This window comes from Schistocerca cancellata, chromosome 7, assembly GCF_023864275.1.
Source record: "Schistocerca cancellata isolate TAMUIC-IGC-003103 chromosome 7, iqSchCanc2.1, whole genome shotgun sequence".
NCBI classification, from domain to species: domain Eukaryota; kingdom Metazoa; phylum Arthropoda; class Insecta; order Orthoptera; family Acrididae; genus Schistocerca; species Schistocerca cancellata.
The window spans coordinates 152,211,871-152,356,049 of record NC_064632.1 but is presented as its reverse complement, the minus strand read 5'-3'; the positions used below and the strand labels follow the sequence as shown (position 1 = coordinate 152,356,049).

General features: G+C 44.5%; 1 protein-coding gene across 1 annotated transcript; it reads left to right on the top strand.

Annotated features, from left to right (window-relative positions):
- The first annotated feature begins 24,205 nt into the window (after positions 1-24,205).
- Positions 24,206-142,467, top strand: LOC126092369 (uncharacterized). The gene is made up of 2 exons (XM_049907918.1): positions 24,206-24,320; positions 141,631-142,467. The coding sequence occupies exons 1-2, from the start codon at positions 24,240-24,242 to the stop codon at positions 142,261-142,263; spliced, it is 714 nt and encodes a 237-aa protein (XP_049763875.1). The 5' UTR covers positions 24,206-24,239; the 3' UTR covers positions 142,264-142,467.
- The last annotated feature ends 1,712 nt before the right edge of the window (positions 142,468-144,179 follow it).

The window sequence follows — 144,179 nt, the reverse complement described above, 5'->3', positions numbered from 1 at the left end:
TGTGATCTTCTCGTTGTAGTCCTTCTAGAGGATCTACATCACACTGTTGTGCTGAGTCCATTTCGTCACCACTCATATGAAGTCATTGCATTACAGTCAACTGTCCTCATGCAGTGTGTCAGTATGATTCTCTTCTGTCCCTCATGCCAATGAGTCGATCTTTCTCGAAGTCCTAAAGATGACGATAAGTTGCACTTGCACGTCCTCTGGGCAAGCTGCCGTGCGGTCTTCACATGACAAGTTTCAGTGACGTTAGACACACTCAGTAACCTTCAGGTGCTAACGGCGTTCATCATCCGTAGGAACAGATTTTTTTTTCTTTAATGAAATTAAGGCTGCATCAGAATGAAATATTAATCAGCGTGTTACACAGGACTGGAAATACTGGAGTATCAGTTTGGTATGGGTTCGGTCAAAGGCTGATGGCACAACTTTTCCCATTTCCATCAACACATAAATTAAACAAGAGTTTTCATATGGTAAAATGTTTAAGATGAACACGTTGTTAAAGAAAGGACCTTGTATTATTGAGTGCTCTATCCTGCTTCATTTCATCGTCCGTTCAGAAATTTATGTCACTAAAAGTTAACAATGCGAATATTTGTGTTCTCACGATGATTATTAAAATACTTTTATGAACTTTCTTGAGCTCTGCTTTTTTGTGAACAATCTTGCAAAGAAATGATCGGTGTCGTTTATTAGCTGATGAGGAGAAAGCATTGATTCATGAACGGCCATGAGATTATTTTTGGTGTCTTAGATTGTCTGTAAACCTGCTAAGACCGCAAAGAAACTTGGAGTCATTAACATTTTCTTCGTTAAATTGCCTGTTCAGTTTTGTAAGTTCAAGCGTACTCGTTACTTGAGATGATCGACACATTCCAATTTTTCTGTGTTGCAATTGAAATTATGTCAATCTCAAAACAAGAAAAGCTAGACCCAAACAACGTAACTGAATATAGGTAAATAAGGCTTGTACACAAAATATATTTGGTGTAAATATGGCTCGAAAGCAACCTGTGTCCACAAGTTATCCAGAAGTTTTCCGTACAGCAATCATTAGCCGTTTTGGCAGATTGACTGTGTTTTAGTAATGGAGATAGCTATGTACCACAACCTGTTAAAATGTTTAAGAATAATAATCTTATCACTTTAATTTATGCAGGGCGTGTTTCGAGTCGCTAGATCACATCAAAAGGCATGAAAGCCTATAAATCAGTTAAACATGATTTATGCCGTTATTACTAATGGTCTAGCGGTAGCGTCTTTCACTAATAATCAAAACGTCGTGGGTACCGGGTTCAGCTCCAGTTACTGCTTAAATCATGAATAAAAAACATAAACATTGACGACCGAAGACTTCCGGACTACAGAGCCAGCCTCGTTCTGCCGACGACCTTGTCCAAGGGGGCGGAGGAACGAACAGAGGTTCAGGGCACTCTCTTGCCCTCGAGATAGGAAACTGCCCCTAAAATACGGGACAATCAACAATGATCAACGGCATGACGATGCAGAAGGCATTGAGAACCACTGCATTAAAGACACATAATGTGTATATACATGGACATATTCCTTGTAATTGAAAAAGAGTCATAATGATCTCTCCAGTGACAAAAGATTCCAGATCAGTGCCTGAGCCGAAAGTCCGGAGGTGGGGGGAGGGGTGCGGGGGAGAATTGCCAATGGGGAAGTAACCACGACAAAATATCCAATAATCAACGAAAGTTTTCTACGGATGGGAGCGTGGAATGTCAAAAGTCTGAATGTGGTGGGGAGGCTAGGAAATCTGAAACGTGAAATAAATAGGTTCATTGTAGATATAATGAGAGTCAGTCAAGTGAAATGGAAAGAAGGTAAGGTTTTGTTGTTTGACAAATATAGAGATAGAGTAATATCAATAGCAGCAGGAAATGGTGTAAAGAGGACAGGATTCGTTATGAGAAGGAAGGCACGTCAGAGAATGAGCTACTTTGAACAGTTCAATATTATGGTTCCTCTCATCAGAATCAATAGCAAACCAAAGCCAGCAACACTAATTCAGGTGTAGATGTCAGCGTTACAAGCAGAAAATGGTAGAGAGAGTATAAGAGGTTTTTGAATGAGTAACTCAATATGTAAAAGAAATAGTAAATGTTCTTGGGGGATTGGAACACGGTCGTAGGAGGAGAAACTGAAGACAGCATTACGGGAGAATGTGATCTCGATCGTTGGAATGAGGGAAGAGAAAGGTTAGTAGAGTACTGCAATGAACTTTAGCTGGTATTAGCGAACGCACAGTTCAAAAATCATAATACGAGGTACACTTAGAAAAGGCCTGGAGGCACGGGAAGAAACCAGCAGGATTGTATCGATGTCAGGCAGAAATCCCGAAATCAGATATAGGATTTAAGACGTTCCCAGGAGCAGGGATAGACTCAATTTAGTAATGATGAAGAATAGGTTGAAATTTAAGGGAATCTTACGGAGGAATCAGTATGAAAGGAAGTGGGATACTGAAGTACTAAGGAATGATGGTGTGCTTTTGAAGTTCTCTAAAACTGTAGAGTCTGTGATAATGAATACCACAGGAAGCAGTTCAGGTGAAGAGAAATGACATATATAAAGAGGTAAATCACAGACGTTGAACGGACGAAGGTAGGTACGTGCTAAGAAACATTGGGTGACAAGAAATATTGCGATTGGTCATCGAAATATAGTACAAAATACTCTGAAAAAGACACGAATACAGCAGTATAAGTCACTTAGGAATAAAATGAACAGGAACTACAGGAAAGTAAAGCGAAATGGATGCAAAAAATGTAAAGAAATCGAAAAAAAATGTTGTCAGAAGGATGGATTCAGCAGACAGAAAAGTAGGACAATCTTCAGTGAATTTAAAAGGAACGGTGTCAACATTAAGAGCGTAGGAGGAATTCAGCAAGTAATCGTAGTAGAGGAGACAGCGGATTGTTGGAAAGATTACAGGCATCTAGTAGGTGACGTGATAAAAGAGAGAATAAAAGTTGATTTCGAAGACGTAGGGGATCCACCACTACATTCAAATTTTGATAGCGCTTACGAAGACTCGTGAGCAATTAAGGCAGGGGGCGTGTACAATATTGCTTCGATATTTTTAAAACCCTCGGGGAAGAGGCAGTCAAACCACTATTCAAGTTGGTGTGAATAATCTCTCAGGCTGGAGGCATACTATCAGACTTTCGGAAAAATATGATCCGTCTTTTTCGGAAGATACCGCGGGCACGTGAGTGCGATAAGTATCAGCTGACATACACTGAAGAACCAAAGAAACTGGTACAACTGCCTGATATCATATAGGGCCCCGAAAGCACTCAGAAGTCCCGCAACACGACCTGGCACGGACTCGAGTAATGTCTGAAGTGGTGCTGGAGGAAATTGAGACCATGAATCCTGCAGGGCTGTCCATAAATCCGTAAGTGTATGAAGGGGTGGAGATCTCTTCTCAACAGCACGTTGCAACGCATCCCAGAAATGCTCAGTAATGTTCGTCTCTGGGGAGTCTGGTGTCCAGCGGAAGTGTTCCTGGAGCCACTCTGTGGCGTGTCGCATTGTCCTGCTGGAATTGCCAAAGTCCGTCGACATTCACAATGGATGCGAATGGATGCAGGTAATCAGAAGGGATGCTTATGTACGTGTCACCTGTCAGAGTCGTATCTAGACGTATCACGGGTCCCATACCACTCCAACTGTACACGCCCCACATCGTTACAGAGCCTCCACCAGCTTGAAAAGTCCCCTGCTGACACGCAAGGCCCATGGATTCGTGATGTTGTCTCCATACCCGTACAACTCCATCCACTCGATACAATTTGAAACGAGACTCGTCCGACTAGGCAACATGTGTCCAGCCATCAACAGTCCAATGTCGGCGATGACGGGCCCAGGCGAGGCAATAAACTATGTCGTGCAGTCATCAAGGGTACTCGTGTCGGTCTTCGGCTCCGAAAACCCATATAAATGATGTTTCGTTGAATGGTTCGCAGGCTGACTTGTTGATGGCCTAGCATTGAAATATGCAGCAATCTGCGGAAGGGTTGCACTTCTTTCACGTTGAACGATTCTCTTTAGTCGTTATTGGTCCTTGCTTGCAGAAACTTTTTCCGGCCGCAGCGATGTCGGAATTTGATGTTTTACCGAATTCCTGATATTCATGATGCATTCGTGAAATGGCCGTACGGGAAAATTCTCACTTCATCGCTACTCGAGAGACGCTTTATCCCATCGCTCGTGTGCCGACTGTAACACCACGTTCAGACTCACTTAAATCTTCATAACCTGTCATTGTAGTAGCACTAACCGATCTAACAACTGAACCAGACACTTGTTGTGTTGCACCGTCGTTGCCGATCGCGACGCCGTATTCGGCCTGTTTACATATCTCTGTAATTGAATACGCATGCCTATACCAGTACCTTTGGCGCTTGACTGTAAATCTACTTGATGATAATAATATAATGATACGAGAAAAATAGTTTCAGGTGACATGAAGGCTACTGCGACTCCTAACCTAAAATCCTCTCATTGACTACAGTCCTGTTGACGCAGTGGACGCTCCGTCTGAGGCTGCGTCTTATTCGCAGTGGGTCGTTGTCGGACTCGCTTCTTGAGACAGAAGGGAGAAGACGCGAGAGCGCCCGGCGAGGCGGCCTTGACTTTCCGAGTCCCACGGAAGGCCGGCCGGCGTCTGTTGCACAAGGCCCATCCGCCGCCCTATAAATCGCGGCGCTTTGCATGCGGCCCTGACTGCCACTGATGTCCGGGTGGCAGCCGCCGCGCCGCGAAGCGGGCACAAATGGCAAAGGACGCCGGGCCCTGCCGCGCCGTGTCCCACACCCGGAACCACGCCTCGAAACTCCGCCGCTGCAGGTTGCCCCACTCCCTCCAGCTCGGCGGCATACGATTTACACCTGGCTGTGTGTCACACACCCACGTCAAGACCGAGGTCGCTAACGCATGCCTGTGAGGTGGCGCTCGACTCGGAGGCAAGCCGGTTCGACTTTAGGTGACGGATAGTGTTTGGCCGACAAGCGAAGGAGAGGTGGTGGTCAATTTCCAGATCACCAGTCTTTGCGTCAGTGCCCCGGCTTAAATTCCAAACTTCTCCGCAATCTATATAATCTATATTAAAAAGAGTATCCGTTTGTCTATTTGTTCACGTGTTTGTAATTTATACAAATCTGTAGTTTTATTCCGATGTTGGTGAAATTTTGCACACTTTACCTTAAAGACAAGATAGATATCATTGTCTACTATATCTTAATCTAGCTTGAAGCATACATACATGTAATATACACTACTGACCATTAAACTTGCTACACCACGAAGATGACGTGCTACACACGCGAAATTTAACCGACAGGAAGAAGATGCTGTGATATGCAAATTATTAGCTTTTCAGAGCATTCACACAAGGTTGGCGCCGGTGGCGACACCTACAACCTGCTGGCATGAGGAAAGTTTCCAAGCGATGTCTCATACACAAACAGCAGTTGACAGGCGTTGCCTGGTGAAACGTTGTTATGATGCCTCGTGTAAGGAGGAGAAATGCCTACAGACACGTTTCCGACTTTCATGAAGGCCGGATTGTAGCCTATCGCGATTGCGGTTTATCGTATGGCGACATTGCAGCTCGCGTTGGTCGAGATCCAATGACTGTCGGCAGAAAATGGAATCGGTGGGTTCAGGAGGATAATACGGAACGCCTTGCTGGATTCCAACGGCCTCCTATCACTAGCAGTCGAGATGACAGGCATCGTATCCGCGTGGTTGTAACGGATCGTGCCGCCACGTCTCGATCCCTGAGTCAACAGATGGTGACGTTTGCAAGACAACAACCATCTGCACGAACAGTTCGACGACGTTTGCAGCAGCATGGACTATCAGTTCGGAGACCATGGCTCCGGTTACCCTTGACGCTGCATCCCTAACAGGAGCGCCTGTGATAGTGTACTCAACGACGAACCTGGGTGCACGAATGGCAAAACGTCATTTTTTCGGATAAATCCAGGTTCTGTTTACAGCATCATGATGGTCGCATCCGTGTTTGGCGACATCGCTGTGAACGCACATAGGAAGCGTGTATTCGTCATCGCCATACTGGCGTATCTCCCGGCATGATGGTATGGGGTGCCATTGGTTGGTTACACGTCTCGGTCACCTCTTGTTCGCATTGACGGCACTTTGAACAGTGGACGTTACATTTCAGATGTGTTACGACCCTTGGCTCTACCCTTCATTCTATCCCTGCGAAACCCTACATTTCAGCAGGATAATGCATGATCGCATGTTGCAGTTCCTGTAGGGCCTTTCTGGATACAGAAAATGTTTGACTGCTGCCCTGGCCAGCAGATTCTCCAGATATCTCACCGACTGAAAACGTCTGGTCAATGGTGACGGAGCAACTGGTTCGTCACAATACGCCAGTCACTACTCTTGATGAAATGTGGTATCGTGTTGAAGCTACATGGGCAGCTGTACCTGTATACGCCATCCGAGCTCTGTTTGACTCAATGCCCAGGCGTATCAAGGCCATTATTACGGCCAGAGGTGGTTGTTCTTGGTGCTGATTTCTCATAATCTATGCACCCAAATTGCGAGAAAATGTAATCACATATCAGTTCTAGTATAATATATTTGACGAATGAATACCCGTTTATCATTTGCATTTCTTCTTGGTGCAGCAATTTTAATGGCCAGTAGTGAATAAAAGGAAAAAGGTTGTTACCAAAAATCTCTAAAAGTTCTAGGCCGATTTATTTCAGATTTCTACAGGATCTCCCAATGAACATTTGGTTAGACATAGGCCATATATTTTTAGTATACACAATATACAGTGAAGCGCCAAAGAAACTGGTATAGGCATGCGTAATCAAATACAGAGATATGTATACAGGAAAAATATGTCGCTGCGGTCGGCAGCGCCTATATAAGACAACAAGTGTCTGGCGCAGTTGTTAGATCGGTTACTAATACTACGAGTACAATGGCAGGTCATCCAGATGTGAGTGAGTTTGAACATGGTTTTATAGTCGGCGCACAAGCGACGGAAAACAGGATCTCCGAGGTGGGGATTTTCCCATACGACCATTTCACGAGTGCACTCAGAATATCAGGAATCCGGTAAAACATCAAATCTGCGACATCGCTGCAGCTGGTAAAAGATCCTGCTAGAACAGTACCAGAAGAGAATCGTTCAAAGTGACAGAAGTGTAACCCTTCCGCAAATTGCTGCATATTTCAGTGTTAGGCCATCAACAAGTATCAGGGTGCGAACCATTCAACGAAACATCATCCATATGGGCATTCGGAGCCGAAGGCCCACTCGTGTACACTTGATGACTGCAAGACACAAAGCTTTACGACTCGCCTGGGCCTGTCAACACCGACGTTGGAGTGTCGATGACTGGAAATATGTTACCTGGTCGGACGAGTCTCGTTTCGTATTTTATTGAGCGGATAGAGTTGCATGAGTATGGACACAACCTCATGAAACAATGGACGCTATTTGTCAGCAGGGGCTGTTCAAGCTGGTGAATGCTCTGTAATGGAGTGGGACGTGTGCAGTTGGAGTGACATGGGACCCGTGATACGTCTAGATACGACTCTGACAGGTGACACGTACATAAGCATCCTCTCTGATTATCTGCATCCATTCACATCCATTGTGCATTCCGACGGACTTGGGCAATTCCAGCAAGACAATGCGACATCTCGCACGTCCAGAATTGCTACAGAGTGGCTCCAGGAGCACTCTTCTGAGTTTAAAGACTTCCACTGGCCATCAGACTCCCAATACATGAACATTATTGAGTATATCTGGGACGCCTTGCAACGTGCTGCTCAGAAGAGATCTCCATGCCCTCCTACTCTTATGGATTTGTGGACAGCCCTGCAGGATTCATGATGTCAGTTCTCTCCAGCACTACTTCAGACACTAGTCGAGTCGATGCCACGTCGTGTTGCGGCACTTCTGTGTGCTCTCGGGGGCCCTACACTATATCAGGCAGGTGTACCAGTTTCGTTGTCTCTTCAATGTATTTATTAATAAACACAATATCTAATTGTATAGATAAAATATACAAAGGCGAAAACTTGTTGCCAAACATCTCGAAAAGTACTTGACCGATTTTCGTCAAATATGCCCTTCGATTAAAAGCGATTGCTGTTTCCCATGCGATTTGCTTCGTTATGAACATCAACAAGGCATTGGGCCAATCACTGTGTGTGGCAGGTATTAAACATCCAGTGCAACATCGGGCAATATAGCTAGTGTCCCATAAAGTGAGCAAGTAGCACGGTTGATGGTGATCCGTCCGTCGGATGGGGACGTGTTAAGCTGGATGGCTCCCTTGGCGACACTCCAGAGGCATAGACAACGCGTCGGCACCAAGTTTCCTTCATCCGCTGCAGCACAGACCAAACACTACAACTACAGTGTAAGAGCACTCACCACCGTCATTCACACGCTACAGAACATACTTGACTCTTCATAACAAGTCGGAGGAAGACAGTAGCGAATCTTGCCACGAGCGGCAAGCGCCGAAGCGGCGGCACATATCTCCTGTAGGTAAACGTGCGTAAACGTTCCACAGCTCAGAGCTGAGTTCAAGTTTGCTAGACTAGTTGGCAATCTAGTATTGTTTAGCGACAACTGAGTCATGGATCAGAATAGCTAAGTCTCAGGATAAAATTAAAACCATATGGTCAGTCGTAAAGGAAGTGGCTGGTGTGCAGAGACAGGTCGAGGACATAGAATCAGTGCGTAGTGGGAATGTCCGTGTTACTGATAAGTCGCATATATGTACAGTATTTAATAATCACTTTCTGAATATAGCAGGTGAACTAAATATAAACCTAGTCCCAACGGGGAATCATATAGCGCTCGTAGAAAAAAGTGTTCCGAGACTGTTACCTGCCCAGTACTTAGCCATATCTGTAACTTTTCCTTTAGGAGTGGTCGGTTTCCTGACCGATTAAAGTACTCGGTAGTGAAGCCACTTTATAAAAAGGGAGACAGGGATAATGTTGACAATTATAGACTCATTTCTATGCCATCGGTGTTTGCTAAAGTTATCGAGAGGGTTGTATATACAACGTTATTGGAGCATTTAAATTCACATAATTTGCTGTCAAATGTACAGTTTGGTTTTAGAAATGGTTTAACAACTGAAAATGCTATATTCTCTTTTCTCTGTGACGTTTTGGACGGATTAAATAAAAGGTTGCGAACGCTAGGTGTTTTCTTCGATTTAACGAAGGCTTTTGACTGTGTTGACCACAAAATATTACTGCAGAAGTTGGATCATTATGGAGTAAGGGGAGTAGCTTACAATTGGTTCGCCTCTTACTTTAAGAAAAGAAAGCAGAATGTAATTCTCCGCAATATTTAGAGTGGTAGTGATGTTCAGTCCCAGTGGGACACTGTTAAGTGGGGCGTTCCCCAAGGGTCGGTGCTGGGGCCACTGCTGTTCCTTATTTATATAAATGATATGCCTTCTAGTATTACAGGTGATTCAAAAATATTTCTGTTTGCTGATGACACCAGCTTGGTAGTGAAGGATCTTGTGTGTAATATTGAAACAGTATCAAATAATGTAGTTCATGAAATAAGTTCGTGGCTTGTGGAAAATAATTTGATGCTAAATCACAGTAAGACTCAGTTTTTACAGTTTCTAACTCAAAATTCAACAAGAACCGATATTTTGATCAGACAGAATGGGCATATTATAAGCGAGACAGAACAGTTCAAGTTCCTAGGCGTTCGGATAGATAGTAAGCTGTTGTGGAAAGCCCACGCTCAGGATCTTGTTCAGAAACTAAATGCTGCTTTATTTACCATTAGAACAGTATCTGAAATAAGTGACAGTTCAACACGAAAAGTAGTCTACTTCGCATATTTTCATACCCTTATGTCATATGGTATTATTTTTTGGGGTAATTCTTCTGATTCAAAAAGGTTATTTTTGGCTCAAAAACGGGCTGTTCGAGCTATGTGCGGTGTAAGTTCGAGAACCTCTTGTCGACCCCTATTCAATAGTCTGGGAATTCTGACATTGCCCTCACAGTATATATTTTCTTTAATGTCGTTAGCTGTTAGCAATATTAGCTTATTCCCAAGAGTTAGCAGCTTTCTCTCAGTTAATATTAGGCAGAAATCAAATCTGCTTGTGGAATGCACTTCCTTGACTCTTGTGCAGAAAGGGGTGCATTATTCTGCTGCATCCATTTTTAATAAGCTACCACAAGAACTCAAAACTGTTAGCAGTAGCCCAAACGCTTTTAAGTCTAAACTGAAGAGTTTCCTCATGGCTCACTCCTTCTATTCTGTCGAGGAGTTCCTGGAATAGCTGAAAAATTAAGCAAATTCCAGTGTTACATTCTTGATTTTCTTTATTTAAACTTACAGATTGTCGCCTGAATATGTTACTTATATATCATTTTATCTGTTTCTACTATCGTGTTATAATTCCATGTATTGACTCGTTCCATGACCATGGAGACTTCTTAATTTGGTCCCACGGAACAATAAATAAATAAAATAAAATAAAAATAAAATATTTATTTCCTGTTGTTCTACTTCTTCGTTCTACGTATACTTCTTGTTCTATTGAAATAAAAAGTGACATTTGCCGAAAGTACTGTAATTCTGTTGCAGATAACGTAGGATCTGGGAGATCAGCTGGACCAAATGGATAATGACGTGAAAAAGAGGACACAATATCAACATCAACAAAACTGACACAATGGTAATTGAATGTATGGGAATTAAATCCGGAGATGCTGAGGGAATGAAGTTAGAACATGAGATACTAAAAACCGTCGACCGTAGTACTATTCGGGCAGCAAATAGAGAGGATTTAAAACGCAAGTTGGGTATAACAAGAAAAAGTTTATGAAAAAGAGAACTTTGTCAACATCAAATATAAATTTAAATGTCAAGATTTTTTTTAGAAAGTGCTTATCTGGGGTGTAACCTTGTACGGAAGTGAAAGGTGGACGATAAACTGTTCATATAAGAAGGTTTTCAAATCTTGTGACATAGGTGGACCTCATAACTAATGAGGAGGTAGTGAATCCAATTGTGCGGCTGGATTCGTGATTTCCTGTGAGGAAGGTCGCAGTTCGTAGTAATAGATGGAAAATTATCGAGTAAAACTGAAGTAATATCAGGTGTTCCCCAGGGAAGCGTCCTGGGACCTCTGCTGTTCCTGATCTATATAAATGACCTGGGTGACAATCTGAGCAGTTCTCTTAGGTTGTTCGCAGATGATGCTGTAATTTACCGTCTAGTAAGGTCATCCGAAGACCAGTATCAGTTGCAAAGCGATTTAGAAAAGATTGCTGTATGGTGTGGCAGGTAGCAGTTGACGCTAAATAACGAAAAGTGTGAGGAGATCCACATGGGTTCCAAAAGAAATCCGTTGGAATTCGATTACTCGATAAATAGTACAATTCTCAAGGCTGTCAATTCAACTAAGTACCTGGGTGTTAAAATTACGAACAACTGCAGTTGGAAAGACCACATAGATAATATTGTGGGGAAGGTGAGCCAAAGGTTGCGTTTCATTGGCAGAACACTTAGAAGATGCAACAAGTTCACTAAAGAGACAGCTTACACTACACTCGTTCGTCCTCTGTTAGAATATTGCTGCGCGGTGTGGGATCCTTACCAGGTGGGATTGACGTAGGACATCGAAAGGGTGCAAAAAAGGGCAGCTCGTTTTGTATTATCACGTAATGGGGGAGAGAGTGTGCGGATATGATACGCGAGTTGGGATGGAAGTCATTAAAGCAAAGACGTTTTTCGTCGCGCCGAGATCTATTTACGAAGTTTCAGCCAACAACTTTCTCTTCCGAATGCGAAAATATTTTGTTGAGCTCAACCTACATAGGTAGGAATGATCATCAAAATAAAATAAGAGAAATCAGAGCTCGAACAGAAAGGTTTAGGGGTTCGTTTTTCCCGCGCGTTGTTCGGGAGTGGAATGGTGGAGAGATAGTATGATTGTGGTTCGATGAACCCTCTGCCAAGCACTTAAATGTGAATTGCAGAGTAATCATGTAGATGTAGATGTAGAAATTCGTGGCATAAGTTGACTAAAAGAAGGGACCGATTGATCAGACACATCTTGAGGCTACAAAGAATGGTATAGTACCATCAAATCAGCCTTCAACCTGAAAACGGTAACAACAACAATAACAACCACAGCTATAACTTCAGATGTCAGTGCTACATGCAGTCACTACCGTTCTCTCTACCTAGGAAAGGTGAAACTGTAATGATTATCCGTCATTATTACTGACTGCTTAATACAGCCCTAGAAATCCATAAGATGTGTCGATATTAAACCTCATCCTATTGCTCAGTCTATTTCAATAATAATTCCAGTCAAGACTGAGTGGTAAAATTAGATCACTTGAAAGTCAGCCAACAGTACCCTCACTAACATCCTCTCAAGTCTTTGTCGTCTTCTTATTTTTTTCGCTCTATTCCTAGATGCCACAGCATATTCCAATAAGGTGGTCCTTCTTCTCACAGGCACTTTCTCATTTTTCTTCATTTCGTACTTTACCTGTCGCTTCAATTTTTAACATTTTAATAGACTGTATTTCAAATGCTTCCTGTTTCCTGCTCTCCGGCTTTTCTGTTTCTTGTTCTCCTGGTTTCCTGTAGGTCACGTTTCACTTCGAACCACTGCTGTCCTCCAAATATATCATAAAAATTTTCTATTTCGATGAAGGGAGGTATATGCTCTGGATCTAATGAAGATCTTAGCAACTCAAGAAAATATCTCTTAGCAGCAGAGCTGTTTTATTGAAGAAAGCTTTCTTCGCCCGGTGCCAGTCATCTGATATCTGCCTTGCTCCGACCATCTTGTATAATATTGCTTGGTAGATGGGAGAGGTCTTTACTTCTCTTTGACGTTAGGTAAGTGGTTATCCTTTTTTTCTGCTAACCTCCATCAATTTCTTCTTTGCTTTGTTCATACTTAGGCCGTTTTCTTCGCTAACTGTACTCCTCTTTTATTTAAGTATGTCTAAGCCTTTCTTATATCCAGCCAGAAGATTTGTGCTGTCCTCTACCTGCTCCATTTACACTTTTGTTCTTATTCCAAATTTTTTCTCCACTTCTTTTGTTGCTCTCCTACAAAAAGGCAGAGATACTTGCACAATCTATCCAGCATTGCTTAATTTTGTAATCTATTGTCTTGGACACCAAAATGTTGACAAAAATGATTATAATTCGTTCTCTCCTCACCCCCCTTCTCGTCTTCTGTCCATGTCCTAGCTCTTTTTCCTCCCTCCCCCCATTTCCTCTCCCTCTCTCTGCTTCTGTCCCCCTCCCTCTGCCTCTATCATCTCCCTTTCTCGTCAACTGCCTCTATCCCCTCCCTCTCCTATCCAAAGTTCCCTCAACAATCTCCCCACCCCCTATCTCTCTCCCTTCCTACCCCACCTGCGAAACAGCAATCCTCCAGTTGCAGCCATCTCCGCACGATACATCGGCACGAGATGCGGGGCCGAGTTTGAGCCAGGCGGGCGTTGGCCGTTTGAAGCGGCTCCCTCGGCTGGCGAACCGGTCGCTGTGCAGCCTGGCGCGACACAGGGCCGGAAGAGGCGGCCAAGTTTTACGTCTCGCAGCCAAGGCCGGCGTCCAGCTCGCAGGTCTCGGCAACCGTGCCCACCCGATGCCAAAATGAAACGGAGTGAAATTATGTGCCGTTAGGGAATGTAAAACGATCCGTTACCACATAAACTGTACAAGTGCTGTACTTTGGGTTTAATTACAGAGGTCTATTACTTTATTTAGTTTATCTAGAAGCACACCCCCGGGAGTGATGTCAGTGATTTGGGTTGCTGTTAGTCAAGAATATCTTCAAGACGACAAAGACGCCATTATCAACACCTCGCGGAGTTTGAACGAGGTCGTAATGGGGCTATGAGAAGCTGGATATTCCTTTTGCGATGTTACAGAAAAACTTCGCAGGAATGTAGCCGCTAAAAATGATAGCTGGCAGTGGCGGTCAATCGCCAGGGGACCGGTCTACATCTAAATCTACATCTACAACCATACTCCGCAAGCCATCTGCCGGTGTGTGGCGGAGGCTACTTTGAGTACCTCTATTGATTCTCCCTTCTATTCCAGTCTCGTATTGTTCGTGGAAAGGAAGATTGTCGGTATGCCTCTGTGTGGGCTCTAATCTCTCTGATTTTATCCCCATGGTCTCTTCGTGGGATGTACGTAGGAGGGAGCAATATACTGCTTGACTCCTCAGTGAAGGTATGTTCTCGAAACTTCAACATAAGCCCGTACCGAGCTATTGAGCGTCACTCCTGCAGAGTCTTCCACTGGAGTTTATCTGTCATCTCCGTAACGCTTTTCCAATTACTAAATGATCCTGTAACGAAGCGTGCTGCTCTCCGTTGGATCTTCTCTATCTCTTCTATCAACCCTATCTGGTACGGATCCCACACTGCTGAGCAGTATTCAAGCAGTGTGCGAACAAGCGTATTGTAACCTACTTCCTTTGTTTCCGGACTGCATTTCCTTAGGATTCTTCCAATGAATCTCAGTCTGGCATCTGCTTTACCTACGATTAATTTTATATGGTCATTCCATTTTAAATCACGCCTAAAGGCCCGTCCACACGCAACGATCTGTCTGCGCACATCACATCTGCGCAGACATATCGTTGCGTGTGGACAGAAGATTTGCACCAACCTGAGGTGTGTGCAAACCTGGAAGTTGGAGTTGGAGGTTTGAGCGAAACCTCTCAAATCTGTGGGTTCAAACCATATCTGCGAAGACAAGTTGGAGCGTGTGGACAGGAGATCGCCGCAAATCTGGCGCGAAACAGCTGTTTGCTCAGTCTAGTGTTTGAATTTGTGCGCACAGGGCATTAAAATGGCTGATAACTCGTCAGTGTTCTCGAGAGTTTGTTAGTGAATTCATTGAAATATATAGAAACCACCCATGTTTGTGGATGATTAAAAGTAAAGAATATAGTAGCCGAGACAAAAAGACAGCACCATACAATGCTCTAATTGAAAAATTGTGGGCAGTTGACGCCTCGGCAAACAGAGAAACAGCAATAAAAAAAATAAATTCGTTGCGAACTGTTTACCGAAAAGAGTTATCCAAAGTTCAGAAATATAGATGATCTAGTATAGGAGTAGATCAAGTATACCAGCCAACGTTATAGTATTTTGATCTGCTTGGCTTTCTTAAGGTTCGCCCTGCAAATCTCGCAGTAAATTTACGTGAGAAAATTGCTTTCGCTTTAGCAGCCACTGTCTACACCATTTTGACGGCTTTCTCTGTTTCCTGCGGTTGGTCTGAATGTTTTTTGCAACACAAGTTGCGAACACAGACCACAACAGAACTTCCTCCATTTCTATATTTCAAAATAACTGAATTAAATTTTTGACGTTTACGGGGAGCGTAGTCACTTGCCACTGAATTCTTTTCTACACCGACAGATGGCGGGCGAGTACTAGATTGGGGTTTGTGTCGTCTGAACACACCACATTTGCAGCGATCTTTTGCATGTACAGACATCTGCGCCGATGTCTGCGCAGACAGATGGTTCCGTGTGGACCGGGCTTAATGCCTACTCCCAGATAATTCACGAAATTAACTGCTTCCAGCTGCTGACCTGCTATATTGTAGCTAAATGGTAAAGGATCTTTCTTTCTATGTATTCGCAGCACATTACACTTGTCTTAAATCGGTGCCGCCACGAGGCACTAACGAGAGGGAAGACCATCGTGTTCGACGCATGGCTCTGACGCATCGTACTGCATCTGCAGCAGCAATTTGGGGAGCATTTAGCACAACAGTGACACAACGAACTATTAAAAAACGGTTACTTACATAGTATCAAACGAGAGCTCATTCGAGGGCAGGGTGGAGATATTTGTGTTTTCTGATGAAAGCTGGTTCTTCACCGGTGTCAGTCATGGTCGTGTGTTGGTTAGAAGGAGGCCAATTGAGGTCCTGCAACAAACCTGGCTACGTGCTAGACACTCTGGACCTATAAGTGGAGTTATGGTTTCGGGTACGATTTTTATGACTGTACTCTCTTGGTTATCCCACGCAACCTGACTAGAAAATTGTACGTCAGTCTGGTGATTCGACGTATTGTGCTGCCATTCATGAACAGCATTACAGGGTGTGTTCTCCAACAGGATAACGCTCGCCCACATACCACTTTTGTAACCCAACATGCTCTACATAGTGTAGATCTTTTGTCTTGGCCTGCTCTATCACCAGATCTGTCTCCAATCGAGCAAATATGGGACATGATCGGACGACTACCTCAGCGTCATCCACAAACAGCATTAACCGTCCCTATATTGACCGACCAAGTGAAACAGGCATGGAACTCCATCCCACAAACTGACATCCGGCAAATGTAATACACAACGCATCACATTTTGGTGCTTAAATCGGTTTTCTATGTACCAGTTACATTAATCTGTGAGGTGCACTCAACCTTGTGATGCCAGATGAGGAGCTACTCGACCGAATAGTAGCGGCTCCGGTCAACGAAAACAACGACCGGGAGAGCGGTGTGCCGACCACATGCCCCTCCTACCCGCATCCTCAACTGGGGTTGACACGGTGGTCAGATGGTCCCGGTGGGCCTGAAGACGGAATGCTTTTTACATTAATCTGTTATCCTGCAGTGTTAGTTAAATACGAGTATGTTACCTAGACAAACATATTCCCTAAATTTCATTACTTTACATTAATTAATTGTTGGTGCTGCTACATTTCTCCGTCAGCCTATGTTTTGTTTTGCGTTTTTTTCACCGTTTTGTTGACGAAATTTCGCTTTTAGCGCTATAAGATAAATCTGTGTTGTTTTCTTCATTTTGATTACAGCATTGTCTCACGCTACAAACCAACAATTTTCGAACCTGAATTAAACATTAAGCTATCCAGTCTCAGTATAAATACTGTTTATTTTTCGGTAACAGACACGAAGATAACAGTATACAACAAAAATATTCTGTAGGATAGTCTTTCATACATCCTCACTAAGTATGTTGACAGTTTCCAGTGTCCGGTTCAAAATGGTTCAAATGGCTCTGAGCGCTATGGGACTTAACATATGAGGTTTTCAGTCCCATAGACTTAGAACTACTTAAACCTAACTAACCTAAGGATGTGACACACATCCTTCCCGAGGCAGGATTCGAAGCTGCGACCGTTGCAGCAGCACGGTTCCAGACTGAAGCGCCTAGAACCGCTCGGCCACAGAGGACCTCTACAGTGTCCGGTATTTAGAGGAATCTAGTAAGACTGCATACATAACGAAAACGAGCGTTACAACGAAACGCCAGATAGGTATGTAACACACGTAATGTACAGATAATGCGGGTATGTCCTTAACTAGCAAAAAAAAAGAACAAACACCGTCCGAACAGGCTCTGAAAGCCCAACGGCACCGACCGGCCGCCGTTTCATCCTCAGCCCTTAGGGTTCACCCACCGGATGTGAATACGGAGGGACATGTGGTCAGCACACTGCTCTCCTGGCCGTTCTCAGTTTTCGTAACCGGTGCTGTTACTTCTCAGTCAACTAGTTCCTCAATTGGCTTCATAAGGGCTGAGTGCACCCCACTTGCCAACGCACTTGTCGGACCCGGACAGTGACTCACCCAACTACTAGCCAGGCCCGACATCGCTTAGCTTCGGTGATCTGACGGGAACCAGTGTTACCACTGCGGCAAGCGCACTGGCCTTAACTGATTAAAGCCACTAGAGAAAGTACCGTAGACTTCGCTTACTTACTATAGTCTACAGTAGCGTAGCCTACGATAGTTTTACAACTCTAAGCAAGTTGATAGCTCCACGGCCCTTAATCATCACTGAGTGGCATTCATCTGGCAATGGCATACCTGAAGAAATTTGTGCATTTTCAGCCTCGCCCAGTTGTCCACTGTCAAGGCTAGAGCCGGTACTACTATGTCCTGGCGCGATGTCTCCAGAGGATGGCCAGCTTTTTAGTCAACAGTGCTTTTTTTTTCACAACGGAATGTTCGACGGTAGGTAAGGAAGCCAGAGGTGTCGGGCCTGCGACGCTGGCATTGTTCTAGTGGCAGGAGAGGAGGGAGAGGAGAGCTGCAGGGAGCAGTCACGTGCTGTGTGCGGCGGCTCAGCGCCAGGAATAGCGTGGGCAGTAGGCGCTGGCGCCAGCAACCTCTGCTCTTCCGGGAAACTGCGAGCCGAGCCGGCCCAGCCTGCCTGGGGTCGCCGGGCAAACGCCAGGTGCAGAGCCAGGTGGTCCAGCCAGAGCTCCTCCCCAAGCTCTGCCGGAACGGAAAGGGACCAGGGAACATCACGGAAGCTTCGCGTGGTCGATATTGAATTCGTGGGCAAGGCTGAATGAAAAGGGAGATAAAAATAATAATAAGAAAAGAATGTCAGAGAGGTGGTGGTCAGTCCCTACGGGACCAAACTGCTGAGGTCATCGGTCCCTAGGCTTACACACTACTTAATTTAACACAACACGCACACCCATGCCCGAGGGAGGACTCGAACCTCCGACGGGAGGAGCCGCGCGAACCGTGGCTACCCCGCGCGGCTGACTGTAAGAGTTTGATTATATAACAAACAGGGCAATGCCGTGATGATATAACAAACTTTCGTGGATGATGGGGAATGGTAACTGTATCACTCTGAGGTACGATACCCTCGCCCGGAAAAGACAGACTCCAGTTATAAGCAAAAGTCTTTCAGATATCTCTGACACTGGAACACAGTAATACTCCGACCTACGCTAGCCCTTTTTACACAGATCCGGAGCTACACGATTCGACTTCCGTTTTGCACAAACCTGAGTTACACGATTCGTCTGAGCGCCACGCACCTCTATTCCTCCACTGCGCCCACACTGTGTTCGACTTACGACAGGTTCGGACTTTTTTCGCGCAGGATGGTTTTATCCGCGGAACCGTCACCCAAACGAAGCAGAATTGATTTATTTGCATCGAACAAAAAACTAAACTCATTATCTTCGAATGTAAACTCAAAGACTTCGACGCAAAAATTAATATTTGTGAACTGACAAAGAAGTGTAATCTACAGGAATCAACACTTAGAACAATAAGAAATAAATTAAAAACATAGAAGCTGTGAAAAATGTTCAGCCTGTCACCCAAACGAAGCAGAATTGATTTATTTGCATCGAACAAAAAACTAAAATCATTATCTTCGAATGTAAACTCAAAGACTTCGACGGAAAAATTAATATTTGTGAACTGACAAAGAAGTGTAATCTACAGGAATCTACAATTAGAACAATAAGGAATAAATTAAAAACTATAGAAGCTGTGAAAAATGTTCAGCCTTTGAATTCCAGTATCATTCGTAAACATCATGGTATTGTCGCTCAGATGAAAACAATATTAAAATTATGGTGTGATAACAAAGGAAGAGTGAAAAACTGTCCTGTTGGTTAGAATAAGGTCCGCTCTCAAGCTAAGCTGATTTTTGAGACATTGAAAGAAACTGGGGAGGCGGAGAGAAATTAAATGTTTAAAGCTAGAAACGGTTGGTTTAGCCGATTCGAAAGTTGTGATTGGCATAAATTTGCAGAAAGTGGAGAGGTGGCAAGCGTTGATAAATTGCGTTGCACCATCGACAGAAACTCAATGATAGAAGAAGGTGGTTGTCCAAACCATATTCAACGTAGATGAAACTATTCGTTTGGAAGAAGATGCCTAAAATAACTTTCATCGCGCTATAAAAGAAAACCTTTCCAGGTTTTTAAGCCGCCAAAAATCAGTTGACAGTGAAGGATGGCGCAAATGATGCAGCTGGTCACGTTAAATTAAAACCTCTCTTTGTTTATCGCTCAGAAAACCCAAGCCGTTTCAAAGATACATCTAAAGCTGGGAAGTCGAATCTAAGTATGGGTGACAACTTCCCGTTTTGATGACTGATTTGGTCACCACTTCATACCGGAAGTCGAACGTTATTGCCAATTAAAAAAAATCTCGTTCAAAGTGATGCTATTATTCGACTATGCACTAGGTCATTCCCATGTTACTGTAATTAATTACGACCCACGTGTGAAAGTTGTATTTTTGCCGCCGAATAGGGCCAGCTTGCATTAAGCGATGGAGCGGGGCTCATTAAAACATTAAAAACTTACTACACGAGATGATCATTTCCGCGTCTACACGCAACTATTATGAGACAAAACAACGAGCTCTCTATTAAAGACTTTTGGAGACAATTCAATTTTTTAGATACCGTGAGAATTATTGGACAATATTGGAATGAAATTTCAGAAAAAACTTTTATTGGCGTCCGGAAAAAATTGTAGCTGTTTTTGTACACCACTGGAAACCAAGGGGAATCACTCCAGGCCCTGATTAAATCGCTGGATTCCCACAATCAGGAGCTTACAGAAATGTGTGAACAAGAGCAAACAGTAGACAAACCTGATTCTTTAGACCCAATTCAATCAGAAGATCAAATTACGGTTGCAGCCTTGACAGAAGGCCTCAGTTCAGCTTAAAAAGATTCTTTTTTCAAGACACTATCCGCCCATCTGCTCTTCAAAGACATTTACCGTCACTGGCATAATTACTATGTTATCGGCAAACTGCGATGCTTTTATTTCTTCCTCCTGAGATTCAGTTCATTTTCCAAATATCTCCTTGGTTTCTTTTATTGCTTGCTCTATGTACAGGACTGAGCGAGGTGGCGCTGTGATTAGCACACTGGACTCCCCCCCCCCCCGAATGACGGCTGAAATCCGCATCCAGCCATCCAGATTTAGGTTTTCCGTGATTTTCCTAAGTCGCTCCAGGCAAATCCCGCTATGATTGTTTTGATAAAGACACCGCAGACACGTCTTACTCCATTGTTGACTACTGCTTCTATTTCATGCCCTTCGAGTCTTACAACTTCAGTCTGGTTTCTGCAGAAACCAAACTCCTATTACCCGCACACTTTCGAAGAGTGGTAGCGCAGTGGTCAGAAGCTTTGTCTAAGAAGAAGGCCACATGCCAATCTAATTTTTGTAATTTATTTTATGTTTTCGGTACCTGAAGCTCAGAACTGAAATATCAGTTAACCAAAGAAGGTCGATGCAACTCTCAAACGTTGTCGAGAAAATCGACTTTTTAAGTTTCCCGAGGGTCTTTAACACCCAAAGTAAGGTTGGTTTTTCGACAGACAGCGCGACTCTGTGGTGGAACGTTCTTCTGCCAAGGGGAAAGGACGTGTTTTATTCCCGGCTGATACAAATTTTTGAACAAAGATGCATGTTCTGCGAACCGATTCGTGAGGCGTAAAATACATAAAGATGGGAAAAAAGTCAGTAGAGCTCAAGTTTGGCAATCGCTGTATCGCTAATCCAGATGTCGTTTTTGTCATTATTTTTTTATTTTTTTCGCTCAGTGGAGAATATCTAAGTCATTTAAATACAAAATTCATCAAATATATGCTCATTAACACATACAGGGAGTCCCAAAAAGACACCGACAAACTGCAGGTACAGGTAACTTACACAGAAATGAGTAAGAAGTTTCTAGTAAACATGGGTTTTAAAATTTTGGGAGGAGGAAGTATTGACCAAAACAAGAAAAAGTCCAGTAAACATTAAGTCTAAAATGCATACTTTAAGAGATATGAGCACGTGTTTAGAGTGAAACACATTTCTTCTTCTGAACAAGTGCTCATAGGTCTTAAGGTTTGCTTTTTAGAGCCCATGTTTACTAGACCTTTTTATCTTGTTATGGTCCATGGTACTGCTGCCAAAACATGAAAAGCAAAGAGTTTTCAGTAGAAGAGATCTGTTTTATAGTATCGAAGATAAAGAAGTACTCATGTTTCTTAAGCTATGCACTTCAGAGCCCTTGTTTACTACACATGTTTTCTTGTTTTGATGTAAGGAACCTGTTCTTAAAAGTTTCTCGAAGGTTTTCTTGGGACACTCAGTATATAATTCTCATTTCTATGAAGGATGCACATCTTTTATAGAAAACTGATGATAAAGATGACTGAAACTGAAGAGAATAATTGGAATCCATTTTTCCATCTTTATGTATTTTACGCTCCACGGAAATGCTCGTAGTATCTTTGTTTAAAAATTCGCGCTGCCCAGGAATCGACCCCAGCCGCCCTTCCCCCCGAGTGCCACTACACTACGACACAGCCACACTACCTGCGAAATAAATGACCTTACTTACGGTTATTGAAGATGCTCGGATAACTTCAAAGTCGAGTTACATTGAACTACCTATGGCGATTCATACTTCAGGTCTGAACTTCGCGTACCATACAGATTAAAAAAAATACAAAGATCTGAGTGCCGCGTAAGTCTAGAAATGCTATCAATGTAGGTTTGCCTTTCGTCAGTCTTCTAAGATTGCTGCCGATATCGAGGCTCAGTGCGTCACTGTATGTGAGACTGCAGGTAATACCTGTGCCAGCAGCTGTCTCCGGTGGGGAGACGAATTTAATAATTCTTAAGGGGAGTAGGACGTCAAACGGGCCGACTTGGAGTAGGAGAGGCACCACAGGACATTTTATTTGCTACTGTCTACACTTTTGCAAATAAATTCATAAAACTTTGTCAGCATGACCAGGAATGATTCAGGATTCACACTCATAGCAGTGGAAGTGCAAAAACATAGCAAAATAATTTTTTTTAGATATAAAATTTCATCATTATTTTTTTTTACTTACGTCCGCAGCTCGTGGTCGTGCGGTAGCGTTCTCGCTTCCCAAGCCCGGGTTCCCGAGTTCGATTCCCGGCGGGGTCAGGAATTTTCTCTGCCTCGTGATGGCTGGGTGTTGTGTGATGTCCTTAGGTTAGTTAGGTTTAAGTAGTTCTACGTTCTAGGGGACTGATGACCATAGATGTTAAGTCCCATAGTGCTCAGAGCCATTTTTTACTTACTGTTGGCTGCATTTGTTGTTATAGGTACATTTTTCTTCACAAGTAAGAGAGATTCTTTGATGAATTTTGCACAGCATACAAACCATACTTACAGGTGTATGAAACTCTAGAATTTTCCAAATCTATTAAAAACTGTGGTAAAAATTGAGGTAATTAATTCCAAAATTTGATTTTTTTATAAACATAAAGTTTAAAACGTAACAGCTCATTCTTTTTTTCATAAATTAAATAGATACTAGAGTTTCAGACACCTGGAAGTATGGTTTGCTGTGTAAAATTCATCGAACAGTGTCTATTACTTATGAAGAAAAGTGTACCTATAGCAACAAATGCAGCCAATAGTAAGTGAAAAAATGATGAAATTTCAGATGTAAAGAAAATTATTTTGTTACGTTTTTGAACTTCCGCTGCTACGAGTGTGAATCCTGAATGCTTCCTGGTCGTGTTGACAAAGTTTTATGAATTTATTTGTAAAAGTATAGACAGTGGAAATTAAAATGTCGTGTGGTGCCTCTCCTGCTCGAAGTCGGCCCGTTTGACGTCCTACCCCCCTTAACTTCGCGTTTAAATGCATCCAAGCTCTCGATAGCACACGACGACATTAAGTTCTTTAGTGAGCGCCTTTTCAATGACGTTTTGTTTTCCCTCGGGCCAGCACTGAGCCGAGCGTTCACGGCATATGGCGGACAAGGCGACTAGTATGACGTCACAGGTTCGTTGTGCGGCCCGTACTTCTCGTCGACCGCAGTCGGTGTGTCTTCTCGCACTCCCACATTCCTCGGGAACCCGAATTGATGTTCCCTGAGATCGCCTCTACCCCTCGCGAAGAGGACGGGAGTCAATTTGTCATTCGGTCCCTATTTGCCCAGAGCGGAAGAAAGGTAAAACGTTCGGATGAGGACTGTGTGCGACCTGTTGTAGGCACTGTGTGGCTGTGTAGTGTGGCGGGCGCTGATGAGCCGCGGGCGGGCGCGTGCTGCAGATCACGGAGACGTACGCGTTCCTGCCGCGCGAGGCGGTCACGCGCTTCCTGCTGGGCTGCACCGACTGCCAGCGGCGGCCGCGCTCGCCGTCGCCCGCCGCCTCGGCGCCCGTGTCGTCGCCGCTGCCGCCGCCGCTGCCCGCCGGCTCGCCCGCCCCCGCCGCCACGCCGGCCACCACGCCGCCCCCGCCGCCCTCGCCGTCGCCCTCGCCGTCGCCCTCCGCCGCCGCGCCGCCCTTCGTGCTGCCGCTGGCGCTGCGCGGCGCCGCGGGGGCCGCCGACCCGCCGCCCCCGCCGCCCCGCATCGACTTCAGCATGCCCATCACCACCACCTACCTGAAGCACATGCGCTCGCTCGGCTACAGCGACGAGGACGCCCTCCGGATCGACGTCGACGTAAGTACACTCACTCTCTCCTCTTTCCGCCTTTTAGCTTTTTACCGATAGACCGAGTAACACTGCTACCGTCTGTGTTTCCGGAACAAGCTTCCATCTTAATAAACACAGGAGTCGACTGCTGGCGGCATTGAGACCATTGTAACTCATGTAACTCGTCAGACTCGAGCATCATCTGGTTTGGAAATTACTGTTTACAGGAGCTTAAGGAGGAATACTAAATACTTTAGACTGAATTTTCTCATTCTGGGAAGACCAAGGAAGCTCTCTGTTTAATTTGCTAAAAACATTCAACACCCTAGGTCGCATAAATGTCTTTATTTAAGACAACCGATTTTGAGAGACTTTTAGTTATTACAGACCTTTTATGCGCTAGTGGCCATTCAAATTGCTACACCAAGAAGAAATGCAGATGGTAAACGGGTATTCATTGGACAAATATATTATACTAGAACTGACATGTGATTACATTTTCACGCAATTTGGGTGCATAGATCCTGAGGATTCAGTACCCAGGACAACCACCTTTGGCCATAATAACGGCCTTGATACGCCTGGGCATTGAGTCAAACAAAGCTTGGATGGCCTGTACAGGTACAGCTGCCCATGCAGCTTCAACACGATACCACAGTTCATCAAGAGTAGAGACTAGCGTATTGTGACGAGCCAGTTGCTCGGCCACCATTGACAGACGCTTTCAGTAGGTGACAGATCTGGAGAATGTGCTGGCCAGGGCAGCCGTCGAACATTTTCTGTATCCAGAAAGGCCCGTATAGGACCTGCAACTTGCGGTCGTGCATTATCCTGCTCAAATGTACGGTTTCGTGGGGATCGAATGAAGGGTAGAGCTACGGGTCGTAACACATCTGAAATGTAACGTCCACTGTTCATGATGCTGCAAACAGAACCTGGATTCATCCGAAAAAATGACGTTTTGCCATTCGTGCATCCAGGTTCGTCGTTGAGTACACCATTGCAGGCGCTCCTGTCTGTGATGCAGCGTCAAGGGTAAACGCAGCCATGGTCTCCCAGCTGATAGTCCATGCTGCTGCAAACGTCGTCGAACTGTTCGTGCAGATGGTTGTTGTCTTGCTAACGTCCCCATCTGTTGACTCAGGGATCGAGACGTGGCTGCACGATCCGTTACAGCCATGCGGATAAGATGCCTGTCGACTGCTAGTGATACGAGGCCGTTGGGATCTAGCACGGCGTTCCGTGTTACCCTCCTGTATCCACCGATTCCATATTCTGCTAACAGTCATTGGATCTCGACCAACGCGAGCATCAGTGTCGAGATACGATAAACCGCAATCGCGATAGGCTGCAATCCGACCTTTATCAAAGCCGGAAACGTTATGGTACGCATTTCTCCTCCATACACGAGGCATCACAACAACGTTTCACCAGGCAACGCCGGTCAACTGCTGTTTGTGTATGAGAAATCGGTTGGAAACTTTCCTCATGTCAGCACGTTGTAGGTGTCGCCACCGGCGGCAACCTTGTGCGAATGTTCTGAAAAGCTAATCATTTGCATATCATAACATGTTCTTCCTGTCGGTTAAATTTCGCGTCTGTAGCACGAGATTTCGTGGTGTAGCAATTTTAATGGCCAGTAGTGTAATTTACTGATGTTTATCCACATGACATCTTGGCGTGCAGTCCAACGTAAAATGAACACGTAACAAAAAGATTGCATAAGACCTGAAGATGATAGCAAAATCTGTCGAAACAGGTTGTCTTAAATAAATAAATGCTTACGCTTTTCTGACTGTTGAAAATTTTAGGAGATCATAGTGATGACTATCTCGAATAAAACATTCCGTTTGTGTCCAGTTTTTACTGTTTACAGGAATACAGCAGGTTACAGAGTTAAGTTTGTATACTTGTAGCTATGGGTTTATTTATCCATTGCCATTTTTATTTTGAAATTCAAGTTCTGCTAGAGTTTACACTACTGGAATTTTTAAATATGTGATTGTGGCTTGTTGGACAGTTGATGTAGTTCGAGCGTATTGCACGTATTTACAGACGCTGAATATTCCGATGTGGTACTTGCGTTTCGGCCTTGTAATGCAAACGCTACTTGTGCAGTATACCTCAGACTTTTTCCTAACTGAAGAGTCCAGATTCAGCAGTGTTTACACGTCTTTTAATTGAACTACGTGTGACTGGTACAGTGCCTTCAGCCATATTTCATCAGAACGTGGACAAATGAGTGAAGTAGAGGACATTTTTAAAGTATAAGAATATGGTAGACATTACGTATGCACAGCTTCTACGTGTGTCATTTACACCGGGTTCAACAACTTCTAAATAGATATGAAGGTGGACGACTGGAATTTAGTGTTTGGGTGATTGCAAATCGACGCGTAATCCATCAATACTGTCTGTTGATGAAGCAATCTTTACTTGTGACGGTATCGGTAGCACTGGTAAATCGCATTGGTGGCGCGACGAAAACCAGCATGTATTTATGCAGACATTTTCAGGAATGCTTCTCGGGAAAGATGACAGTCAGTTGATTGGTCCTGTTGTCTTACCATATCCCCTTCCAGGGTCCCGTTATCTATTCTTGAAAACGAGCTTCCTGCATCGTTGGAAGAGGTTTCTTTAGCTAAAAGGATGCGTATGATCTACCAACATGACGGGGCCCCTACACATTCTAGGCGCCAGTAACACAACATCGAAACCTAAGGGAAGATAGTTCTGCCCGGAGCGGTCAGGTTTCTTAACCACTAAAGACCCCGGACCTTGCGCCTTTAGATCTTTGCCTGTGAGGATGGTTAAAAGCACAGTCTTCAAGGAAAAAGTAAGCGAACTGATCGTTCCGATTATGAATAGTGATGCCTCCAAAAAAGAGGAGTTACATGTGGTGTTGCCAAGAAAATTCGAAAGTTTGTTTAAGTCGGAGGTGGAATTTATGAAAATGACTTTGAACTAAATTATTTTCCTTTGCATAGCACCTTCTGTAAGTGTGGTTCGGATGAAATTCTAAGAACTGCATCCCTGTAACTAGTAAAAAGCTGGACTCACGTTATATGAACCATTTACTATTTCTCCTGAAAAAAAACTGTATAACAACGTCATCACACAAACTTAATCACAAAAACTCGTCTCACTTACATTCATTGCCCTGCTGACGACACGTTTCACTTTAAAAGCAGCGCTTGGCACCACCTCAACACAAAGTGGTGGAAGCTGGATCCGCCTTGTTTATTGTAAACCCAGCGGCGAGATGTATCATCCAAAGCACAACTGCGAAAGTTACCATTGGAAAAGTAAGAACATACCAATGTACAAAAATGAAAAGTTCTTACATCACGTGAGCCGCGTACATACTGGACTAAAACATGCAAATATACAAGCTAGCACAGTTATCAGACACGCTACGAGCTCTTACTGATCCTCCCACATATCTTGTGACCGTTCTTACTAGAAAGTTTATTGTATTTGCTTAGTTGTTTGAACGGGAAATGAGATTCTTTAATAAAAGTAGAATAAGAAGTGTAAAATTATATGGTTCACAAGTTAAATAATAACTTGCGGCAAGAAAGTATATATGACCACGAAGCAAGAGGTGCTTCTTTTAATTACTTCTATTCAAGTTAATCTGACAACGACAGGGCTATATTGCTCCCACCAATAATAAACCAATGGGAGCCTGCCGTTTCTCAAGCACGAAAATGTCTCGAATACTAAGATACCGCCTGTTTCTAGAAAAAAAAAAAAACTCCTGCCCCACTTAAGATTGAGAACACATTTTTGACATTTTTTCTTTAAAGTCAGTACCGCCATTAGACTGTTGTTTATTTACAGTGTTACATTTACACTTACACAATCATGATTTCGGCTTCAAAGTGCCATTATCAAGTGTTTTCTGAAAGCAGATTAGTCCATAACAGTGAAGTACATAACAAGAGATATGGATTGTTACACGGTTACATCAGTTGTTATGTATTTCACTGTTATTGTCTAAACTGCTTTCAGAAAACACTTGATAATGGCACCTTGAAGCCGAAATCATGAATGTGTAAGTGTAAATGTAACACTGTAAATAAACAACAGACTAATGGTGGTACTGACTTTAAAGAAATATATTATGACTGTGGCCCCATATTATGAAAAAAGTTATTACATTTTTGACACTTATTGTTTCAGCAATATTTTCGATAGTAGTTTTAGTTTAGTAGTACTACGTACATAGTATGTTGTGTGCTGCTATACTTTGCAGATCTCACCCATCTCCAGCAGGTAAGTAACTGCCGGCTTGCATCACAGCCTTGTTTACTGCCTGAACTCAAAGGTTATCATCTAGCAAAAGTACTCCAGTCGTTCTCATTACTCATCAATGATTCATTATATAGAGAGCAGCACTAAGAGACTCTTCCCTGGTGACACTGGTGTTTGCGAGAGAACATCGTCACTGGATAATTACAAAGAAATGCAGTACGTCTCATGTACATTGTACAATAGGTCTTCTCGAATGTGGACGAACTGATAAAAATGAAGTATCTCTGTAATATCAGATCACTGCATTCGTTGTTACCTTCTGGTGACAGTCGTATCGTTTAAATACCTAGAGACACTATGAAGCGGCAAGAAATGGTACGAATAATTTCAATAAGAACGAAGACCCAAGTTTTGAATGTATTTAAAGGACTCTGAGAAAAGTGCGTGAGGCAAAGAAACGGCACGCAAGACCCTGGTAAGGCGTATTATAAAGTACCACTTCATTGTTTGAGATCAGTTAAGGCTGCCAGAAGATGTCAAAGGAATTCAGTCATGCTGTTAGGACAACAGCAGGTTGGTATTGTCCATACGAAAGTGTAACATAAGCGCTTGGTAAAAACTTACCTGGTATTAACAGGAAGACACGCGACGTTCTTTCTCGCTAATTCGTGGAGGATAAAATTGAAGAACCGGTTTCGATTTACCACGGTGCACTTAACACCATCGTATACGTAGTGTGAGGACAACGAGAATTGTATAAGAGTAATTCGGTAGCACGCTGAGGTATGTGCTCATTTCTTCTTGTCTACATAAGAGGGTGGGACGGAACCGAGTGAGGCTCATATTGGTATTGTTCGTCCGTTCATTGGGCATTAGCTTGATGGGAATGAATGTAGTTGTCATGTATGCATGGCGTTCAGACATGAACTAATACAACACGGTCGTCGAAACCAGTGTGTCTGGTGTGTTTGTGTCTTTATAACTGGAAACATGCTCTCGAAAAAGTACTTTTTATTTTTTTTAAATTGGTAGTATATTTGCGCCTTTGTGCTACATGCTTTCCACGCAGAAACCGTCCAGATGTTTCATCGCGCAGGACACTAATTCTAACTTTAAGAGCTAGTAGTCCGACGCATGTTGTAAAACTCTGCTTAGACGCAGTTTACCCTTTAATGAGCGCCACTATAGCGGCGACAAACCTTCACATATGTTTGCCTGCTTTAACTTCCTTTGAAGCTGTACAGAACAACATGTCACCAGCGGAACGACTCGGGCTTCAGTTTACGAATCCCTCTTTGGTGAAGTTAACAATATTTCTCTTTTGCTCTTCGAAGAGATCTAGCTGAAACCAGAGGTGCTTTGTATTTTAACCTTTTCATCAGATGAAAGCTGAAAGCACTGCGAATCTGAGAATTCCGCAGGGAGAAAAAAAATTCATTGTTACACGAGCGCCTATTGGCTGGCCGCACCAGCACACACTTGTCAGCTGTATTAGGCAGTAACTCTTTAAGTAACCTGCAGTTTCTGTCACTAAATTTGTGATTTAAGCCATTTTTAACTTTTGGTACTCCTTTAGGTAATTCGCTGGAAACCTATTTTTTACTGACATGATTCACGTCATTTTATCGTAACTGCGGCATCTGTTTCACAGAAGAATTCTAGTATTTTTAATTCTTATTTCTTTTTCTTCTTCTTCTTCTCGTTAACTTCATGGAGCAGTCTGTTCTTTCTCCACTGAAGCCATCTTTTCCTCGGTCGTCCGGTATCTCTCTTTTCTATTGGTTTGTACTTGATTACTTGCATAATGTGCGGTCCTGCCCACTCGTCGCTTATAGGGTACCTATAGGATGCTGCGTTCTCGGAATGCTATACAACAATTCAAGCAAGTCACATTAATAGTCTTTATTACAAATAAAGAAGACTGACAATACTTACCTTTGAATCTACAACGGTGTCGCAACCGATGGGCGACATGCAAACAATCAAAGTCCTTTTCTGTATACAAGGTCCCTGTCGTAGTGCTCTCTCCTAGTACTGTCTGGCCGAGGTTTGCAGCAGCGGTGCTTATATTCTCTTCGGTTAGAGGGCGAGAACAGTAGCACTTAGACTTATGTACTCCGATTCCGACTACATAAGCGCTTCAGTCTTGTTAAATAGCCAGCGCGTGATGAATATTGATTCCAAACAGGAACAGAATAAAATTGTAGCCAATCCCCACCTTCCACTGCTCAGTGACCTGGTAAACGCTGTTCTGCAGAGACCATCAGCAGAACCACTTTTGAGGAACAGTTTCAAAATGAACGACTTGTGGAGAGAACATTGGGAGGTCGTCAAACCAGCTCAGGCTCCACCCACTATTGGCCCTACTTCACCACGACCAGGAATCGAACTGCCTCGCCACGTATGGAGAACAGTCAACAGCAGAAAGACGTCACTTGGCATCTGTCGAGACCCATTATACAAATGCTGACTAACCGAACTACGGATCTGCGACTACGGAGAATCTCTTCAGACTGATCACAGCGTTGTCACCGAATGCCGTCTTACAACATGTCAACGTCATGTCGTGCAGTATGACACAATCTGTCATTCAATTTTAGGATGAATGCATCGTCACTTTGGGATATTTGCTATTGTAGATACACCCCCTTTTCTGGGATACTTCCTATTGCAGCAGCATCCTACTCTCTACAAGCACATAAATTTATGTCTAACTGTTCTTAAGCTGCCAGATAAATCGAAAAGCTAGTTCCCCTCTTTTACATCCCCAACTCTGCGCAGGACATTTTAGTCTTTTTTTTTCATTCTGGTTCCTAAATTTTACTCTATCAAAATTTTGACAGTAGACCGTCATAGCTTGGTACAGATGTAGATTTTTGTTGACTAGGGCGACGGCTGATGCGCTATAGAAAAAAAATGGTTCAAATGGCTCTGAGCACTATGGGACTTAACATCTATGGTCATCAGTCCTCTAGAACTTAGAACTACTTAAGCCTAACTAACCTAAGGACATCACACACATCCATGCCCGAGGCAGGATTCGAACCTGCGACCGTAGCGGTCACGCGGTTCCAGACTGAAGCGCCTAGAACCGCACGGCCACACCGGCCGGCTGATGCGGTATAGATTTCCGTATTGTCTTTCGAAACATGTTACTTATATCGTGGCGTCGGGTGAACCTTTGATAAAACAACAGAACGGCCATTAATTACGTGTACGTTTGTACCTTGTTACAAAATTTGAGCTGATTCGCAGAAGTTTGAAACACAGAAGTGGCGTGCGCAGAAAAATTAAAAAAAAAAAACATGTTTTTCGAATGTTAAATTCGAATGAAGCTCGATTTTGGAAGTGAGTTTTCTTTTTATCGAAAATATGCATTTTTTTGTTATTTAGATTCACTTTAAACCGTTTCCGCACATTCGGTTCACGTAATAAAGAATTTAACGTGGTACATTTAGCTCGACATAAAACCATCGTATCTCATCTGTTAAAGAATATTGGGAAAAATTTTGTTTTGATTTTATCAATTTATCTACCTTAGTGCAGAGTCTCAACCGATTCCTACAAGTTTAGAGTATAGAAGTGGCGCCCTTCAGAAACCTCCCAGAAAAAGGTGGTTCTTGCACGAAAATCCGATCAAAGCAAGATTTTTCATAGGGTTAAAATTTACCTTAAACCAAGTCTGATACAACGGTAGACCAAATTTGAACAATCAGTCTCGTTCCAGTCCGTATTATTTAAGGGAGCAGTTTTTGCGCGTATAATTCAGATAGTGCATATATAAATGGTACCATTGACTGAGAATTGATTTCACGCCATTTAAAATCTTCTGCAGAAGGAATTAATTCATTCGCACAATTTGCCACACATGCTTAACATACTGTAAACAGCTACAGGAAGACAGATGTTGGAATGGCTACGGTAATGGCGTCTGATCCAGGCCAAACCAAAAGCTTTTTACTCCACATTCCTAGCTCAAATAGGAACGGAGAACCAAGACCCACCAAACCGCTGTTCGGCGCGCGGTCTTTCCATTCGTACGTTTGTTACAGCGCTTCCGCGTTGTAACGATTAAGTGATACTGAGAATTCTTATGCTTCTGTCATTCACATTTATTTTTGAAGGCATGTGACGATAATGGCTACACTGCACGTTTTTGTGCAAGCATTACTGGACTTACAAACTTCATTTATACCCTGAACAGAGATGGGTGAACAGCACTGACACCATGATTCTGCCGAAGTAAAGAAAGTCGTGCCTACAAAAAACTTGTCTCTCCTTCGTAGTGGACCACAGACATGTAGAAGTTTTTGAAAGAAATTTCCGCCATTTGACTGTTAATTGTTCATGTATTTTACAGAATCATAATTTCGGCTTTATAGCATGTTGAAATGTTAAAATTTGTCTCACCAGCCTGTGACATGTCATCACCTAAATATGTTTTTCGACGATGAAGTGTCATAGACACGTCACACATACCGGGTGATCAAAAAGTCAGTATAAATTTGAAAACTGAATAAATCACGGAATAATGTAGATGCTTGGAATGACATGGGGTTTATGCAGGATGGCGCTCCACCCCATATTGCTAGACGCGTGAAAGATCTCTTGCGCGCGTCGTTTCGTGATAATCGTGTGCTCAGCCGCCTCTTTCGTCGTGCTTGGCCTCCCAGGTCTCCATACCTCAGTCGGTGCGATTATTGGCTTTGGGGTTACCTGAAGTCGTAAGTGTATCGTGATCGACCGACATCTCTAGGGATGCTGAAAGACAACATCCGACGCCAATGCCCCACCATAGCTCCGGACATGCTTTACAGTGCTGTTCACGACATTATTCCTCGACTACAGCTACTGTTGAGGAATGATGGTGGACATATTGAGCATTTCCTGTAAAGAACATGATCTTTGCTTTGTCTTACTTTGTTGTGCTAATTATTGCTATTCTGATCAGATGAAGCGCCAGCTGTCGGACATTTTTTGAACTTTTGTATTTTTTTGGTTCTAATAAAACCCCATGTCATTTCAAGCATGTGTGTCCATTTGTACCTCTCTGTCTACATTATTCCGTGATTTATTCAGTTTTCAAATTTATACTGACTTTTTGATCACCCGTTATTTTAATATTTCACTATGCACTTGAGAGTGGCCATAAATTCGAAAACATGACTGTGCAAAATATTTGAACAATTACCAGTCAAATAGCGGAAATTTCTTTCTGAAAAAAAGACGAGAAAATGCCTCGCCTAAATTTTAAAAGACATGACTCACTGTACACAGTGCTTCCTGTAAGGAGTGAGCAAAGACGAGACAGGCCTGCACGCAGCAATCGTGCAGCTTGGCACGCCGTGGCCGACTCCGGTTTAGTAACATCAATTGGGCTACATGCAGCGTGCCCACGGGCGACGAGGTGTTTGCATTGTACACGCGTGTGCTGGCGCCACCAGGAGCGCGTGTCGGATCGAATGCCAGTCTCGCCTTTCACGGTGCACGCGCAGAAGACAATGGCAGAGCCGTTCGGGTTGCAATTGCAGAGCTGTGTCCCGGGGGCGCCTCGACGTCGGGTGCGGACACAGTGGACGCGGCGTGCTGTCGCGGGCACGAGGCAGCAGGCCCGAGGGCAGAGATCGTCTGGCCAGCGAAGGGCTCCGCTGGACTCGGCTGGGCTGCTGCCGGAAGCGAGAGCGCCGCACAAAGGGCTGCGCGGACCTCGCAGGGCGAGCCCTTCTGACGCAGCGCAGCGCTGTCCGCAAACGCTGGAAAAAGACCAGCGGTGGCTCCTCATTAGGGCAGCCGTGGCCAGCGCTCATACGCCCCGTTAATGACAGCTTGCGCGCGCAAAATTGTTTATGGTAATTAGCGGGCTGGGGGAGGGAGGGGGAGGATGGTATGCCGGCGTCGGATTGCGTAGCGAACGCGCTGCATCCCCCCCACTCCCTGGCCAACCACCCCACTCCTCTTCCTACCCCCCCTCCCCACCCCCCACCACCACCCTCTGTAATAAATGCAGTTTCGGAGGCGGCCGGCAGCTGGCAGCCAGCGCAGTTGGCGCAATGCAGCGTGATGCCAAACCGTATGCATTTACATTAATTCTCTGCGCACTGCCCCGTACAAGTGTGCGTGAGTGCGTGAGTGCGTGTGTGTCTGGAGCGGGAGAGGGAAGCTGTGCACCAGTTTTATGCCTTACAGTGGTCTCCATTTCGGTTGTTGATACGAGCGAGGGTAGAACATTGCACGTATCTCTTCCTTGCAGCGGAAGCAGATTGACGTGCCGAGTTCTTTCTGTGAGTCAAGACATCCGCGGCTGTTGTCGTTTTCAACAAAATTTTTCCCACTACAAGACCGTTCAGTCATGTCGCTACTGTGATCAACAGCTGTTCTTTGTAGTGCCCAAAAGATATAATAATAATAATGGCGTGTGACGAGGGCCTCCCGTCGGGTAGACCGCTCGCCTGGTGCAAGTGTTTCGATTTGACGCCACTTCGGCGACTTGCGCGTCGATGGGGATGAAATGATAATGATTAGGACAACACAACACCCAGTCCCTGAGCGCAGAAAATCTCCGACCCAGTCGGGAATCGAACCCGGGCCCGTAGGAATGACAGTCTGTCGCGCTGACCACTCTCTCTCTCTTTTTTTTTGCGCTGACCACTTTTACATATATAATCTTTATTGAACAAACGGAGAGTACATATATATATATACAAAGCAACAGTTCAAGGTACCAGTTAAACATATACAAATGAGTGTTGGGGAAACAAATTATTAAAATGGCATTAAATACAACAAAATATAACATATTCTGTCTTCTTCCTTTTTTTTAATAATCTTTATTGAACAAACTGAAAGTATATATATATACACTATGCAAGAGTTCTTCAAGGTACCATTTAAACATATACAAATGACTGTTAGTTAAACAAAAATTTTAGAAAATCATTAAATACAACAAAATATAAAATATTCTGTCCCCTCCCATCCTTTTTTTTTTTTTTTTTGTTTTTTGTTTTTTGTCGATGCATGAGAACGTGGATAAGGGTGTTGCATGTTGCATCATGTGACAGGTAGGCATGGCACACCCCAACTTTGAGGAGGGTCAAGGAAGACGCTGCGGAGATAACCGGCAAAAGTTTGTCGGTAAGATCGTTTTCGGGTGAGGGTGCTATGTGCGGTCACATCTTTGTACCAGAAGTCAAGGACTGTATGCGGACCACTCTGAAAGAGGTATTCTAGAGCCTGTCCTCGAAACCAGATTAGGGTATGGTGCTTAGCAAGAGGGTAGTAAAATGTCTGGGGCAACAACAGGAAATTCGGGGTTACCGTCGTTGGCGGGGCACGGAGGTAAAAGCCCACGATTCGTTGGATGAGGAGCCATACGTTTCGTTTCAGGGGGCACGTAAGACGGTGTTCGTCGGTGTCTTCGAGCTGACAGTCAGGGCAGAGTGGGGAGGTGGCCAGTCCTATGCGATAAACTCGACTATTATCACTCAGCTACCGGGGGCGGACCCAACATATATAAAATATAGAGGGTGTTTCAAAGTCCACGCATCAGTCATCAAGGTGAGACAGATCACGTCATGGGAAACAATTTCTGCTGGAAACAAAATTTATAATATAAACTTTCACGACCGGAATTGTCACAATTAATAAAATATTCCGGGCTATTATGCCGTGGTCGAAGCGATTTTACTTTAAAACCCCAAAATATTCGCTGGCGCTTCGCGGCGACACTAGGTGTCGTTTAGAATTCGCCGGCCCGAATATCGCCGAGTTTGTTCCGAATACCCAGCAGAAGTTTCGCTGGGAAGCCCTTACACATCTTCCACAAAGTCCCGATCTCTCTCCAGGCGATTTCTATATTTTTGGAGCTCTCAAGAAAGAGATTCGTGCCCTCGATTCGCTTCAGACGAGGTACGCCTAGGTACAATAATGATCCCATAGGCAATCGTAAACGTCTTCCGACGGAGGCACTGAGCGCCTTCTTCCACAGTGCGGTAGATGTATTAACAGCTACATCGATTACTTTTGAGATAATAAACAGTTTACTTACTTTTTAGGGTTTCGTGCCTACGTCTGTAAAAACGGAACTCTTAAAGAATCGCTTTGGTGTCCGTCAGCCTCTCTGATGTCTGTCTGTCTGTCCGACTGATAAGTTTTCTCAGGAACGGCTCTACGAATCAAGTTCAAATATATGCCGCATATTAAGGTCTACGGTCTCTTGGCAGTGTAAAAATTTTAAGCTTCTAAGTCAATGCAATCAAAAGATATGGCCATGTATGTGATATATTTTCATACTCGAAAACTCACTCATCAAAATCTATAGGGTACTTCCCGTCGACGCAGAATAATGAAATTTGGCAAGAAACAAGGTTCGGCAGTACTACTAAAGTAAAAAAAATCTGAATATTCTTAAATTGTAATTTTACCACTTAAAATATTTTTTGCTGTTAGAATATACTTTGCATTATCAATGGTCAAAAACAATAGACGAACGTTCCCGCATGCAAATATAAAATGTAAGTTTTCGCATTTTAGTAAGTGAATAAAAAATATTTTATTAAATCTTCTATCTACATGAACTGAAGCCCTTGCTCGCTTCTTCTTCTTCTTCTTCTTCTTCTTCTTCTTCTTCTTCTATGTCCGAGCTAGTCTGAGGAACTACGATAGAGGTTTTATACGATCTTGGAATTCCTTTGTACCGATATCTTTCAGTACCTACATCGAAGTTAGGCAAACATCGTTGAGATTCTCGATTCCCAATATGGACTATATGCACGGCAGCCACAGTAAGCGAATGTTACTCGGACAATTTCGTTTCATCTGTCTCGTTTTCACTTGACCGCCCCTTATAGTGACGTCTGCTAATAAAGTGTGCTAGCTGAACCAGTAAATTGTCAGAGCGACTTCGTACAAGAAAACTTTAAGAACGGGAGTCTGTGAGTGGAGAAAGATATGTTAGAAGCAAATGTGGAACTTTAATTTTGCTCGGCCTACCCAATCCATAAGGAGTAGCTGACTGGATTACAAACAACACAAAAGGCATAGGCGTACCGCAAAGTGATGACGCTCTGTCGCCTTTCAGGGGCATAACCTACATAAAAGGACGCCTTACGACCCCAGTAAGCGTTCGTGAACATTCAGTCTGTAGCAAAAGGTGTTCCCCATGACGCGATCTATCACCCCTAGGCCCTGCGTTTAGATCTAACTACGTCAAAGCAAAGTGTTTTAGAGAAGTGAATAATGTACCCAGTGGTGACGGCACAAACGTTCTCAAACATGTTTGAGCGCTAAAAAGAGACAACGAAAACAATCTTTAAAAGGAAGAGGTTTTTCCATAAAAGTTGCATTTGAATTCCTATAGTTTATTGTTAGAACTTGAGATCCAGACGAGAAAATGCAAGCAACATTTCGGACACACATGCAGGGTGATACATCAAATGAGATAAAATTAAAGTGTGTGGCAGAAGCCTGTCACCGGAATACGGGTCTAATTGCAGGCAGAGTGCAGACTTTCTTCGCCACGGCAATAGGAAGGGGAGGGTGTCGAACCCATATATGCAACTAATGGGCATTTCATGCAATTTTACTAACGCAACTGTCCATTTTCCGTCTTTATTTCTTGCATCTTGCGAGATAATGGTTTATAGTCTGGCTTCCTCACAACGAAGCTTTTAACTACATCATATCAGACTTGTTGGTCCATAATTTGAATGCATTTCACTGCATGACTGTAGCTAATTATGTTTTTCAGTGCATATTTAACTCTGTTTTACGATTTGAACAATCTGAAGATGGTTGTAGAAAGCATCCGAAAGTAATCATCACGCTTTGTGTAATGAAAATTACGTTCTACACTTTAAAAGTCTTTTTCAAAAATGGTTCAAATGGCCCTGAGCACTATGGGACTTAACATCTGAGGTCATCAGTCCCCTACAACTTAGAACTACTTAAACCTGACCAACCTAAGAACATCACACACATCCATGCCCGAGACAGGATTCGAACCTGCGACCGTAGCAGTCGCGCTGTTCCGGACTGAAGCGCCTAAAACGGCTCGGCCACAACGGCCGGAAAAAGTCTTTTTGTATTTAATGGATTACGATAAGAACGCTGTCTCCTTCCTGACAATGTCAGGCCTTACTTTTATATTGGATCCTGAACCAGGTGAGCGTTGTTGGCTGGATGTTCATACCATCGTTGAATCAACCCAGGGTGGTCTGCGTGATTACGGAAGAGTAAGTGATGCATCTTATAGGACGTCGGACAAGGGAGACTTACGAAAAGCGTTCGTCTTGCGCAAGTTTACTTTAGCTGCGTCCCTCCTCAGATCTTGTGAAGCAGTGTTAGGTAGGACGCGTAACTAACGAACGGAAGTAGACCTAGATAACGCTCATTGCTTCATTAACCTGCACACCAATCTCTCTAGCGTGGGCGCTGTTTTCTCACTCATGAGCGCAATATTCACCAATAGAATACAGAAGCTGGAGTGCAGTAGAGCGTAGAGTACTGGCGGCCGCACCCGAACTGCTTCTGGCAGTCTTGGGTTGGCGCATAAGTTCGTGGCGTTTATCCATGAGTTTAATAATAAACCCAACATGTACACATAACAGAGACTTTATTAATCAATAATATAATCTCGTTCACTATTTACAACAGTCTGCCAACGCTACGCTGTAGTAACTTTTCCATTTTACGACTGTAGAAACCACATATTTTGAGGTAATGAACACGACGAGCTATCTTCGGAGCGCGTTGGCATCCGTAAAGGAAGTTCCTTGAAGGTTGTTCGATAGAGGGCGGAAAAAGTGAAAATTTGAGGGCGCAAGACCAGGTGAATAATGTCGGTGCGGAATGAAATCCCAACCCAACTCCGGTATAGCGTTTGCTGTCAGTCTAGCAGAATGCGGGCAGGCTTTAACGTGGAGTAGCACCACTTCACACAGGCTTCAAAAAAATGGTTCAAATGGCTTTGAGCACTATGGGACTTAACATCAGTCCCCTACAACTTAGAACTACTTAAACCTAACTAACCTAAGGACATCACACACATCCATGCCCGAGGCAGGATTCGAACCTGCGACCGTAGCAGCAGCGCGGTTCCGGACTGAAGCGCCTAGAACCGCTCGTCCACAGCGGCCGGCACGCAGTCCTCCTGGTGATTCTTCGTGGACTGCGTGTGTAAGACGTCTCTCTTGTTGACAACAAATGTCAGCAGTGATGGTTACACCTCGGGAAGGCAGTTCGTAGGGCACCGTACCGTCGTAGTTCCGCCAGATGCGTAACAATATCTTTTGTGGATGCGTGTAGGTCTTTGTACGGTGAGTTGTGGCTTCTTTTGGGAGCAACCATTCCTTTCTTTTCTTTATGTTAGCATAAAGACACCATTTCTCGTCACCAGTAACGATACAGTATAGGAATGGTCTGAGTTGTTCACAGCCAATTGATGACGAGAAAACAGAGATGCACATACGGTCACCTGCTGATTTTTGTGATCTTAGCTTAGAGCACGTGGTACCCATACTCCGATTTTTGAACCTTCTCAACCGCATGAAAACGTCGCACAACGGTGGAATGATCACAGTTCATCACATCGGCCAGTTGTCGAGTACACTGACTTGGATCATTGTGGATTAATGCGTTTAAACGATCTTCATGTCAACGCTCCTCTTTAAAGCGAGAAAACTATTTTCTTGCCGTGCTCTGTCCAGTGGCATTATTCCCATAAACGGCATAACTTTTTCTGGCTGCCCCCGCTGCTGTTACAGACGAATACAGGGTGCATCAAAAAAAATGTATAGACACTTTGATGCGTCATAGAAAATTTATTTCCCGTTCTACAATGTTAAATTTCTGGAAATGAAAAGTTTAAAGTCCAATTGGAAAAATAAATGTACTTTGCAAATGTGATTAATGTTCAAACTGGTGGCCTTCAGCATCAATGCATTTCTGAGTACGAGTCACCACTGATTCCGTACATCGTACCAAAGTGTCCGATGAGATTTCTGCGCACACTGCCTGATTCTCATTCGAAAGTGTGTCCAGGTTAGGTGGGTTACGTTTGTACACCTCGTCTTTTACTGTGCCCCATAAGAAGAAATCCAGCGGCGTGAGGTCTAGAGAGCGTGCAGGAAACTCGATTGATTCCCTGCGTCCTATCCACTGGCCTGGCACATTGTGATCCAGGTGTGCTCGTACGTCCATATGATAGTGCGGCGGGGGGCCATATTGTTGGAAATAAAACGCATCATTACCGTATAATGCACGAATGGCAGGGAATATGGAGTCAGCAAGCCTTGTTAGGTACGTTTCTCCAGTAACAGTACCTTCAAAGCGGAAAGGTCCTACGAGTCCCCTTGCAGACAAACCACACCACACATTTACGCCAGGAAAATTCACATCCTTTTCAACTGTAATGTGAGGATTATCTTCAGCCCAGTATACACAATTGTGCCTATTGACAGTTCGAGTTTGAATTGGGCTTCATCCGACCAAATTATGCTACCCATAAATCCCAGTTCACGTCTCACCATCTCCTGAACCCATTCACAAAATTCTAACCATCAATCTGGATCGTCGTCACTTAGCTGTTGCACCAGCCTTGGAATGTACACACGAAACTTGCCTTTCTTCAGAATGCGTAGCACACTACTAGGACTTACATTACTCTCACGTGCCGCTTGCCTTGAAGATTTTTGAGGCGAACGCTGAAACAGATCCAAGACCGCAGCTGTGGAATCATCACTTGTAGCTGTACGAGGTCGCCCTGATCGGCCTTTATGCACATCACACATTGTTCCATGAATTTTGAATTTGTCTCTTAGACGTGTAATTGTTAACCTTGAAGGTACCATACTCACTTCTCCACTGTCTTCGAGCCGCAGCTACACTCTCAAACTTCCAGTACCACTTAATTATCTGCTTCCGCGCTTCAAAGCTCAAACGCACGTTCTCCATGTTGCATTTACTTCCTTGCCACTGCTGCCACCGGTTGAAGAAGCATAAAATTAGTTTCTCACAGATATTTAACCTTGTCGAACGGGAAATAAATTGTCTATGACAGTACAAAGTGCCTACACATTTTTTTTGACGCGCTCTTTATATCGGAATCGTTCTTATTTCTCTATTTCGCACTCCATTTTCTAGCGCCCGCAGTTCCACTTACTACCTCCAAAATGATAAAATGACAATATGCAAACTCAAATAGCAACAGTGAACTACAAATAAAAAATGACAACCAATAAAAATATCTATAGCACCCGAAATGCCAGCATGCAAAACAAAAACGCTGCGAACTTATCCACGAATCTAATAGATTCATTTCTGAGTCAAGTTCCTTACATAACTTGACGCAATGTTGTTTGAATGTCAAGGACGGATCCATAGTGATTCCTACATATATTAGACTGTAGTTATCGGGCACTTAGGTTCACATGTAGCTTCATCTGAGCTTCTTTATCTATTGCAAATAACACAATCTGACGGTAATAGTGCCGAAACTAGAAACCTGACAGTTTGGCGATTCAATAAATTATCCTCGATTTACGTATTGCATTGTTGAACAACATGTGCCGGGAGATCTAAAAAGTAGTAATACTTATAGAACTGCAACCGCTGGTGCGGTATTGCAGTGTGGGGCTCCCCTTCTCCGTTCTAGAAATATCTGGAGCACGTAAGCCAGCGTCGTTGTTGTACTCTGGCTCGGGTGCGAGGACGACGGTAATACCGTATAAACTAAGTGTGTGTGCGCGTCGGAAGAGGCGAACCCTTCCGGATTTTATGGGAGCAGTGGCTGTGTTTGCTACAGGAAGAGTGCGGCCGACCGTTGCCCGTGGCAACGCTGTCCTTCCGGCCACTCGTGGTGGAAAAGACGCCGCCCCCGGCAGAGAAACGGGGCGGAAAGGGCGCCGGGCGCCGCCACGATCGAAAGCGGCGGGGGCGGCGAGGGTGCGAATGGGCAGGCCTTCCGCAGACACCCCGAGGGCTGCGAATACCTAGCGCCCAGTCTTCACAGTGTGGCGTTTCCCATTCACACTAGTGCTTTTGTTTTCCGTAGGTGAGTGCATGTGCAAGAAAATACCGCCAAATACACCGAAGTGGGATAGCGATATGCACATTGGGATAGCGATGCGTGCCGGCCGGGGTGGCGGAGCGGTTCTAGGCGCTACAGTCTGGAACCGCGCGACCACTACGGTCGCAGGTTCGAATCCTGCCTCGGGCATGAATGTGTGTGGTGTCGTTAGGATAGTTAGGTTTAAGTAGTTCTAAGTTCTAGGGGACTGATGACCTCAGAAGTTAAGTCCCATAGTGCTCAGAGCCATTTGAACCATTTTTTTTATAGCGATGTGCGCATATAGAGGTGTCGCATACACAAGGTATAGTAGGGCAGTGCAGTGGCTGAGCTGTCACTTGTGCTCAGGTGATTCATACGAAAAGTTGTCCGACGTGATTGTGGCCGCACGACGGGAATTAACAGACTTCAAACGTGGAATGCTACTTGGTTGGAGCTACACGCGTGGGACATTCCATTTCGGAAATCGTTAGGGAATTCAGTATTCCGAGATCCACAGTGTCAAGACTGCACCGAGAATACCACATTGCAGGCATTACTTCTCACCACGGAGAACGCAGTGGCTGACGGCCTTCATTTAACGACCGAGAACAGCGAGTTGTCATTGCTAACAGGCAAGCAACACTGCGTAAAATAGGCATACGGAGAACTCACTGTGAGACGTACGACGAACGTATCCTTTAGGAGCAAAAAAAGCGGCGAAATTTGTCGTTAATGGACTCCGACACAAGTGCCTTTGCTGACAGCACAACATCGCCCGTAACGCCACTCTGGGCTCGTGACCATATCGCTTGGACCCTACACAAGAAAACCGTGGCCAGGTCAGATGAGTCCCGATTTCAGTTGGTAAGAGCTGATGGTAGGGTTCGAGCGTGGCGCAGACACCACGAAACCATGGACCCAAGCTGATAACAAGGCACTGTGCAAGCTGGTGGTAGCCTATGGAATGGACCTGGTCCTCTGAACTGGTCATCGACTGACAATGGTTATGTTCGGCCAGTTTGAGTTCATTTGCAACCATTCGTAGACTTCATGTTTCCAGATAGCGACGGAGTTTTTATGGCTGACACTCCACCTAGTCATCGGGCCACAATTGTTACGCGATTAGTTTGAAGAACATTCTGGACAATTCGAGCGAATTATGTAGCCACGCAGATCCCCCCGCCATGAATCCCGTATAACATTTATGGGACTTAACCGAGAGATCAGTTAGTGCACAAAATCCTGCACCGGTAACACCTTCGCATTTGTGGACATGAGGCAGCACGGCTCAATACGTCTCACTTGTTGACCCATGCCACGTCGAGTTGCTGTGCTACACCGGCCAAAAGGAAGTTCGACACGATATAAGGAAAAATCCCATGACTTTTGTCACCTCAGAGTAGATGCTCTCCAACACATTCATCAAATTTAGCATGTTGTCTAACAAGTAGTATGTGATCTTCACTGAAGTTCGGCCACAGTTGTGACATATTACTTATTAAACGATTTGACGCAACCTACAGGTCACCACACGGTTTCGAGAACACTCGATGATATGAACTACGTGATCAAAAGTATCCAGATACCTGTTAGTGGACATTAATATTCCGTGTGACGGCATGAACTCTGCCACTGACACTTTCAAAGAGATGTCTGAAAATCTGCGGCGGAATGGCGGTTCATTCTTCCTCAAGACACAAAACTAGAGAAGCTTGCGATGTCTGACGCTGGAAGTTGGACCGAAGTCGACGTCCCAACTCGACCCAAAGGTGTTCCGTTGGCTTCAGGTCGGGATTCTCGGCAGGTCAGTCCATTTCAGAATGTTACTCCACAACCTATTGCCTACCAGAAACTGCTTTATGACGGGGTGCAGTCATGCTTTTACTGGGGCGTTCTGAAAAGTCTCCGAAACTTTTTATGTGAAAATTATAAAACTTTTCAAATAAAATAAGCTGTATCAATATCCTACACCGTTATTCTTCATGCCTAAAATGGTTCAAATGGCTCTGAGCACTATGGGACTTAACATCTGAGGTCATCAGTCCCCTAGAACTTAGAACTACTTAAACCTAACTAACCTAACGACACCACACACACATTCATGCCTGAGGCAGGATTCGAACCCGCGACCGCAGCAGTCTCGCAGTTCCCGACTGAAGCGCCTAGAACCGCTCGGCCACCGCGGCCAGCTTCTTCATGCTTACACATTTATTTTTCGGCTTAGTTATCCTGGTGACAAACGTCTTGTCTGCTTGCACCGCTTCACCAGTATCAAAGTGAAGTCGTCGAAGGTGTTCTTTGGGTTTTGGAAACAGATGAAAATCAGACGGGGCCGTGTCGGGAGCATATGGAGTATGGTCGATGACAGAAAACCCAAGGTGTCTCTTTGTTGCAGATGCAGCGCTCTTGTGTGGTCTGGCATTGTCATGGTGAAGGACAGGGTGCCCCATGTGTGGACGAACTATTTGAATTCACACCTCGATTGCAACACGCTGTTTCTCACGCATCGACATAGTTAATTTGCACACCGCCATGTTACATGGCACAATTGGGAGTCCTCTAGCCTCAGAAGGTTGCAACTTGCGCAAACAAGACGGTAAAGTCGATCGAGTAACATACACGACATGTAATACCTCAGCTGATATTGGGAACTGAACAAATAAATGGGAAGGCATCACTTTTCAGCACGTCTCGAACAGTCATCATCTCCGAACTGTTTCCCTACAGTACACAATGCTATGGAGAGGATTCACATTCTTCCTCGCTTAGCGCAATAACAGGACTACACCCAACCACGGAAAAACATACCCACACCGTAATAATACCTCCTTCGTACTTCAATTTTGGCAGTAGACATCATCGTGGGTAACGTTCTCCAGGTGCTTCCCAAACCCAAACCTTTCAATCGGATTGCCACAGTGTATAGCGTTATTGTTACTCCAAATCATTCGTTGCCAGTTATCCATTGTCCTATGGCGTCGCTCTTTACACCACCTTAACCGTCATTTAGCGAGCCAAAAAATAGTCTTGCCTTTCAATGTGATTTTTGTACGCGTGTGGTGTAGTCACAAGTACTATTATGACAGGGTATTCAACTCAGTGTACTGTACAACTTCTGTCTACGGTCTCCGTCAACGAAATACTTCTCAAACATTTCAACCTGGAAACGTATCTTCAGGTGCACGTTGAATTCAGCGCTTGTGTGTGTAGGTGTGTGTGTGTGTGTGTGTGTGTGTGTGTGTGTGTGTGTGTGTGTGTGTGTGTAACACTGGGTTTCTTGCAGCATATTATACGTATAAACCGTTTTCAGGATCACCGTGGACGATGCTTTCCTAATACAGTTGAAAAAAAGAAACGAATAATAGTTGTTACGTAACAACTGCTGCAGAAGATGATAATCCAAACGTACTATTTATTATCTGTATGAAGCTTAAGGCGACGCCAGCAATGTCCTGCACAGGCGGAGGAGTAGTACCGGTAATGCAAGAGTTTGGGCGCGTTCCCCTCAGACACCCGGGAAGGCAGCTTTCTCGGACTTAGGCAACTTTAGCGATTATAGAAGTTTGAGGAGACTGTAATTAAAGTTCATCATTATTTTTACTTAGCCTCGTTATTTAATTCACAGTTAAGTAATGTTGTTCGCAGAAGAAATATGATATATTTGCGAAGCAGAAGAAAAATGCGGAAATCTTAAAAATGTTTTTTTTTCCTTTTTTTCTGACTTCCTCGCGGTCGCAAAGTAAAGTCTCTAAACGAGAAATCGCTTGAGAATGTACATGTAACCATGAACAGACAAAGTACATTCGGAACCAGTTGCCAGAGGTCACTGCTTACAGCGGCACACACGAGGGGCGTTCAATAAGCAATGTTACACATTTTTTTCTCGGCCAGTTTCGATTGAAAAAATGAGGCATTTGAGACGTCGCAGAATATACCTACTTCAGTCCCTATAGTTTCATGAATTTCAGATTGTTGGTATAGGTAGCCTTTAAAATGGCCTCTATGATGGAAGTGTGTTACAAGCAGAAGACTGATATTGAGTTTCTTTTGATGGAAAACCAGAGTGTCGTAGACATTTATGGGCACTTGCAGAATGTCCCCGGAGATCTGGCAGTGAACAAAAGCGCGGTGGGCGAGGCGACCGTCGTCATCGCAACAAGATCGAGCGCGCGGCCGGTCGCACACAGCGCTCACTCCTGCAATGCTGGAACGTGCGGACACTCTCATTCGAGGTTATCGACGGATCACACTCAAACACCTCGCTGCTTAGATGGACGTCTTGTTGGTAGTGCTGAGACACTCGTCCAACAGTTGGTGTTCTAAAAGGTGTGTGTGCTGCATTCCTCGCCGCCTAACAGAAGACTATTATGGGCAACGAAGGGCCAATTCTGGAAATACACTAATGGCCATTAAAATTGCTACACCACGAAGATGACGTGCTACAGACACAAAATTTAACCGACAGGTAGAAGATGCTGTGATATGCAAATGATTAGCTTTTCAGAGCATCCACACAAGGTTGGCGCCGGTGGCGACACCTACAACGTGCTGACATGAGGAAAGTTTCCAACCGATTTCTCATACACAAACAGCAGTTGACCGGCGTTGCCTGGTGAAACGTTGTTGTGATGCCTCGTGTAAGGAGGAGAAATGCGTACCATCACGTTTCCGACTTTGATAAAGGTCGGATTGTAGCCTATCGCGATTGCGGTTTATCGTATCGCGACATTGATGCTCGCGTTGGTCGAGATCCAATGACTGTTAGCAGAATATGGAATCGGTGGGTACAGGAGGGTAATACGGAACGCCGTGCTGGATCCCAACGGCCTCGTATCACTAGCAGTCGAGATGATAGGCATCTTATCCGCATGGCTGTAACGGATCGTGCAGCCACGTCTCGATCCCTGAGTCAACACATGGGGACGTTTGCAAGACAACAACCATCTGCACGAACAGTTCGACGACGTTTGCAGCAGCTCGGAGACCACGGCTGCGGTTACCCTTGACGCTGCACCACACACAGGAGGACATGCGATGGTGTACTCAACGACGAACCTTGGTGCACGAATGGCAAAACGTCATTTTTTCGGATGAATCCAGGTTCTGTTTACAGCATCGTGATGGTCGCATCCGTGTTTGGCGACATCGCGGTGAACGCACATTGGAAACGAGTATTCGTCATTGCCATACTGGCGTATCACCCGGCGTGATGATATGGGTTGCCATTGGTTACACGTCTCGGTCACCTCGTGTTCGCATTGACGGAACTTTGAACAGTGGACGTTACATTTCAGATTTGTTACGACACGTTTCTTTACCATTCATTAGATCCCTGCGAAACCCTACATTTTAGCAGGATATTGCACGACCGCGTGTTGCAGGTCCTGTACGGGCCTTTCTGGATACAGAAAATGTTCGACTGCTGCCCTGGCCAGCACAATCTCCAGATCACTCACCAATTGAAAACGTCTCGTCAATGGTGGCCGAGCAACTGGCTCGTCACAATACGCCAATCACTACTCTTGATGAACTGTAGTGTCGTGTTGAAGCTGCATGGGCAGCTGTACCTGTACACGCCATCCAAGCTCTGTTTGACTCAATGCCCAAGCGTATGAAGCCCGTTATTACTGCCAGAGGTGGTTGTTCTGGGTACTGATTTCTCAGGATCTATGCACCCAAATTGGGTGAAAATGTAATCACATGTCAGTTCTAGTATAATATATTTGTCCAATGAATACCCGTTTATCATCTGCATTTTTTTGGTGTAGCAATTTTAACGGCCCTTAGTGTACTTCCGCTTTCCGAGATTGATCGTGACAATTTTTAATGGAACGTGGCTTCACCGCATCGAACCGAAAACAAAACCCTAAGCCATGGAGTGGCGCCCCACAACCTCCCCTGTGAAGAAAAAGTTCAAAGCCGCACCCTCAGCCGGTGGTGGCATGGCGACAGTCTTCTGCGACCTCTGAAGAGTTATTTTGATTGATGTCGTCCCTCATGGTCGAACGATAAACTCTGAAGTGTTCCGTGCCTCCCTCAGAAAACTGAAGCAACGACTTCAGCATGTATGTCGCCACAAAAATGCAAACGAACTTCTCCATGACAGCGCAAGGTATCACGTGAGTCTGCACACCCGAGAGGAGCTCACAGAACTTCATTTGACTGTTCTTCCTCGTCCACACTACAGCGCAAACTCGCACCTTCCGACTTATGTCTATTTGGCCCAATGAAGGATGCACTCTGCGGGAAGCAATCCGTGAATGATGGGGAGGTTATTGACGTTCGCTCAGATGTCCATCAACAGAGTGATAACATGCGCGCGCACAGGTCCTCATAGTAATGCGGCGTATGGCCGCCGCATTAATGGGAGATTATGTTGAAAAAAATTGTTTTGTAGCGAAATATGTGGGGGGATAATGCGATGTATTTGAACCGTGAATATAACCAACCTGCTTTCAGAAAAAAAGTGTTGCATTATTTATTGAACGCTCCCACGTAAAGCTGCTCGTGTGCAGGAGGCCAACTTACAAAGAAACTGTTCAGTAGATGACTGGAGACCCGTAATGTGGTCGGACGAGTCGCGATTTTGCCTCTTCTCAGATGACGAAAAGCGTCTCGAGAGCACCAACGACGCAACGACGCCTTTTAACCCCCCGTGTGTGGTGGCCGTTGTTGAAACCGGAGGTGGTTCTATTACGTTTCGAGAGACTTATCCAACTCATTCGGGTTACCATGCACAACAATTAGTTATTTCAACATTCCCGGTGAACAGGTGTTGCCGTTTCTTCTGCATCTCCATGATGACTACGCTGTGGACATTTCTGTCTTCAAAGATGACAACCACTGCATTCACAGGGCTGCAGGCACACATTCCTGGGCTGGCGAACACTCAGCACCCACTGTCTCACTAAATCATCCCATTATAATCCCATAAGAGAAGACTCGGTCTAGGTAAAGCAGCTGGTGAAACGTACCAATTAAAGCCCGTTTAGTTTGGTAGCCTAAGTAGCGCATGGGTATAGCAGAATTCGGCGTACTTTAAGAAACATATAGACTATCTTCCAGGGTCGCATTGAGAATACTACCTAGGCTGGCAGTCTTCCGCTTTACACAAAAAAACACTTGTCATCGGCTAACCTAATGATCTGTTGGATATATTCCAAGCTCCGTCTTTCGTACAGTTTTTTTTTTTTTTTTTACTACCATGTAGATGATTCCTTGATATCTTAACACATATCCTATCCTCCAGTCCCCTTCTTCTTGACAATGTTTTCCACTGTCCTCCACGATTCATTTCTTGTCTAATCAGTCAGCTAATTGTCAACATTTTTGTACAGTACCGCATCTCAAACGCTTCGATTCAATTTTTTTCTATTTTTACAAAGTTCGCGATTCACTGTCATGCAATGCTCTTGGCATTCACTCTCAGGAATTTCTTCCTCAAATTAAGACCTATACGTGATACCAGGAATTTCTCTTTGCTTGGGCTAGTCTAGTTTTTATGCCCTTCTTTCTTCGTACGTCATGTGATGCCTCCCTTCCAAGGTAGCAGAATTACCTCATTTCGTCTCCCTCGTGGTCCACAGTTTTAAAAAGTTATCATTAATCTAATTTCTGCTATTTATCATTACTTTCCTCTTTCTTCGGTTCAATGTCAATCCACAGTGTGTCCTCATTAGACAGTTCACTCCATTCAGAGTATAACACTTCCGCTGGCCGCCAAATTCCCCAAATATGAACATTTTTGTTGGGCATATCTGGGATGACTTTCAACGTGCTGTTCAGAAGAGATCTCCACTCCGTCGTACTCTTACGGAATTATGGACAGCCCTGCAGGATTCATGGTGTCAGTTCCCTCCAGCATTCCTTCAGGCATCAGTCGAGACCATGCCATGTCATGTTGTGGTCTTCTGCGTGCTCGCGGGGCCCTGCACGATATTAGGCAGTGCCAGTTTCATTGGGTATTCAGTGTACCTTTCAGTGTGACGGCACTTTGTATAACGACAAAACATTTGCTTATGATGAGGCCGTACCACGGAATATGGCCACGAAAAATAGTTCGAGTAAGAGTACAAATGAATATGAACGGTATCTGTCCCTATGAAATAGTACAAATACAGGGTGTTACAAAAAGGTACGGCCAAACTTTCAGGAAACATTCCTCACACACAAATAAAGAAAAGATGTTATGTGGATATGTGTCCGGAAACGCTTAATTTCCATGTTAGAGCTCATTTTAGTTTCGTCAGTATGTACTGTACTTCCTCGATTCACCGCCAGTACTAGCATCAAGCACATCAGTACGTAGCATCAACAGGTTAGTGTTCATCACGAACGTGGTTTTGTAGTCAGTACAATGTTTACAAATGCGGAGTTGGCAGATGCCCATTTGATGTATGGATTAGCACAGGGCAATAGCCGTGGCGCGGTACGTTTGCATCGAGACAGATTTCCAGAACGAAGGTGTCCCGACAGGAAGACGTTCGAAGCAATTGATCGGCGTCTTTGGGAGCACGGAACATTCCAGCCTATGACTCGCGACTGGGGAAGACTTAGAACGACGAGGACACCTGCAATGGACGATGCAGTTCTTCGTGCAGTTGACGATAACCCTAATGTCAGCGTCAGAGAAGTTGCTGCTGTACAAGGTAACGTCGACCACGTCAATGTATGGAGAGTGCTACGGGAGAACCAGTTGTTTCCGTACCATGTACAGCGTGTGCAGGCACTATTAGCAGCTCATTGGCCTCCACGGGTACACTTCTGCGAATGGTTCATCCAACAATGTGTAAATCCTCATTTCAGTACAAATGTTCTCTTTACGGATGAGGCTTCATTCCAACGTGATCAAATTGTAAATTTTCACGATCAACATGTGTGGGCTGACGAGAATCCGCACGCAATTGTGCAATGACGTCATCAACACAGATTTTCTGTGAACGTTTGGACATGCATTGTTGGTGATGTCTCGATTGGGCCCCATGTTCTTCCACCTACGCTCAATGGAGCACGTTATCATGATTTCATACGGGATACCCTACCTGTGCTGCTAGAACATGTACCTTTACAAGTACGACACAACATGTGGTTCAAAAAATGGTTCAAATGGCTCTGAGCACTATGGGACTCAACATCTTAGGTCATAAGTCCCCTAGAAGTTAGAACTACTTAAACCTAACTAACCTAAGAACATCACACACACCCATGCCCGAGGCAGGATTCGAACCTGCGACCGTAGCAGTCCCGCGGTTCCGGACTGCAGCGCCAGAACCGCACAACCACCGCGGCCGGCCAACATGTGGTTCATGCACGATGGAGCTCCTGCACATTTCAGTCGAAGTGTTCGTACGCTTCTCAACAACAGATTCGGTGACCGATGGATTGGTAGAAGCGGACCAATTCCATGGCCTCCACGCTCTCCTGACCTCAACCCTCTTGACTTTCATTTATGGGGTCATTTGAAAGCTCTTGTCTACGCAACCCCGGTACCAAATGTAAAGACTCTTCGTGCTCGTATTGTGGACGGCTGTGATACAATACGCCATTCTCCAGGGCTGCATCAGCGCATCAGGGATTCCATGCGACGGAGGGTGGATGCATGTATCCTCGCTAACGGAGGACATTTCGAACATTTCCTGTAACAAAGTGTTTGTAGTCACGCTGGTATGTTCTGTTGCTGTGTGTTTCCATTCAATGATTAATGTGATTTGAAGAGAAGTAATAAAATGAGCTCTAACATGGAAAGTAAGCGTTTCCGGACACATGTCCACATAAGATATTTTCTTTGTGTGTGAGGAATGTTTCCTGAAAGTTTGGCCGTACCTTTTTGTAACACCCTGTATACAGATTTACTCATACAAATCTAATACTCCTGAAGCATAGGGCAGTGTGTGGAGGACGTGCTTGACATAGTGATTATCTGAGGAGCTCCCAGCTCTCAGCCGGATTGGGGTGGGGTGGAGTAGGGGGTTAGGTGTGGATGGCACTCCTGTGATGGGGCGGGAGGCGTCGCCGGCTCGCGGAATTAGCTGCAAAGCCGCGACCGCGGGCGGCGGCGGCCGCTAAGCCGCCTCCGCCCGCCGCCCCGCGCCCTGACAACGCCCCATCGACCGGCCGCGCCGGATCGCCGGATCGCGCCTCTAACCGGCGGCACAATTAGCAGATTGCGGCGAGGGGCACCGTCCACAGCTCCTCGCCTTAATGTTCGGCCGCCGTGGTCGCACACCGAGAACATTTAACACATTGACTCCTATCCCGGAGGTACCGAGTTCGAATACGCTTCTGGCTTTACCGATTTAGATTTTGTGTTAGTTTTCCTAAGTCATTTTAGGTAACCGATCACGTCGTTACCGTGGTTCAAATTGCGAAAGCCGTTCTCACATGAGACATGTTTGTCATGTGGAAGTACACCAGGCGTCGTATCCGTCGTGGTCGCTGCACGATCTGAAACGATCTGCTGTGTCTGACGGACCGTGCTCGTCATCGTGACTTGTAACCACTGCGCTCTCCAGCGGCAGTTATCAGCTGGGTGCAAATTACACACTTTGTTTATGTAATTGGAAATGAGCGTTTGGCGCCATTGGCCGAGAGGCCCCTTACGGGGCCTAGTGGCGAACCTTGTGAGCTTGTGGGTGCTATTCTGTCATTCTGCGCAACGGATTAATCTTACAAGGGAACCTGCCCCTCGCACCCCCCTCAGATTTAGTTATAAGTTGGCACAGTGGATAGGCCTTGAAAAACTGAACACATATCAATAGAGAAAACAGGAAGAAGTTATGTAGAACTACGAAAAAAATAAGCAAAATATACAAACTGGGTAGTCCATGTGCAAGATGGACAACATCAAGGATAGTGTGAGCTCAGGAGCGACGTGGTCCCGTGGTTAGTGTGAGCAGCTGCGTAACGAGAGGTCCTTGATTCAAGTCTTCCCTCGTGTGAAAAGTTTATTTTCGCAAAGTTATGATCTGTTCGTTCGTTGATTGACGTCTCTGTTCACTGTAATAAGAGTGTCTCTGTTTTGCGACCGCACCGCAAAACCGTGCGATTAGTCGACGAAAGGACGTGCCTCTCCAATTGGAACCGAAAACATTTGATCGCAAGGTCATAGGTCAACCGATTCCTCCACAGGAAAACACGTCTGATATATTCTATACGACACTGGTGACGGCATGTGCGTCACATGACAGGAATATGTTTTCGACCCACATAACTTGTACACTTGGCGAATGGGTAAAAAGATTCTTCTACCTTGCCCGATTTAGGTTTCCCTGTGGATGTGATAATCGCTCCCAAAAAAGTGATGAAAACGTAAGAGTTTGTGACATACTCTGCAACAAATGAATGCAACAGTTTCACAGTCGCATAGTTTTCCCTGTGCTCTGTGAAAACATATGTTTTTAACCTTTTCAAATTTTTCCGTGTGTAGACCGTCAAATCCTGCATATGTCCAAGCAAATCTAAACTTGTCTTGGAATTTTGGAGAGCGAAGTTGATTATCTGTGAGTGCCTAAACTTTGATAATTGTCTGAAAATAAAAAATTAAACTTTTTTCTCGAGGTAAGGCTTGAACCACGGAGCTCTTGTCCCGCAGCTGCTCTCGCTAACCACGGGACCGCGCCGTTCCTGAGCTCGCTTTGTCCTTGACGTTGCCTATCTTGCACATGGACTACTCAGTTTGTATATTTTGCTTATTTTTTTATAGTTCCACACAATTTCTTCCTGTTTTCTCGATTGATCTGTGTTGTTTTTCAAGGCCTATCCACTGTCCCAACTTATAACTAAATCTAAGGGGGGCGCGATGGGGAGGTTCCCTTGTGAGATGTACCCTTTACCCTGTGGCTCCTGCAAGATGCAATTTCCACCCCCACACTACTACAGAAGTCAGACAGACGCTCCTAACGTTCTAAAGAGAAATGCCTGAAAAAGTTTCAGCAATAAATATCTTCTGGAGTCGTCCGCTGTAAGGAAATGACATAAAAATTCACAAAATTTCTTACGTAACTAGTGGTATACTTGGGTACTGGAGTAGTGCTAGTTAGTGTAAGAAAAACATGAAACTAACGAAAGTTATTATTTATTTTGCAAAAATTCTAAGAAATCACAATGGCACTTTTAGTTATGAACTGAACAAATTATTTCCGGGTTTTTTTCGGAATGTGAAGTTACCTCTTAAGGATAGGATTCGCTAATGAAATTTCTATACAAAGTTTAAGATTGTTATTGACTTGGCAGAATGGCTGAGAGCCGCGCCTACTCAACTTGAATAATTATCCGTTAGAATGTTGCTCGGTACGGTCGAGGCTGTCACGTGTAAAATGCAGTGAAGTGTACTGTTGTGGAGGAAATATGGGGCTCGCAAGAGCTGTAGCGCACAATACCGTAAGCTGCGATGACTGCTGTCTGCGCCGCTTGCTGCTGGCAAATAAGATAACTCTCGTTCTATCTGGATTGACCTTCGCCAATCAAACTCTACCTACGCCTTGATGAAGTCAAGGCGTCCTATTCGCCCCTAGTCTAACTATTGGCGTGGTACACCGGATGATAACCAGTCCACCGCGATGCCACTCAAAAATTCTCTCGCAGGCGTTTAACTATAACTCTGTCTGTTCACACCGCACAATAAGTGTGGCGGTCAACACAGTGAACGACGCTTAATCGCAAGGACTCAATATAGAGTTGCACTCCGATTCGCTCTCGGCAGAGGTGCTCTCCCAGTGAAGTACTGAGGAGAGACTTGTTCCTCGCTCTTTGAGTACATGTACGAGCGCGCACGCTCTCGTTACGTGTTCTCACTCCAAGAGCGACAATGGAACTGCCCCTCTCCAAGCCAGACGTGAGGGGTATATCTTTCGGTCTCTTCCATTAATCCTTCAGCTCAAGGCGTCAGGAGTATCATCTGCCAATCAGCATCGCTCTTCTAAAACGGGAGAATGATGTTTCGTTTAAGCGACCAATCCAAAAATCTCTAGCATCGGCATTTGGCGATTGCTATCTCACTGTGAAAACCTCTGAAACTGAGTGCTATGTTTGTAAATAATGCGTAGGCTTGGCACTCCCACACAATGTAGCGGAATTTGCTTCTAAGCCGAACACGGGGTCGTTCTGCCTTTCACTCGGGCAAACGCTGTCTTCTCTATGGGCGGTCGCCGGCCGACGTAGATAAGTTAACTCGTCCTCTGATGGGACCGGCCCCCCCAGCGTGCAGTTTGCCTCACACGAACTAAAAGCGCCTGCGATCGTCGTGTCTTGAATGTGTGTGTGTGTACGCCAGTCTCGAGTATTTCAACTCGTTGCGCACTTGCCATTTACTAGTTATTTTCATATCGTTTACATGAATTCATACAACATTGAGTTCATCTTATCGAGTTTGGTTTCGACTGAAGCGTCTTGATGTGCGGAATATGATTGTGAGGGCGGAATATGTAAGCAATGAAGTTCAGGAGACCACCACATCTTACAACCTGTTATACAATATTTAATTATTTTTGTCATATTTCACAGTTACGAGTTGACATGCTACAGGGTCTTTGTTAAGATGTAACGTAACAAGCTGTGTGACTGAACTGAAACGAAATGGAGCTGCTAAAGCGTATAGGAGCTGTTGCGACGAAATCCAATAGATAACCAAATCAAAATTCAGCTAAAGCAACATTGTGACGTCAGGTTTGCTCATCGACGACTATTTCTTCTAAATACTGCTCCGTTTCGTCTAATATGTGTGCGGCATTTCGCTTAAAGTGAGACCATACCCAAATAAAAACCGTAACAATCTTTGATGCACGCAATGAGACGGACGTTGGCCGCAATGCGAACCTCCAGTATTTTCGGTGTGCGGCCAGTTTAGCAGCTAAATGCTCAGCCCGGCGCCGCAAAACGTATTTCCTAATTAAAATCACGGACGTGGTGTTGCAGGCAGTTGCGTGAGGGCTTGAGTGAAAGATAGCGCACTTCTTCTGGCGACCTCACCTGCCGCTGCGGGGGTGGGAATATTGCCGCGGTGTAGGAGACGCGGCTGATAATTTAAGTGCGAGCGATTGCGACCACGAGGGAAACGCCCACGCTGGAACCCAATTACGGCAACTGGCCACTGTACGTAGGGGCGGGGAGCGGAAAACACGCCGGAAACTCAAACTTCCACGTCGAGGAAAAACAAGGATTTATGCAGAAAGGGGAGTTTTCCTCCCGAAATGGTATCGCCGCTATCGTTGTGGAGGAGCGGTACTGAATAGGAATTCACCCTCGGTGCTTTCTTTTCGCCAGGGAACTGGGGCTGGCGGCGGCTGGGGCGAGAGCCGGGCAGAAATTTGAGATGCAGCCCGAGGGGGCAGCGGGGGGTTGCTGGCTGGCGTAGCGCCGCGGGGAGGAGATGCGGCAAAATATGAAATACAGAGAGAGCAAGCGGAAGAAAAATAAATACGCGCCCGACTCACCGCTCTGACTGGGGTGAGTGTAAGTGGGAGAGGGATGGGAGGGGGTGTGGGGTGCGAGGTTCAGACCCGGCCACAAGATACTGTCAGCCGGCCCCCGAGCCTGGGGCAAGCAGTGCGGAATTAGAAAGGGGATGGCCTGGCGCTAAGAGAATAACCCCTTGCCGCGCTGCCGGACGGGTCGCCTAACTTCTTGCTCGGCGCAGCCTGCGCATCTTCTCAGGGGGTTGCGGACAGCACGGCCCCCGGCGAGTGAGTCACCCCTCGTGGCGGGGACCCGCTCGCTTCGCAAATCCTCGCACCCGTCGCCGGGCGGTCCGTCCCGCACGGCTTGCGGCCGTTTGTGTTGTTGGATTAGGTAAATAAAAGCGGAAGTGCTCGCGGTGTTTGATGTCACCCTACCGCTGTTGGACGACTCTGGTCCTCCGTAAATTATACGCATCGTCGCACTGGATAATCCCATCCGGCTACTTACACCTTTCTTCTTCCCCGGGGTCGTTTGTAAAGCGTAATCTCGTTAACGTTTCGTACTGCTCAGCTCAGTATGAATAATAAGATAACGTAATAGCTAGCGTCTCTCTTTCCTTCAGGCCAGCCTCCTCTCTCTCTCTCTCTCTCTCTCACTCACTCACTCACTCACACACACACACACACACACACACACACACGTACCGGATGGTTATAATTGAAGTGCAGCTACTTACAGAAGTCCAGTGTGGGTTGTAATTATCGTATAACAGCAAAAATTGGTAGATATGGAAGAGCGTCAAGCTGGAAAATTTAATTCGAAGTTTGACCACCAATTGAAAATCTGGCGCTGTGATTGGAAAGTTTCCATACGTAATGGATTAGGAAGGAGACTTGGTCAGAAGAGGTCAAACAAGTGAGTGACTCATCATGTTGATTTTGTTATTAGCCGCCACTTGCATAATTTTTTCAATATGAGCACCTGCCACTTCCACAACTCTCTGTACAGAGTCAGATTTGCACCTGGTGGCGAAAATTGCAACTAGTTTTTTCTCCAACGTATATCGGTTCCGCATTAACGCGATAGCGCATCTACTAAGTTTCGGTGCCATATGATAATTACAGCCCACACTAGACCTCCGTCAATAGCTGCACTGTTATTACAACCGCCTGGTAAATGCACACTGCACGCATCCACAGAGAGAGAGAGAGAGGGGGGGAGAGGAGAGAGGGGGGCGGAGGGAAGAAGAAGAAGAAGAAGAAGAAGAAGAAGAAGAAGAATGCGGGACCGGGGGGGGGGGGAGTGAGGAAGAAACATATTTTCGAAAAGATAAATATTAAACCTGCTGAAACCAAGCGTCTGATAGAGCTATGGCACCATCAAAATGACAGTGAAAAAGTGACGGAATGGCAGAAAGGAGCTATCATGTCTGAATGTGCCCGCGACAACACACCACGAATGAAGCTGCCCGAATTGTTGGCGTTTCAATCCGGGACTGCGCAACGTGTCTACGAGTAAGAGTGCACCACTCACATATTATTAATCTCGGGTAAGGCAGATGCCAGATTGAGATTCATTGGAATAATCTTTAGGAAATGTAGTCCATCAGTCCTATTGCCGAAGGCCTTGCCGCAGTGGTAACACCGGTTCCTGTCAGACCACCGAAGTTAAGCGCTGTCGGGCTGGGCTAGCACTTGGATGGGTGACCATCGGATCTGCAGAGCACTGTTGGCAAGCGGGGTGCACTCAGCCCTTGTGAGGCAAACTGAGGATCTACTTGATTGAGAAGTAGCGGCTCCGGTGTCGGAAACTGACATACGGCCGTGAGAGCGGTGTGGTGACCACATGCCCCTCCATATCCGCATCCAATTATGCCTGTGGTCTGAGGGTGACACGGCGGTCAGTCGGTGCCTTTGGGCCTACAAGGCCTGTGCGGGAGGGAGTTTAATTTTTTTTAGTCCATCGGTCCAGCAACAAAGGAGATAGTTTACAAAATACTCTTTAAAGCAATGCTTGAATACTGTTCGTCAGTCTGCGATGTGTACCAGATAGGATTGATCGTAGAAAGATCCAAAGAAGAACAGCGTGTTTCGTTACAGGTCGATTTAGTAAGCTCGAAAGCGTCACGGAGATATCCAGCCGTATCCAGTGGTAGACACTGGAAGAAGGCGTTCAGCATCACGATGTGTTTTACTGTTGCGAGATGTTCCTAGACGAGTCAACCACTGCTTCCTCCAACGTATATCTCGCAAAATGACTGTGAGCCCACAGAGATGTTTACAAGCGGTCGTTCTTATCGCGAACCATTCGTGACTGGAACAGGGGACGGAGGAAGTGATACTAGTACACAGAATACTCTCCGCCACATACGGTAAGGTGGCTTGCGAAGTGTAGATGTATATCTGCACGTACGCCTTCACGATCAGTATTGTTTCGAAAAATGGCCGTGTTCAAAGGGCTGCATGGATACGTTCCTGGTTTTCCAAACGCTTAGGCATGCTGTCGCAGATTGACTGGAACCTTAAACCACCGGATCTTTGTCAGAATGTGTGAGACAATTTGGAACGTACCACTCAACATCGTTGCAGTCTGATAGTGGCTGGAGCTCGATATGGCATATTGAAGGAGCTTGTGGTCTCCTTCCCTCACCGAATCGAGGCTAGGGGCAGTACTACGCAGTATTCGCGTGATTTCTCCTGGAAGTTGTGTGATATGTATCCCAGTTTTGGGTCAATTAATGAATGATATACATTTGTCTGCGTGGCTTTTCGATCGGTTTTCTGGACCATATATTACATTTACGAGTGTACGGCTCTTTGTTTCTAGTCTCAACAGTGGGCGTGGTTTGGAGTGCGCTAGTGGGCGGCAAATACTGTGCAGTAGCATGCGTGGAAGGATCGCTGCGTGGTCGCGTTTCTCGCCATGTTCGGGCTTGGTAGCAGAGCGCACCTGTCTGGCACGTTTATTGTGTATAATGTAGCCCTTCTTAGTGTGATTTGTAATACTTGTACGGCTGTCAGTATGTTGTGGCACATGGTATTTAAATTGTCACTATGGATGTTTTATTATGGAAATCAGACGGAACCGATAAAACAAACGTTGTCATGGTTTCGTATATCACGACTTACGTAATAAGCTCCGACTATCACTAACCTCTCCTGAACTTGGCAGTACAGGAGCCTACCAATAATGTTTGTGAGTTGGCTCCCTATGCAGCTCGCACGTTAGGACGAGGACCAAACTAATACCCAGCGAGACGATACAATCTTTCTGTAAACTGAACAGTGAGCAGGCGAGTCCCCACTCTCTCTACTCAATTACGTCACAAGAAGCGCCTGTTTCTCAATGTTATACCGGCGTTACCGCAGTGTACTTTTTAAATACGTTACAGCACCGAGCTCAGACACTACTGGTAGTATTTATTTTCCGCTAACAGTGTGAACAACATACGGAGTACAAAAGTTAATAACCAATATAACAAACGAAAGAAAAGCACATCAACAGAAGCTATGTAATTCACCATAAGCTGCACCGTACTTCTAGATGGGAAACTGATTCACTGATTCTTTGCACGTACGTAAATAATAATCATGTACTTGGCGTGAGCAGCTTTTTTGTGGTAGCTTCGTTCATAGGACTATTTCGGGCTTTCGCCAGTAATCGGAAGTCTCTGTATTAGAAAAGGTAAATATTTCTTATAGTATATAGCTTTTTATAAGTATATGGTTTTCTACATTATTGTAATGTGACTTGCCTCATATGTATTGCTTTTCTGCGTATGCCAAAGATGTTTCGTCGTAATAACATGTTTATATGATTTATATATGCAATCAGCATAATAAAGTTTTACGAGAATATGTAGTTGTCAGTGCCGACCGGTGTGGCCGTGCTGATAAAGGCGCTTCAGCCTGGAACCGCGTGACCGCTACGGTCGCAGGTTCGAATCCTGCCTCGGGCATGGATGTGTGTGATGTCCTTAGGTTAGTCAGGTTTAATTACTTCTAAGTTCTAGGCGACTGATGACCTCAGAAGTTAAGTCGCATAGTGCTCAGAGCCATTTTGTAGTTGTCAGTGGCATTTGCTGCACATGCAAATATATCATAGACTATATATAATATTACTTCTGGTTACTATTATCTGTGTTAACAGACTAAAAAAAATGTGTTGAATGCTAAACACTACTAGTCAAATTTTCGACGAATTTCTTGTCTATTAGATTGATCTGTCTGTTTCAAATAATGCCAGGATATGTCATTACAATTGTTTGGTTTCCTAGAGCGATCTGTACGTTTAAAGTAATCTCAGGCTGTTATATTACAATTTTTAAGTGTATAATTAAAGATCCTGACATCATTTTAAACGAACAGACCGATCTGAAAAACAAAAAATTCTTTCATAACTTCACTGGTATTCTTTAGCATTCCCTTGCTCTGTTAACAGAGCTAACACAAATTAAAAGTCTATGGTACTTAACACATAATGGTTTTGCATAATAGAGTAAATGCCACTAACAAAATGTATTCGTAAAAATGTCTCATGCTGATTACATATAGATGTATATATGCATATCATAGGTGTATAATCGTATTGTTATATGATTATTATGAAACATCGTTTTTGGCATATGCCAAAATGCAGGAACGTAAGGCAAGGCACTACAATACTGGAAACTTTATGCTCATAAAACATTATATGTGTATAAATAATTTATTACAAGAAATATATTGTTTGCTATAGTACAGATATACGAGTTCTCCAAGCTGCAGACCACCATAATTCGCAAGACACGCTAATGCTTGTCCATACTGTGCGGCAGGTAGGGCGTTCTTCTGGGGAAGACCACTTCCCTCGCCATAAGCACTGCTCGTTCTTCAGTTTAACGACAGACTATATCAGGGAACGAGCGTACATGGTGACTAACGTTTCCTCTAGTGTGCTTACTACGCCACGTACACTTGGAAAGCATGTCTTATGCTGTACTTGATGTTGCAGATCGGCCCAGCTTACTAGGTGTACATTTAATGAGCAGCCCATTATTCACCACTGGAAGCACCTGCCTTGCGTATTTCTTCCCTGTTACGTCAGCACAGCCGCGACAGTATGGGGAACCCCACCCCCTCTCCCAACCCCTCGCGCTCGGTCGTCACTGCACCCCTCGTGGGCCCGCAAGGGCTGCACAGCAATTAGTGGGACAGTGGCGACCCCCGCCCGTCGCGCCAGAATTGCCCCCACCCACACACCAACAACCCCCCCTCCCCCACCAGCATACCCGTGTGCCTTCCCCCTCGGACGCCAACGGTCGACGGTCTCATTTTCTTCCCCGTCCGGCACTCCCCCTCAACCGCCCCCCACCTCCCTATCTCCCAACCGCTCCGCTGATTTTCCTGGCAGCCACGCCGAATGAGGGCGGCAGGGGGTGATTCCGGGAGGTGGGTTAACCGCCGCTGCCAATTAAATGAGAATATACCTCGATGCGTCAGAAACAAAAGAAATTTATTTTTTCTCGGGCCAGGGGCGGAGGGAAGCGACAGGAGAATTATTTTGTGTCTGAAATACGTCTCGCCGAGGCGGCGAGAGAGAGAAACGCTGCGCCAGGGAGCTAAACCAGACGGAGTATACTAGCCACATATTAAAATAATTGTCGTTGTGATGCAGAAATGTAATAGAATCTAAGTCATCGAATACCAAGAGAACAGAATGGTGACAAGGCAGAGTAGCAGCTGGCCAGGAATACTAGAACAAACCGGGTTGGAGGCACGTCTATGGAAAACCCTTACAAGATGAAGAAGCAAGTTCGTGTGAGGTGCGTGCTAAGGAGGATCGCACAAAAGGGCGGCACGAGGAACGGAGGGGAGTGGGATTGGGGGTGGGGGGGGAGGTGGAAGGAGAAGAAAGAGGTGTTGAAATGTAGGACAAATTTACAAAAAGAAATAGTCGATTCTGACTGTTGTACGTAATAAGTCGAAAGATAGGCACATGTATTGAAGGATGAAAGGCGCAATGCCCAATCAATCTACAATCATAGGTCCTCTAATCCTGAAGAGGGAGTGGCAACGCCTATAACTACTGTTGAAATTCAGTAGGCAAATTCACACGCCTTTTTCATTTAATATGAAATTGATTCTGCAGTCGCCGGCCGGGGTGGCCGAGCGGTTCTAGGCGCTACAGTCTGGAACCGCGCGAGCGCTACGGTCGCAGGTTCGAATCCTGCCTCAGGCTTGGATGTGTGTGATGTCCTTAGGTTAGTTAGGTTTAAGTAGTTCTAAGTTCTAGGGGACTGATGACCTCAGCAGTTAAGTCCCATAGTACTCAGAGCCATTTTTTTTTTTTTTATTCTGCAGTCAGAGGGTGATAACGATCCGGATTTCACTGGCAATGCTTTTAATAAAATATATTGGATCATATTGACTGTGCTTAGTAAGCGCAGTGTACCTTCATTGCCTTTCACTTAACGTGATGTTGGAGTCAACTGCTTTGCTGAATGATTTTTGTGTGCATAGGAAGCGACGGGCGTGTTGGATCTGGGATGTTTAATATAAGGCTATTCATATTAACAACATGTGAAATTTTACAAGTAGACAGGATTTCGGTCATATTTCATGGCGTAGTGGTCGTTTAACAAAGTTGCAATTTTCTGTTGTGTAGAAGTCCCCGGAAATGTCACCAGCGATCCTTCTGAGTCATGTTGAGGACCACAGCTTTAGGCATTGCTTTAGACAGTCACTACCTTTTAAGCTTACAAGGTACTACAAAACCTTCCAAAATCTTTTGTACAAAAACCAAACAAATACAAAATCATTACTCTTAAGCTTACTCCTTGACTACTAGTATTAGTTGGAGTTTGATATACATAGGGGTCAAAATAAAACGTCCAAGAAATTATCCACCCACCTTAAGGTAGGGATCCCAACTTACATTATCTGTATTCATTGCAGATTAGGTTGGGTTGCCTATTTTAAGATGGATGAAATATTTTCCAGGCCAGTCCTATTCCGTCTACCCTCTGTTTAAACTGGAATCTTGCACAGCATTGTGTCTTGTATCGATGTTGTGCTGATATTATGGTGCATCTCAAATTGTTGCATGTACGACTACGGAAGCGGATTTTACTGCAGTTATTCAGAGGGAATACGTGAGAATGAGGGAACCTTTATGCTGCTACAACGCCACTTCACAGTGACGTCTTCTCCCCCTCCCCCCCACCCATCCCCTTCCAAAACATCCATGGACGCTACCACTGTGATTCGTTTACCTGCGGTAGGAATAAGCAGGAGAAAGAAACCGGGAGGAAAATTATCCTGTCCCGCTCATCATATAAGCAGTTTCTTCACCAAACACAGTGGAGCACTCGAGACAGAAATTCTTTCGTCCTCGCTAGGACGAATTCTGCACACTTCGCCGAATACAAACATTAGTGCAAACTCGAGGTAATGAGACTCCGTTGTATTTGAACAGCCGTTAAATATTCTTCCTTCGCATTGTCCGTATGTCGTTGAGTAAGAAGTATCTTGTGCCACCTGCCAGTTTAAGAAAGCAAGAACATTCGAAGAACAAGAGAGAAGGACACTTGTCTCTCACGCAAAGTATGACATGAAACAAAGGCTGGAATATCGACAGTGTAGGAAAACATAGGTTGCTACTTACCGTAAAGATGACATATTAAGATGCAGACAGGCACAATTAAAAGCCTCTTACACAACCTTTCTGCCACAGCCTTCATCAGAAAAATAAAAACACACACCATTCATTCACGCAAGCAAGCACATTTTACGCATACATGAGACCGCCAACTCCGACAGCTCGAACCAAAAAGTATAATGTGAGGCAGACTAAAATAACCTAGTCTTCCCCACTTCTCGTTGTTTCCTATCCAACTCGGAGCACATTCGCCTGCGCTTCTTCACTACTCTGGAACGAGTCCGATAATTGGAAGCAAGGCAGGAATCATGGCTTTATGTCGCGATCGAGACAAACAGAAAATAGAAAAGAGGCGTTCGCAGAAATAAAGCTTTAGGGACGGCTCATGAGTCAGGCGAAGAGTTTGCCTTCCAGCCAGCAACATAGTTACCCGATGGAAGAACACATTTTGGAAAATTCATGTAAAATTACAAAGAAAACAAGATTCTAAAATGCAGGCTGTTTTGAGACTACAGATGAGAACGCTTGGAGACAAATTATTGTTTTGGGTAACTTTGATTTTTATAAGTAACAGCAAAGAAAATGACGTGTTTTGCATTTCGCATCTAATTTTATTACTATCCAGTTTTGTTAGCAAAAATTTGTACAAAATCAATTTCATCTACAGCAAATTTGAATAAATCATTCATATTGTTAATATGAACATCACATCTTCTCGTTCTTATAATTCACTGTAATTTTTGATTTAGGAGTCACGTATATTTTGTGGCAATAACTGCAATTCTGCTTTTTAATCTCTCTGATCTGTACGTAGTACTAAAACACACCTCCCCCGCCCTCCCACCCCTCCCTCACCTACAGCGTTTTTCTGTCGGTTGTTGTTGTTATGGTCTTCGGTCCAAAGACTGGTTTGATGCAGCTCTTGCTGCTAATCTACCCTGCGGAACCCTCTTCACCTCCGAGTAACTACTGCAACGAACGTCCTTCTGAATCTGCTTAGTGTATTCATCCCTTGATTTCCATCTAGGATTTTTACCCCCACGCTTCCCTCCAGTACTAAATTGGTAATCTCTTGATGCCTCAGAATGTGTCCTACCAAACGATCTCTTCTTTTAGTCTGGTTGTACCACAAATTTCTCTTCTCCGCGATTCTATTCAGTATCTCCTCATTAGTTACGTGATCGACCCATCTGATCTTCAGCTTTCTTCTGTAGTACCACATTTCAAAAGCTTCTAGTCTCTCCTTGTCTAAACTGTTCATCGTCCGTGTTCCATTTCCATACATGGCTACACTCCATACAAATACTTTCAGAAAAGACTTCGTGACACTTAAATCTGTACTCGATGTTAACAAATTTGTCTTCATCAGAAACGCTTTTCTTTCCATTGACAGTCTACATTTTATATCCTCCCTGCTTCGACCATCGTCCCTTATTCTACTTCCCAAATATCAAAACTCATTTACTACTTCAAGTGTCTCATTTCCTAATCTAATTCACCTGACTTAAATCGACTATATTCAATTATCCTCGTTTTGCTTTTGTTTATGTTTATCTTATATCCTCCTTTCAAGACACTGTCCTTTCCGTTCAGCTGCTCTCCAAGTCCTTTTCTCTCTGACAGAATTATAACGTCATCGGCAAACCTCAAAGTTTTTATTTCATCTCTCTGGCCCTTAATTCCTACTCCAAATTTTTCTTTTGTTCCCTTTTCTTGTTTGTTTGGTTTTTGTCGGTATGTGAAGGCTAATCTCCGAAGCTACTACAGGGATTTTGATATAGTTTTCAGTGACTGTCAGTCTGATGCACGAGGAAGGTTTGTTTATATGTGACCGCTACCCCAGACAAATCGTCCGGTAGTAGATACTGCCAACCGTGCGAAATTGAGGCGTGTCGCTAGTTTACGTCTAAAACCAGTGCGCCACACATCAACAAAGCAAAAAGAAAATTTTTTGCAAGAAGAAGTTAAAATCAATTAATGCTTTTTACAAACAGTTATTTTCATGTGGACACAAAATGTACTTTTTAAATTGTTCATTATAAATAATTTGAAGATTGTGTTCATAATGATTAAATTCCGCATCACATTTTACAGTTTTGTAATTACAGCACTCGTACTAGAGCTAGCTCAGTCGGCAGAGTATCTGTCCCTGTTAAGCAGAGGTTCCGGGATCGAAAGCAAGATCTGCAGTCCGTTTTAATATGCCAGGGAGATTCAAGACACCTAGAATTATACTCAACATTTATATTCAGTGCTCCATAACTTGACAAAGGCAAGCTTAAAAAGAAAAATAAATTTGAAGTGATGTAGTGTTCCATGAAACGGATACATATAACTGAACGAATGTAGTTGATTTCGTTTCGTCCGTCGCAAATGTGAAGCCTGATACAGGGACAAAGAGCTCCGGAGTTAGTGAAGGTAAAGCCTTCTTTGTTCTAAGACCGCGTCTAAATCTCCCGTCATACTTTGCAATTCACTGTGAAGAGGGTGGCAGAGAGTACGTCCGATTGTACCAGTTGTTAGGGCTTTTCCCTCTTCCACTCATGTATGGAGCACGTGAAGCATGATCGCTTAAATGCCTCCTTTCCCGCAGTAATCAGTCTAATTTTGTCTTCGTGATCGCTGGATTCATCACTTAAAATTGGCTGTAAAAAGTTTCTGATGCGTGTGGCAGTCCCGTGCTGTCAGCATCTTCATGACGCTCTCCCGCTCTTCTCTGCATGCGTTCAGTATCTCCTGTCAATGTTATTTAGTATTGTTCCCACGAACTTGAGCAATACTCTTTTTGTATGAAGTGTCTTTTGTAGACTGATTGCATGTTCCTAGTATTTTACCAATGAACCGCATTCTGCTCTCTGCTTTTCCTACAATGTATTCGTTCCATTTCATATCCATATAAATATTTTACACGAAAATATTTGCACGAGTTGTCAAATTTCAACTGTGACTAACTGATATTATAGTCACAGGGTACTATGTTTTTTCTTGGGAAGTGTATAATTTTACATTTCTGAACATTTAAAGCAAGTTGCCAATATTTGCACCATTTTCAGATTTTATCATGCTCTGAACAAATACTTGTGCAGCTTCCTTCAGAGAAATTTTTATAGCCTGATTTTTTATTGGCTTAAAATGTTCCTTAGAACTCTATTTTTAAGATTGATTCATATAAAGTGTACCATAAATGTTGAAATAAGTTAAAACCGCGATTTACTACATGGGGGTCCGGCGCAACGAACACTCGAATGCAACTGATGTGATACTGTAATAGCTACCGTCGGAAGAGGGATCCTGTTAGCTTCGGATAGTATCACAGAGGGCATCAGTATCAAATAAGATACTATTTTCAACAAGCTGTCTCTTCCTAAGATGATTCGTTTATGGTGAACAATCTGAATGCACGTGCTTGTCTCGCGTCTGCTTAACGTGTAGTTTCGCTTGTTTTTTATACGAAGTAAAATGTGAGTGCTTGAAATTGGCCTGCCGGGGTTGGCCGAGCGATTCTAGGCGCTACAGTCTGGAACTGCGCGACCGCTAGGGTCGCAGGTTCGAATCCTGCTTCGGGCATGGATGTATGTGATGTCCTTAGGTTAGTTAGGTTTAACTAGTTCTAAGTTCTAGGGGACTGATGATCTCAGCAGTTAAGTCCCATAGTGCTCAGAGCCATTTGAACCATTTTTGCTTGAAAATGACAAACAAATGTATTTATAAGATACAGGAAAGGTTCGAAAAGCAATCGTAGTCGTGCAAAAGCTGCCTCGATTGATAAGCGAAAGCTAGTTAACCGATATAATTTCGTCAATATGACAGTATTTCGACATTGGAGGAGGAAAGGCAAACTGTACGCTGCCATGATTGCTGATTAAAGATTTGTTCAATTTCAGAATTAAAAAACACAAGTTGTAACTTAAAACGCTTGCTTTTCCAAAACAACATTTTTCAAGTGGTGGGAGCTACAATACACGAGATATACGTACATGCAGTTACATCAGTTACATTATACGTCCTTTGGATCCGCAGCTCTTGCCTTTTTTTCGTCTTTGCAGTTAAATTATAGGATACAGGTTCTGCCTTTCTGCCAAATTTTTTCCGAAACATGTTTCGGCACCTGTGTACCATCATCTGTGGGTTTCGTTTATTGAAAACTGTAAAAAGTAAACATATTTTAGGTTGTAACAGAACTATCGAAATGACACAATGTCCATTAATATGTGTGAGCAGTGCCCTCAGAATGCAAAAGGAGGAGGATCAAACACAACAAAGTGTGAGTAATGAAGATACACGCAAAATATTTTGACACGCCAAAAATCACGTTCTTTAAAAGTCAAGGGATGTATTAACTCGTAGATGAAATTCACATTTACGTCGTTTTATTTGCAGATGACAATCTTTCAGTGCAGGACACCATACAGATAGTCCTGCAAAACCGTATAATGAAATTCACGGTAAGAAGCACAACGAACAAAAACTTTCTTGAGGTCTCACTTCGTTAGATCAGCTACAACCTAAAATATGTTCACTTTTTACAGTTTTCAATAAATAAAACCCACTGATGATAGCAGAAAGTTGCCGAACGTGTTTGGATAAAAAGAAAAAGCAGTGTTTTTGCAAAAACGTGGAACTTATATCTTACAATACATTATACATTTTTGTAACTTGTGAATCAGCGTTTTTTCTACAGTAGTACGCAGAATTTTTGCCACATATTTTAATTTCGATTTTTGGTGCACGTTTTTTATTACGACATTTTTGTTGAAAAAAGTAACTTCTATTTCAGAGCGCCACCACTTTGTTTAAAAACTTTTTTAAAAAATATTCGTATACATTACGTTAGACAATATCATCAGTTTCAAATCAGTCTTTGGGATTTTTTTCTAGGTTAAAAATTGTGGCGTTCATGGCTCCCACACCTCGCATTCCGCGAGGGCCTTCCGTCGATATTGTGTAGTGTCCTCTCTTACTTAAAGAGACATATAATGCTATCTTAAGGGTGTGCAATAAATATGTAAAGTATGTTTTGCAATTTGTTTTTTATTTTATTGAAACAATCGTGAAAATCGGTTTCAAAATGGAGCGTCACCCTGGTCTAATCGCTTCATATTCAATACGAATAGTAAGGATCCCGCCGGCCGAAGTGGCCGAGCGGTTCTAGGCGCTACAGTCTGGAACCGCGCGACCGCTACGGTCGCAGGTTCGAATCCTGCCTCGGGCATGGATGTGTGTGATGTCCTTAGGTTAGTTAGGTTTAAGTAGTTCTAAGTTCTAGGGAACTGATGACCTCAGATGTTAAAGTCCCATAGTGCTCAGAGCCAGTAAGTATCCCAACACCGTCCCCTGGGGTACTCCCGAAGTTCCCCTTCGAATTTCTTGTTCTGTGCTCGAACACTTCGACCCCTATATTAGCATTCTCTTCAAAGACGCTCCCGGCGACTCCAGTTAGGTGACTGAACTGAGCGCTCATTCAACCAGGGTTAGGTGAGAGTTGTGAAGAAGATCCGAGAGGGTTCGAACCGTCGACTACTGAAAATGATATTCGTGTAGGAACGTGATGCAACCTTAGAACCAGGTACATTTCGCCTTCAACGACAAAGGGCACGAAAGCCTGTTGCCCTCTATTGTTATTTCGCAGCGTGTAGAATTGTTTTGCGAGTGACGGGGACCTTTTCGCTGCGAGTGCCGCCGACGCGACCGCTTTGTACGAAACTGGCAAGAGGAGGAGGAGGAGGAGGAGGAGGAGGAGGAGATGAGGGCGGAGCTCAGAATTTAAGCTGCTAAAACTGGCCGGTCATCTCATTTTTGCGTCCGCCCGTGTTCCGGACTGGCGAAAATTGAAACAAGCGGCGCCGGAGCGGAGGGCAGGGTTTTTCCGCGCCGGCCCGGGTCCCCGTTGGCGCGGGCTCTCTGCCGGCGTTTGCACCCGGCGGTGCAGGTGCGGGTGCGGGCGAGGCGAGGCGAGGCGCGGCGCACATTAACCCGCGGTCGTGCGCCGCGCTTGTTCGCCGCTCGGCCGCGGGCGGCGGGGGTGGGCCGCTCGGTCGCCGCAGAGGGGCCCGCCGAGCGCCGCACGCACACCTTTATTTCTGGCGGCGCCCGGCCTGCTTCTCCGTCTCTGCCTCTGCTCCGCCACCTCTCCCTCCCTCCCCCCCCCCCGTTTCTCTCCCTCTGCCGCTCTTCCTCCGCGCCGTGCCTCGTCCACGACCAGCCGCTCCTTTCTCTCCTACAGAGGTTCGCTTTGCGCCGCGCAGCGAGAGAGAGAGAGAGAGACCCCTCGCCCACCTCCCGGCCACCCCGAGAGAGAGAAAGGGCGCGGGCGCCGCTGCTCCCCGTGTATCTCCTCCCCCGCACCCGCCCCCACACCCCCACACCGCCACCCCTCTGGCAGACCCTTCCCCTCTCGGCGCAGCGTCGGCGGCGGCAACGGCGGCGGCGCCGCACGCAAACCCTACATGTTCCCTGGGACCTGCGAGGGCGAGGGTCTTTGTGCCTAATATCGGAGCGAGCTGCGCCCACGCCCCCACCCCCGCCGCCGCCGCCGCCACCGCCTCGCTGCCACACCCCCGCCCCGGCCGCAGCGCCAGCCGGCTGCCTGGCTGGCGCAGAATTTCAAGAGACGTCGGCAACTGCCGCCCTCGCAAAGTACGCGACCGTCGCCGCCTGGCGCATCCCTCATCCCCCTTTGTGTCCCTCTAACAACTTGCGATCGCCCGCTCGCAGCGTACAACCCCCTGCGCCCAGACCGCACGGACAGGCTCCGAGCTGCGCCCGCTTCTTTACGACGGCACAAATTGCACGCCTCGCCGTCTGCAGCGAATCATCGAGCCGCCGCTGCTATCCTGCCCCCTTCTTTCCTCACCCCTCGCGGCGTCACTTCTGCTCTCTTAGCCACCGGAGCCATTGACGCGGGTCAGATAGACCATCCCACCACCCCTCCTGCGTCTTATCTATTCCCCGTACCGACCGAGCAAGAGCAGCCGCAGGCCGAGTCTGTTGTGCCGTACCTCGGCCGCGCCGCATTTTACGCATTCTCTGAATTGCCGCCCCTACCGGGTAGTCGCGTCTGTTTCGCAGACTTTCAAACGCCAAGAATTATTAGGAAATACTTCGTGACACAGGCACAAGCCAAAGCACGCACGGAATGTTCTATGGCAAAGAAATGTGTTCGTCGACAGTACTGCTGTCACGTCCAGCGAACGGTCGCTTTAAAAAAATTGACAAAAATATAATAAATTCTCTAAAGTTGCCTGCAGTCACAGTCTGCATCGCTCAATATACCGTGTGATCAAAAAGTTAGTATAAATTTCAAAACTGAATAAATCACGGAATAATGTAGATAGAGAGGTACAAACTGACACACATGCTTGGAATGACATGGGGTTTTATTAGAACCAAAAACTATAAACGTTCAAAAAATGTCCGACAGATGGCGCTTCATCTGATCAGAATAGCAATAATTAGCATAACAAAGTAAGACAACGCAAAGATGATGTTCTTTACAGGAAATGCTCAATATGTCCACCATCATTCCTCAACAATAGCTGTAGCCGAGGAATAATGTTGTGAACAGCACTGTAAAGCATGTCCGGAGTTATGGTGAGGCATTGGCGTCGGATGTTGTCTTTCAGCATCCCTAGAGATGTCGGTCGATCACGATACACTTGAGACTTCAAGTAACCCCAAAGCCAATAATCTACATTATTCCGTGGTTTATTAAGTTTTCAAATTAATACTGACTTTTTTATCTCCCGGAATTCAATTTACTATTACGACGTAATTTCAGCTATTCTCGTCATTAGATGAAAACGTTCAACTCGGAAAACAAAGTTCAGTGTCTGTGGGGCGTCACCTGTCACTGAATTACGTTTTACGAGCTCAAAGTGTTACTATGGTTGATAACACAAACCGAAATGTAATAATAAACGTAATGTATCAAGCAATGAACATTGCGTATTAAAAATTAAATAAAAATAAATCAAAGAGACAGATATGCTTCGTCATCACACGGGATCCGTTTCTGGTATATATAAAGCATTTCTAATTCCTAATGTTCCTAGATTAAAATTGAAGAAACTGCAAAAAGGTGGGAATTTAAGGAGATGGGACCTGGATAAACTGAAAGAACCAGAGGTTGTACAGAGTTTCAGGGAGAGCATAAGGGAACAATTGACAGGAATGGGGGAAAGAAATACAGTAGAAGAAGAATGGGTAGCTTTGAGGGATGAAGTAGTGAAGGCAGCAGAGGATCAAGCAGGTAAAAAGACGAGGGCTAGTAGAAATCCTTGGGTAACAGAAGAAATATTGAGTTTAATTGATGAAAGGAGAAAATATAAAAATTCAGTAAATGAAGCAGGCAAAAAGGAATACAAACGTCTCAAAAATGAGATCGACAGGAAGTGCAAAACGGCTAAGCAGGGATGGCTAGAGGACAAATGTAAGGATGTAGAAGCGTATCTCACTAGGGGTAAGATAGATACTGCCTACAGGAAAATTAAAGAGACTTTTGGAGATAAGAGAACCACTTGTATGAACATCAAGAGCTCAGATGGAAACCCAGTTCTAAACAAAGAAGGGAAAGCAGAAAGGTGGAAGGAGTATATAGAGGGTCTATACAAGGGCGATGCACTTGAGGACAATATTATGGAAATGGAAGAGGATGTAGATGAAGATGAAATGGGAGATACGATACTGCGTGAAGAGTTTGACAGAGCACTGAAAGACCTGAGTCGAAACAAGGCCCCCGGAGTAGACAACATTCCATTGGAACTACTGACGGCCTTGGGAGAGCCAGTCCTGACAAAACTCTACCACCTGGTGAGCAAGATGTATGAAACAGGCGAAATACCCTCAGACTTCAAGAAGAATATAATAATTCCAATCCCAAAGAAAGCAGGTGTTGACAGATGTGAAAATTATCGAACAATCAGTTTAATAAGCCACAGCTGCAAAATACTAACACGAATTCTTTACAGACGAATGGAAAAACTAGTAGAAGCCGACCTCGGGGAAGATCAGTTTGGATTCCGTAGAAATACTGGAACACGTGAGGCAATACTGACCTTACGACTTATCTTAGAAGAAAGATTAAGGAAAGGGAAACGTACGTTTCTAGCATTTGTAGACTTAGAGAAAGCTTTTGACAATGTTGACTGGAATATTCTCTTTCAAATTCTAAAGGTGGCAGGGATAAAATACAGGGAGCGAAAGGCTATTTACAATTTGTACAGAAACCAGATGGCAGTTATAAGAATCAAGGGACATGAAAGGGAAGCAGTGGTTGGGAAGGGAGTGAGACAGGGTTGTAGCCTCTCCCCGATGTTATTCAATCTGTATATTGAGCAAGCAGTAATGGAAACAAAAGAAAAATTCGGAGTAGGTATTAAAATCCATGGAGAAGAAATAAAAACTTTGAGGTTCGCCGATGACATTGTAATTCTTTCAGAGACAGCAAAGGACTTGGAAGAGCAGTTGAACGGAATGGATGGTGTCTTGAAGGGAGGATATAAGATGAACATCAACAAAAACAAAACGAGAATAATGGAATGTAGTCGAATTAAGTCGTGTGATGTTGAGGGTATTAGATTACGAAATGGGACACTTAAAGTAGTAAAGGAGTTTTGCTATTTGGGGAGCAAAATAACTGATGATGGTCGAAGTAGAGAGGACATAAAATGTAGACTGGCAATGGCAAGGAAAGCGTTTCTGAAGAAGAGAAATTTGTTAACATCGAGTATAGATTTAAGTGTCAGGAAGTCATTTCTGAAAGTATTTGTATGGAGTGTAGCCATGTATGGAAGTGAAACATGGACGATAAATAGTTTGGACATGAAGAGAATAGAAGCTTTCGAAATGTGGTGCTACAGAAGAATGCTGAAGATTAGATGGGTAGATCACGTAACTAATGAGGAATTATTGAATAGAATTGGGGAGAAGAGAAGTTTGTGGCACAACTTGACCAGAAGAAGGGATCGGTTGGTAGGACATGTTCTGAGGCATCAAGGGATCACCAATTTAGTATTGGAGGGCAGCGTGGAGGGTAAAAATCGTGGGGGGAGACCAAGAGATGAATACACTAAGCAGATTCAGAAGGATGTAGGTTGCAGTAGGTACTGGGAGATGAAGAAGCTTGCACAGGATGGAGTAGCATGGAGAGCTGCATCAAACCAGTCTCAGGACTGAGGACCACCACATACAATGTTATTTCATCCTCCTATTCTAGTGCTTTTGTCCCGTATCGGCTAAGTGTCGCCATTGTGATAACGGAATTTTCATGGTTCGCTTAACGACTGGCCGGATGCCCTTCCTGTCGCCACCTTGTGGCAAATTCATGTAGCACGTAATCGATATACAATCTATGACAACAAAATGGAATTATCTGAATGACGTCGGGACATCTGATTTACATGTACAGACAAACAAATGGTTGTAGTTCCAGAAAGATTGGATGGTTTACTTGAAACGTCCCCTTTGAACATTTATACAAGACTGTGCTTAAACTGACACACAATATTTTTTAGCGCAACGCAATCTGACTTTCAAAAATCCCTACAAAAGAATGGCCCTGACTAACATTAACCTATACGTTTCACAAATCACTTACCTCACAAAAATCTTCGTTACTCAAGCTACAGCAATACAGCGAGCGCCACTACTGCCAGCTAAATAAAAGATTCAAACTACGGAAGGCACTAACTACTAGTAGGCATAGTTAGCAAATGAAAGATTTTAATAGAGAACAAACAATGTATTTACCTTAATATTCATCAAAAGTCATAATATATACAGCAGTTCATGACATCCATTTTACAAATTTCAAAACTCCGCCATTTCTCTCCCCACATCCACCACTGCTGGCGGCTCACCTCCAACTGCGCAACGCTACGCCCTGTTCACATCCAGCTGCCCAACACTACAATGGCAGACAACAATGCAAACTAGCTACAGACTGCACACAGCACAGCCAGTGATTTTCATACCGAGCGCTACGTAACGTTACCGATTAGAAAACATAAACAGCCTACTTACATACTCAACAGAAAGAGCTTCAGAAACTGAGCAAGTCAATAACGTGTTGATCACCAGAGCTTAATTCGAAGCGGGACTCATCACTGAAGACAATTCTACTCCAGTCAGTGAGATCCCAGGTCAGGGACGTGTCTGAAGAAGACGCCGCAGGACATCGGTGGGATGCTAACCTGACTGTCGCTCGCAGTATGGCCGACGACCAGGAGCGATGCTATGGGGTGACATTTCATTTCATAGCTGGACCCCTTTGATTGTCATCCGAGACACCCTTACAGCACAGCGGTACGTCGACGATATTCTGCGCCCCGTTTTGTTGCCCTTCATGGAAAGCCATCCCGGGTTACAAAAAAAAAAAAAAAAAAAAAAAAAAAAAAAAAAAAAAAATGGCTCTGAGCACTATGGGACTCAACATCTGAGGTCATCAGTCCCCTAGAACTTAGAACTACTTAAACCTAACTAACCTAAGGACATCACACACATCCATGCCCGAGGCAGGATTCGAACCTGCGACCGTAGGGGTCACGCGGTTCCAAACTGTAGCGCCTATAACCGCTTTGCCACAGCGGCCGGCACGGCTTACATTTCACAAGATAATGCGCGCCTGCACACGGCGAGAGTTTCTACTGCTTGTCTCCGTGGATGACAAACCGTACCTTGGCTAGTAACGTCGCCGAATCTCTCCCCAATTGAGATCGTTTGGAGCATTATGGGCAGGGCCGTCAACCCAGCTCGGGATTTTGACGATCCAAGCTCCAATTGGACAGAATTTAACACAATATCCCCCAGGAGGGCATCCAGCAACTTTATCAATCAATGCCAAACTCAGCTGCTTGCCTAAGGGCTAGAGGTGGACCAACGCGTTATTGACTTGCTCAATTCGTGATGCTCTTTCTCTTAAATAAACCATCCAAATTTTTGAAATTGTAATCATTGTTTGTACATGTACAGGACATCTACGGATTTCCGCCACAATCTTATAATACCTTCGTGAAGCGTCATTTCTTTTCTTTTTTTTTTTTCTTAGTATGCATTGCAACTATGCTTCCCCAGCCAGCTGTTGTGTGTATGGTTGCTAACGCCATCTGTTGAAGGCAATTGTTTTCCTTCCCACTTCATTTCTTGATGTACAGACAGTTTGGCACCTGGTTCCACATGCATGAGTGCTATATTTTCAGTACCTTATATGCCCACTTTTGTTTGGTTTGCTTTTATACTTCATTGTAATTATTCATGAAAACTGCTGTCGATAGTGCATATATTTTTCCAGAGGCATCTTTTTATATTCTGTTTCTTTGATATTACTGCAACTATGTCTGAAAATGATGTAACGAAACGCGTTAATAATTTGAGACCGAGATCTACCACAAGTCATTCTGTGCCTGTTCTGAATGGTCGCCTGCCTCATAGACGGGGGCATTTCTCTATCAGTAGAAGTTGATATCGTAGTGTAAGGCGAAATCTAGATTTCTTTATACATCAGTCGCTCCTAAAATATAGAAAGCTCTTAGAAAAGACAGACTTGTCTATTATGACTGTCTTAAAAATAATGATAATCTGAATAATTATTAAGGGAACCTTTGGAATGGTTTATTTAACCCTGCTGACCATATGAGATGTTGACGACATTATTACATTGTCTGGTAAAAAAAGTGGAACAGCCGAAATGGAAGGAGGCACCGAAATAATATTTCACGGTATGATATGGTATGAGATGTTATTTCAGTGATTATAAAATCGAATAAAATTTGAAATAAAAACTTGGCAGTATGAGCCCACTTATCAGTACACTCTCTGGCCTGGACACGTCCAACGATTCGGTTGAGAAGGATGTCGTAAGACCTTTGTGTTCTCACTTCGGCAAGCCGGCCCGCACGTGATCAGTCTGGTCATTGAAACAACCACTGGGACGATGCCGATGACCGACTGTTCTGTCGGTGACAGGCGGGGATATTATTGGCCAGGGAAGTATCTAAACATCACGCAAATATGAAACTTCTTGGCAGATTAAAACTGTGTGTCCGACCGAGCACTTACCCGCGAAAGGCAAAAGTCCCGAGTTCGTGTCTCGGTCGGGCACACAGTTTTAATCTGAAAGGCAGTTTCATATCAGCACACACTCCACTGCAGAGTGAAAATCTCATTCTGATAACGCAAATAGTTTATAGTGATGCGTGCCATTTGTGGACTAGCATTTGTTTGTTGACAAATAGCACGACGATACTGTCGATTAATATAGACGTATTCTTGCACTTAAATGCTCAAATACGGACGCGATGATGACGTTTATACATGTCAGATATTTGGTAGAGCACTTGCCTGCGAAAGGCAAAGGTCCCGTGTTCGAGTCTCGGTCCGGCAAACAGTTTTAATCTGCCAGGAAGTTGCAGAGTGAAAATCTCATTCTCCATGTCAGATATTTTTTAAGGTTTTGACATGTGAATGGTATGTTATTTTTTGCGGTTTTATTTTATGCATGGCATGACGAAAGTGTCATTCTGTATGTACGCTATGTCTTTGTAATTCTCTGAAGTCTGCTTGAAATGGCTAAACTGTCGAAATTAATAGTCGAATTTATAAATAAGTAATTTTACAGTCAAAAGCGATGATTATGATATTTAAAGAATGTTACATGATTGTGAAAGCCAGCTACGATAAGTTAATCTGTACACAGTAACCTACAACAGGAACCTGGGTAATGGCAAATAGCATTTTATTATGAAAAAGGGTATTGTATGTTCTTCTGTCTTTATTAAACTTGATGGTATGCATTTGATAACGGATCTGTATATTCTGAAAACTGTTATTTTTTGGTGTGCAGCAGTAAAGGCAATTTACGCTTGTGTACGGTATCAGTTATTGTGATGAAGTACTTTCAGTTGATTCAGCTTTGTCATGTGATTCAATGTTCTTTTATTCAATTAGAAAATAATGTGGTGACGACATTACAATTGTGCTGTCGTAAACAGGAATAAAAGCACTTGTTTGGAAAATAGTTTCTTGAGGTAGCGCTGCGAACGTTGGCTTGGGATTCAATTGTTTGCTATAAAACAATCCCATGTGTCGTACATAATGCTCATTCAAGATCTTGCTTATTGCCTGAAGTATTCATTTCCAACCACTGGCTGTTTATTTGAAAGCAGTGATTCCAGGTTCTTCAACCACGTTTAAAATCTCGACCCTAAAGGGTCCAGACACTATTTTCGAAGTCACTTTGAGAGACGACAGCAGCCTTCATTTTTCAAAAAATGGTTCAAATGGCTCTGAGCACTATGGGACTCAACATCTTAGGTCATAAGTCCCTTAGAACTTAGAACTACTTAAACCTAACTAACCTAAGGACATCACACACACCCATGCCCGAGGCAGGATTCGAAACTGCGCCCGTAGCAGTCCCGCGGTTCCGGACTGCAGCGCCAGAACCGCACGGCCACCGCGGCCGGCTCCTCCATTTTTTAAATACAACTTAGTATCGGAGATAAGGAATCACTATTTATGGGGAATGTAGGCTTTTCAGCTACAGCAGGTATTGAACCGCAGTGTAAAAACTTTTTTGTTTTTCGAGTGGCTATTTTAAAGCGCCGATCTCTTCAACTCTCGATGTTTTAAAGAAGCCTACTCCGAGATAGGACTGCAGATCGGTGAATGTTATCGGACAACATTTCAGACGGGATCCCGTAACGTTTTCCCAACAGGTATTGAATTTTTAGTAGCGCTGCCAGCCCCGTCTGGGGCCCGAGAAATTTCGGGCAGAACGGTAGCGTGGGCGTCGTATCTGGCAACGGCGACCTCCGGGGCTGGGGGGGAGGGGGGACGCAGACGCCTCCTCGCCGGCGGCGGCGTCGCTGAGCGAGGGTGGAGCAGCGGGGGCGGGGGCGGCGGCGGCGGCCTCGGCGGCGGCGCTGGGGGTGTGGCACTCGGGGGTGGGTTGCGGGGGCTGCAGGCCTGGTGGGACGGCACGAGACGGGGCGGTTGAGATTAGTGCCACGGGGAGCCGGCCCCGGCCCGGAAAAGGGGTAAAAAAAGAAGCCCGCCAGGGGGAGAGAGCTTGCTGCGCAGGGAAGGGGGTGAGGGGATGGGTTGCCCATCAGGGGGCTGCAGGGGGGAGGGAAAGGGGTGGGGCTGGGGCTGCAGTGGAATTAGGGGCACACCGCCCTGCCGCCGCCGCCAAACTTGGCCGGCCAGGGCCGGACCCTGCTGGTAGACCGGCCGGCCGACGGACCGGCTGTGCCTACCTCGCGGTTCTTGCCACCCTACGCACTGCCCGACTCACACTCGACGTCTGGCAGTCTGTGCTGTGAGTGTAAGAGTGAGGATGCGAGCGGCGCTCAGTCCAGGCGCCACTGGCGCCGATTGCGCGGTGGAAGAAGGCGGGGGCGAGAGGGGGAGGACGACAGCGCCAGCTGCACTAAATACTGTAAAAAACCTTTATCAGTTTACTCCTCCTCACCTGAATAATGTAACCTCTTCCAGGAGTGCTGGTCCTCCAAAATTCGCAGGAAAACTTCTAAGAGTTTCGTAAGACAGGAGATGAGGTACTGACGGAAGTAAGCCTGTGAAGATGGGTCGTGAGTCAAGCTCGTGTACCTCAGGTGGTAGACTACGTGTCAGCGAATGGCAAAATCTCCACCTTAGAACGGAAGCTTCCAAACGATTGGAAAAGAGCACAGATAGTCCCAGTCTTGAAGAAGGGCCGTCGAGCAGATGTGCAAAACTATACACCTATATCTCTGACGTCGATCTGTTGTAGAATTTTAGAACATGTTTTTTGCTCGCGAATCAAGTCGTTTCTGGAAACCCACAATCTACTCAGTAGGAATCAACATGGATTCCGGAAACAGCGATCGTGTGAGACCCAACTCGCTTTATTTGTTCATGAGACCCAGAAAATATTAGATACCGGCTCCCAGGTAGATTCCTTTTTCCTTGACTTCCTGAAGGCGTTCGATACAGTTCCGCACTGTCGCCTGATAAACAAAGTAAGAGGCAACGGAATATCAGACCAGCTGTGTGACTGGATTGAAGAGTTTTTAGCAAACACAACACAGCATGTTGTTCTCAATGGAGAGACGTCTACAGACGTTAAAGTAACCTCTGGCGTGCCACAGGGGAGTGTTAAGGGACCATTGCTTTTCACAATACACACTCCTGGAAATGGAAAAAAAAACACATTGACACCGGTGTGTCAGACCCACCATACTTGCTCCGGACACTGCGAGAGGGCTGCACAAGCAATGATCACACGCACGGCACAGCGGACACACCAGGAACCGCGGTGTTGGCCGTCGAATGGCGCTAGCTGCGCAGCATTTGTGCACCGCCGCCGTCAGTGTCAGCCAGTTTGCCGTGGCATACGGAGCTCCATCGCAGTCTTTAACACTGGTAGCATGCCGCGACAGCGTGGACGTGAACCGTATGTGCAGTTGACGGACTTTGAGCGAGGGCGTATAGTGGGCATGCGGGAGGCCGGGTGGACGTACCGCCGAATTGCTCAACACGTGGGGCGTGAGGTCTCCACAGTACATCGATGTTGTCGCCAGTGGTCGGCGGAAGGTGCACGTGCCCGTCGACCTGGGACCGGACCGCAGCGACGCACGGATGCACGCCAAGACCGTAGGATCCTACGCAGTGCCGTAGGGGACCGCACCGCCACTTCCCAGCAAAGTAGGGACACTGTTGCTCCTGGGGTATCGGCGAGGACCATTCGCAACCGTCTCCATGAAGCTGGGCTACGGTCCCGCACACCGTTAGGCCGTCTTCCGCTCACGCCCCAACATCGTGCAGCCCGCCTCCAGTGGTGCCGCGACAGGCGTGAATGGAGGGACGAATGGAGACGTGTCGTCTTCAGCGATGAGAGTCGCTTCTGCCTTGGTGCCAATGATGGTCGTATGCGTGTTTGGCGCCGTGCAGGTGAGCGCCACAATCAGGACTGCATACGACCGAGGCACACAGGGCCAACACCCGGCATCATGGTGTGGGGAGCGATCTCCTACGCTGGCCGTACACCACTGGTGATCGTCGAGGGGACACTGAATAGTGCACGGTACATCCAAACCGTCATCGAAGCCATCGTTCTACCATTCCTAGACCGGCAAGGGAACTTGCTGTTCCAACAGGACAATGCACGTCCGCATGTATCCCGTGCCACCCAACGTGCTCTAGAAGGTGTAAGTCAACTACCCTGGCCAGCAAGATCTCCGGATCTGTCCCCCATTGAGCATGTTTGGGACTGGATGAAGCGTCGTCTCACGCGGTCTGCACGTCCAGTACGAACGCTGGTCCAACTGAGGCGCCAGGTGGAAATGGCATGGCAAGCCGTTCCACAGGACTACATCCAGCATCTCTACGATCGTCTCCATGGGAGAATAGCAGCCTGCGTTGCTGCGAAAGGTGGATATACACTGTACTAGTGCCGACATTGTGCATGCTCTGTTGCCTGTGTCTATGTGCCTGTGGTTCTGTCAGTGTGATCATGTGATGTATCTGACCCCAGGAATGTGTCAATAAAGTTTCCCCTTCCTGGGACAATGAATTCACGGTGTTCTTATTTCAATTTCCAGGAGTGTATATAAATGACCTAGTAGATAGTGTCGGAAGTTCTCTGCGGCTTTTTGCGGATGATGCTGTAGTATACAGAGACGTCGCAGCATTATAAAATTGCAGCGAAATGCAGGAAGATCTGCAGCGGATAGGCACTTGGTGCAGGGAGTGGCAACTGACCCTTAACATAGACAAATGTAATGTATTGCGAATACATAGAAAGAAGGATCCTTTATTGTATGATTATATGATAGCGGAACAAACACTTGTAGCAGTTACTTCAGTAAAATATCTGGGACTATGCGTGAGGAACGATTTGAAGTGGAATGATCATATAAAATTAATTGTTGGTAAGGCGGGTACCAGGTTGAGATTCATTGGGAGAGTCCTTAGAAAATGTAGTCCATCAACAAAGGAGGTGCCTTACAAAACACTCGTTCGACCTATACTCGAGTATTGCTCATCAGTGTGGGATCCGTACCAGGTCGGGTTGACAGAGGAGATAGAGAAGATCCAAAGAATATGGTATGAGGTATCGAATATATTGCTTCCCCCTACTTACACCTCCCGAGGAGATCACGAATGTAAAATTAGAGACATTCGAGCGCGCACGGAGGCTTTCCCGCAGTCGTTCTTCCAGCGAACCATACGCGACTGTAACAGAAAAGGGAGTTAATGACAGTGGCACGTAAAGTGCCCTCCGCCACACACCGTTGGGTGGCTTGCGGAGTATCAATGTAGATGTAGATGTAGATTTCTGGTTTGGCACACTGTTTTAATCTGCCAGGCAGTTTTGGGCTGAATATTCATAAACACCGGCGCAGCTCTGCGTTTATTGCACCACAACTGGTTTCATTGTAAAGAACTTTAGGTGAAAATGTACCGGCGCGTCAAAAAAATACCTAATCGCCAGACAAAACGCTAGAAGGCACATGTTAGAACACGAGGAGCGCACTGATTCACTTAGCCGACCGACTGGGACAAAAACAAGCCAACACGCTTAGGTCTTGGGCGCTACAGAACAAAATTAACATTGACCCTACTAAAGCAGCAGCAGTACTGTTTTCCAAGAAACGACCAATACTAGATACGGTATTAGCGTTATTATGACCTTGGGATTCTCCGGGAAGGGCAAACAAAACACCTTGGAGTTCGGCTAGGACTCCTTTTTATCACTCATAACAAAAAAAAGAAAAAGCAACACTCAGAATTAGGTGGGCGTTAATACCGCTGTTCCTGAGCAAAGACCTCAACCCGTCAAGAAAACTGTATGAAGCAATCGTTAAACCCACCATATCATACGGTAATGTAGCACGGAACACAGCTGACAACACTAACGTCACAGACGCTACCAAACAGATGCTTCAAGTGGACCTTAGAGCTTCCATAGTGGACAAGAACCAGAGAAATACATAGGGTGGAACAAGAAAAATACATTATCGAAAAAATGCGAGTCACAAAATCGCAATTTTTACCAGGACAACTAGACAGTTGGAGCAAGTCAGAACAGTACACTCCAGACCGTGTCATCGATACAAAGTGTTCCGACAAAACTGTCTACCAACTAGAAAGCGCTCGCAAACGGCACCTCTTTAACCCGTACCTTCTGCCACCCGCAAGAAAAAAGCATGCAGCGATTATAACAAAAAAAAGGCTCTGAGCACTATGGGACTTAACATCTGAGGTCATCAGTCCCCTAGAAGTAGAACTACTTAAACCTAACTAACCTAAGGACATCACACACACCCATGCCCAAGGCAGAATTCGATCCTGCGACCGTAGCAGTCGTGCGGTTCCGGACTGAAGCACCTAGAACCGCTGGAGTATTAACAGGTTTATGTATGATGAAAATGACTGTCTATGACAGCAACCAGTCACGTAGTACTGTATTAGTTCACACGTATTATGATCACTGGATTGTGTATTCAGGGCTTCGTCCGTCATCTGGCGTCTAATTACGCTTAACGTAAAAACAAAACATATGTATGCACTATATAATGAAATATGTCATAACTTAATATATTATAGAAGCCAACAGTAAACAGGCAGTTGCAGTAGGTCAAGTTTATTCAGATTTTATTTTACTTTACAGAGCAAGAAAGTTTTTTGTCTTGACGTTAAACGTAATAAGGCACCAGGTGATGTGCAAAAGCCAAAAACGCGTATTCTTAACACCCGTTTACCAGTAAAAACATGTAAATCATAGTATATGATTGGTAACATTCATAGACATATAGCTACATTTTTCGCTACTGTCACGGACAATCAAGAGTCAAAATTTCACACTGCCGGTTACAAAACAATGGCTCCAGTTGTGAGTCAAAGCCTACTGCAATTTTTAAGTTTTGTTAAGTGTACAACTTCACATTTATTTACATCGAATGCTAAATACCAGTTTCGGTACCAGGTTGAGTATTTGTCGTGATGTGATTGGACATAACAACATTTCTTGTCGAATATAATTTCGTCATAGACAACCACATCAACCAAGATAAGCATGAAATGACAATTATACCAATCGCTAAGTTATAAATGTAAAACATGGAAAATAATTGGGCTATTTGACAGTTTCCGGTACACACCAAATATCTCATGTGTGTCTTCAGCTGAGTTTGCAAACTACCTAATGCGTTGTAACGAGATTTCTCGTTTCAGACCCAAACCTAACAGCAGTCGGGTCAAATCAAGCCGCTGTAATGTGATACCACTTCTTTCTACTTCCCTTCCCCTTTATCTTCATCGTTATCTCGCTCTTATTTGTTACTTTTTCCTGTGTTAATAATGCAGCTTCATTATCCAACAGGTTTGCTCACATTTCTTGAGTCCTATCAGCATTTACCAAACAAATCTGCTCCGTGATTTTTAAGAGTATACTCTCGTCACCATTGGTGTAATTAACAAAATGCGGGCATGTCCTCTCGAAACGTATAGTGCTGATATATCGGGTCGCCTTAACCACTTTGGCTATGCAATCCCGCCTCCAGGGACGATCCAAACATCCATGTGGCACGTAGTCACAACCCTTATGCTCGCACAATTCGTGATTCCCGCATGGGGAGACAAATGTTATATCGCCATTTTAGTTCGTTGATGCATGGATACATCACTGATGGTTACAATGTCTGCGTGTATTCAGTGTCTGTATCTTCACAATAGTATGGCCTTCAGATATGCATTGCATGCTCGTCTGAAGGAACAGACACTCTCACTGACTATTACAGCTGTGGTAAACATTACCAAATACATTCGCATTCGGCGACGATGCGTTGGCTTCAGCTGCGTGCGACGCGTGACAGTTTGTGCCGGACAGACTCGAACCCGAATTTCTCGCTTATCACTAGTACGTACCTTACGACTTTGACTATCCGGGCCCGCCTCCAGGAAAGATTCAGACTTCCAGGATATGTCAGATAGCGACAACCCGTATGCTCACACAATACGCGATTCCCGCACAGGGAGATAAACATCACATCGTCGTTTCATCCCTGGAGGACTTTCTATAGCGAAGATGTAGGCACTTAATAAACACAAACATTGCAGCCATCGATGATGTAACAGACAAGTGTCACAGCTGTGAACTTTCGCGCTGTTTCTTCCTGATTCCCAAAAGAGGACACTTCTATGCACACACCGATCTCCGTTACCATCGTCAGACCAACGTAAGACTTAACACCCCTTTTATTTTGCGAACGGATCCAGATATCGACACGAGTTTTTCGCCAAATGATAGCACGCTTAGGGGCACCTATTTTTCTACGCAATAAATAATCTCAAATCTTATATCGATCGAGATACAGAAGTGAGTATAACTTTTGCAAAATAGAATGATACACTTTTTTTAATGGCATCCGGATGCGCTTGAAAAGATAAATACTGTGATATAAGGCTTGATAATTTTGAAGTTGAAACTCTTCGCAGAAGAATCCCAGAAATATTCTAAACTTGAAAACACGCTCATGCCAGGCTACCTCGTTGTATAAAGTCTTTCGACTGTTCACTTTTCTGCACTGCAGAAAAAGTAGGAACTGCGTTATCCATCGGCAGGTCATTTCTGCTGCTTTTATACGGCGAATGTCAAAAAAATTCCGTCGAAATGGTAGTGGTAAACTGCCTGACGAAACTATAGCTGTTTCCAGAAAAACCTGGAAAAGGTACGTACGTCTGAAATAGATTTTTTAAGCACCATCTGATGTACCAAAAGCTAGAACACGCCCTAGTTCAAACCACGAAATCCATAGCTGACCGTGTATCTGTGTCCTATTGGAAATGAGGTTTTATCTCAGTAGCGTAGGCCTGTCTTGCTGCATATAACTTCGGAGCTTGGCATCTGAGTTCTGCTCGGCGTTGTTTACACCACAATGGCCGACACTGACAGCATTGCTTTCCAGTTTAGCGTATTTCTCGGACTCTTTTGCTGAAGATGTCAACGTCAATATTAACAAGCGCTATATCACCGTCATAACTGCCTTTCCCAGAGCTGTTGAATGCAGTGACGGAAAATATACAGTTATTCCGTCTCGGTAGCTGCGCGGTCGGCGCTGTGGATTCATAAGCGAAAGGACCCCGCTTCGATTCCTGGCTGAGTCGGAGATTTTCTCCTTTCGGGAACTGGGTGTTACATTTTCCTGATGTTCGTATCGTCATAACTGTCGTCCCCAAAGCCTAACAAAAAAGGTATATAGTACCATTAAAAAAAACCTCACTTGTTTCAGTATCTCGGTTGACATCAGTTTTCAAAACATTATTCATATAGTACACTACGTGCCCCTCAGAATATCAGTTGCAGTTGCGTTACGATATGTGGAACTGTGACTCATCCTTATGTTCGAGTATAATGACTTTTCTGGAGACTGGAAATCTACTCTGTAGGAATCAGCATGGGTTTCGAAAAAGACGATCGTGTGAAACCCACCTCGCGCTATTCGTCCACCAAACTCAGAGGGCCCTACACACGGGTTCCCAAGTAGGTGCCGTATTTCTTGACTTCCGCAAGACGTTTGATACAGTTCCCCACAGTCGTTTAATGAACGAAGTAAGAGCATATGGACTATCAGATCAATTGTGTGATTGGATTTAAGAGTTTCTAGATAACAGAACGCAGCATGCCATTCTCAATGGAGAGAAGTCTTCCGAAGTAAGAGTGATTTCAGGTGTGCCGCAGGCGAGTGTCGTAGAACCGTTGCTATTCACAATATATGTAAATAACCTTGTGGATAACATCGGAAGTTCACTGAGCCTTTTTGCGGATGATGCTGTAGTGTATCGAAAGGTTGTAACATTGGAAAATTGTACTGGAATCCAGGAGGACCTTCAACGAATAGACGCATGGTGCAGGGAATGGTAATTGAATCCCAGTGTAGACAAGTGTAATGTGCTGCGAATACATAGAAAGAAAGATCCTTTATGATTTAGCTACAATATAGCAGGTCGGCAACTGGAAGCAGTTAATTCCATAAATTATCTGGGAGTAGGCATCAGGAGTGATTTAAAATGGAACGACCATATAAAATTAATCGTTGGTAAAGCAGATGCCAGACTGTGATTCATTGGAAGAATCCTAAGGAAATGCAGTCCGAAAACAAAGGAAGTAGGTTACAGTACACTTGTTCGCCCACTGCTTGAATACTGCTCACCGGTGTGGGATCCGTACCAGACATGGTTGATAGAAGAGATAGAGAAGATCCAACGGAGAGCAGCGCGCTTCGTTACAGGATCATTTAGTAATCCGCGAAAGCGTTACGGAAATGATAGATAAACTCCAGTGGAAGACTCTGCAAGAGAGACGCTCAGTAGCTCGGTACGGGGTTTTGTTGAAGTTTCGAGAACATTGCTTTACCGAGGAGTCAAACAGTATATTGCTCCTGGTAGATTAAAACTGTGTGCCGGACCGAGACTCGAACTCGGGACCTTTGCCTTTCGCGGGCAAGTGCTCTACCAACTGAGCTACCCAAGCACGACTCACACCCCGTCCTCACAGCTTTACTTCCGCCAGTACCTCGCCTCCTACATTCCAAAATTTACAGAAGCTCTCCTGCGAACCTGGCAGAACTAGTACTCCTGAAAGAAAGGATGTTGCGGAGACGTGGCTTAGCCACAGCGTAGGAGATGTTTCGAGAATGAGATTTTCACTCTGCAAGTGAGTGTGCGCTGATATGAAACTTCCTGACAGATTAAAACTGTGTACCGGACCGAGACTCGAACTCGGGACCAGTTTTAATCTGCGAGGGAGATTGGAGCCCACACAGAGACATACCGACAATCTTTCTTTCCACGAACAATACGAGACTGGAATAGAAGGGAGAACCGATAGAGGTACTCGAGGTACCCTCCGCCACACACCGTCAGGTGGCCTGCGGAGTATGGATGTAGTTGTAGATATTGAATTTCGTAACAATTTCTGAAAAGGAATTTCCGATGCTTGCAGCTCCAAGTAGCATTCCGCGTTCAAAATCTGTTAATTCCTCTCGTGTGGCTTTAATCAAATGCACAATCTTTTTGTCAATCACCTGAGTGCAAATGGCAGCTCCGCCAATACACCGGCCTTTTATAACATGCGTGCGCGATACTAACGCCATCTGCATATGTGCATATCGCTGTTCCGTGACTTTCTTTACTTCAGTGTACGTTGCGGTGGAATAGCTCGACACAGTTTGTGCGGTGCGGTGCGGTATGTTGTTACACGGGGTGGCGGACAGGTCGCTCCGGGAAGAGCCGGGAGCCGAACCGCCGGCCCGCCAGCCAGTGCCGTGGTGGCTTGTTTACGTTGGCGCGGTGCGGCACTGCAGCAGGCGGCAGGTAGCCGGTGGTGGCTGGCGGTGTTTTAGCGGCTCGTAGCGCTCGGCGCGGCCTGGCCTCGGCTGACCCCGCGCTGCCAGCCGGGGCCCGGCGCCGCCCCCGCCCCACCCCCGACCGCCGCCCCCGCCGCCCATCGCCGCTGCCGCTGCGGCGCGCGCACACACAATTATTTCCGTAAAATATAAACCGGCGTGGCGGCTGGCGCGGCGCGGCCCGGCCAGGCCAGATTACGCCCACGGCAGGCGCATGGCATGAGCTGCCCAGACCAGGGATCCTGTTTCGCTCTGCTCCGGTCTGCTCGTGGCTGCGCCGCAGATAAAACAGCGCCGCGCAGCGCAGCGCAACGCAGCCCCAAAAGCCGGAATAAATAGAGGCGTGCGTGTGGTCGCCGCCGGCGCGGCACTGCGCTGCGCTCCCGCATTACAAATTTGTTATCCCTTCCCTCCTTCCCTTCCCTCCACTGTCCCGTCTGTGTCACTCTGCGCCGCGGCGCGCGTCAATGATGTCGGCTGCGATAGAGAGCTCCACTGTAACAGCGTTCCCGGCTCTAAAATAACCACGCAGAACGAAAGTACATCAACAAATAGTCGCTGATATTCTCTTCTCTCTCTCTCTCTCTCTCTCTCTCATCCTCATATGCTCTAAAATGGATTGTCAGTCTGGAGAAAATTAATTACTAACCTCAAGCGCGGATCCGAAGGGGCAGGGTCATGAGGTACATGAAACACCCACACATCCCAAAAAAATGTTTTAATAGGACAAGCTTACATATTTTTGGCCAACGGCCTTGCCGCAGTGGTAAACCGGTTGCTGTCAGACCAACGAAGTTGAGCACTGTCGGGCTTGGCTAGCGCTTGGATGGGTGGCCGTCTGGGTCTGCCGAACGCTGTCAGAAGCGGAGAGCAGTCAGCCCTTAAGAAGCCAATCAAATAATTCAAATGACTCTGAGGATTATGGGACTTACCTTCTAAGGTCATCAGACCCCTAGAACTTAGAACTACTTAAACCTAACCTAACCTAAGGACTTCACAAACATCCATGCCCGAGGCAGGATTCGAATCTGCGACCGTAGTGGTCGCGTGGTTCCATACTGTAGCTCCTAGAACCGCTCGGCCACCTCGGCCGGCTAAGAGGCCAATCGATGAGCTCTATGGTTAAGGAGTACTGGCTCAGGTCACGAAAGCTGACAAAGGCTGCGACCACATCCCCTTCTATATACGCATCCACTGACACCTATCAGCTGTGGAAGACACGGCGGTCGGTCGGTCCCGTTGGGCCTTCAGAGGCATGATGGGGTGCAGTTTGTATGTTTTAGCACACACTGGCAAAGGTGAAAAGTGTAGCACCAAGGGGAGGAGAAGACAAAATAAAATTTCAATAATTACAACACGGAGTCAGGTTTACAAAGAAGTAGGTGATAGGAGCTCACATTCCACCCTGTCGTGCCTGCATGCATGCAGTGTTCCTCTTCACTACCACTACAGTAAAAATAGTCTAAGTTACGGTTGGCAGCGTCACCTTGAGTCACAAAATAGGGTCAAAATTATCACTGCTAGTATACCACAGAATGATTCCGAGATTCGACAACTAGACAGGAAAGTGTAGGCTGCACTGGCGCCACCTTCAAGTGGTTATTAATAACGGTCACTGAAAACTTCTACTAAAATCAAAACAAGATCACAGTACAAGGTCAGAATGGAAAAAGTCAAAAGAAACACTACATCTTGAGTTTCCCCAAAAACAAATTTAATTTATTGGGTTGAGTTTACATTCATCAGACACTACCTCCAGCTAGCTACCAGGGATGGGAGAATCCGACCGAATAAAACCGATACAGCTTCTGAATTAACGGTATTTTTCGGTGCTTGGTTGGTCTCGCGTATAACACTTTTTTTTTTAATGTTGTGATAATAACCGTGCAAAAAACCACGAAATATCACCAATAACACCAGTGCCCAAATTTTTCGTTATTGAGTACACATTTTTTAAAAAGAAGTAGTGTTATACGTAAAATTTTCATTGGTTTAAACTACAGCGTTATTATAGAAAATGGGGAAAGCTATCAGTGCTGTTTTGATTGCAATTCCGACCAAAACGGGCAAAAAACATGAAGCGTAAGAACTCGTACACAATAATGTCTCTGTTGCCGTGTGTTGTGGCTTAAGGTATGCATGTACATGCAGTGTGCAAAACCTGTCCCTACCTGGTCTATACGGTAGTTTCTCGCCGTCGTCGCCGGACATGCGTTGTACTGCAGAACAGAATCCACCTAGTCTGGGAATATCTTTATGAAGTGATGCAGCAATGAAGTACAAAGTTCCATTTGCTGCAAAAGATTGAAGATTTGCTTGTCATTTCGATGAAATAATAAAAAAGCAAGGAAATTATTGTAAGAGTAATAGACTAAAAACTTAACAACAATTCACTCATAGTATACAATAAAAATAGGAAATAGCTGAGCAGCTTCCTGTGGCTACATAATATGCCTTTATCTGCTTGTAGCCTTTGAAAACTTTATTCGTAATGCCGCAACAGCGATGGGATCTGTGGCTACATAATATGCCTTTATCTGCTTGTAGCCTTTGAAAACTTTATTCGTAATGCCGCAACAGCGATGCGATCCCCGATTACAACATGATTTTAGAGCAGAGTTTCAAAAAATTAGATACTGATGTTTTTTGTGATATTCAAGCACTTACAATTTTCGCTAAAAGCAGCAAACAGTGGATGGACTAAGTTTCCCTTCATTTCCCTATTTAATTTAATATTTTGATTCTGTGTATCTATGTTTCAAACTTTGTTCGGCTTGTACGTTTTTTTACAGTAAATAATAGGAATAAAAATCGAAAATTAATTATTTCAGAAACCTGATATTTTGAGCTGTTTTCATAATTAGATTAAAATGACGTGGAAAAAATCCGATGCAATCGAAAACCGGTTACTACTACTGAGGTATTTGCCCATCGAACACGTGCATGTTAACCCAAAAACAACACACACCTAAGTAATCGGAAAATGTTTAGTGAGAATTCTGCATCTATGCATGAGAAAACACGCTCATACACCACTGCCTGCTTCCATTAACAGTGCGCCCACTCAAAGTACTCCTCTCTTCCCCGATTTTTGAGGAGTTCATTTTCAGCTGGTGCTGGAAAACACCTGCATTCATGTAAAAGTTGCTAGCTCTTAAGCCAATTTAACAGGTTCACACTAAAAATAGGTTTCTATCAGTGAACCTGTGTTATGAAACGGCTATAAAAGCAATTTCCTTCCACTTGCAGGTTGCCTAGCTAACGGTTTCCAGGGGCACGAAAATTTTGTTTTCTCTATTTCAAACAATTACTGACCGAATTTAAAAATTCAAAATGCTGCCGTAATCTAACCGTTCAGAATTATCATCTTAGGTTAAGAATTTAAAACAGTAATCCAAATTTTCCAGTTAGGACATTTTTAAGCCTGCGCCGCCTGCGAGAAAATGTGAGAAGGAAACGGCCTGAAATGTGGCGAGACAATTCGTGGCTCTTGTAACACGACAACGCAACCGCACATTCATCCCCGCTGGTGTGTGACTATTATACAAAAATCAAAATCATTCTGCTGCCTCATCCTACTCTCCAGAAATGTTCCCTGCGAACATTTTTTATTTCCAAAGTTGAAACCCCATTGAAAAGACGAAGATTTGCAACGACAGACGAGATAAAAGAAAATTCGCAGACAGCGCTTCGTAGGTTCCAGCAAGAGGCGTATCAAGGCTGCTTCCGGAAGTGGTTCAAATGGTTCAAATGGGTCTGAGCACTATGGGACTTAACTTCTGAGGTCACTAGCCCCCTAGACTTAAAACTACTTAAACCTAACTAACCTAAGGACATCGCACACATCCATGCCCGAGGCAGGATTCGAACCTGCGACCGTAGCGGTCACGCGGTCCCAGACTGAAGCGCCTAGAACCGCTTGGCCACTCTGGCCGGCTCCGGAAGCGCAAATGGCGTTGGGAGCGGTGTATCGACTGTGCAGGAGAATATTTCGAAGGAGACTATGTGCAATAAGTAAAAGGTAAACGTAGAAAAATTTTGTGGACAAAGTTTCGAAACTTTTTCAGCAGACGTCGTATACCACTGGTCTGTACGTGCAAAATTAAATCATTTTACGAAACATGGTTCCGGAGATACCACGTCATATATATTGAGATGTGAAAAACCAGCTTTTTTTAAAAAAAAAATAGGAAATTCTCGAGACTACACTCATTTGGCGTTTGACAATAATTTCGTGTCGCTCAGTCGCCTGCCGCAAGTCTTTCATAAATTGGACTCAAAACACAATTTCTGGTAACAAGGAATGTATAAAAAGTTTTTTGTCTATTTTCAAATTTGTGAGTACTTTTTATAAAAGGTGAAATTTCTATATGCGTAAATAGTAAAGAGGAATTTTCCTGCTATTTAATAGCAAGGAAATAAAAAGCCACAGATAATGCTGTACCTTGATCGAAACGTATGGGTAAAACGCGGAAAGAAAATTGTTTGCTCAACACGAAACCTATCCAAATACAAATTTATTTGTAAGGAGACCCGGCCACGAGAGTTATATTCAACCACAAGATGAATACTGGACGCCACTTGTAACGTTGTTGCTTTAATTTTCTTTGAAAGCGGTGCTGATAGACAATAAAAGCGGTTTAAAAGCTGTGAGCTGTCTGGGGAAGTTAACCTTGCATTACTGCGCAACTGTTTCACCAGGTATCCAGTCTAGCTTACCAAATTCCCAACCAGACTAACATTAATTATAATCTTTTAATAGTCATACGATAACCGGTGATATACATATATAAAAAAGAGAATTTAAATAAAAAGAGATAAATCAGTTTATATTTGGAAATTTATTTTAACATTGATCATTGAAATTTCAGCATATTAAACTTGAGTCATAGTAAGCTGGTGCCTTATTTAGGATTGTGTAAATGTGAGTTTGTAATCTTACGGAACACATCAAATAGGGAGCCAAGATTGGGAGACTACATACAACACTGCATTCATAAAATAACACACGAAGAACGTTGAAACATATGGAAGAGGAAATTAACCACAACCAACCGATTCAATTTTCCCCAAAGAAGTTACGTTCGTAGCGCAATCCTGTCCGTCATGTAATTACCACACACTGGTATACTAAATTCATACTAACTCTCTGTGAAATCTTCCCGAAAAGAATAGCTGAGGGCTACTTTGATGATTACACCACATGCTTCACGTGGTCAACTTGGTTTACACAAAGAGTGTAACTCCACAATAATTTTGATAATTAAAATAAATTAGATCGAAAAGTAATTTACAAAAGGAAAACCTCGAACTGGTTACTATCGTCTTACTATTAACCTGATGGGTCAAACAGTTGTATAAGCACGTGGTACTGATCTCACAAACTACACCCCACGTGGGTTGAACATATAGAAAAGTTGCCATATTGAAAAATATTGTCAAGACGAGACGTTATAATCTCACGCACATTCGCATTGAAGATTGATGATGCTAGTTAGAGACACTTTACTCACAAAGTAGTGACAAAGCAACTACCGGAATATATTCTGAACTGTACACTCGAATCACACTGCGTTGCAATTTAAGATAACATTAGATATTTTAGAGCTAAACCTGAAATAAAGGTGATTAAATTTTCAGTTAGGCTGAACTTAAGAAATCCATTGTCCTACGGACTTAGCAGACACGCGCTTAACCGGAGATCTTACCACTTCAGACGCTCGCCACGGACAGACTGACCTGGTCCCTTCCTGAGGGTGGCTCACAAATACAAACGGAAGTGACCAGAGGGGCAGCTTCCTATACCAACATGACAAGGGACGGACAGGACCATACTAAGGATAGAAACCTCTTTGCTTTTAGAAAGCGTAGCTACCTGTTCCGACGTTGGTCCTACTGTTCTCTAGCAGACAGGCTTGTCTGCTACCCTCAAGCATGCAACTAGAAATACATTTGCTCATTCATCCTCTCACACAGAAGGGAAGGGGGATGACAGTATCTTATCATATACAGTATATAAAAGAAAGCAGATGTAGGTTCCGTATGAGACTGTGTGACATGAATTACATATAAACTGTGTTTTAAAGTGTAGTAGTGTGACAGATCGTTCTTGTTTATGTGTAAAAGTAACACGTTCCACTACTCAGTCTTCTCCCAGATAGTCAGAAACGCCACAGTAAATTTAGAAGAGGAATTTATGCCGTAAATAACAACAGATTTAAGAAATTAACATGAAAGGAATCCAAAAGAGACCTTTCACACTTTAACGACTTGCATGTCGCTCAGTGTTCGTGAGTTCCGACAAACTTTAATAGTCAACACGTTAACTCATTTGTAAAACAATTTGACTTTTCAGACTGTTTTATACATGAGAGTTCGAATCTTTAAGGAATCTCGGGTGGGTGGGGGTGGGTTGGGGGGGGGGGGGGTTACCGATGTTATTATAAAAGAATCACTCAGAATACCTTCTGCTACTGATATAACAGGACGGTAGATTTTTAAACCTTCGCTAACCGGCAATGTTTAAATGTGACTGAGCCTTTTATTTGCTACTTGTGACTGGTTGTGATATTCCAGCTATAATCCTTGTAGTGAGAGAAGTAACACGCGTGTCTCGAGACTGGAAGTGCTTTCCTTTTTGGGAAACCTTAAATTTTTTTTTAAGTCAGCCATGTTATCAGCACTGTGTGCAATTGCTATAGGCACCTGAAGCTGGTACGCCGCATCACATTTCCGCTTCTACAGCTGGCATCGCGGGCCGAGTGCGCCGCCGGCGCGATCCGTGTGCCCTCCGGGGTCACCGCTGGGCACCGGAGGTCGCGCGACTCATTATTAATCCCGTTTGCGCGCGTTATTTATTTCCACGGCTGGGGCGGGTGGGGCGGGGCCCGTGTTTGCGTGGCGATGGCTGCGACTTCGGCGCGGCTACTGAATTATGCAGCGACCCCCCCCCCCCCCCCGCCCCCCACATGGCTCCCGCCCTTCGCTGGCCTCCGTCACGCCGGGTCGCGTCTTGCCCCTGGCTCTCCGATACCTCCGCGCCGGTCCCCAATGTCTGCTCTACCGGGCGAGTTTCTCCGCCCTGCCAGCCTCACGATAGCAACATCCGGCGTTCGCTATGTATCCGAAGGCGTCTAGCGCCTGTCTCGGCACTTGAATTAGCAACAATAACAACAAGGGTGTCCACGAGTTTTTCTACGAGACATGCTGCCAAGATTGTTTAGAGTATGCTGCAGAAGTTCCGCTGGAAAGCCCTTAAACATCCTTCATACAGCAAATAGTCATTACGGGTTTGCCGCCGGATGACGTTGTGCAAATCCCAGAATGTTTCCTCAGAGCAATTGTCCGACCTCTTCACGTCCTTGAACCTTTCTCGTATCTAGATACGACTGACGGTAACCGAACGTCGACGCCCAGTATACAGAACAAGCGCGCGAAGAATGCGCAGGCGCGGAAATCACATATGCACAATTACTTGCATATACATGGTGCCATGCTCAAACGCCCTCTGCCGAAAATCGCAGAGAGGCCATCCTGTGCGTGCGCTCTACTTTGTTTGCTAACATTACTCACTAAAAACCGTACTAGAACAATGTTATGAGGGGTCTGTTAACGAAAAATGTTGATTTTCTCGTCGTGATTTACTAGCAGCCAATGCACGATTCCAGTATTTTCTCAGCTGAAATCCCGCATCCCTGTTGAAGAAATTATCAGCTGTACGGATATGTATTACACTACTGGCCATTAAAATTGCTACACCAAGAAGAAATGCAGATGATAAACGGGTATTCATTAGACAAATATATTATACTAGAACTGACATGTGATTACATTTTCACCCAATTTTGGGTGCATAGATCCTGACAAATCAGTACCCAGAACAACCACCTCTGGCCGTAATAACGGCCTTGATACGCCTGGGCATTGAGTCAAACAGAGCTTGGTGGCGTGTACAGGTACAGCTGCCCATGCAGCTTCAACGCTATACCACGGTTCATCAAGAGGAGTCACAGGCGTATTGTGACGGGCCAGTTGCTCGGCCACGAATGAACTGACGTTTTCAATTAATGAGAGATCTGGAGAATGTGCTGGCCAGAGCAGCAGTCGAACATTTTCTGTATCCAGAACGGCCCGTACAGGACCTGCTACATGCGGTCGTGCATTATCCTGCTGAAATGTAGGGTTACGCAGGGATCGAATGAAGGGTAGAGCCACGAGACGTAACACATCTGAAGTGCAACGTCGACTGTTCAAAGTGCCGTCAGTGCGAACAAGAGATGACCGAGACGTGTAACCAATGACACCCCATTCTATCACGCCGGGTGATACGCCAGTGTGGCGATGACGAATACACGCTTCCAATGTGCGTTCACCGCGATGTCGCCAAACACGGATGCGACCACCATGAAGCTGTAAATAGAATCTGGATTCATCCGAAAAAATGACGTTTTGCCAATCGTGCACCCAGGTTCGTCGTTGAGTACACCATCGCAGGTCCTCCTGTCTGTGATGCAGCGTCAAGGGTAACCGCAGCCACGGTCTTGAGCTAATAGTCCATGCTGCTGCAAACCTCGTCGAACTGTTCGTGCAGATGGTTGTTGTCTTGCAAACGTCCCTATCGATTGAGTCAGGGAACGAGAAGGGGCTGCACGATCCGTTACAGCCATGCGGATAAGATGCCTGTCATCTCGACTGCTAGTGATACGAGGCCGTTGGGATCCAGCACGGCGTTCCGTATTACCCTCCTGAAGCCACCGATTCCATATTCTGCTAACAGTCATTGGATCTCAACCATAGCGAGCAGCAGTGTCGCAATACGATAAATCGCAATCGCGATAGGTTACAATCCGACCTTTTTCAAAGTCGGAAACGTGATGGTACGCATTTCTCCTTACACGAGGCATCACAACGTTTCACCAGGCAACGCCGGTCAACTGGTGTTTGTGTATGAGAAATCGTTTGGAAACTTTCCTCATATCAGTACATTGTAGGTGTCGCCACCGGCGCCAGCCTTGTGTGATTGCTCTGAAAAGCTAATCATTTGCATATCACAGCATCTTCTTCCTGTCGGTTAAATTTCACTTTTGTAGCACGTCAGCTTCGTGGTGTAGCAATTTTAATGGCCAGTAGTGTACTTCCTTAATGATGCCGGCATCATCTTTCTGGGATTGTGTCATTAGGGAAGCAATACATATCTGTACAGCTGATAATCTCTTCAACAGGGATGCGGGATTTCAGCTGAGCATAGCGTGAAACCTTTCATTGGCTGTTATTAAATCACGACGTGAAATTAAGATTTTTCGATAAGAGACCCGTCGTAACAACGGTCTAGTACGATTTTTTTAGTGAATAACGTCTGGATGCATTGTTAGTAGCCATTGCGTACAGCGCATGCGCAGGAGAGCCCTCTGCGATTTTCGGCAGAGGGCGTTTTAGTGTGGCACCATCTACCTGCAAATCATTGCGCATGCGTGATTTCCGCGCCTGCGCATTCTTCGCGCGCGTGTTCTAGAAACGGAACGTCGACGTGCGGATATCGTGGCAGTTTTATTCTTCGTCGTGTGTACTCCAAGTGGGTTTTAAGTGTGTTGTTCCTAATGTTTTTAATACTGTGGCCGACCTTTAACCTGTGCATGCGCATTCAGTGTGTTCTCTGTGTTTTAAGAATCGCCAACTGTGTTTTTTAACTTTCTGGTGACTGTTTTAACTGTCCCCCATGGGGGCAGGGGAATGAATTCACAATAAAGAAAAGAAAAAAAAAAGCGGATACCCTCAGTCGTACTTAGCCGCCAGCAAGGTTCAACCACCTGAAGATGTCGGACAGTGGCTCCGAGGAAATATTGTGGAATTCGCACGTCATCTGGTGGCAAACCCTTTAAAGACTATTTACAACATATCCGCCGGGAAAGCTGAAGAGTCACATCCTTCATGCAGTCTCGGTCCATCCCCATGAGATTTCCATATTTTTGTAGCCCTCGAGAGAGACAAGCTACGCTGTCAATTTGCTTCGTACAAAGAGATGTACGCCTAAATATTATAAGGTTTCGTAAACAATAGCACGCAGTTTTCCATGATTGCACTGACCGATTATGGCGATTGCTTCTGAAATCATTAACACTTAACTTACTTCTTAAGGTTCCGTGCCTAAATCGGTAAAAACGAAACCATTATAGGATAATTTTGTTGTCTGTCTGTCTGTCCGTCAGATTGTTAAAACTCCCGTATCTCAGGATTAGATCCACGTATAAACTTGTAATTTTTTTCACGTGCTACGGACTACCGTCACTTGGCGGTGTAACAAACTTAAGCATCTAAGTCAATATTGCCAAAAGATACGGCCATTTATGTCAGATATTCCGATACTCGAAAACCCACTCATCAAGACCTATAGGGTGCTTCCCGTTCACCTACAATCATGAAATTTGGCGGTAAGCAATGTTTCACAGTACACGAAAGTAAAAAAAACTAGAAAATTGTTAATCTGCGATTATATAACACAAATAACATATATCCTCTGTCATTTGTTATCCGACTTCAAACTAGGCTTTGTGCCTCAGGCTTTATATCACGAAGCGGCACAATGTGGAATATGTCTGTCTTGTTCATCCCATGCGTACTTAACGTCACTGTAATTCCTCGACCTTTTCATATATATTGTATACTCATTATGCGACACAGTGGTTTGAACATTGTATGATGTAACTACGACTGTCCGGTTTTATGGATCTGAAAATAGCAATACCTATTGCCAAAACTAGAAACATAGCGATCTTGGCAAATAAACTGGTTTTCAGATAAGACTACAATAAAATTTCTTATTTACTAATTAAAGCGTTTTTAAATAATTGCCTGAAATGCATTGTTTGAAAAAGATCGGACGCACAAAACATTAGTGTTGTACTTAAGTCTGTTCATTACGCAGTGACGTAATATTTTTCGCTAAGTAAAATCAATTCGATAATTTGGATATTACTCTGTAGTATCTTTAACTCTATAGTTTTTATTGCGTGCCATTGATTCTCGTGGCTAGTACAGCGCTTACGAAGAACGGAAGTACGTGTTAACGTTATGATTCAAGTCAGAAATACAATCCAGTTGCAGAAAGTTACCGTCTTCTTGCGTATAAGTCTGTACGTTTTCTACATTTCTAATGAAATTCATGTAAATATTAAATTTAGCTGCTGCCTGTTTGGTTAAAACGTTTCTGTTGCCATTCGCGACATGCTTACTTGGCAAAAATGTATTCTGCTTATACTTTCGTGTCCTCAATGTAATTATGTAGTGGACTATTTATGATGGTATAGTGGGTGCTGTAAAATTTCGATGTCCACTCATGTTTTGTTGTTCTTTCTGTTACTGAAGACTGTAGATTAACATATTCGTCAGTGAGGTAGCCGTCTTTTTTACGCTTATTGACCTCAATTCTGCTGGGATTACGTTGCCTTAGGCCTGTGTCGCGCCGAGTGATCATTCCTTCAAAGGGAAAGAAAACGCGATTTTAAAGGTGTAGACTTGTTAAAGAAATGATTTTGCATGAATGTTCATTTGTAATTCTCTTATCTACTTTTTCTTTCATTTTAGATACACAAAAGTCCAAGCATCAGGAGTTTTTTAATAATTTCAAGATATATTAAAAACTGAAATACATGGTATTAATGTTTCGTACTGATATTTACTTTATATCTTATTTTGAATCGGATTTCGGCTTTCCAGAACATCGTCAGACAACTTAAAACTGAACAGACAGTGCATACAATACCAGCAATAATTTCTAGCTATACAAATACAGTTATATCCAAAGATACGTGGCGTTTAAATATTATGTCTACACGAAAACACAAAATTAGAATGCTTCAATTTGGCGTAGCTGTAGAACAAGAAATATCTTATAAGTCTTTGAAGATATCAGTTTAAATTCGTAAACCATATATTTGACCGACCGAAACATACTGAACTACACAGATATTGATTAAAATCCCTAAACTATACACAACCAGATACTGAAATACACACATAGAAGGTATGTACTAATAAATCTTACAAGGCATAGTTCTTAAATATCAAAAGTATATGAATATGAAGGATAGAACACTATACAAAGTGTGCACTGGCATAGACAATTATGGTATATGGGAGTGTTCCAGATGTTGGTGAATGTGTTCAGTTGGTAAAAGGCGGGAAAGGGGGAGGTAGAAGACAATGTATTGTAGCGAGAGGCAAACAGTTACATCATATACAACAAACATGTCATCATAGAGTGAGACCATTATTATTTAACTGCTGTTACTTGAGCAAAGGCGAACAGTGGAGCTGCTTGTAATCATTCAGAGTTAGTCGGATTCTTTGACTGATCTCTGTGGATAACCATAATTTTCATTATGTTTCTGCCTTTATTTAATATGTGGAGCACATCACATTTAATATCACAAGAATGATTGTAGTCTGTGCCAGTACTTACTTAGCGCATTTTTTTGCTCTGTATATCCATGAACATTTTATCTTTGAGTACACTGTAACTATAGGTTATTGGTAAATACCGTCTTTATGTATATTTCAATACCAGTTTGCGTAAATTTTAGAAATTTTAACCAATTGTCTTTATAACCTGAGTAGTTCAGCATGTTTCGGTGAGCCAAACATTGAGTTTACGGGTTTCTTCTTGTATCTTTAAAATCTAAAACATTCAGTAAATAATTACACAACACTTTATGTCTTGCACCCATGTCAAATTGAAGCATTCCAATTTTGCATTTTTTGTATAGATGCGTAATATTTAAATGTCACATATTTTTGGAAATAACAGTTTCTATACAGATAGAAGCCCTGGTTATATTGTGTGGATTGTCCTTTCGATCTTTAGTTGTCTCACGATGGATTAGAAATCCGGAAGTTGGCTCGCAACAAAATGTGAAATAAATATTATTGTGGAACATTGACAACGTGTATATCAGTTTTTAATATGTCTACGTTCCTCCAAGTACCGCCGGAATATCCCGCAAGCTCCAAATTACTTCATCATCCCGTGCTGCCTTACTCAAAACTTGAACTATTCGGTGATCTGTCAAATCTGTCAACAATAAAATATCGACATGAATATTTTATTACTCCCGCATCATTGGCTTTTTTCTGACGTCTGTAAAAAAACAGCCATTCTGTTGCCTGTACTGTATCCAAAAACTACGGACCGATCGAGGAGACATAGTGGTTTGTGCATCGGACTCGCACTTACGAGGGGCAGGGTTCAAATCTGCGGCCAGTAATTCAGCTAAAGTAAGGTTGTTTGTTCTTATCATCACTAATGTTGGTACTAAACTTTGATGAGATCTTGAACAGTTGCTACTGAAGGGCAGGATTCCATCCGTTGCATACTTAACGACCTGCAGTTACGTCTACTCTCATCTTATGCAGCATTTCTAGGAAAGGAAGCTGGAATCTGCTTTATAATTAACATACATGCGCAATAACATAAGCTGTTCACAAGCTACGTGTTGTTTTAGTACGCTAATACGACTCGATCCCTTTCCCATCCACTGGAAAATGTACTGTCGCTAAGTCTCCTCGTACATCTGAATATCTCTAATTTTATCATCATGAACATTACGCGAGATGTGTGTGGGTGGAGTTTTATTCTGGTTACTGTTGGGAACGATGTAATCAAATAATATTTAAATAATTGTAAGACATGTACACCTACATGTTTACTCTGAAATTTACAATTAAGTGTCTGGCAGAGGGTTCGTCGAACCATCTTAAAGCTATATGTCTACAGTTCCACTCTCGAACGGCAAGCATTTGAATCTTCCTGTGCGAGCTCTGACTTCTTTTATTTTATCATGATGATCATTTCTCCTTATGTAGGTCGGCGCCAAACAGATGTTTTCCCAGTCGAAGGAGAGAGTTGATAGTTGAAATTTTGCTGCTACAACGAAAAACCCCTTTGTTTTAATGATTGCCGTCACAGTTCCCTTATCATGCACTCTCTCCCCTATTTCGCGATAATATAAAGCGAGATCCTCTCTTTTGAACTGTCAGTGGTATCTGATGTGGATCCCATATTGCACAACAATAATCCAGAAGAGGATGGACAAGCATGGTGTAAGCAGTCTAGTAGACCTGTTGCATTTTCTAAGTGTTTTTGCAAATACATCGCAGTCTTTCGTTTGCATTACCTACAACATATTCTACGTGATCGTTCCCATTTAAGTTACTCATAACTGTAATCCCTAGGTATTTAGTTGAATTTACAGCCTTTAGATTTTTGTGATTTATCGCACATCCGAAATTTAGCGGAGTTCTCTTAGTACTAATTTGAATGACTTTAGACTTTCCGTTATTTGGGGTCAACTGCAGCTTTCGCGCCATACAGATATCTTGTCTAAAGCATTTTGCATTTGGCTTGATCATCTGATGACTTTACAAAACAGTAAATGACTGCAAACAATCTAAGAGTTTTGTTGAGATTGCCTTCTATGTCGCTTATGTAGATCAGGAAAAGCAGAGGGCCTGTGACACTTCCTTAGGTAACGCCAGATATTATTTCTGTTTTACTCAATGACTTTCCGTCAATTACTACGAACTGTGACCTACCTGACAACAACTCACGAATCCAGTCACACAACTGAAGCGATACTCCACAGGCAAGCAATATGATTAGTAAAAATTGTCCGACTCTTCGGAAGTATAGTTGATGCACAAGATCTAATTATTTCCTTATAATCCCCTCCAAGACAAGTTGCCACTGCTGCTACGGTACTACGATGTTCAGCTTTCTGTACACTTTCTGTTGGTGGTTGGCGGTGACCTGCCGTGCACCAGCGGTCGCTCGGGCCGCGTGCTACATCCAAGTCGTTTTTGTTCGACACTGAACGTGTATATTCTGTTCGCTCTGACGCTTCCACGGAGCGAAAAAAAATTGCATGCAGGAAACTGGCCGGTACACCATTTCTCCTGCTGTTGCGGGGCCAACCAGCGTATTCTCATGCATGGATATCGTACAGGTAAAACACCGCAGTAAATTCGTCCGTTCTACCACCTAACGGCGAACATTGACACAACGTGTATGCTGTACGACTTCTAGCGTTCCGTGTGTACGTTTTCTCTCGTCGCATAAAACGCCGAGTAAATCGTTTCAGGCGTATTTTGTTTTGAGGGGAAAAAACCTGGCAACGGTCGTTTTCTAAATGGCATACATCGTTGTACACACATTGCAGCCGCTCAGTATATTTTACAACATTGTGTCCAGCAGTGATCTGCGTTCCAGAGTAATGGGTGAAAATTGAGTGTAGTGCTACACAGCTCATCTTAAAAAAAACTAAAAAAAAGAGTAGACACCAGTCACAGATTAGGTCCTCGCTTCCTACAAGGCAGTACGAGGAGTGATCTATGATGATGGGATATGCGATCGGCATGTCGCCAGTCCTTCCAGCCGTTATTGTAGAAAAGACGAAAAGAATAAGAAACAGTTAAACCAGTAGAAAAAAAATTAAACAATCTGTAGATGAATCCTGATGATGATGATGCTGCTTCTTTATTAAAGCAGATCAGGACTGAGTGGACCCAGTACCAGACCCCGCCTACCATGGAAAAAACTGAGAATGCACCGGGAATCAAACCCGCGTTCGTCCGCACAACAGGCAGCGATGCTAATCACTCGGCCACGGTAGCGGTCCTAATCCTAAAATGCATGTGAACATAGAAACAGATACTGCTCGAAAGCTCTACCGCTAAGGAATCTACTTAAGGACTGAAGGGCCAGAAGTGTTCCCTGTGTTATTACCTATGTTCTAAAACATGTGTTAAAAAGTTCCGCTCAGCTACAGAGGAAGGTGGAGATGGAAAATGGTAGCATTCACCGTTAACAACAATAAGACTTCCCGGAAACCGGAATTCTGACATTTGTGTAAGAAACTATACTCCCTGCCCCTAATATGCAACTATTCCTAAGATAAGGAACAGTGGTTAAGCTTCATGGAAATGGTGTTACAAACATCTGTCCTGAATCCGAGAAGGAGAACTCATAGCGCTCTATAGGTTGTCCCACACCTTTTGGGGCAAACTGAAACATGTGACAGTGTGTTTACAACCGAATATATTGACACAGAGAACCAATGGTCAAAAATGCATATTTATTGTGTTACTGAAATACACAGGTACACCGCATAACAACAACGTAGCTAAACTAATTGTTCAAAGTGACGACCAGCAGTCTCACAGTCAGTGCATGTGTTGCCGCAGTTCTTGGAGACTACCACTTGTTGTCCGCGAAAGGACGTGGTTTCAACACGACGATGCACCAGCCCACTTCGATGTAATATCCGCGACCACATGAACAACACGTACCTTAATCAAATTCAAATGGCTCTGAGCACTTTGGGACTTAACATCTGATGTCATCAGTCCCCTAGAACTTAGAACTACTTAAACCTAACTAACCTAAGGACATCACTAACCTAAGGACATCACACACGTCCATGCCCGAGGCAGGATTCGAACCTGCGACCGTAGCAGTCGCGCTGTTCCGGACTGAAGCGCCTAGAACCACTCGGCCACCCCGGCCGGCTTACCTTAACCGTTGAACTGGGAGGTGAGGTACTGTCCCACGGCCAGCGCGATCGCCAGATTTCACACCTGTGGACGTTTTCCTCTGGGGTCACGTCATGGCGTTGGCGCATGAAATGCCCGTAGAAACGGATGAAGACCTGCTTGCTAGGGTCCAAGCTGCCTTTCTCCTGGTATACCAGGCACCAGGAATCTTTGAGAGAGTGTGGCAGAACTTCAGGTGTCGTTGGCATTCATGCACTGAGACTGGCGGTCATCACGTTGAACAATTACTACGAGCTGCGTAGTTATTACGCGGTGTGCTCAATAAATACGCATTTCTGACCATTGGTTCCCTGCCGCAATATAATGAGTTGTGGATCCTCTATCACCTGTTTCACTTTGACCCAAAAGGTTTGAGATACGCTGCATAACTTTGCGAGGGGCTTAAAATTTAAAGCAGCTGAGGAGAACCGACGGCCTCTCACAGGGTTCAAGTTTGAATTCATTCCTGAACCATATTCGAAGGCTAGCCATAATGCTTTAATGGTCACGTCTAAAAATTCAAGCTCCGGTCACGAACTTTGGTGTTAATCCCTTTAATGCAACATTCTTTACCCAGCAATGGATGACCTGGGCGAGACGTCGCTTGCAGAAGGCTGTATTTGGCTGTACAGGAAATGCTGTAACTCGAAAATCGCTTCATCGTGACTCTAGCAAAAGCCTGCTTGCACAATGGGTGCTTCATCCGAGGAAACAGGCAGAAGTCTCTGAGTGCCGTGTAAGAAGAATACGAGTGGGGACGTAAAGTAAAATTCGTGTCCAATTAGCTGGGGCGTTGTCCTGGAGCAAATACACCCCTTGGACAGCTTTCAAAGAAGCTGCCTGTTGAATACTCTCCCATAAACTCGTCAGCGATGGTGGCTAGGTCTTTGTCTTTTTCCGGCGGCGGCGATGATTCTATTTGTTTCCACTGCTTGCTTGTCTCGGTTCGCTGGGCGTTTAGAATGGCTATGATCAGTTTCGGAAACCAACGCGTGGCGACTTACGTCATGTTCAGAATGTCGTGATAATGTTGAAAACTGATCCATGATTGATTTTCAGTCTTCCCACTATCTCGTCGGATTTGATTCACCGGACTCCAAGCATCAGTACTCAAATATAAGCTGGAAAGTATAACGTCACCGATAAATCTAATATTTTGTACGAGGGTGTGCTGAAAAGTGATGCCTCTGAATTTTTTCACATTTTCACCCTGGCGACGAACACATTTCCCCCAACGAGACCAATTTGTTGCTTCCAGCAGCTGTAGAATGTTTGACTTCGCTGACGGAGCCACAACCTCACCTCTGCTTCCACCATTTCATTACTATCAATGTCCTCGAAAATGTTCTGTAAGTTTTGGAAACAGATTAAAATCGGATGGGGCCAAGAAGTGACTACATGGAGGACGATCGATGGCAGTAAACCCAAGGCGTCGGATTGTTCTGTGGTCTTTATCGGGCTGTTTATCACGCACCGACATAGTTACGTTATACACTACATATTAACAGAATCTTCCGTCGGTTCTTGGTAGAACGACATTATAACCGGTTAACAATAAAAGTAATATTGTAGAACAAAAGCAAACTGGTGCTTTTCATTTATTATACACTACAATTCGGCGCTCTGTAGCGGCAGAGCGTTCCGGCCTACGTCGGCGGAGCGGACAATTCGGCCGAGGAACGTCCATGACATGTAATACCTCAATCGATATTAAAAGAAAAGAACAAAAAATTACGGAACATTACTTTTCAGCAAGCATTCGTATCAGCACATCAAGAAATATTGCATAAGTTTAGTAATACAAACAGCAAAGCGGACAAACGAAAATTAGTTTCCAACAGAATTTACAATATGCCAGCATCAACAATCCACTGCAACCGAATCGAGCAAAAATATCCCCCATTGAAATGCGACGTCATCTGGAAATACGTACAGATCGATCACCGCCATCAGCTATGAAATCTGAGTAGCACATCATCGTAAATGACAAATTCCCGAGCACTGAAGAACTCTACAAGACAGACCAACGACTGCATTATATGCAAAAATGTTGATGCATTAATCCACAGATTTACTTGTGGACACGCAGGTAATATGTGCAAATTCCTCCTCAGAAATTAGCAGTGACCAACAGGACAACCGCTGACTGAATTGATACGCCCGGAAAGACTCTGGTATCCGAGAACAAAGAACAGCGATGCAGTCTGGATGCTTGTGCATAATGTAACATGTGTAACACGTCACGGAACATAAACGTACTATGACTGTTTATCATTTACTGAGAATGAACTCTGCAAAATCACGGCATATGCCAAATATACGAAAAGCTTGGGAAATCGCATTGTCACAGTATGTGGGGAGGGGGAGGGGCTGTTTCGAGAACGCATTTTCACTTTGCAGGGAAGATTGGAAGATGGGAGGTGAAAGTGAAACTGTGAGGGCGAGTTGTGAGTGATGCTTGGATAGCTCACTCGGTGGAGCACTTGCCTGTGAAAGGCGAAGGCCTCAGGTTCGAGTCAAGGTTCCGGTACACAGTTTTAATCTGCCAGTGAGTTTCAAAACTTTGACTTCCTCTGGTACTCAGTGTTCTGAGGAAACCGAAGGCTTCACTAGGGCTGGGAGCACAGTAGTCGCAGTGGAGGTGACCAGCCGGTGAGCGGGCGCCCCGCTGAGCTGGTGGGGCGGCTCCGATCCGTCAGTGTCAGCCGGCGGTTGCCTCCGCCTCCGCCGCCCCTGCAGCAGCAAGTGTGCGCCCGCTGTTGACGAGAGCGCCGAGGTGTCGTGACCTGCTGCTGGCGTGCTCCGCGGCGCAACGCCCCTCTGTCCATTGTCAAGTACAGACGACTCTCGATATTGCGAAGAGACCTCAGAAAAATATCGACTAATGTGTTCGATTTAACGAAAGTTTGGCTGAACTAGATCGAACCAAGAAAAAGCCGAAATAAGTATGTCAAGTTGAAAAATTGTACTCTACTTTCAATAAGATTCATCATCTTTACGATGGGAAGCAGAAAGTAAATACTGGCTCTAGCTGTATGGTTACCTACTAGATGGAGTACTTTGTTTACATTTGTGACGTCACGTGACGCAGGACACTGGCTTTGAAATGAGGTCATTGACCCAAACGAAAGATCAGTGATCTCTTCTCAAGGTCAATGACCTAGGCTACGTGAAGTCACACATGTAAACAAAGTGCATCAGATATTAGTTAGATATACTATTAGCACTCAGATTATAAGTATTGGGTTGCCTGCTGCCGCTCAACCGCCTTTCTGCTTAGTTCTGCTATCCCCCTGGTTTAAATAAGGACTACTGCTTTTAGCGCGCTAATTGTTTACAGCATGATGTGAATGATTGGTAGTGACAGTAAGGCAGTTACCTCTCGGCGATGACCGTTAAAACATTTTTTTATCACTTGAGGATGGGTCTTCTAGTAGCACGAAACCAGTCGTGGCCTTTAATAAAAAATATTCTACAGCCAGTGCGGGTTATTTCTTTCAAAATGTTGATGTTTGGCTGCTCTTGCCCGCAACTTAAAATAACATGCTCAAAATTAAAAGAAAGTTAACTTTTACGTATTTTTATTTGATTTCAGACCGACTAAGGACCATGCCAGGATAACTATTTATTTCTCTTTTTCTTCATCATTTTCCCAAACTCTTTCAAATTTTTGAGAATGAGCTTTTTTCCTCTCATCTGACCAGTTGACTCTAGTTACTTTGCTGTCTGTTTTATCTTCCTGAAAACCTTCTAATTTCTTGATTTGTGGTCTGAATTTGTTGATTAAGGTCTCCTACTTAATCTGTATTTCTTCTAAGTCTTTTTTGCCTTCCCACATACATTCTTTATTCGTTTTCCTGTTTTGGAAGAATGTAAGGTTCTTCTTTGTTAATATGTCTTCCTTCATTCTCTCTGTATGCCCTTTCCTGATCTCGGCTGTCGTTTTAGGGAAGAATGGGTATATTTGGTCTCAAAATCCAATTTTCATCCTTGTTCTTGATTGAACTTAATACTTTTCGCAAAATTCCTCTTTCTACCTTTTCCAAATGTTCTAATTCCACCCTCCCCTTTAGCCGCTCGTGTTAATGCGTGCGCTTAGAGGTCTGGGAAGTATCCCGCACGGCGGCTTAACGACAGGGGGTCAGTATGCCGGCCAGCCTGGATGCGGATTTTAGGCGGTTTCCTACAGCCCACTAGGAGTATATTGGACTGAGTCCCGTCTTCCGCTTCAGATAGACGCTACGCAAATACTTAGAACATTTTCTCACACTTACACACAGGGTGTACTCTATACACAGACATTGGTGACACTGCTCCTGTCCTGGGGACTGAATGCGACACTGATGATCTTCGCTGTTTAGTCTCTTTAGACACTAAATCAGAATCTAAGAATCTAATTCTATTTTGTATTCAGTGTAAACAGTGTTTCCAACCCATTGTGGAGTCTGGTTTCTTAATTACAGTAAAGTGCCTTAAATTAATATCTTTAAAAAAAAATTAAGGTTTTTTTCTGTTTACTTACATTGAAATTTCAAGCGAAAACAGCTACAAATTACCAAAGATACTGAATAAAACTTCAATTTATATTTTGCTAAGAAGCTAGGGATCTTTTTCTGCCTCAGTGACCTCCAACGTGCTTGGCGAAGTGCATTTTGTATTTTAATTAATCCTGACAATACGTTATCATATACTTCCATTCTAGGGATGTATATAACAACTTTCCCACTACCTTATTTGCCTCTTTCGTAATCACAGACGGAATTATAGGGGCACCGCAGACTTCAAAGTGCACGAAACCATCAAATGTTCTATTTGCTCGTAAGTCAGGAAGAGGGCCCCACGTACCATATACTTCATGCCCCTTCTTTTAAGTGTTGGGTTTGTGGCTCCTTGATGGATCCGCAGTTCCTGAAATAGTCATCGGGTTAACGCTACTTATTGCCTGAGAAAGCTGCAAAAACTTTTGTGCTGGTCTACGACCATCTTCAGTGCTATCCAACACTATCGTCGTAACTTCTACACTGTACAGTTTTGCAGTTTTAAATTATTCCCTGGTCAAGCAGCTGTAGTTTTGAAGTGGTGTCAGCAGGGAAAACAATGGAGTTTCACATTGTCTGCAGTCTTTAGCTTATTGTGAACTGCGCATTGGTCCAGAAAAAAGTAGATTTTTTTGTTTCTGTTTTTTCATATCTTCTCAATGCTTAACAGCTACTCATTCCATATTTTATTCGTTATTTATGTCTTTTAGCTGTAAGTCTACTTTTTTATGACATTTTTACAACTGATTTATGTACTACAGTAAGTCATGCAATAATCAGGAAACAAAGATGCGACGCCAAGTGTTGTTAGATAGCCACTGACTGCGATGTAAAAAAATACATAGGATTTACTCGATTTGTCGAGTTGTTTTCTTCAAGGGAGTTTATAGAGGAATCCGGTTTATCGAGATTCGAATTAGCAAGAGTGGACTGATTTCGCTGCCCACGATTCGTTGTGTGTTCGCTTTCCCTATATTATGCCTCACTATTTCTTTGCTGAAACGAAAATTTTGCGAGCAGTCAAAGGTTGCATTAAGTTGGATAGGATTCATAATGAAAACATTAGACAAGAAGTGAATATTTTTGCAGTAAATCACAAAACAGAAGAACATAAACGAAAACGAATAGAAGAAACAAGAATTGCAAAGAGGGCATTACAATACAAACCCAAAGAAAAGAGGGACGTAGAACGGACACTTAAAAGCTGGAGCTGAGACCGGAACAGATCGATAGGAGTAATCTTTGGGAGACGGTCGAAAGGAGTATGTAGATTTTGCTTCTTATATGTGCTTCTTTGAAGTACATATTTTACGTAGATTTTTGCCCTTAAACACCATATTGCTTAGTTATACTAGCACATTTTAAATTATGGTAAAATATTTTTACCTATATTCATGCCGATTCATGCGCAACATCTGGTCTGTTCTTGTATCTAGATAACATACTAAAAGAAAATAGTACATAAAACTGTGAAAGGCGGAAGAAGAAGAGGAGGAAGAAGAAGATGCACGGCCAGTTGCATCATCAAGCTAAGGACAGACATACAAGGTGCCAGTCCTAAGAGTAATCAGGCGCATTTTCGCTGATGTTTCATAAATATTTGCAATATCGCTTTTGCAATATGTAGTTGGAGTCAGCCGAAACGAATACAGCTCATCACGTCTTTCATGCGACGCGCAGCACATCACATATTCCATGCGACGCTCTGTCAAAAAATGGTTCAAATGGCTCTGAGCACTATGGGACTTAACTGCTGTGGTCATCAGTCCCCTAGAACTTAGAACTACTTAAACCTAACTATCCTAAGGACATCACACACATCCATGCCCGAAGCAGGATTCGAACCTGCGACCGTAGCGGTCGCGCGGTTCCAGACTGTAGCGCCTAGAACCGCTCGGCCACTCCGGCCGGCGACGCTCTGTCAGCGGAAAGCTCCAGTTCGTTTCCCATCACAAGCAAACTGATTTTTGAAACTGAGTTTTACGTGCCATTTTGACAGAGCAGCGGCCAAAGATTGGTGTAGTGCGATATTAGTTTTATCGATGTGTATTAACAGGGACAGAAAAGCGCCAAGAATAGCAGGTGCTCCAGCAGTGGCAGACGAGGAGAACACGGCAAGTGCCATAACCCAGTTTCCCAGAAACATCGCTCAGCAGAAGAGGGCTCAAATCAAGCGAACGCTGTCTCGGCTTATCCGTAGGTACTGGACTGTATCTGAGAAAAAGACCATCAAAGTTTTCGACTTAATTTAGATGCCTTTTAGGGCGCGATAACCTCAGCCCAAGTGGTGGCACAGTGACTAACGTCGCAACATCCCGTGTCCCACGTTCCGTGTTCGAAATATGATTACTGTATTTATTTATTTTATTTTTCCATTTATGTACCTATGCCCGTGGAAGGTTACTACACGAATGTTTCTTATCAGGTTAGGGCAAACAAGAGCGTTACATTACTTGTAAAATTACAACTGTGTTATGTAGTAAGTGCCATATATGTATTATGTAGTATACATGGTGACAGTTATTGAACTAAATGAAGAAAAAGAAACGTAAATTAGTTTCAAACTACGACGTGCACATACGCTATTCAACATGTAAACATCACTACAGATATTCGGAATCAGGTTATGACACATTCGATATCTCTTCCACTATTAGCGATGATGTGGCGCAGACCAGGGTGCGATTTGTGCTTTTACCAGTGGGGGGGGGGGGGGGGGGATGTCTTAGGGGGTTAGTAGAATTATATATGTTACTAGCTTGGACCGTGGCGTTACGCATGGTTAAACAGCTATTTATAAATAGATGTTAATGCCGAAACTCACTATTGACGCGTATGCACTATCAGAAAAGCCATCCCTTGTTATATCTTTAAAAGTACATTATAGGTAAAGCTTATTTACAAAATCATCTACATATGGGTACAGTTATACGAGGGGAATTCAAAAAGTAGAGGCACATTTGTGAAAAGTTGTACCTATTCTGATGATAGAAAACTGAAACGTATTAATAGTAAGACTTATTAAAAACTTTCAGTGTTCGGCTCCACAAATTTAAATTATATGTAAAGTTTTACTCCAGTGCGTGGGAAATAAACATTCCAGGTTGGGATGCATAAACTAAAACTAGAGGAGGGGATGGTCTGATGCAGAGGGGGGGAAATCCCCCCCATCCCCCCCTGAAAATCGCACACTGGCGCAGACGAATAGTGGAATTCTGCATGACCCGTTGAAGTGTCCGAACAACGATGCTGTCGGTGATCTCCTGAATGGCTGTTGTAAGCTCAGTAATGGTTTTGGGGTTATTGCTGTACACCTTTTGTTTAATATAGCCCCACAAAACGGAGTCGCATGTGTTCAGATCTGGAGAATATGGCGGAAAATCGAGGCCCATGCCAGTGGCCTCTGTGTACCCCAGAGGCAGAATGCGGTCCTCAGAATGCTCCTGCAGGACATCAAACGCTCTTCTGCTTCGATGGAGTTGAGCTCCGTCCTGCATGAACCACATCTTGTCGAAATCAGGGTCACTATGGATAATGGGTATGAAATCATCTTCCAAAATCTTCACGTACCGTTCGGTAGTCACCGTGGCATCGAGGAATGTCGCACCGATTATTCTGTGACTGACATTGCACACCACACAGTCACCCTCAATCGCGAAATGCGGATTCTCAGCCCCCCAATGCACCACTTTTGCTTATCGGCGAACCCATCGAAATGAAAGTCGGCTTCGTCGCTAAACCAAACATGCATGCGTATACCAATTCCCATCATGCCCCGCAGCCAATAGTTCAGATTCAACATCCTAACGTAAACCGATCAGAAGTTACGACGATTTTATTTAATATAGTTCAATAATTGTCACCTTATATGTTTGTATCTTATTTTCAGGCGTTGAATCTTTTTATATTCTTATATTTCATTCTCACATCATTTCTTAATTCTTATATTTTATTCCTATGTTTATTGTTAAGGAAGATTTGGTTCATTCCCTTGGATGATACCGATCGTGGAAACACTCGCAACAAAGAAATTCCGAACAACACGAGCATCGCACAACGGATAACTTTTGCTAATGGTTTTTGTTCCAGTCTTTGATCACAATATCAATTCTTTAGACGATGACCGGTTTCAGTCCGTAATGACCATCCTCAGATCTGTTTTACACCATGTTCTAAAGTGGTAAGGCCATAATGGCATCGTCAAAACATATAATATAATCAGCACAGCATCGTCACATAGATCTAAAATAAGGTTTAGAATAGGCCACATCGTCCACACAGTCATTATAGCATCTGAGGATGGTCATTACGGACTTAAACCGGTCATCGTCCAAAGAACTGATATTGTGATGAAAGACTGGAATAAAAAACATTTGACAGTATTGGAGCACTGTTTGTATACGTGACCATGTCGCAGTTGGTGAAACTTTTGATAAAACTAGCGCTCGCAATTAATTATGAATCAAGATACACTGCAGAAACTTTTGTAGTCCTGTCTTATTCAGTTGCGTGTAATATTACGGTATATAGATAATTTTTACTTATGGACCGTCTGAGATTGAAACAAGCGTTCAGTTCATAGAGGTGTGGAATGTGGGAAAAAAACCGCAAATTGGCATTCATAAGAAGAAGAACAACAGCAAAAATGCAACAGGAGCGTAATATATAAGAAATTGTCCACGCAACCTGCCACTGATGATGCCTTGCAGAAAATAAAGGCGAAACGCGTATGGCACAAAAATTGTGTTTTATTCAGTTGCTGTCAGACGGTCCATAAGTAAAAATTATCAATATACCGTAACACTGCAGAAATTTCACCCAAAACAATATTAAATAATTTTTCCATTCATTTATTTTTTTTAAATTCATTCACTAGACATACAGTTAGCAGACGAATAACGGCAAGGCTATTTCAGTATACATGTGATCTTGGCTATAGAAAGTTTTTCGCAAGTAAAACAGATAGCTCCTTCTCATTTCTCATCATGAGAAATTTCATTCTCGTTGAAAAACATTCGGTTAATATCTTTCTAAGAATATCGGTAGACAAAAATAAAAATAATATGGGTTCGAACTCGGACTTCAAAAGTGTGAAGCTGCGACGGTAGCCACTGTACCGCTGCCTCTGTTGATCTACTTGCTCGTTGTCTGAATATAAAGTACCTTGAGAATTTGGACCTTCGTTTTCTCAGAAACGGTCGAATATCTATGGATAAGCCGAGACATATGTTGTCTTATTTTGAACCTTCCTCCACTGAGCGAAGTTTCTGGGAAATCGAATGATGGCACTTACTGTGTTCGTCTCATGAGTAGTGCTGTTGCATGGCTTTTACCAGTCAAGGCAGGGTGGCGCTATTCAGTCGCTGCTGGAGTATCAGTTATTTTTCAGGCTTTGCTGGTAAAAGTGACATCGTACTAGACTAACATTTGACCGTTGTATTGAACGGGCACGTAAAATTACATTTTAAGAATAATTTTATTTGTAATGGGAAACAAACTGTCGCTTTCCGTCGACACAGAGCGTCGCATGGAATATGTGATGTGCACTTCTGGCTGACTCCAACAACACATTTGAAATACAAAACTGCAAATATCGGTCACAATGCGAGATACGAAATGTGCATATGGCATATTTTGCCGGTATTCCACTTCTGGGGAGTTCGGCCGTCAGGTGCAAGTCTCTTTATTTGACGCCACTTCGGCGACTTGTGCGCCGATGATGAAAAGCTGATGACAACAACAGTCACAGTTTCGAGAGAAGAAAATCGTTGGCCCCGTTTCCGAATCGGACCCGGGATCCCGCGATCGAGAATCAGCGACGCTAACTACAAGACCGCAAGCTGCTGACCGCAACAGCGACGACTATTAGAAGAAACACCCGGTAGATAAGATGGCATCCACTCAGCGATGATGAAAACGAGTAGTAGATAAATATAAATCCCGCGACTGACGCAAAAACTGAAATATTTTCATCGCGAAATCCAGTCTTGCTGAGCGGATCCTCGTTAAAATTTGTCGTCAGCAGCTGCGCCGGCATTTCGCTGGCGAGCAGGTGGTGGGAGCGCACGAAGAGGAAGAAATAATAATTAAGACAGGGGAGGGAGAGGAAAATTTTCCCACAGCGTTGCCTCGCCGATCGCGGTTGTTTTTGCAGGAAGCGGCTCAGAGCGATGTTTATTTTTTCCGCTCTTCTTTCGCCCGACGCCCGCGGGCCCGCGGCGTTCCCACGTTCATTACAGCGCGTTCCGCACGTCTCTTGTCTACCGGCGGCGGTGGCGGCGTCGTAGACTGCGCACCGGAGGCCCGACGGCTGCAGGCGCTACCTAGCTCGCTTCGCCTCCTGAAATATATATTCCCCCGTCCCGGCGCCACCCCCACGAAGAGGGCGTGCGGCGTCGGCGGCGGCGTCGGCGTCGGCAGCGGCGTCGGCCCCCCTCCCCCTTCCTCCGTGGGCCGGCGGCGCCCTCGCTGCGCTCCCTGCCGCGCCGGCTTCCATCCCGCCCGTTCCGTTCCTTCGTTAGGCCCCCAATTCCCAACTCGGAGCCAAGTATTCGCGGGGGTGGCGGCGGTGCTGCCTCTCTCGTTACACCCCGGCGCCAAACACCCCCGGCGCAGCCGAGCGGCAAGCGAGCGGGCCGCCCCCACCCGCCCACGCCGCCCCCGCGCGCAGTGGCCTGCTCTCATCTGCCTCACCCCCGGGCGCGCCGCCACAGCCGGGCCCCTCCGCGGTCGCTCCGTCTCTGTCTCGCGCGCGGCGCCCGCTAGCTCCGTCCTCTCCTCTGCGCGCCCCCACCCCGGTCGATACGGCTTAGCGCCAAGTCTCGCCCTTCCACCCCTCGCCGTAGCCGGCCTCCTCTATCTCCCGTCTCGGTACCCTGCGATAGGAAGGAAACCCGCGGAGGAGAGGAGGAGCAGGAGGAGGGAAGAAATAACGCTAGCTGGAGGAGGAGGAGGAGGAGGAGGCGGAGGATGCGGGATGAGCAGAGTACGGGCGCGGCGAACGACAAAAAAAAATTATATTGTACCGAAGTAGTGGGCCAGGTATACGGCGCCGAGCCCTGGCGAGCGCGCGCTACGCCGCGCCACTCCGTTAATTAAAAATAATTATCAAAGCCCTGCGCGCCGCTGCCGCCGCCAAGTTGGCCCCGGGCTGACGGGGCGGGGACGAGACTGTACCTACTTCCAGCCGGGCCCGCCACGTCAACTTGTCGGCGGAGTTGGAAGTAGCGAGGAGGGGCCACGCCGGGTCCTGGGAGGCGGGGGCGGAGGAGGGGGCGGTGGCGGCGGAGGCGGAGGCGCCGTGGGCGAAGGCCGAGGCAGGCGGCGCCGCGCGGCAAAAGGAAAAGAGCCGCGCGAGTGCTTCCGCCGTGATGGATGTCGATGACCCGGGTTCGATCCCTCCCGCCGTAATCAATTTGGCGGAGAAAATTACCGGTCAGGGAGAACGGGAACCGCAGGCGTGGCGGCCAGCCTGGGGGGCCGTGCGTTATGCTGATGGCCGAGACGCGTAGGGGGAGCGCAGTTGCATTTGCATCCCGCGAGGGCGGTCCGTGCCCGCGAGATTGTCCGGCGCCTTGTGACGGCCGCCCCATCGGTCACCCCTCGCTACCACCCCTACACGGGCCTCATTTGTGAAGCACTCAGCGGCACCCCCTGCCCCAGCCCCCGTGCACTCCATCGGAGGGCAGAGGGAGTTGGGCGCAGCTAGGGGCGACCGGGGCTGTCACGGTAGCTCCCTACACAATGTACCAAGCACTGGCATAACACTGACACAAGACAGAAGGCACAACTAGCGCATATTCGAGAAATCAGCAGACATCCGTGGCTTCGGAATGTTGTTCCAGCGTCCCTTTTGGCGTGTTTGTGATGTCTGGTTTGTTGCAGTCTATCACGACATCCTTACCTGCGTCAGCTTCTTTATCTCAGAGCAACACTAGAGCACTGAAGTCGAGCGTCCACTAATAACGTAGAATCTCGAGTCCACAATTTCTATTGATATGACTGAATTTTCTCATGTTGAGGAGTGAGAAGAAGCGATCTGTTTTGCTTGTAAAAAATTTTCTGTAACCAAGCAAGCATAAATACTTCTTTATTTTAGATAATCAGTTTTGCCAGACTTTGCCGTTAACTTCTGGTCTCCAAAAATTTTTGTTAACAAGCGGGTTAATTGTGAGTAGAAACCTCATGCCAAGTTGTTAAGGTAGTGCATAAAATGTAACACTTACGCAAAGGTTTGTCAGAAACATAACGTTTAAAATCAAAAAGCTCCTTGTGCACAAGACCATGTCTGTACAGGGTGTAACAAAAAGGGTGGCATAAACTTGCACGGCTGAAAGTACACGATAATAGAAGCACAAATGTCAAGTAAACATGGACTCTAAAACGCATACCTTAAGAGCTGTGAGATATTCTTGATTTTCAATATTGTGAAACAAATCTCTTCTACTACAAGCTCTTTGCTTTCCATATTTTGGGAAATGGTAGTATGCACCAAAACAAGAAAAAAATGTCCAATAAACATGTGCTCTAACATGCATACCCTCACAGCTATGAGCACCTGTTCATCTTCGGTACTTTGGAACACAACTCTTCTGATGAACAAGTGCTCATAACTGTTGGATAGGTGGGCTGGATCAGAGACTCACAAGTCGCCGAAGTGGCGTGCAACTAATTGAAAATCATGCGCCAGGCCATCGAGACGAACGATATTATTATCATCTCTAGCAATCGATCTGGAAGAGGTTGACTGGACGCAACCGACCTCACAAATTATGAAAAGAGCAGCGAGCTAAATAAGAGTTACACCGCACATTTACACACGAATTCCTCAGCTATTTAATCCTTTAAATTCTGGGGATGCAGCCGTATAAATTTTATCTCTTTTACCAATGTTTCGACCATATAGCTTCCGACCGTCAGACTGACAACAAGGTGCTGCTCTCGGCATCGTATTAGTGAGTCTCTTTGTTCACGCCAAGACTGGGCTGAAAATACTCGGTCGAAATGTTAGTAGGAGAGTTGAAATTTGTTCACCTGCACCCCCGAGAATTAGTTGGCTATTCGCTATTCGTTACGCCGTGGAAAGTTACAAATCCTCCTCAATTATTTGTTCCACGCATTCCGCTGGCGTTTTTGTGTCTCACTGTAGTAGCATGGAAACTATTACGTGACATCTTAGGGCCTATCATTCTGTCGTTTCTTCTACACAGTGTTTTCCGTATATTCCTTCCATCGTCGATTCTGCAGATCACCTCATTTCTTTCACATCAGTCCACCTAGTACTCAGCGTACTTCTGCAGCATCACATCCAAAATCTTTTGATGATCTTCTTTTCCGGTTTTCCCACAGCCCACAATTCACTCTCGTATAATGCTGTGCTCCAAGCGGATATTCTCATTAATTTCGTTCCCAGGTTAAGACTTTTGGTACTAGTAGACATCTTTAGCGAGGAATTTACTCTTGGCCAGTCTGGTAAAGCTGAAATGCCGGGTTCCTTTGAGGCATGGTTGTGTCTTTTATGTGGTTAGCCACTGGTATCGAGAGTATATGTCCTGTGAGATTTAAAACGCAACCTAAGGGCGAGGAATGCAATGTGAAGATGCAATGTGAAGAAGACTAACGAAGTTTACTTCACTCATGAAGGAGGTCACTTACAAAACAAAAGACCTATCGAATTTTGAATATTGGTCTTTGCCGTGGAACCCTTGCTAAAGAGAATTCGAAGATAAGTTGCGCAGTTCGTCACGGTTTATTATTTTCCTTGTTTTAATTTGTTTCCTCGACGCTTGAGTGTCACAGTAGTGCTGAAAAACCTGCAGCTGGAGACTGCCCACAATCCCATATCTGTAAAGAATCTTTCAAGGTACCCTGACGTAGAACTTGCATAACGACCAGAAGTGTTAAACGTTTGAAATTTGGACGTAAACGAACTTTTTTTCTTCCCGCGTACCAACCATGAAACGAGAATTGAGAAAAAAAATTTTTGTGCATTCTATACCCTCCGTCACAATACGAACGGTGACATGCGCTGATAGGTGTAAACATCAGAACGTTGACAGAAAAAGTTTCAACTGACGATGGTGTATGTCCTCCACACTGTATGCTTTCGAAATGCGAGCGATATTTCAAAAGAGTACCACTGAAGTTAATCTACAGCCAAGCTACAAACCGCCATCTGGAAAGTTCTATATATATAAATAGAAGTTACGTTCTAATTACAAATATTCTAATAAATTGTAGAAGGTATTCCTTTACTTTATATTTGAATGTCTGGGGCTTTTCAATTACCTGCCTTCTTCCCTCGCTGCTGAATTAACAACGAACAGGAACTATAGAGCGCCGATCGGCTCCATAGAGAACGTCAGAAGACATCACAAGGTTTCACGATGCACTGACAATCACAAGGTTCACATTTTATTTATTTCTCTTTTAGGTAGCACAATAACGTACATATAAGCTCGGTGACTTTTGTCTTATTGGCAATAGCGCTCTATTGCATATTTCCGCTCCAAAAGTTTCGTATACTAATGCTCAGAGCAGTTACCTACTTCGACATTGCTGCACTGGTTTTCTCCAGCCAGCCCTCTCCTGAACTCGGGAAAACTTGTACGCCCGTTAAATTGCTTTTCGTTCCCTGTATACGACGTTTCTAAATTCTTCGTAAACTCGTATGACATGTGGAGGAATCAGGGTGCTTGTTGGCTTGAACAGGGACCCTTGCACATGTATTAAACTTCCACTCCACCACATATAGTGAGCGACAAAGTTATAGGAGTTTGCTGTGTCTTGGATGATTTACTATATTATTTTTAACCAGTTAAATAATGTAATGAGCCGGCCGCGGTGGCCGTGCGGTTCTAGGCGCTGCAGTCCGGAACCCCGGGACTGCTACGGTCGCAGGTTCGAATCCTGCCTCGGGCATGGATGTGTGTGATGTCCTTAGGTTAGTTAGGTTTAAGTAGTTCTAAGTTCTAGGGGACTGATGACCTCATAAGTTAAGTCCCATAGTGCTCAGAGCCATTTAAACCATTTTGATTATATGATCAGGATCTGCTTCGTCAAGTCTCTTCATTGCTTTCTCCGCATAAAACTCTCTAGTGCTTCGCCTGTTTACAACAGCCGGATATTTGGTTTGAGGTAGTTATTCTTATAACGTCTTGATGTCTGTGGAGGGTGACGTTTTTTAACCTTTGACTGTCCACATAAGTAACTGACATCAAGCGATTCTGTCTGAGCCGTGGAAGATGGTCGTGTCTCTTCGAATTAAAAGCGATGCTCAATGTATAATTACCGGAAATAATTAAATACATAGTAAAACATTAATCTGCTTTAGTTCATTATGTTTCCATTATACCGTCACGTATACTGTCCTAGTGATACGATATATTTTTTTCTGTGCTTGTAGAAAATAAAAGTAATGAGAAAATATGGGATGCTCTCTCTTAACACAGACTGGCTTCGAAATGTAAACAGCAGTAAACTCTTGAAACTGCTGATGTCACTGTTGTTGTACAAAAGAATGAACGGAATCTTCTGATAGTTCAGTTACTAAGTTAAGACAGGTAACGGTCGTGGTACTAACAATCTAAGAAACATACTTTAAGCTACATATTATTTTTATAGTTTTACATTTTTTGCTTTGTGTCCTTTGATAAGCAGTTCCATTCTTACGCAGTTATTGATTCTATCCCTCTGCAATTTAACATTCTCAGTCCACTATTCTTCACCAATAACATTTTTAATTGATGAAAAAAGAGAAAAATAAGTTGTTAAATGTATAAAAAAACAAATACGAATATAGTAAAATTGATAGTGACGCCTTGTTGCAATTCAGGAAAATGAGAATGACTTGTAAAGACTTTTTACGTCATGTGTTCTAGCTGGTGTGATATGGCGTGTCGTACTTTCCTTTCCTGGGATAATTTCTTCATCTCAGAGTGCTCCATTATTTGTTGAATATAATGCAATATCTCTCTTTCCCTACAATTCTTGATTTCTAGGGCACCTAATTTCTCGTTACTATTTTTTACCCAGGCCTCTCCTCGGTGATTCTGCGAAAAACCTCATCTCTTATCATCTTATATTTACAATTTGTACAGAAACCAGATGGCAGTTATAAGAGTCGAGGGGCATGAAAGGGAAGCAGTGGTTGGGAAAGGAGTGAGACAGGGTTGTAGCCTCTCCCCGATGTTATTCAATCTGTATATTGAGCAAGCAGTAAAGGAAACAAAAGAAAAATTCGGAGTAGGTATTAAAATTCATGGAGAAGAAGTAAAAACTTTGAGGTTCGCCGATGACATTGTAATTCTGTCAGAGACAGCAAAGGACTTGGAAGAGCAGTTGAACGGAATGGACAGTGTCTTGAAAGGAGGATATAAGATGAACATCAACAAAAGCAAAACGAGGATAATGGAATGTAGTCAAATTAAGTCGGGTGATGCTGAGGGAATTAGATTAGGAAATGAGACACTTAAAGTAGTAAAGGAGTTTTGCTATTTAGGGAGTAAAATAACCGATGATGGTCGAAGTAGAGAGGATATAAAATGTAGACTGGCAATGGCAAGGAAAGCGTTTCTCAAGAAGAGAAATTTGTTAACATCGAATATAGATTTAGGTGTCAGGAAGTCGTTTCTGAAAGTATTTGTATGGAGTGTAGCCATGTATGGAAGTGAGACATGGACGATAACTAGTTTGGACAAGAAGAGAATAGAAGCTTTCGAAATGTGGTGCTACAGAAGAATGCTGAAGATAAGGTGGGTAGATCACGTAACTAATGAGGAGGTATTGAATAGGATTGGGGAGAAGAGAAGTTTGTGGCACAACTTGACTAGAAGAAGGGATCGGTTGGTAGGACATGTTCTGAGGCATCGAGGGATCACAAATTTAGCATTGGAGGGCAGCGTGGAGGGTAAAAATCGTAGAGGGAGACCAAGAGATCAATACACTAAGCAGGTTCAGAAGGATGTAGGTTGTAGTAGGTACTGGGAGATGAAAAAGCTTGCACAGGATAGAGTAGCATGGAGAGCTGCATCAAACCAGTCTCAGGACTGAAGACCACAACAACAACATATGCAACAGTCACTCTTAAACGCTTCTTTTCAATTTTCCCTTCTGTCCATCAATCACTCCCTTACTATAGTATTGTTCCAGACGTACATTCTCAGAAAGCTGTTTAACAAACACACGCCTGTGTTTAGTACTGTTAGATTTCTTTCAGCGAGGAATGCTCTATCTGCCTACGCCAGTCTGCTTTTTGTGTCCTCTTTGCTTCGTCCGTTACTCGTTATCTTGCTTCGAAGGTACCAGAATTTCTTCAGTCGAGCAACTGTACATAATCTGCTCGAAATTCATTTATTTGTGAACGAAGGTGTTGTAGATAGTATTGCCGTACAATACCTGTCTTCGTAGTTAGTGATGATGCTTCGCCACTCTTCTCTCAGCTCTTTCTCTGTTTCCATAACAGCCTTTGTCTTGTATTTATTTTAGCACTGACGCAATTACTAACAGGACATAAATATCTTCCATTTAAATTGCCTTGATAAGTAATGGAACTATGAAATACTGCGATGGGAGACAGTACGCTGGTCAATAGCGCTTCGCAGCCGTTAACTCAGAAACCAAGAAAATCCTTCACTGACATTCCAAGTCTAACCTCTCGGCCGCGTCGCTGAACGGATCGTCCCCAGGCAAGTTTTAGACAAGGGAATGTTTACCAAACAGAGATACTCCTGCGGAGCCGTCAAACGAACCGTGACAATCGTGTTTTCCGGTTGCGAGCCAATTATTTCTCGAGTGTTTCTTTCTGGTCCCCGCGACGTCTCCGCGCGGAATGACTGCTCTCCACGCTATTGGAGGGTCGGGAGTGACAGCAGAGAGAGCGGCCCACTCCTGTGGAGAACGTAATACCTCTCCCTCCCCCTCCCCCTCCCCCTCTCCCATCCACAGAGCACCGCTAAAAGCGGCTCAGCTCTCTCCACTTGCTTTGCCATTTCAGCGTCCCTCTGTCTCATCGAGACACGCGGACAATGTTTCCCTCCCGCTGCGGCATCCTCAGGGTCCATTACTCCTACAAGAGGTGATGCTGCCTCTTTCACTCTGCAAAGAGCTAGCGTACTGGAAAGTAAATCACTTAAACGGAAAGTCTCTCCAGTTTAACCCAAGTACCCCTCCAGCACATACTGCTTTAAATCACTCTAGCTTCAGTAGTATTACTTCATAGAAACATGCATTTTGTTAGTCAAAAAACACTGTCACACTCCACACAGCTGGACATCAATAGCATTTATTACAAATACGTGCACTACCTAACACTCCGTGCTCACGACTGACTGGTGGAATGCACCATCTGACCATCTGTCTTTTATAGTTGTTATTTCAAGCTGCGACTGTAGTTACTGTGCTGACATCGCTTATATCCGTCTCGGAACTTTTTGGACGGATGGTGTATAGTAACTGAAAAGCCTGCATACAATCTAGGTTACGTGATGTAACGTATGAACAAATATGTCGATCACTCAATAAGGAAACGTATCGCCAGGTAGACGAACTAGTATTTTCGAGGCGTGACAAAACAATCAGATTTTCGAGCCAATTGAAGCTTTCGATACCGCCCATCTCCTTTGATCAATGACGTCGTCAAAATGGCGGACATAAACGCCTCATGGAAATCCCATATGTAAAAATTACGCAGCATAGTTATTCTTATCGAGTTCTTTGGCAAATTATAGCCTCTCAGTTTAACCTAGACTTCGAATTATGCTACAGTCAGTTTGTGATAACAACCTACATATAAAAAAATATAGACGCGCATATACACCTGTACACCTACGACGTCCCACCCCACATCATCGTGGCGGATTAAAGCCGACGTCTGTTATCAGCTGATAAAATCCACCCCAAACTCTTTGCGAAGTGATTTCACCAGCAAATTCGAGAGGAATCGGACGGACACACTGCGAATTACGTGCCAAGAAACCGGAATACAGTTTATCACATTCTCAATTCGATTCAAATTCCCACCTGGCAAGCCTAATTTAAAATTTAAATAAGTGTATGTGCTATTTATTTTTTAGTTTCAGTTGGACATATTTTAAGGCGTGGCTAATTTACATCCGATCACCTTCAGATCTGTGTAGTTGCGCAAGTATCCTATCTTGGCTTTATCGAAACGACGCACCTGAGCACTGTGTTGACTGAAGTTCTGATATGGACACTACCTAGGTGTAAAGCTGATCCGGGGAAATAAACTAATACTACACTGGAAGACAATTGCTAAAGAACAGAGACATTCTTGGACAGGAATAATCACAGGCACTGTTGGGCAACATGAAACACAGTACATACGGAATGGTGGTGGACAGCTGAAACAAAAATTGGAACAGATTTCATCAAACGGGAAAGCAGGATAACAGACGTAAACAACGTTCATGTTTGACACATGTCAGATTCCTCACATAAAGGTCAATAACGCACTCCCAGTGAGGAATATGGCCTCCACGGGCACTAATATACATTTTGCTTCTGTTATTTATGCTGGCTACCAAACTATTGAGGAGTCCTTGTGTGATGGTGTGACATTCCTCTCTCAAGGCGGTTTCCAGGTGCTGCACCATACAGGGAGGAGGTGTTCGTTGAGAAAGATGTCTGACAAGACCATCCCAGGCCTGCTCTACTGGATTTAGGTTCGGAAAGTTCCCCCAAACTTCCATGCGTTCATTAGCTTCACTTTACAGTGTGTCCAACACCTTAGCAGTCCCATGTGGGCGGGCACTGCCGTCCATAAACAGAAACTCAGGACCTGCCGCACCCCTAAACAGACGGGCATGGTTTCGAATAGTATCGCTGTGCTGCAAGGTTACCTCGCACAAATATATGTAGCAGTGTTCAGTGTCACACAGCATAACGCCTGCCCACGCCATAAGGCCTTGAACATACAGATGACGTTCATGAACATAATGTGGTATGTAATGTGTTCCCCTCTCTCTCCACACTAAGTGGTGGCCAGACAGAGGAGCGATATCCGTCGGAGAACGTCACTCTGGACTACTGTTGTTGAACCCAAACAACATTCTCCCTGGAAAAACGAACTCTTTCTCGATGATGGCGTGGTTGAAGTTGGATGCATTTAACAGGTTTTCCAGCATACAAACCAGCCTGATTTTATCACCGCGAAATGGTTCTGGCAGAGACATGTGTACCGGTAGCGGCTGCAAGATCTACAGCTATCTGCTTAGGGGTTAGATGTCTATGTATCTACCATCTTGTGGTGTGGTGGTCCGTCTACGACCACCGGCATGCTTTCGCATACCATTTCCACCCTCAGTGATCTTCTTTAATCGCGAAATGACACTTCTGGCCAGCCCCAGTACTGTGACCACTTTTTATCGGTTTCAGCGAAATTTCACGTTACTTTAAGTGAATGAAGTTAATACTCAAAACTGCAAATTATTTAAGTCTCTGTTATGCAATACAAGAACGAACTGTTACTGAGGCAGGAAATTTAGACAAACTGATCATTAGCAAACTTGCGATTTTCGTATTTTTCACGACATTCGGTGATTGCATGGAAAGGAAAGGGACCCTGCTTGCGAATAATTGCTGAGGACAATGACAACACGGGTGTCCTGCAAGTTTTAACTATTGCAGGTTGTTACTCAGTATAAGTTGTGAAACAAATGTCACTTGGTAGTGCCTCTACAAGGTTACTTGTATTTTATCACTTTACGGCCTTACGATGTTGTAGCTGAGCGGACGACGAAGAACGTAGCCGACGACAATGCTGATCTGCCACTGTTGCTGCTGTTGCTGGCCGAGAACCCCGATCGCCTCCAGAGCCACGGATAATTATGGGACAGGCAGCAGTTACAACTGCAGCTTCCTCCGGCTGTCCACTCCTACTCTGCTCTCAATACTCGCGGGATAACGAATTAGGTGCACCTACACTGGCGCGATCACAGCTGCACACCGCGTCTGCAGGAACGCCCAACAAACACTTACGCACTCTTTTCACGACTCGAGCTGTTCTCCCGTACTCTCTGCTCGCAGCGCGACAGAGATCCTCCATACGCAAAGAAAAACAACGGTACAGCTACTGCCATTTCGTTGTTGCTATCGATTTTTTTGTCATCAGTCTACTGACTGGTTTGATGCGGCCCGCCACGAATTCCTTTCCTGTGCTAACCTCTTCAGCTCAGAGTAGCACTTGCAACCTACGTCCTCAATTATTTGCTTGACGTATTCCAATCTCTGTCTTCCTCTACAGTTTTTGCCCTCTACGGCTCCCTCTAGTACCATGGATGTCATTCCCTCATGTATTAGCAGATGTCCTATCATCCTGTCCCTTCTCCTTATCAGTGTTTTCCACATATTCCTTTCCTCTCCGATTCTGCGTAGAACCTCCTCATTCCTTACCTTATCAGTCCACCTAATTTTCAACATTCGTCTATAGCACCACATCTCAAATGCTTCGACTCTCTTCTGTTCCGGTTTTCCCACAGTCTATGTTTCACTACCGTACAATGCTGTACTCCAGACGTACATCCTCAGAAATTTCTTCCTCAAATTAAGGCCGGTATTTGATATTAGTAGACTTCTCTTGGCCAGAAATGCCTTTTTTGCCATAGCGAGTCTGCTTTTGATGTCCTCCTTGCTCCGTCCGTCATTGGTTATATTACTGCCTAGGTAGCAGAATTCCTTAACTTCATTGACTTCGTGCCCATCAATCCTGATGTTAAGTTTCTCGCCGTTCTCATTTCTACTACTTCTCATTACCTTCGTCTTTCTCCGATTTACTCTCAAACCATACTGTGTACTCATTAGACTGTTCATTCCGTTCAGCAGATCATTTAACTCTTCTCCACTTTCACTCAGGATAGCAATGTCATCAGCGAATCGTATCATTGATATCCTTTCACCTTGTATTTTAATTCCACTCCTGAACCTTTCTTTTATTTCCATCATTGCTTCCTCGATGTACAGATTGAAGAGTAGGGGCGAAAGGCTACAGCCTTGTCTTACTCCCTTCTTAATACGAGCACTTCGTTCTTGATCGTCCACTCTTATTATTCCCTCTTGGTTGTTGTACATATTGTATATGACCCGTCTCTCCCTATAGCTTACCCCTACTTTTTTTCAGAATCTCGAACAGCTTGCACCATTTTATATTGTCGAACACTTTTTCCAGGTCGACAAATCCTATGAAAGTGTCTTGATTTTTCTTTAGCCTTGCTTCCATTATTAGCCGTAACGTCAGAATTGCCGCTCTCGTCCCTTCACTTTTCCTAAAGCCAAACTGATCGTCACCTAGCGCATTCTCAATTTTCTTTTCCATTCTTCTGTATATTATTCTCGTAAGCAGCTTCGATGCATGAGCTGTTAAGCTGATTGTGCGATAATTCTCGCACTTGTCAGCTCTTGTCGTCTTCGGAATTGAGTGGATGATGCTTTTCGCAAAGTCAGATGGTATATCACCAGACTCATATTCTACACACCAACGTGAAAAAATGGTTCAAATGGCTCTGAGCACTATGGGACTTAACATCTGTGGTCATCAGTCCCCTAGAACTCAGAACTACTTAAACCTAACTAACCTAAGGACATCACACAACACCCAGCCATCACGAGGCAGAGAAAATCCCTGACCCCGCCGGGAATCGAACCCGGGAACCCGGGCTTGACACCAACGTGAATAGTTGTTTTGTTGCCACTTCCCTCAATGATTTTAGAAATTCTGATGGAATGTTATGTATCCCTTCTGCCTTATTTGACCGTAGATCCTCCAAAGCTCTTTTAAATTCCGATTCTAATACTGGATCCCCTATCTCTTCTAAATCGACTCCTGTTTCTTCTTCTATCACATCAGACAAATCTTCACCGTCATAGAGGCTTTCAATGTATTCTTTCTACCTATCTGCTCTCTCCTCTGCATTTAACAGTGGCATTCCCGTTGCACTCTAAATGTTACCACCGTTGCTTTTTTTTAATGTCACGAAAGGTTGTTTTGACTTTCCTGTATGATGAGTCTGTCCTTCCGACAATCATATCTTTTTCGATGTCTTCACATTTTTCCTGCAGCCATTTCGTCTTAGCTTCCGTGCACTTCCTATTTATTTCATTCCTCAGCGACTTGTATTTCTGTATTCCTGATTTTCCCGGAACATGTTTGTACTTCCTCCTTTCATCAATCAACTGAAGTATTTCTTCTGTTACCCATGGTTTCTTCGCAGCTACCTTCTTTGTACCTATGTTTTCCTTCCCAACTACTCTGATGGCCCTTTTTAGAGATGTCCATTCCTCTTCAATTGTACTGCCTACTGCGCTATTCCTTATTATTAGAGAACTTCAAACGTATCTCGTCATTCCTTAGTACTTCCGTATCCCACTTCTTTGCGTATTGATTCTTCCTGACTAATGTCTTGAACTTCAGCCTACTCTTCATCACTACTATATTGTGATCTGAGTCTATATCTGCTCCTGGGTACGCCTTACAATCTAGTATCTGATTTCGGAATCTCTGTCTGACCATGATGTAATCTAATTAAAATCTTCCCGTATCTCCCGGCCTTTTCCAAGTATACCTCCTACTCTTGTGATTCTTGATTAGGGTATTCGCTATTACTAGCTGAAACTTGTTACAGAACTCAATTAGTCTTTCTCTTCTTTAATTCCTTGTCCCAAGCCCATATTCTCCTGTAACCTTTTCTTCTACTCCTTCCCCTACAACTGCATTCCAGTCGCCCATGACTATTAGATTTTCGTCACCCTTTACATACTGCATTATCCTTTCAATATCCTCATACACTTTCTCTATCTGTTCATCTTCAGCTTGCGACGTCGGCATGTATACCTGAACTATCGTTGTCGGTGTTGGTCTGCTGTCGATTCTGATTAGAACAACCCGGTCACTGAACTGTTCACAGTAACACACACCCTCTGCCCTACCTTCCTATTCATAACGAATCCTACACCTGTTATACCATTTTCTGCTGCTGTTGATATTACCCGATACTCATCTGACCAGGAATCCTTGTCTTCCTTCCACTTCACTTCACTGACCCCTACTATATCTAGATTGAGCCTTTGCATTTCCCTTTTCAGATTTTCTAGCTTACCACGTTCAAGCTTCTGACATTCCACGCCCCGACTCGTAGAACGTTATCCTTTCGTTGATTATTCAATATTTTTCTCATGGTAACCTCCCCCTTGCCAGTCCCCTCCCGGAGATCCGAATGGGGGACTATTCCGGAATCTTTTGCCAATGGAGAGATCATCATGACACTTCAATTACAGGCCACATGTCCTGTGGATACACGTTACGTGTCTTTAATGCAGTGGTTTCCATTGCCTTCTGCATCCTCATGTCGTTGATCATTGCTGATTCTTCCACCTTTAGAGGCAATTTCCCACCCCTCGGACAAGAGAGTGCCCTGAAACTCTATCCGCTCCTCCGCCCTCTTTGACAAGGCCGTTGGCAGAATGAGGCTGACTTCTTATGCCGGAAGTCTTCGGCCGTCAATGCTGATTATTTATCAAAATTAAGGTAGTGGCGGGGATCGAACCCGGGACCGAAGACGTTTTGATTATGAATCAAGGACGCTACCCCTAGATCACGGGTACCCTACCGATACATTAACATAAAGTTCCCTCCGCTATTACCAATCAATTTACAATATTTACAATATAATTACAATGTATCATATACAGTCAGAAATAAATACACCATTACATCGATTACGTATTAACTGTAGTTTCTGTAATAAAGCTTACATATTCAGAATCAGAAATACAGTACAAGTTACTAATGGATATTAAACGGCGAAAAATTATCGGTGTTACATCTGTTCGAATGCGTATTCCGTTCCAGTAACCTCTTAGTCGAGAGATATCTACATCTACATCTACATTTATACTCCGCAAGCCACCCAACGGTGTGTGGCGGAGGGCGCTTTACGTACCACTGTCATTACCTCCCTTTCCTGTTCCAGTTGCGTATGGTTCGCGGGAAGAACGACTGCCGGAAAGCCTCCGTGCGCGCTCGAATCCCTCTAATTTTACATTCGTGATCTCCTCGGGAGATATAAGTAGGGGGAAGCAATATATTCGATACCTCATCCAGAAACGCACCCTCTCGAAACCTGGACAGCAAGCTACACCGCGATGCAGAGCGCCTCTCTTGCAGAGTCTGCCACTTGAGTTTGCTAAACATCTCCGTAACGCTGTCACACTTACCAAATAACCCTGTGACGAAACGCGCCGCTCTTCTTTGGATCTTCTCTATCTCCTCCGTCAACCCGATCTGGTACGGATCCCACACTGATGAGCAATACTCAAGTATAGGTCGAACGAGTGTTTTGTAAGCCACCTTCTTTGTTGATGGTCTACATTTTCTAAGGACTCTCCCAATGAACCTCAACCTGGCACCCGCCTTACCAACAATTAATTTTATATGATCATTCCACTTCAAATCGTTCCTCACGCATACTCCCAGATGTTTTACAGAAGTAACTGCTACCAGTGTTTGTTCTGCTATCATATAATCATACAATAAAAGATCCTTCTTTCTATGTATTCGCAATACATTACATTTGTCTGTGTTAAGGGTCCTTTGCCACTCCTTGCACCAAGTGCCTATCCGCTGCAGATCTTCCTGCATTTCGCCGCAATTTTCTAATGCTGCAACTTCTCCGTGTACTACAGCATCATCCGCGAAAAGCCGCATGGAACTTCCGACACTATCTACTAGGTCAATCTAAAAGGGTCAATCTAAATGTTTCCGTTTGAGGGTTTTTTCTGCGGCATGTATGCAACGTAGCGCAACTTGAATATGAGTAGCCCGCATCTCGTGGTCGTGTGGTAGCGTTCTCGCTTCCCACGCCCGGGTTCCCGGGTTCGATTCCCGGCGGGGTCAGGGATTTTCTCTGCCTCGTGTTGGCTGGGTGTTGTGTGCTGTCCTTAGGTTAGTTAGGTTTAAGTAGTTCTAAGTTCTAGGGGACTGATGACCATAGATGTTAAGTCCCATAGTGCTCAGAGCCATTTGAACCATTATTGAATACGAGTATATAAGCACCGACATGTAGGCAAGGAATCAGTGTGGCATTCGTGTCTTTCCGACGTGCGTGTGGTATACGCGGAAAGGTTAATTATGGCGACGTTATTATCAAATGCGTCCGCACAGGACCAATGTGTTGCTATTATTTTCTTGGCTACGGAATGAGAAACACCGGTAGACGTCCATCGGAGAATGAAGAATGTGTATGGAGCAGCATATCTGTCTGTAGTGGTGCGCTATATTCCGTGTTGGTAGCGATTCGGCACAAAACGCCCACCAATCTGGCAGGCCAGAGATTACGCCATCTGAAGTGGAAGACATTGGAGCATCCGCTCTGTCTTTTCCCATGCGATTACCACGCCTTCTGGCCCTAAAAAGAAGAGAGCCATGTAGGGTCGACTATTCGTGTCCGACAAGGATATGCAGCAGACAGTTACGGACTTCTTCACACAGCAGGACACGGTATTCTAGCAAATGCGTCTGTTCAACCTGGTGCGTCGGTAGTATGATTTCCTCAATGCTAATGGCTTTTTTGCCTGAGTGGCTTACCAATTCCGGACTGTATGTGCTTCGAACGGAAACTTTTTGATCGCTCCTGATTCAAATACTATCCTTTCTTCTTTCATCCTTATTATTTTAAACTGCGAAGATGACGAAATGACAGTCCGTCTTCGTTACGTTCCGCTTTGTTCGACGAGCGTGCACGTGAAGAGCTGTCTTGTTTCCCGCGGACTAACTCCCAGTGTTCCATCCGCTCAATTCGGCGCAGCTGCAACGGCCAGCGCGGGAATAATGCAGGCAGCGGACGTACCTGGAAGCGGGGCGCAGCGCGCATTTCGGCGTGTGCACCGGCCGAGCGCGCGCGACCGCTTGCGCCGCGCCGCGCGACCCAAAAAGAACGCAAAACGGCGGCACGTAATTCGCGGTCGGGTCGGCGCGCGGATTATTTTTGCAATATGCGCGTTGCGCGGGCGGCGGGCCGCGCCGGAGCCGGCCATCCATCAATTAACCGCGATTGGCCTGCGCTCTGGCGGGCGCCGGCTGAGTGACTGTCAACAGCGCGGGATGGGCCGATGCATTATACACGAGGCGTCCGCCGCTGCTGGCGCCGCCGCCGCCGCTGCGATTACCTGCCGCTGCCGGCAGCCGGCGCCGATCCGCCGCCTAATCCCGGCTCTCCCCAGCTAGGCCACCTCTGCCTCTGCCTCTGCAGGCGCGCGACGCCGCCGGCTGTGCCGACCTCCCGCGGGACCCGCCAAAGCGCTCAGGCGCCCGGGTCACACACCCTTTTCATCTCGAAGCGCACTGCGGAGCGACCGGCGGCGAGGAAATACCGAAACCCGTTATTATTATTGGAGTATTCCGGGGATGGACACAATTATACTGCCACTCGGATTCACATAGCTCATTTCCGGAGCTTGCGGGCTCAAAAACCTTTAACTACGGACGTTGCAGTAACAGATACGATACGACACGATACGATACATGATGTTGAAACCAATACCTGAAACCGAATCGATTTCTCAGTACTATCATAGCAGGAACATTGAAACCGACGGTACTGCAAGACAGTATTTTACATTTTAGTCTATTTTTAAGCCTTTTTAAAACACGATAGTACCTAGGGAACGTAGGTTTCCCGGCAACATTCTCGAACAAATGCTCCGCGGAGTTCTTGCCGCATCAGATGTGTCAGCCTGAGCTTTCGACTTTCTCCGTCGTCGCCGGCCGGTGTGGCCGAGCGGTTCTAGACACTTCAGTCCGGAACCGCGCGACCTCTACGGTCGCAGGTTCGAATCATGCCTCGGGCATGGATGTGTGTGATGTCCTTAGGTTGGTTAGGTTAAAGTAGTTCTAAGTTCTAGGGGACTGATGACCTCAGATGTTAAGTCCCATAGTGCTCACAGCCATTTGAACCATTTTTTTGATTAGCTGATTTTTCCGTTGCTTTCAGTTTACGTGCCTCTTTCCATCAGCTAAATCGTCCATCAGCTAGTGAAATTACCATCACTGCCAATGTTCTTTCAAAGACATTGAATTATCTCTGGTAGCATATGGAAGTTCCATGACTTCGTGGTGTCATAACTCGGCGGACTAAAGTACCTAACGGCTTCCTCAAACATCTCCTCGCGATGGGGACGGAGAAAGTACTTGAAAATTCGAGATTGATAAATCTGACGGCGCAAGAACTCGTGAAGCAATTATTCAAGGAAGTACTTATTTAGTAAATTGTTCTGATCTTCAGTCTGTAGACTGGCTTGTGCATTTCTTCATGCTACTCTGTATTGTGAGAGCCTCTACATCTCTCCCTAATTACTGTATCCTACAAGGTGAGCGTAAGTTTTTCCCTCGATACAAAAATTTATTTCTAAGAAACTGTGCTAGGTACACCTATGCGGTTATGTTGCAGATGGTACCCTTCTACGTGTGTATGCCGTTCTTCGCAAATGGAAACTTAGCTCATGAGGCTTTTCTGCATAAACTTTTCTGCGTGAACTTCGAAATGTGCTCTGGCAGCTCAGTTACCGCAATTTCACATGGCTCTGAGCACTATGGGACTTAACTTCTGAGGTCATCAGTCCCCTAGAACTCAGAACTACTTAAACCTAACTAACCTAAGGACATCACACACATCCATGCCCGAGGCAGGATTCGAACCTGCGACCGTAGCGGTCGCGCGGTTCCAGACTGTAGCGCCTAGAACCGCTCGGCCACTCTGGCCGGCCCGCAATTTCAACCATCGTAGTGTTTCATCAAGCTGGTGCATCGCAACACTGGGGTTTACTTTTTCGACAGTTCTTAGATGACACGTTTCCGGACATGCCCGAGGCAGGATTCGAACCTGCGACCGTAGCAGTCTTGCGGTTCCGTACTGAAGCGCATAGAACCGCTCGGCCACAGCGGCCGGCTTCGAAGAAGCAACGAGCATTGTGCACACTCAGCACGATTCTGGTCAGTGCCACTTGTAAGGCTTAGAAACTTTCAATATAATCAAATTGAGTGTGAATACAAAACCTTTCGGTATATTATAAATGCTAGTTTCGTGCGGACTTGAAGTTCAGTTCATGGTAAAAACTCGGGCGATGCCTCTCACTGAGGGCTTTGGCTCCTACGGGAAAACGAAAGTGAATGTGTGGTTTCACTACTATTGGGGTTTCTTATCTTGCCGTATCGTACTAAGTTGTCTGTACAAGAAGTTTGTGGATCTATTTGTGGTTTATATTGTATACTACTACGTTGTCTGTAAAAAAAGTCTATGGCTCTATTTGTGGTGTTTTTTAAACTTGTTTTCGCGTTACTGGCGTGGCCAAGTCGTTCAAAATTTGTTTCATCGGCGTGCCGGATGTGGCACTGACATGATGATGCATAAACACCTTTCTGTTTCCATTACATATTGTAGCTTAAATATCTCTTTATAAAGATTTCCGTTGTGTTTGGAATATGTATTTTCTAATGCTTGTTACTGCATGTATATAGAGAAGATCCAACGGAGAGCAGCGCGCTTCGTTACAGGATCATTTAGTAATCGCGAAAGCGTTACGGAGATGATAGATAAACTCCAGTGGAAGACTCTGCAGGAGAGACGCTCAGTAGCTCGGTACGGGCTTTTGTCAAAGTTTCGAGAACATACCTTCACCGAAGAGTCAAGCAGTATATTGCTCCCTCCTACGTATATCTCGCGAAGAGACCATGAGGATAAAATCAGAGAGATTAGAGCCCACACAGAGGCATACCGACAATCCTTCTTTCCACGAACAATACGAGACTGGAATAGAAGGGAGAACCGATAGAGGTACTCGAGGTACCCTCCGCCACACACCGTCAGGTGGCTTGCGGAGTATGGATGTAGGTGTATTTTATAACACACTCAAGAAAGAGAGGAAAAAGAAAATGTGTAAAATCAAGTTGCTGCTAAACAGCTCAGTTGCGATAATCGCCCCCTCTCTAAGTCCTCCTAATACCTTCCACACTGCCATGCCTCAGTTACGTGAAGGAAGTTCGGTCCTGCACTAATTTACAAGTTGTGTTTGACTGGAAGGTATCGGCAGTGTCCGGGATTCATGAAGTGAGAGCATGTGACTCTGTTAGTCAGATTGGAACGTTAAGATCGGGCTACGGTCGCAGGTTCGAATCCTGCCTCGGGCATGGATGTGTGTGATGTCCTTAGGTTAGTTAGGTTTAAGTAGTTCTAAGTTCTAGGGGACTGATGATGCGTAGCTTAGTGGATTGTACCAATTGTGTTCAGTTAACTTTGTGTCGTGGCACTGTTTTTTAATGTACAAAGTACTTACTCTTTGGTTTCTGCTTATAGGTTGCTTTGATCAAGAGCGTAGGCTCGAAATTAGTCACCAAGTAATGTAGAAACGTAATATTGCAACTTGGACGGTTCTCTGCAATTTATTACATAACTTGCTAAAACTGGTGGGAGCCGATATTTACGCTAATTTCACTTTCATTAGATCGTGTTGCTAGCCCATTCTGATCACCGCAGATAGTAAACAATAGCAAACATGTCTGGAATGCGCACTAGGCTTTTAACAGGCTTCATGCTTGACAGCCTGCTCAGTCAACTTCTCATTTCGGGGGCAAGTCTGTCCACTGGTGTAAAGGTAGTGTGAATCCAGTTGGAAGCGAGCAGCCTTAACGCCTTTTCACCTCCTTTCCGCTTTCAGATTTTATGGTACTCATGTTACAGGAGCGCTTGACATGTGCGTCCTATCTCGGGCTGTGGCACGCATGCACTCAAGAAACATTATTCTGCTAGGCATGACCAAACGTCACGCGCCACATTTGCATAATCATATTCCGCGGGAACACAAATGACACCCTTTGCTCTGTTGTGATACATGTCGGGCAGATAAATCGCCGGTCCTCTCCAGTTACGTAATACAGCACCGGCTGCAGCGCTGTATCTCACCTGATACGAGGCACTTGACCATGGCGAGATTTGTGACTTACTCGTACAGAGATGCAGACGTCGAATAGCAACTTTGTAGTTCTTTTAAATGATTGTTAATGGCGTCAAGAAAACAAAAGAGTTTTGGCTTCATTGTTAGGAGGACAGTGTTGTCGTTGGTCAAGATGATGATACTTTTTTGACAAAAGTATTCATAAACCTATCACACAACGTTTGAGTTTTGTTCTGTGGATGTACTACTATTTTTGTGTGATCCAGAGCTACCCGTATTTAGTTTCCTCTATTGTTGAGCTATAGGGCTATGTCCTGTCACCCAATAGTTGCCTCATCCTTTGAAATAGTCGGTTACTCTTCGGATACCAATGTTAAGTGAAATGTGGCAACTAGACCAGTCTCCCATTCGTTATTGCCAGCTTTACCTAATGGTAGATGTGAAGGACTACTTCTTCTCCCAGTTTGCTTATTTGTTTCTCAATCAGGGACAAAAAAAAAAGTTCAAATGTGTGTGAAATCTATGGGACTTATCTGCTAAGGTCATCAGTCCCTAAACTTACACACTACTTAACCTAAATTATCCTAAGGACAAACACGCACATCCATGCCCGAGGGAGGACTCGAACCTCCGCCGGGACCAGCCGGACAGTCCATGACTGCAGCGCCCCAGACCGCTCGGCTAATCCCGCGCGGCAGTCAGGGACACAACTTTCTTTCTGCATTCTCTTCATTTCTTGTCTTCTGTTACTTTCCTCCTCCTCACTCACCACTTCTCTCTGCGTAGCTGAGGACGCTAACGCACGCTTTACGGTGGCGCTCTACTTGGAGGTACGCCGGTTCGAACCCTGTTGGTGAATTAAATTTTCACTGGCAGTATTTGGCCAGCGAGGGGAGAAGAGCAGAGAGCGTAAAGTTTCTGATCACCAGTCTTTGCCCCAGTGTCCGGGATTCATAAAGTGAGAGCATGTGACTCTGTTAGTCGGATTGGAACGTTAAGATCGGGCTACGGTCGCAGATTCGAATCCTGCCTCGGGCATGGATGTTTGTGATGTCCTTAGGTTAGTTAGGTTTAAGTAGTTCTAAGTTCTAGGGGACTGATGACCTCAGAAGTTAAGTCCCATAGTGCTCAGAGCCATTTGAACCATTTTTCGTTAAGATCGGCGACTTCCTTGGTGCTATTGGAGAGAAGTGGGCTGTGTGCCGAGCACCGGGTTTCACCCTCTACCTTCTCTCATCGTCATCATACAACACAAACATAACGCTACACTATACACTCGCCTACACTCCACAAATACTCATACTACACAGCACCCAAGTAAATGTGGCGCCGTAGTTAGTACGCTGGACTCGCATTCGAGAGGACGACAGTTCGAATCAGCCTCCGGTCATCCTGATTTAGATTTTCCCCAATTGCCCTGAATCGCCCCAGGAAAATGCTGGGATGCTTCATTTGAAAGAGCACGGCCGCTTTCCTTCCCCACCCTTGAAATATTCCGAGCTTGTGCTCTTTCCCTAATGACCCCGATGTCGACGTGACGTTAAATCCTTATCTTCCTTTTACTTACTACACAAAGCTCACATATCAAAGAGTTAGGGGGCCAATGTGCATAGAGAAAGAACATTCTTTCCAACAAGTGATGCAACACACACGTTGGGATTTCGAAGCCAGCAATGCCATATGACATTTATATTTTTTACCCGTCTCTCACATCTATTTCTGTCGTTGCTCTCGTTTTAAATCTAATGGATTATAAGCTGTGTGCTGTTCTACTTTTCATGAACTAACATAAACCACGCTTTTTTATATTGTCACTGCTACTGGTTTCCACTATATACGTTATAGTTATTCGCAACTTTTGTTTCTCATATTAAGTCTTCTTGCAAATATGTGTGATGTAATGGACATAACATAATAGACTGGGTTTTAAATAGCCCATAGCACCGTCAAAAAATGAACTGGACCTTTTTGTAGGAAATTTGATGAAGTTAAATTTTGCAATGGGTTATGTTTCGCTGGAGGCCATGGTTTCCGAGTTATTCGAGAATAACGAGTTTGAAGATCACTTTTGTACGTTTTTCTTGAATGATTCCAAAACATCCCAGTAGAAAATTCAACTACGTTAAATATCTCACAAAAATCCCGTTCATTTTTTCTGTAGAGCTAATAGCTAGTACATAGCGAGCAAGACAATATGAATATCTCGCATGTGGTATTTGAAGGCATTGTGAGTTGCATAAAAGACAATGCTAGGAGTAGCTGAATCGTCCTGTTTATCTCCGGAGAGATCAAAAGTGACTTTGTTTCTTATATTACGTTAGCGTATAAAGGAACTCCATTACGACTCACAATTTTCCACCGAGAGAGAGAGAGAGAGAGAGAGAGAGATTGGGTGTGGGGTGGAGAATTGAGCTGAAGCTGCTTCTGTTGCTTTTTAAAAAGAGCATGAACTTATGGACTTCTTTCTCACCATGAACAGCTGTTCTAGCTGTAATCTCTGGACATGAATCCATGCGCATTACACGGCTTGTTCACTGAGAGTACTTCTTACCGGCAGTCACTAGTTACGCAACTGCAGTCTCCCTTCTGACGCTTTTTCTTCTTCTGTTCCGATTTTCATCTTACTCCTTCCCCTACCATATCTCTTGCTACGCATCTTCACTTCCCCTTCCATTTTCTTTGCATCTTTCTTATATCTTCTGTATTTGTTCCTGCATTGTTTTTCAGTGCTTTCGTAACAGCTGGATGCGCTTAACTTCACTTCTTCTACTTCTCCTGCCTGTTTAGCGTCCCTGCTGTATACCTGAATTCATTGTGTTCACGTCCACGCTGCATTCAAATTCGCCAACGTTCGCTTAAGCCTGATGAAGTGTGTGGGGAAATGCAATGTAACGTTAAAGACTGGCAATTTTAAAGTGGCGTATCGACTGAACATCAGCATTCTTCAAGTTTTCTTCTTTCATCTTAATGTATATACCAACAAAAATATATAAATTGTGCTTATTACCAAAGCATGTCAATATACACACAAGCAATAAAGAATAAACATTATGAGTACCACCCAGAGGGCGTCAGTGCCACGTTTCACTAAAACAATGGAAGCATCTATATAAATACTGAGACCTTCATTATGTATACTTCAGTGACTCTAGGCTGAAAATGTCTAGCTGCTTTCCAACCGCTATGGTACCATGTACACTTATTTTATTTATATATGTCCATGATTAGTTAGGTACACTGGCATTTATCATATTTTTTTTTATTTATTTCTATCGTCATTCAAGATGTTCAGTACCTGAACGATGCCTTTGGCATCCAGTTCGATATTAGCCTATAATAAAAAAATATTTCAATAAACTATAACTATAGTGCTGCCGAGTAAGGAAGCAGTCCTTGTCCTATCGTCAGAACTTTCTGCTGTTTTCACACTCCACCTATTAACAGAAAATTTTTATAGACTATAAGAGTCGTTGTTTCTGCGTCTTCTCCATTCCTAGAATAAGGGTTTATAGACCACCTATTGTTTATGAATAATCGGATAGTCTGCAACTGCTCTTGATTGATTCCTATCAAGCGTATTGTATATAAAATCATCGATAATGAGTTAATCATGTAGAGCCTCTTACCTTTGAATGCATTAACCTTTTCTTCTTTTTTTGTTTTTTTATATAAAGTTTTTAATTCTTTTCACTCTGTGCCAATACACTTTACTTCTTCTCACGGATCACTCTTAACCTCCAAAAAATCGTACATGTACACTTAAAATGAACACGGTCTACGACAACAGCTACGTGGTCCAATTTTAACGACACTGCGCGCACAAAAGAAACGGGGTAAAATCGACGTCACGTCACATTTCACAAAAGCGTTATAGAGGAATCTCTCTACATTCCCTCCAAAATAAATTTTCTGCGTAGAGGCGAGGAAACGCAGCGAGTCTAAAATCATGTTCATGCTTGAAGTACCTGCTTCCAACCTTGTACATGCAATGATTTCCATCCGTAGCTCCCACCCTTCCCCAAACACATCCAAACAGTGCAGGAAATTCTACAGCACTTAAATATCTCGAGCTCCATCCAGCCTCTCTTGGTTCAAATGGCTCAGAGCACTATGGGACTTAACTGCTGAGGTTATCAGTCCCCTAGAACTTAGAACTACTTAAACCTAAATAACCTAAGGACATCACACACATCCATGCCCGAGGCAGGATTCGAACCTGCGACCGTAGCGGTCGCGCAGCCGCAGACTGAAGCGCCTAGAACCGCTCGGCCACTCCGGCCGGCTCCAGCCTCTCTTCCCTAGATCTTCGGAACATAAAGGAAACAAAAAACCATCAGACGCTATCCTTTTGTCAAAATGCAACACAAAAGACGCGCACGCTGAGCTCTCTAATACATAATTAAATAGCGTTATATATTTCAACACCTGTATATGTTTAAATATCCTGCAATTAAATTAAAACCTTGCGTTCTTTGAGTTTAGGAAAATCGTGTAAGCTGCGAACATCCACTATTGTTTTCATTTATTTATGTTTTTGTTTGTAGTGTTTGGATGGCGCCGCGAGCGAGAAGACTGGCGACTCGGTGGATGAGCCAATCACTGAGTGTAACGTTACGCCCGACCTCGTAGACGAGGGGGACCCAGCAAAGGAGGTGCTCCAAGCCCGAACCTCGGATAGCAATAGTTACAGCTCCACTCCTGAGAGAGAGGCCATGGAAAGCTCTGAAAACAAAGCAATTAACGACGTCGACCACGCCAGAGACGAGCTCCTTGCCCTTCTACGGTCAGTGAATCAAAATTATACGAAGCGCGATCACCTATCATCATTCGGAGAGTATGTTTCTGAAAAACTTAGAAGCCTCAGCAGTACACATCTTCAGTCTGTAGCACAAATGCGCATCCAGCAAGTGTTTTTCGATTTGGAAATGGAATCGCAGACCCAGCACCTTATGTCTGGTCTCCTGACGTCTCCACCTTACTTTTCATCACCAATCGCTAGAAACACCTTGTTTTCCGCAGACCCATGTTCTGCAGGAACTCCTTCACCTTGTGCTTCTCGAATTTCTACTCAGAGAGCATCATGCTTTCCCAGCGAGTCGAATTCGCCACAGCAGCAACAAATTGGTCACATGTTCCAGCCGCTATCTAACGCCTCACTGTACCAGCTCCGCAAGTGACACAAGATTACGCACTACATTTTAAAGTGAAGGACATTGAAGTGCCTGATTAGTTTATTTTCAGTGACATTTGCTTTTATTATAAGATAATTGTCTAACCTTTCATTTATGAGTGTGTGTTGCAATGTGTAATTCTTTGAGTGCTTCCATTATATTTAACTGTACAGTGTTGAGAGATCAAAAATAAATCACACATACATGAAATATTGACTACAAATGTTGAGCACCCTCTAAGTCTTCTTCTTTTCAGCTCAGTAAAAAGTATCAAGGGGTCCTAATTTATATTAAATAGCTTATTAAATATTGCATCACGGCCCGACGTTCTTCTAGGTTGACGGTAGATATACACGTTTCAAATTAAAAGTTAAAACTGTAAAAATTGTCAGTGACAGTAATAAAAAGAACTTCCGAGGTCAATCTTGTTTCCACTGTACAGTTTGTTTGTATTTCTTATTTTAATTTGCTATGAACGCCTTACATATTTTCTCAAAATCATTTTTCCATCTTTATCTCTAGGCCGTAAGCACAAATACCTCACGATGCAAGGATTATTCCCTAATTCAACACTTTTTCTTCAGTTCTGTGTTTAACATAAAACAATGTCAGACACGTTAGCAGTTGTAGCTAGTCAATTCGGTATCTCCAAGACTGTAACAAGTGAACGTGTCATAATTGAATGCGGATTGCGTCCGTGTCTAAAAAGAGGCTTGCATTCCCATACAAACGTCTTCTTGCTTATGAGGCCCAGCACAAAAGCATGGCCACTAAGCAAAAATCATAGCCCTCCCGGTTGGCCGTGCGGTCTAACGCACGGCTTTCCGGGCGGGAAGGAGCGCCTGGTCTCCGGCACGAGTCCGCCCGGCGGATTTGTGTCGAGGTCCGGTGAGCCAGTCAGTCTGTGGATGGTTTTTAGGCGGTTTTCCATCTGCCTCGGCGAATGTAGGCTGGATCTCCTTATTCCGCCTCAGCTACACTATGTCGGCGATTGCTGCGCAAACAACTTCTCCACGTACGCGTACATTACCACGCAAACATAGGGGTTACACTGGTGTGAGACGTTCCCTGGGGGGGGGGTCCACCGGGGGTCGAACCGCACGGTAACCCTGGGTTCAGTGTGGGGTGGCGGAGGGGTGAAGTGGACTGCGGTAGTCGTCGTGGGGTTACGGACCACTGCGGATGCGGCGGGGACGGAGCCTCTCCGTCGTTTCTAGGTCACCCGTTAACATACAATACAATACAATACAATACAAGCAAAAATCATGCATGTTTAAATAGAAACATTTCGAAACACTGAAATAACATAAAGATTGGTTGGTTGGTTGATTCGGGGGAGAGGACAAAACAGCGATGTCGCCGGTTCCATGGTATTAGGGAAGGGTGAGGAAGGAAGTCGGCCGTGCCTTTTCAAAGGAACCATCCTGGCATTTGCCTGAAGCGGAAAACCTAAATCACGATGGCCGGACGCGGGTTTGAACCGTAGTCCTCCAGAATGCTAGTCCAGTGTGCTAACCACTGCGCCATCTCGCTCGATAGAATAAAGATTATTTTAAAATACAGGATATATCAATTCAACCAACTATCGAGCTGACTTATCTGTAAAACATTGCGTTTGTGTGTAATAGACATTTCTACGTCTACAACTACATCTATATCCCTACAAACCACCATACGGTGTGTAGGCGTCTGGCGGAGGATACTTACTATACCATTATCACTTCCTCCCTCGTTAACCCACCGTGCGAGCTGGAATCTCTCTAATTTTACGCTCACGGTACACGTAAGGGGAAGTAATAATTTGGACAACCCTTCTAGCAAAGTTCGCTCTCAGAATTTGCAGTATCTACCACTGGAATGGCTGAACATCTCCTTTACGGTTTAGCGTTTACTAAATGAATATGAAACGAATCACTCTTCTC

Bases quoted from the DNA above. Each gene is read 5' to 3' on its own strand.
- LOC126092369 (XM_049907918.1), top strand. From the start codon at position 24,240: ATGCCCATCACCACCACCTACCTGAAGCACATGCGCTCGCTCGGCTAC. The intron at 24,321-141,630 runs GTAAGTACACTC...TTTTGTTTGTAG, and splicing joins CCCTCCGGATCGACGTCGAC to TGTTTGGATGGCGCCGCGAG.